Genomic DNA, 130399 nt, shown 5'->3' with positions numbered 1-130399 from the left:
TTCTATTCCTTTAGTGATTCCCCTGGAAATTAAAATATGCATCCTAAACTTACTGATAGCTAATATTAGGACAATGTAAGGACAGTAAAACACTCTAACTCAATTCATCCTCTTCTAACTCACAATAGAACAATATTGTGGGACACCTGGGTGGCTCAGTTGGTTAAGCGTCTGCCTTTGGCTCAGGTCTTGATCCCAGCATCCTGGGATCAAGTCCCACACTGGGCTCCCTGCTCAGTGTGGAGCCTGCTTTTCCCTCTGCCTCCTCTGCCTGCTGCTCCCCCTGCTTGTGCTCTCTCTCTCTCTCTGACAAATAAATTAATAAAACCTTTGAATTGTCATCCTGTATTCTAATTTTATGTGTGTGTGTGTGTGTGTGTGTGTGTGTATAATTGCTTAGATTTACCCATATATCTTCCCAAATGTTAGTTTAACATTAGAAAAGCAGTCAACATTTGGGCATATTGACAGATTATAGGAGAAAAAAAACTGTAAAATTCTCAATAGATGTAGAAAAAGCATTTCACAAAGTTCAGCGTCCACTCATGATAAAACTATTTAAAAATTAGGAATTCAATGACTCTTCCTTTGTCTATTAAGAGTATGCCTGTTTTTACCACTTCTCTTCAACATTGTGCTGAAGATCTAACCCAGTGCTGAAAAAGGAAGAAAGATATAAAAATTGGAAAAGAAATAAAACTCACATTTTTCAAGATGATGTGACAGTATAGATAAATAAACCAAGAATCTGTAGGTGGGCTGCTTGAGTGACTCAGTCATTAAGCAGCTGCCTTCAGCTCAGGTCCTGATCACAGGGTCCTGGGATTGAGCCCTGCATCAGGCTCCCTGCTCAGTGGGATGTCTGTATCTTCCTCTCCCACTCCCCCTGCTTGTGTTCTCTCTCTAACTGTGTCTCTCTCTGTCAAATAAATAAATAAAATCTTAAAAGGAAAAAGAAAAAAAAAAGAATCTGTCGGTAAATTATTAGAACTATTAAGTGAGTTAATAAGGTTATAGGATACACGGTCAAAATCACTGATATTTCTGTACACCAAAAATAAACAGAAAGTAAATTTTTAAAAGTTAACTTTTTAGGGGCTCCTGGATGACTCAGTTGGTTGACCCTCCTGTCTTGGTTTTGGCTCGGGTCATGATCTCATGGGTTGTGGGATGGAGCCCGAGTGGGACTCCATGTTCAGCAGGGAATCTGTTTGAAGAGTCTCTCCCTCTGCCCCTCCCCTACTCTCTCTCTTTTTTCTTTCTCTCCAAAATGAATAAATCTTTTTAAAAAGTTAATATTTTTAAGAGTTTCAAAAAATATTAAATACCCAAGAATAAAGTAACAAAGCGCAGAAGCTCTGTGTGGAAATCAGTACAAAAATTTTGATAGAAATTAAAGAACTCTTACATAAATATATCATGTTCAATGAATGGGACCACCAATACTGTTAAGATATCAATTTTTGCCGAATTGATTTTGAGGATCCATGCAATCACAATCAAATGTCAGTGGGATCGGGCACCTGGGTGGCTCATTTGGTTAAGCATTTGCCTTCGGCTCTGGGCATGATTCTGGAGCCCTGGGACCGAGTCCCGCGTCAGACTCCCTGTCCGCTTCTCCCTCTCAGCCTCCCCAGTCTGTGCTCCCTCACTCTCTCTCTTAAATAAATGAATAAAATCTTTTTAAAAAAATGTCAGTAGGATCTGTTTAGGAATCTGGTAAGCTGATTCTAACAATATATGGACATACAGAAGGCCTGCAAGGGTTAATCTCTGCTGAAGAAGAGCAACTTAGTAGGCCTTGCTTCACTTAATAGCAAGACTTCTCATAAAGCCACAGTAGTTAAGGCAGGATAGAGATACCGGCCAGTGCATAAATAGTCCAGCAGAGATATACAGACCAGAATAGTCCCAAGACAGATCTATGAATCTAGATGCATGATGTCAAGCAGGGACAGAGGGATTAATGGAGCTGGAATTGTGTATTTACTTGGGAAGAAAATGAAACTGTTCCCTGGACTCACGCTATAAATGAAAATCATTCCAGGTATAGTAAAGAATTAACTATGTAAGAAAAACAGTGAAGCTGTAAAAATTACAGAGAACAGGATGATAATCTCAGGGTAGGAAAAGATTTTTTATTTAGGCAGAAAAACTGCCTCCCTATAAAGGGAGATCATATTGAACTGGATCACATTAAGAACTCTGTTCACCAAAAGACACCATTAAGAAAATGAAAGGTCAAGTGACAGAATGGGAAAATATATGAGTATTACATGCAATTGACAGAAGATACATCCAAAATGCATAAAGTACTCCTACTAGTCAGTAAGAAAAAGACAACTCAGTAGTAATACAAGGGAAAGCTTGAACAGACACTTCGCAAAATTTCAGATAGCCAATAGACACATGAAAAGGTGCTCAACGTAATTAATAACTCAGTAAAATGCACAATATAACCACCAAGAGATTCCACTACACATGCCCTGGATTGACAAAAATTAAAACAATTGAAAATAACGAGTACTGAGATGCCTGGGTGGCTCAGTCTGTTAAGCTGATGCCTTCGGCTCCGGTCATGATCCCGGGGTCCTGGGATGGAGTCCCACGTTGGGCTCCTTGCTCAGTGGGGAGCCTGCTTCTCTCTCTGCTTCTGCCTGCCACTCTGCCTGCTTGAGCTTTCTCTCTCTCTCTGACAAACAAATAAATAAATAAATAAAATCTTAAAGAAAATACTGAATACTGAAGAGAATGTTTATAACAGGAGCTCCCATACACTGCTGGTGGGAGAGGAAAAAATAGTATGGTTATTTTTGAAAACTGTTTGGCAGTATCTAGTACAGTTAAAGTTTCATACTGTCATCTAGCAATTCCCTTTCTAGGAGTATACTAAAAGAAACATCTACAAAGGTGTGCAGGAAATCTACACAGGATTAAATATAGCCACGCTGTCTAATAACCCTGACTAGAAACAACTTAAATCTTTTTTTCGTTATTATGTTATGTTAGTCACCATACAGTACACCGTTAGTTTTTGATGTAGTGCTCCCATGATTCATTGTTTGTGCATAACACCCAGTGCTCCACGTAATACGTACCCTCCTCAACACCCATCACTGGGCTCACCCAACCCCCCACCCCATTCCCTTCTAAAACCCTGTTTGTATCTCTGAGTCCATAAACTCTCATGGTTCATCTCCCCCTCCAATTCCCCCGCTTCATTTTTACCTTCCTTCTCCTAATGTCCTCCATGCTATTCCTTATGTTCCACAAGTGAGTGAAACCATATGATAATTGACTCTCTCTGCTTGACTTATTTCACTCAGCGTAATCTACTCCAGTCCTGTCCATGTTGATACAAAAGTTGGGTACTCATCATTAATGATGGCTGAGTAATATTCCATTGTGTGTATGGACCACATCATCTTTATTCATTCATCTGTTGAAGGGCATCTCAGCTCTTTCCATAGTTTGGTGACTGTGGCCATTGCTGCTATGAACATTGGGGTACAGATGGCCCTTCTTCTTACTACATCTCTGTCTTCTGGGTAAACACCCAGTAGTGCAATTGCAGGGTCATAAGATAGCTCTATTTTTAATTTCTTAAGGAATCTCCACACTGTTCAAAGTGGCTGCACCAGCTTGCATTCCAACAGGATAAGAGGGTTGTCCTTTCTCCACAACTTCTCCAACATTTGTTTCTTGCCTTCTTAATTTTTTCCATTCTTACTGGTGTAAGATGGTATCTCAGTGTGATTTTGATTTGAATTTCCCTGATGGTTAATGATGATGAACATTTTTTCATGTGTCTGTTTGCCATTTGTATGTCTTCATTGGAGAAGTGTCTGTTCATGTCTTCTGCCCATTTTTTGACATGATTATCTGTTTTTTGGGTATTCAGTTAAGAAGTTCTTTATAGATCTTGGATATCGGCCCTTTGACTGTAGTATCATTTGCAAATATCTTCTTCCATTCAGTAGGTTGCCTCTTTGTTTTGTTGACTGTTTCCTTTGCTGTGCAGAAGCTTTTTATCTTGATGAAATACCAGAGGTTCATTTTTACTTTTGTTTCCCCTGCCTTTGGAGATGTGTCTTGAAAGAAGTTGCTGTGGCCGATGTCAAGGAGGTTATAGGATTTTGATGGATTCCTGTCTCACATTGAGGTCTTTCATCCATGAAATAACCTAAATCTATGTCAACTTTAGAAGGTATAAATACACTCGGTACAGTCCCATGATAGAATATAACATAGCCATGAAAATAAATGAAATCATAGTGACATGCAACAACAAGAACAAGCCTCACAATCATGTTGAGGGAAACCAGATGCAAAGTGCAGAATTTTTTTTTTTTTTTTTAAGATTTAGTACATGTATTTTTAGGTTTGTAAAATTGTCAAATATTTTTAGACCATCTCAACTTCTAGAAAATTATTCCATTTGTGTTACAGGCTTTTTTAAAATTCATGATCTAATTTTAATCCTGAAATAGACTTTTAAACTCCAGGAGACAGCTATGAGGTCTTAATTAAAATTTTAGGTACTGTAAACTTAGTGAAAATGCATTTTTTTTTAAAAATTTCATTATTGAAATACAGTTGACATACAGCGTTATTTTAGTTTCAGGAGCACGGCATAGTGACTGGATAATTCTATACATTCTACAGTGCTCACCATGGTGAGTGTGGTCACATCACATGGTGAGTGTAATATTATTACAATATTATTGACTATATTCCCTCTGCTGCACATGATTCCATTTCTATGAAGTTCAAAACCAGTCAAAATGAAACTGTGGTGTTTAAGAGTGCATATCCAAGTGGTAAAATATTTTTTAAAAATTAAGGAAGTACCTATTGCTTAAGTCTGGTGATTATCTTTGGTCGGGAGAGAGGATTGCAATCAGAAAGGGGCCCTCAGATTCCTGGGCTGCTGTACTATTTTTGGAACTGATTTGGTTGTACCAACGTATTTACTTTAAATGGATGCATGAAGCTGTACGCGTTTTATGAACTCTGAATATACTCTATTTTCACATGAAGAACAGGAATAGAAAGACGTTGAGAACCAAGTTGCTCTTCTCCGGGCACATTCACATTTTCATGGGATGCCTGGACCGGCAGAGGCTGCGTGGGGAGGAGCCAGCTGAAGACTGAGCTGATGCACCAAGGAGGACCGAACGGACTGTGAACGTCACCACGTAGCCGGGAGCCCTAATGAAGTAACTCAACGAAGATAAGCTGTAATAGCTGGTTTGGGTCTCTTCTGCTTTCTTTTCCTTTGTAATTTTTTTAAATTAAATTTTATTTTTTCAGTGTTCCAAGATTCTTTGTTTATGCACCACACCCTGTGCTCCGTGCAATCCGCGCCCTCCTTAATACACACCACCAGGCTCACCCAGCCCCCCACCCCCTCCCTTCTAAAACCCTCAGTTTTTCTGAGTCCACAGACTCTCATGCTTCGTTTCCCCCTCTGATTTCCCCCAATTCACTTTTGCTTTCCTTCTTCTAATGTCCTCCATGTTATTCTTTATGCTCCACAAGTAAGTGAAACCATATAATAATGGATGTTTTTCTGCTTGACTTATTTCACTCAGCATAATCTCCTCCTGTCCTGTCCATGTTGATACAAAAGTTGCGTATTCATCCTTTCTGATGGAGGTATCATACTCCATTGTATATATGGACCACATCCTCTTTATCCGCTGAAGGGCATCTCAGCTCTTTCCACAGTTTGGTGACTGTGGCCATTGCTGCTATGAACATTGGGGTATATATGGCCCTTCTTTTCACTACATCTCTATCTTTGGGGTAAATACCCAGTAGTGCAATTGTAGGGTCATAGGGTAGCTCTATTTTTAATTTCTTAAGGAATCCCCACACTGTTTTCCAAAGTGGCTGCACCAACTTGCATTCCCACCAACAGTGTAAGAGGGTTCCCCTTTCTCCACATTCTCTCCAACACTTGTCCTTTGTAATTTTTTTAAAAGATTTTATTTATTTATTTGTCAGAGAGAGAGAGAGGGAGAGAGAGCGAGCACAGGCAGACAGAATGGCAGGCCGAGGCAGAGGGAGAAGCAGGCTCCCTGCCGAGCAAAGAGCCCGATGTGGGACTTGATCCCAGGACACTGGGATCATGACCTGAGCTGAAGGCAACCACTTAACCAACTGAGCCACCCAGGCGTCCCGTCCTTTGTAATTTTAATAGAATTACTTCCTTGGCCTTATCAAGTTGTTCTTGCAATATTCCACATTACTCAATTTTCAGATTTACAACTTTCAATAAAGAGTCCTTTGAGGCTGTCAATTTAGGAGTTCTAGTCAATTTTTTAGTTAATTTCCTTAAATAGGAGCTAGACAAAATTTTTCAAAAACGGTGTAATTATTCTATATTGCTAGAGGTCCTTGTGTTTAGTAAATCCTCTATCGCTGCCTCTTACTCAATATATAACTGTTCTCATTTTCCCTGGAAAACCATGACCAAATTCAATCATTTTGACATAACTTACTACAGCCGCTTTTCTAACTTTCTTTTAAAAACAAAATTACACCAATCAATTCTATGAAAAACAACACATCAATTAAACAATTAGAACTTGTACGTGGGGCAGAGCCTTAGTCCCAGCAAAGAGATTTTATGTATAAATGCTTTTCTTTACTTTGTTCATAAGAAACTTTAAACTTGGGCGCCTGGGTGGCTCAGTGGGTTAAGCCGCTGCCTTCGGCTCAGGTCATGATCTCAGAGTCCTGGGATCGAGTCTGCTCAGCGGAGAGCCTGCTTCCCTCTCTCTCTCTGCCTGCCTCTCCATCTACTTGTGATTTCTGTCAAATAAATAAATAAAATCTTAAAAAAAAAAAAAGAAACTTTAAGCTTAGCATACCAATTTAAGGTTTTATATGAAGTTTCCAAAAATTCTGGGGCTCAAAAAGCTAAGGCCAACTTAAATAACTTAAGGAATGATCTGAATGGTGTGTGTCTCCCAACATCAACCAGATGTCAGTTTCTTGCTACGTGGTCACAGAAATGCCGCTGTCCCAGCCCTGCAGGGCCAGGCGTTAAAGTACCAGTGACTAGTCGATGTCAGTTCAGCCCCTTGTCTCTGTTTGCTCATCTTTGTACATGTATAAACTAAAAATGGTTGGTTACAAATAAACATGTCATCTCAGAGAATGTTTTTTTTTTTTTTGAATGTCGCTTAAATGTGGCTATCAGAGACGTCTGTGTAGTAAAGTTAAATGCAAGAACATTTTTTTTTTTGATGACAAGAATATAGTCTCACACTTGAAGTTTATTCACAGAAATCACCAGAAAACAATTCGCAGAGACTATCTCTGCCTAGTGTTTTGAAAGATCTCGAAAAATCAAAGCCCATCATACCCCAAGGGTTTTCCTTATTTCGGGTGGAAATTACACCTGCCACCTTTTTGAGGCCTTATGTAATTGGCACACCAATATTCAGGCTCCTCATTAATATAGCAAGGAATCTCATTAAGTCCAATTTGTAGCTGTCACTTTGGAAAGAAAATCCATGGGTCTGTGCTGCATTAGGTAACCACACCAACTTATATAACAAACCCATCTTGCTCTTTAGCAGAAATGTATTAACAAATGAGTTGAATTTTGTTGTGGGGATTGTCAGCTTTCAATAGGATGACCAGACATTTGCCAACATAAGAAATGTTACTCTATGTGGTCTTCTGAGTTCATTGACAGAAACACGTCGCTTGAATTTTGTTTTCTTGAAAATCACATCAAGAACATGGAGTTTGCTTCCCCACCACCTGTCATAATAACCTTGCTTCCTCTGTTCTGCCCAAGCGGTTTGCCTTTCCATTTTCATCCTCGCTGACCTGTATATTGCACATTAAGACAAGAGGAAAGACAAAAACCACTGTCCCCTACCCCAGCTGTAACAGGGAGAACCCGGAAGAGCAATGATCATCTACCTGACAGACTATGGCGCTCAGGGAATACACATTGTCACCATGCTACAGAGGAAGCTGGGTACCACCTGCGATTCCCAGAGAACCATACAGGGATAGATGTCCTGGAACCCTGGTTGCTGAGTGTGGGACAAGATTCTAACACCAGGGCTGAGGCCAAGGCTCTCAGCAACATACATGAGGAAGTGTGTTATCATTTTCTTCCCACATCTACCTTCTGATATAGAGGGAAAAGGTCAGAAGGAAGACAATAAAGAAATGAGCCAGCTCCTCTACTGAGATCATTCATGAATTGCCTATAAACAGAATTTCATTATTCAAATTATATTTTAAGTGTAATTTAAATACAGTGGAGGTGTTAACACTTTAAAAAGTGTATCATACATTCTTTGGGTCACATGTCCTTCGTAGAAGAATCAGAATTGGGGGCGCCTGGCTGGCTCAGTTGGTTAAGTGTCTGCCTTCAGCTCAGGTCATGATCTTAGAGTCCTGAGATTGAGCCCCAGCTGAGCAGGGAGACTTCCCCTCTGCCTCTGCCTCTGCCTCTCCCCTGGCTTATGCCCTCTCTTTCTGATATAAATAAAATCTTAAAAAAAAAAAAAAGAAAAATCAGAATTGCTTTATGTTGAATTCACTTAAAGCACGTAGTGTGCAGTAGCCAAGACAAGAAGCTTGCTTTGGGGACAGTCCATTAATGACTGCAACAGTACAAGTGACAGCCGTTGGGTCCAAATCATGGCTACTTAAGTAAGCAGAGGACATCAAGGGAAACGAATCATTTTTTTTCTGGAGACGACCTGACTACATGGCCTAAAACCTGAATGGCATGAGAAGGCGAACAAATGTCTGCTATCGGTACTATTCACAGACACTTGGTAAAATCCTAAATCAAGTAAGTGTGGCCGCTAAACCTTGTACCTGCCTTACCTCCCCACCCCCAGCTGTCAGTTCTAAATTAGATTAGAAGATTTAATTTTCTGGAGTCTACCTTGTATCCAAATTTCTAAATGAAGAGAGGCCAAGTGCCACAACTCAGAAAACATCGAAAAAGATCATTAACGTTCAGGACCTCGATTTCTGGCACAAACCTCCCTTGATGACATGATCAGGTAAGCTGAGAGGAGAAAACAGCTTTGTTCCAATCCTAGGAGCTGCTTTTTAGTGCAACTGCATTTCCGTTCTTTGGTTGAGTGAATTACAGTCCCTTTAGGCTTTCAAATGGATTTCCCTCAAAAATCCAAAGTGAGGTCATGATACCATTTGCACTGGAAGAGGAAAAACTAACTTCATTGTCAGCATTTAAACACACATATGAGTGAAAACTGGCATTTCAGAGTAAAGGCCATGAACTGACACTTGCTGTATAATGAGAAATGTGAAAACGGCTAATATTTATCCAGAACCGGCGAGCCCGAGCTATTTGGGAGAAGAATTCCACATGCAAGGCGGACATCCAAAATGGCTCAACATAATTTATTTTTTTTTTATGTTAAAATGTACAGAGTTCTTTTGAAAGTACTTGCTAGAAAGGGGAAAAAAAAGTGATATTACATACAAGGAGAGGAAGGGAGACCAACTGGCCCAGGAGCGCATGACATGGAGAAATACAAAGGCATCTAGGCACCCCTTCCCCGTAGCTTACAAGTCACCATGAACAAAGTACAAAGAGGTTACAAAACAGGAAAAGCAAATATAAACAGACAGGAATAGACTTAGCTTCATTTGTACATGCGGCTTTTAGAGGCATCTGGAGCTCTATTCACACACTCTAGAGATCTCTTTAAAGAGAATTTTTATCTTTCTTAAAATAGTTTTTAATATTCTACAACAAAGATAAAAAATTTTAAAGATGGAATGAAATGAAAAAGCTCTTATTTTAAAAGGCATCAAAGTCACTAACAGTGAGTTTTTAAATTTCTTTTTTAGAAGATTACCCAAGTTATCTTGCTAAAAATACATTTTTTTTAAACAGAAGTGAAAAAATGACAGGTACCAATATTACTGTGTTGGATAATTTCTTTTATAATATAGAAAAGAACATTTTCTCTACAATAGTTCTACAGTCACAAAAAGGCTTGTGGAAAAGGGAGCTGCCCGATTGAATTTTTTTTTTTTTTTAAAGAAACAAATGAAACCAAACACAACCGCAAACCAACAGAAACTGAATTCACGGCCCTCATTTCAACAGCTTCTCCTGCTGCCTTGGCCCACCCTCCACCCAAGATACCTCCCTCCCGACCCACCCCATCCCCACCCCAACCAGGAAGCAATGACGTAGCTGAAGATGTAGGGAGAGGGCAGCACAGTGCACTTTCTACATAGATGATTGGGAACTGGAAGAGTATATACAGAGAAACTGGGTCCTACACAGCCTTGCACATGCTCAGAATTGATAGCGGTAAGATGTGGAATTCTGCCGTTTTCTACCTAACACATTTAATTGAGAAAGTCAATTAAAGTGTATTAAAAAAAAAACAACAAACCTGTGCATTTGAAAAAATTTAATGCCTAATTAGTACTTCAAAAATTTATCTATATAAAATGTACAAATAAAGGAGAGAATTTAATGCTTACAGGTATTTCTTTAAGCAGTACTTCCCCCTTTTGGATATTTGACTGCACATACCAAGTGGTATAATAGTTTCCATCTTCTAATGATGGAACATATATATAGATATATATATATTTTTTACCTATCCCTGGAGCAAGTAACAGGAAGAGAATGGGCGAACTGGCTGCACGAGAGAAAAGATAATGGGAGTTGGGAGCAACATAGGAACCTGCTAAACCCTGCTGTCCAGATTTGCCCTAGTATGCTGGTGGTTGGTTTATCCCTCTTCTCTTTTAACCACTCACAGGAGAGGGGCTGGTGCACTCTGATTCACAGGGAATGAACTCAGGATCTCAAGACAAATGAAAACTGGAGGTATGTATCATTAAAGTAGCTATAAAACTCACACCATGATCTCCCTTACTCATCTCTTCCAACATAAAATAAACAGTGTCAAATGTTTGTCAGGTATTTTTCAAATCACTGAAATGTACAGTCATCCATCAACACTTTATGTAAGAATGTAAGAGGCTAATCACTGGGGACTGCTGTTTGAGTTTAGTCCGAGTCGAAGGCTCAAGAATCAAGACCCTTAGCATCTCAAAGTACATACTGAAAACAAGAGGCTGCGCGGAGTACGTGCATTATGGCTGATTCACCAGGTGGTAAAAAACAAGAGGCAAAATTCCTCTTTTTGATTGTTAATTGACCATCTCTATTCCTCCAAAGCTGGATTAGGATTGCAAACAGCTTTCCTCTGAGATTCTGCTGTTAATTGAGACTTACAGTATTTTTGTGTCTCTGAGTGCTGAGTGGGAATAGTAAACAAACAAACAAACAAAAAACCCAAACAAACAAAAACAACAGAAAAAAAGAAAAAATTATATTACACTTGATTTATGAAAAACAAACATTTCAATGAAGTCCATCTATAAAGAAACATTCTTGGGGAAAGGTTTTAAGAGGTGTGTGTGTGTGTGTGTGTGTGTGTGTGTGTGTGTAGGGAGTGGAGGGGATTTTAAAAGGAGAAGCACTTTCCTGCCTCGCTTTATTAATAATAATAATAATAATAATATTAACAATAATAATAAGTTTAAGGAGCTTGGGTTGTTCTCCATGTCCCCGTCCGAGTCTCCCATTAAGTGCCTCCTGCTGGAATGAAGTAGGAAATGAAAGGTTGGGTTAGGAGGAAAGGGTCTGGTTAACCCCCCGAGATGTATATATAACATTTAAAAGTGACAACATTGGGAGCTGCAAACAGTGAGGGGAAACATACATCTTAAAATAAAATAAAGATAATTCACTTTTACACAAATTCTGTCCATGTGGTGTGTAAAGAAAGTAAGGCTCTTTTTAATTATGAAAAGATTTTTGTGCATGTTTCCCCTATCCCCAAATCCATTTTTAGATGAGTTCTATTGTAAAATGTTCAAGATTGTGAAGAAAACCAAAACCCGGAACAAAATGAACCCAAAAAAAGAGAAGACCAGGTTTTCTAAAAAATAAAATAAACCAAAGAAAAATTCCTCTAAATCTACAGCAATATTTTAACTGGAAAAAGGTCCATTTTTCTCTGGTTTGTCAGTATAAAAGGTTCCTTTATTTATATATATTTAAGTTTTTAATTGCAAGTTCATCTTGCTCATCTTCTCATGTAAGGTCCATTGAGTGACTGCTTGGGCACACCAGCAGCATTCATGTAGCTGTGATGGGAGGGGCCAGTGTACATCATGTTTCCATGAGGGTTTGGCTGCATAGGCTGCTGGGTATAGGCCTGGCTCCCCATCATCCCCATCTGCATCTGCATAGGATACTGTGCTGTCTGGTTCATGTAGGCAGGGTTACTATGGTAACTGCTGTTCATCATGGGCTGTGTCATTCGATAGCTGTTCATGGCATTCAAGGTGTTCATATTCATGGAATTGACATTATAGGTGGGGGTCGGCATCAAATTAACCCCCATGTTCATGCCACGCTGAACAGCCAACGCACGCGGGCCGGCCTGCATGGCAACCGCAGGTGGGCTGCGGCCGTACAGCTGCTGCTGATGCGCAGCCGCAGAGGGCAGCGGCGCCGATTTGGAGCGGATGGAAATGTGCCCCTTGACCGGCATTTGCCCTTGCAACCTCTGTGTGTGAGGAATGCCAATGTTGGTGGCCGACATGTTGCACTGTAGCAGAGGTGATGTGAGGTTCATGGTGGTGGAGGCCAAGTTCGGGGGCGGCGTCATGGTGGCTTGTGCTTGAGGGGTCCCAGCTAATGGATGAGACGGAGCCAGCTGCGCCAGCCCTGTGTTAGACAAGGAAACACTGGTTGCATAGGAAGTCACAGCAGGAGAATGGCTATAAGGCATGGCATGAGGGTCCATAATGGTGTTAGTCAGCTGCTGCAACTTGGCTAAACTGAAGGTGGCTGACGGTTGAGAGTAGCTGCCAGCCCCGAAGTCCCCTGGAATCCGCTCATAAATGCTTATGTTCCCCGTGCTTCCCGATTCCGGAATCTCCATGATCATGGGCGCGGGAGTGAAGCTGTTGTTCATGCTGCACTGGGACAGGGGGGGCTGCTGCTGCGGCGGTGGCGGGGGCTGTGGCTGCGGGGGCTGCGGCGGCGGCGGGGCGGGCGGTGGGGGCTGCTGCGGCTGCTGGGGCGGCGGCGGCTGCGGGGCTGGCTGCGGCGGGGGTGCGGGCTGCGGCGGCTGCGGCGGCTGCTGCGGCGGCGGGGGCGGCGGCTGCTGCTGCTGCTGCTGCTGGGGCGGCGGGGGCGGCGGCTGTTGCTGGTTGCTGGGAGGCCTCTCCACCACACAGCTCTGAGGTGACTTGATGTTGCAGTTGGCCGCGGCGGGCTGCACGCTGTTCTGCTGCATCATGCTGCAGCTGTTGCCCATGCTGGCCATTTGCTGAGTGACAACACAGCTGTTCTGGGTGAGGCTGCCGGAGGATGCCAAGCCGCCGTAGGAGCAGCTGCTCTGCGAAGAGTTATTCCCACAGATGCTGCCACCCATGGTGGAATCGTAACTGCTGGGGTTCTCATAGTTTTCCGTGGTGCTCTCGATGCTGCCCAGGTCACTGAAGCCACTGTCCACCACCTGCTGAGAGTGGTCTGATACGGAAGGCACATCCATCATGGGGCTGGTCTCCATGTTCTGCATAGAGGGTGCGGACAGGGATCCTTGTTCTGGGCTGATCTGGGTGTAACCACTTTCGAGCGCAGGCACGTTGGGACTACTGACCGAGCGGACTGACTGGCTGGGGTGGGACTGAACAGAAGAGATTGGACTATTGTGTTCCGAAGCATGGCAGTCTTCAACCATGGACATCTGAGGGTCTTCGTCAGCCTGAGTGTAACTCTGCAGGGTCTGACAGGCTGCCAGAGTTTCTTCACAGTCCTGGTAGGCTCCCTCGTGCTCGTTACTCTCCTCTTGAGTCAAAGACTGCACTGCTTGCACGGTTTCCAGGTCCAGTTCACTATGAGGAATCTCTTCTTCCTCTTTCAGCTCAATTAACTCTTCCTTAGAGTTTGAATCTTCTTCATGATCATCCTCAGACCCTGGCATATGCTCTGATACCATGGATGTTTCATGGGAAGTCTGTTCCTCTTCAGAATCTGGGTCTGTTTCATCTTTATCCTTTATAGTCTCCCTACTTCTCTGCATATTAGTATCTAAAAAAGACTCCTGACCACCAGGCTCCTCCTTGACATCTTCTCTAGCGGGCTGCTCCTCTAGCTCTTTTGTCTTGGTAGCTTCCAGATGGCCATCATCTTCATCGTCCGCATCATGGTCTTCATTCTGGTTTGTCTCCACAGCCACTTCGTCCTCTTCCTCTTGCTCCTGTTCTTCCAGTTCTTGCTGCTCCTCTGCGGATTGCCTCTGCTCTTCTAAAACGCGGGGCTTCTCTTCCTCCTCTTCAATCTCGGGTTCTTTCGTTTCGGTCTCGGGACTGTTGCTATCCACTGGAGAAGCTGCTCTAACTTCGCTGCTGGTTGTATCTTCTTCTTCTCCCTCTTCAACCTCTTCTGCTTCCACGTGCATCTCCTCCTCTTCCTTCCTTTCTTCAGTTAAAGGCAAGTCTTCTTTTGGTTCGACAGTTTCTTCATTCTCTTGAAGTTTGGGTTTACGTCCCGGTTTAGGAATGGGAACAATGGGCTCAACAATGCATTCTTGAGTAGAAACGGGTATGATTTCCCGATTCAACTTAAATCCTGGTTTGCGACCAGGTCTCTTCTTCCAGTGGATTGGTTTGCGGCTTTTGCCTTTGGGCCATCCCTTTTTCTTTTTCATAGGTGTGGATGTATCTGGCTCAAGCTGAGAATCCTTCACATCACGTTTTCTCAGGAGTGATACTGGCTTTAGGATAGGCGTATCTATACAGGAGGGATTAAAAATAAAACAAAATGTCACATTAAAAAAAAGTTACAAGATTTTGTATTTGTACCAGTGCCTTTTTCTGAGACCACATGTGCAACAGAAACTGTTTTATTAATCATCACAAACTTGATCACCTTCATTTTCAAGTTAAGAATCTAGAGGGGAAACCGAATAATGACCTCTACTGAAGTCAAGCAGTGAGCTGGCGGAACAAGGAAAGAACCCAGGTCAACACTCTCTGCCTCCCACTACTTAAAACCAGTTCAGGTTTATCATCCCCAACTGCACAGCGTTAGGAAGTTAGTCTACATGTCAGTGTTCTCCTCTAGAAAACAGAGACAAGCTGTGTAAAGAGGCAAATGTGTGGCAGTGATTACAACTACAGTGTAAGTCAAAAATCAGCTCCTTTCTTTTTTATTTTTTCCTGTTTGCAATTTATATTCTCTCTCTGGTTTCCTTATTACTTCAGGTAATATCATGAGTTAATTACCCCAGACCATGACTGAACAATTCTACATGAATAACTGCTCAGTCGATATTGTGTTGGTATGGGAACAGCCGCAAGGCATTTAGTACTAGACAAATACTGACCTGAAAAAAAAGTGAAAGCACCAATGACAATGATTTATTAGAAATAAATTTGACATTAGCATTATTTTCTCCCCATTACTTTTTTCTATTTCTAAAGATTGTAGTAAACTACGCATAGCAGAAAATGTACCACTTCAACCAAGTTTAGGTGTCCGGTGTGGTATGGCATTAAGTACATTCACATTTCCCATTAATTTTTAAAGGGAAGAATACCAAGGCAAGAAACAGGATTTCGAGGAGGAAGCTAAAAAGGCACGGTTGGCAATAATGTGAAAATAAAGAAAGGGAACGGCTCCATCAGCCTTTTGGTGGAAGGGTGTGTACCAAGTCAACAAGAATTTAAACAGGGGATATTATTTCAGTCTACAATGATCCAAGAGAGAATTTTACTGAAGGGCCAAATTTACACCATAAATCTTTGGTTTCCCATTATATACCTCAAGGTGTAACACAATAAAACTGCAGAAAATCACTCAGAGCAAAGCACTCAGTCATCTTATCACTATATTACAAGTATTTCTTAAATAAAAATATAAGAGTGGAGGAAATGCAATTTTCAACTGGATATGAAATTGAGCAAATTTAAAGAATAAAAAGCTCAATTAATTAACAAATAAACACTACAATTCCACCAAGAGTGGACGACCAGATTACTTAAAATTCACCCAGCAAAGTAAAAAAAAGCACTGTCTGACACCCCCCCCACCCCAGTTAAGGCAAACACTGCAGATGCAGGCCGCATGAGGCACTGGTAGAAACTTTAGGGTAGGATCTAAATGACTAGTCTGTGACCCAGCACATATACTGGCCACCAGTTTATTTCTATATGACAAGGTTATTTAAAAGCAAATCACCAGATTCTACACTATGCCATAAAATTTAACCTTTGCTGAGGCACTGTTAACATTTTTATCAGAAATTTACTACTTGCAGAGAAAGGCACATTAGAGATATGATTCAGAAGGATTCCTGATCAGATGTGAATCAAGTCCAGTTTATACAAAACTGATCTTATTTAAGAACCATCTTCCTAGGGGCGCCTGGGTGGCTCACTGAGTTAAAGCCTCTGCCTTCGGCTCAGGTCATGATCCCAGGGTCCTGGGATGGAACCCCACATCGGGCCTCTCTGCTCAGCAGGGAGCCTGCTTCCCCCCCTACCTCTGCCTGCCTCTCTGCCTATTTGTGATCTCTGTCAAATAAATAAATACAATCTTTAAAAAAAAAAATCTTCCTAGCATGTATCCACTTAGCAGTATTTATTAAATGCCTATTTTAAGCAGTCAGCATATAACAATTAGACAAACACCTAAGTACATGGAATATACTTTCTAGTAAAGGGTTATTATTTCAATGTTTTCCTGATGCTAAGTCCAATACATCCATCTACTAAAGATTCAGATAATGGGTGAGAAAGGATTAGGCCAAAAAGAATAATTTCCTAAGAGCAAGATACTTTCTGCAGAGGCAAAAATTGGTCCTATGTTGAAGGGGAAACTAGAAAAAAAACTTTAAAAGGACAGAGGGCTCAAAGAAAAAATGGGGATGAATATACTTGACACAAATTCTGAAAGGTTACCAAGTTGGCCATCCTTTACTTGCTTAGTAGGGAGAATCGTTTTTTCAGCCTTTTTGTGGAAGGGTGTGTAGCTATCACTTACAGTCTGTTTCTTTAAAAACAATAAAACTACCCTAAGCAACAGTTCTGTAAAACATACCATCAGCATCATCTGACTCTTCATCATCGTCTTCATCTTTAGATTTCCTTTTTGAAGAGGACCGACACCTGAGCACATCTTGTGAGGAGAGACGACGGAAGTATCCCCTGGAGAAGAGTTCACTTTCATCCTCTTCCTCTTCCTCTTCATCAATCTCAAATGTAGGTTCTAATCTCGGCATTGGCCTCTCAGAGTCAGAGTCTTCAAAAGGTTCATCTAAAACCTCCGTGGTCTCAGAAATAGTTTCTGTGACCACACTGCTGTTGTGGTGTTTGCGCTTTCGGACTCTCCTCCTTCGGTGAAGGATTGGTTTCTATTTAAAAGAGGAAGAACATTATTTTATTTACAGTAAAGAATGCTATCATTTCTATTAACATATGAATAGTTTTTTAATCTAACAAAATAAGCATATATAAAATGGGTATACTGTTTGCAAGAGACATTTTGAGTATTATTTCAAAATGCTACAGTAAGATACGACACAGTTATCACAGAAAGATGTTGGATAATTGAATACGACTTTATAAAAGGCATGCCCAAAGAGCAGATATTATCATTCCCATATTAATAGTTCAGTTACATTTAAATGCCTATTTCAATACCGAAATAACACAGAAGCTAGTCCTTTAACATCTCTTTACCTCAAGACAAAAAACAAAACAAAAACAAAAACAAAACAAAAAAAAACACACTTTGTCTCATAGCTCATAATAGATACAATAAAATGATAAAGACGATGCACCAGAAATTATCTAATCCAATCCCTCATTCTATAGAGGTGAGAAAGGTTACAGGGCTTAAAGTCACATATCCAGTCAGTATAGAAATGGTTGTAAAATATAGTCTCTGACTCCCAGTCAAGAGAATCTTTTTAAGAACTTCAATTATTTTGTGCATGATCTCTCTGCCTGTTACAATATTCTCATGTTTACACAAGGAAACAGCATAACTTTTATCTTATAAATAGGCAATACAAGCCTGAAACGGCAAAGATATGTTCTTCCTGATCATGTAATGAATGCCAGAGTTAGCCTGTTTTGAGTTTTTCTCCAATTCAAATTCAAATTTACTAGTCCTTTTAGTTGAGAGTACAATTTTCAAACCAGGTTAAGCATGTCTGACTATGCTTTTTGGAAAAATGGCTGACTCTAGGACTGGGACGTGAAATATACAAGATGAACCAAGAATATCCTGCAGTACTAGAAAGTTAAGGAAGTGCTCAAAACAAAACAAAAAACCCTTAATAATGATGATAATACACATTAAGCTAAAGGGACATGGGAGCAAAACTTAAAGACTCCTAATGGCCAATGCTGGAACAATCTGAGCAACAAATTAAATCAAGTGGTACTGCTGGGTATAACTCAAAGTATAAAGTAAATATCTGAGTTTATGCTGGTATAAATAAGTGCTTGAATAAGTAAAGAGATGGGTGGGAATGGCAATGACTAACTACCTTCCAAAGAGCACAATACAGGAAAGGGGAAAAAAGGAGTGACTGATTTACAGTGGAGAAACCTGACAAACACAACTTCAAACCTGTTGATCAAGGCTGATATCAATAGTGAAAAGTCATACTGACAATAATACTATCATGTTTGGTGTATACACACATATATATATTCAGACATCCTTTATATGATGTGGTAAGAATGACACCATACCTCTGTGGTCTTCTTCCCAAAAACATATTACCCTATTCTAATATTATGAGGGACATTCTAAAATACCTAGCCAGTACTCATCAAACTGTAAAGGTCATCAAAAACAAGGAGTCTGAGAAACTATCATGACCAAGAGGGGCCAGAGGCATGAATAGTATGTGTAATGTGTGTGCTAGATGAGGTCTTGAACAGAAGAAGGACATAGAGGAAAACTGAGGAGATCTAAATGAAGCATGGACTCAAGTTAAAAAAATACTAGTTCACTATTCGTGGCAAAATACTATACCAACATAAGAGGTTAACAACAGGGGAAACTGCCTGTAAGGAATACAGGAACTCTCTGTACTTTCTCTGCAATAACTGCATAAATCTAACTGTTCTAAAATTAAAAACTTATTTTTTTTATACATAGCCATGCTTTTTTTCCCCCCTCATAAGGTTCTGCTAAGGAAAGGAACAGTTTCACTGCTTTGGATGAAAGCTGTCACCCCGCTACTCTGAGGTGGCTCATCCCGGGGGCTGGGCTCTGGCTGGCTTGTGGCAAAGTTCACTCCACAGCCTGGGACAGTTCCGGCAGACAGCGTGCCAGAACTCATGATCACCACCACAACACATTTATAAACTGGCTATCATTCAAAGTCTACAAGATGACAAGATAAAGTTGAGAAAATATTTTTAAAACCAAGTTGAGCTGAACGACTGAAAGAAAAAACGGAGAGCTGGAGAGGGGACAAGAGAACACAGGGGAAAAGTCCCACCCCGCCTACGACGAACAGCCTCTCTGAGTGCCCTGACCTAGGGCACCGCTGTCCATCACGCTGTCACATACTTTTCTCCTTTTCTAACATAGGCACTTCTAATTTATACGTACTTTTAAATAGTTGACAAATCCCTGAAAGTCATGATTACCACATCAAAACAGCAAGCTGAAAAACAGTTTGTCAGCCTTTAAGTAAGTTTATGACGTCTACATTCATTCCCATGAACCACAGGAGCCATATCCACGTTTCCAATGTTCACTGGGAAGATCATAAGCTACAATATACCGAGACATAAAGTCTAAAAAATTAACACACTAACAATTTCTATATTCACTTTTTCAGAACTCCATTATAGATAGATGTGCATAATAAGCTGCCACTGGGAAAGAACAGACGAGTCAAAAGAAACAAGTCAAAAGAAAAGCCTTACTTTTCTCTTCAATGTGGGCTTTGTAAGAATTGGTGGAGAGCTGGACCGAGGACTTTCTGGCTCTTCTTCCTCCTCACTACTTTCACTGAAGCCTCTGAGGAGAGCCCTGTCACCATCACTATAGCGACGGGGCAATCTATCATTGCCTTCTGGTAATCGACACTTCAGTGCCTCGGGGCTCTTCTTCAGCTGTCCTCGCCACAGCTCAACCCCCTCACTTAGTCTTCGTTTGGGAATGTCTGGCTTCCCATCCTGGCTTGGCTGCTCCTGAGAGGCTGCCAACTGCTCCTCACTTTCAGTATATTGTTCTTGGGAGGTTTCTGATTTTTCCTCACATTCTCCATATTGTTCCTGAGGAGTTGTCTCTTCCAAGAGCAGTTTAGAATCTTTATCACTAAAACGTTCCTGGGTTTTTCTGTTCTTCCTCCCCCAGCGGCCTCTCCGGGATGGCTGATTATTTGCAGGAAGACTATCACGGGGAAGGACTTGTTTGTTCAGACGTGCGGAACTGGCTGGTGCCGTGACTTCTGGTTTCTTTTCACTTTCTACTGAAGAATAAGAATCTTGTTCTTTGTTCTCCCGAGATGCAGACTTTCCCACCTGATTTCAGAAAATAAAACCATGCTGATTAATTTTGCAGTCTTATCTGATTATACCTCCTATCTGACCTCTTAAATACAGAGAAAGGAAACAGAACTTTAGAAAAGAAAGTATTATTTGATAGCTATCATGAATATTTCTCATGTGTTAGGCACTGTTTTAAATGCTTTATAAGATTCATTTAATCCTTACAACAATACAATGAAGTGTTATTATTATATCCTCATTTTATAAATAAGGTAAGTGAGGCACAAAAAATACAAGTAACTTGCCCTAGGACATGCAATGGCAAATGTGGAAGCTGGGATCTAAACCCAGGCAGTCTGATCCAAGAGCTAGTGCTCTTAGCCACTATGCAACCCACCTTCAAAAGACAAAGTGAACAGCATTGTTCTTACAAAGGCTAAGTGATATAATTTACCAAATTTCTCAGCAATAAAATTTATAAACAGAGAGGAGATGGGTTCTGGAGCATGGGCAAGAGAAAGGGAGTGTTTGAAAAAAATGAAAGAAAATGTCTGTAATTATTATAAAGAATTATTTTTATTCTGAATATTTAATTTCATTTTTAAAATTAAATTACATTAAACGGGCGTGAAACTGTGTTTATCAAAGGAGGACATAGATTTTTAAAGGATGAAAGCACAGCTTAAAAAAAGTACAGAGAAAGATATGCATCACATAAAGAAAAATACTGAACACTATACAATGTTTTATAGTCCCTCATTAACTCTTTAATGTTTGAAAGACATTTGTGTACCCACTGAATTATTTAGTGCTCTACTAGAAAACATACACGTTTACATTACTTCCTTAATGTTTTATTTTAAGGAAAAGGGATCTTCATTTTATTTTTAACAATGGTCAGAATTAAATTAGATCCAGATTCCTCAATTACTGCCACAAAGCAGTTTAGCCATTTATCAGCACTCTGGTATGGAATTCTTGGTTCTAAATAACACACTGTAACAAATTTGAAGGTCTCCAAATGATCCAAGACTTAAAAATATACAAATAAGTAAATAAAACCCGGTCTTCCTGAAATCTCTATCACTGAAATCAACTGAAATTCTAATGTGAATGGACTGTGTTGGTCTAAGTTATTATAACACATTATCACAAATACTCATGAAAGCCAAAAATAGAGCCTTCTGTCATCAAAAATAGAGACTACTCATGCCCTTACACTCGTCTCTAATTCTCTTTCCTGGCACTGCGGCTCTTCGTTTTCTCCTTCCTCAGCTTCCTCTTCTTCCTCCTCAGAGACAACAGAATTGGAGACAATGACAGGAGTCCAGCGCAAACATTCTGGATCTACATCTACAGGTCGCAAATTCAGCTGAAGCTTTGCCATGTGATCCTGGATAAGTTTTTCCCGGCGAATTATCACAAATCTGGAACCAGAGCAAAGTTTATAGCAATCAACGACATACAAGGAATATCTAACCATGAATATGGAGCTATAATCCCCAGAAAACCTTGGAGATGATGACAAATGCTTCAAAAACAACCCACCTGGGAGCATGAAATACAGAAATATGCCACCATATGAGATGGCTAGGAAATATGAAGTTGGCCAGCTACTTCATGCTCAATGAAAACAATGTACTAAGTGATGTTAACATTCACTGTCTCACACTTCCCACCTCTGCAATTGCTGCTACCCTCCTGTATCCTGTCTCCTAACCTCCATCTTTCCAGCCCAGTGCCTCCTTCCTTTCTCTGTGATCTTTTCCTGACCCCCTCTATATAAGGGTCAGCTGACATTCCTTTAACCTGTATTTTGTACCACTTTATATAGAAATCAATCATGGGTATATTTTACTAGACGTTATTTCTAAAGCCGTTATTTCTTATATTGTGAAGGAGCTCCCAGCATTAGAAAAGAAAAGCCTCTACAGCTTAGGTCTAAAAGTTAGAAGGAAGATGAGAAAAAAGTTTTTTAAAAAATGTGATCAATGGTATCAAATATAGAAACAAAAATGGTGTCTCGGGATCACCTAATGTACCACTCATATTTGTTTATGCCCTTTCACTGATAATCTGGCTGCCTAATCCAAACATCTCCACCTAATTATCTTTTGAAAGTATACGAAGGGATGTGATACTCACTGGTCACTACGGAAGTCCAGCATTCGTAGGTGGTGGAGTGTGGAAGTAATGTCTTGAGGGCAAATTCCAGTCAACTTGCTTAACTTCTTAATGCTGATTTGTTTGTCATTTTGGTGATAAAGGCACTCCAATATTACACTTTTCCAATAAGCCATGTAGGAAAGACGACCTAGATCGGATAATGGTTTCTCTGGAGACCCTGCTTGGCCTTCTCGCTTTGATAACAAATAACCTAAAGAAACCCCCGAATCACAAATATGTCAGAGAGCCTAAAATAGGCTAATTCACCAAAATAACAGTTCCCTCTTCTACAACCAATCTAAGTAGTATAGAACAAAACTGAAAAATCATTTCAATACACATTTGCACAAGATTATGTAATTTGTATGTACTGAACATTAGTTAAGTATTACTTTGTCCATATGCACTATAAATCACATTGTTAAAATATTCAAATCATTAAAAAATTAGAGAATTTCATATTAATATGATGCATTACGATTAAGGTAATAATGCTTTTTATTTTATGTGGGGAAAACCTCCCTTGCATGTTTTATTAGGACCACCAGATGGCAACAGCTATACCTGAATTGCTGAACAATACAAAAGAATGCCTTCGTTTTTTAGGTAATCCTATCTGTTAAGACTGTGGTTCTTCTGTGAGTGAATCAGATGGCAATTTCTCACTTCAGCCAAAGCACTCCTCACACTGACCTTTCACCCTAACTCTTAGTGAGCAAGGATGTCAGCGTGAGGGTGTCCCTGAGAGTGTATGGTGGTAGCTGTCCTCTTGTCTAGAGCAGGACTCTCAAGGACAGAAAAAGAAAGGTATAAATTCTAAGAGCAGCAACAATGGAGATGGCAGAAGAAATGCAGTTTTTTGTCATCAAAGAAAACTACTAAAAGCTACTAAATACTAATAGTTATGTGGGAAAATAAAGATTACATTAGGAAAAGCAAATAAAAACAAATACTGTAATTGTAGATTGCTGGTTGTGTATCACAAAAGTATAACTAATTAGCATAATAAAATATTTCCCCCTAACTTTGCTACTTAATGGCAAAAATGGCATAACACATCCAAACATGAGTCCTTTTTCAAAACAATATATTGATATTAAAGGAAAGAATCTGAGTTGCACTCTCTACTACTAATCTAAGAAGGTCAAGAAAACATACAAAATTAATCAATGGCACATATTTCCAATAAAATACGGTCAGGAGTATAAGTCTAAGGCCAACTAGAATAAGCTGAACTGGTCCATCTGAGAATTAACTTCTTAACACTAGTGATACAATCATCTAGTATTTAGAAGAACTGCCTGTATAAAAATATTCCCTCAAAAATCACTATGTTATAATTAATATAAAATCTATTATAAACATATACTTACTTTCTAAGCAACAATATCAACACGTAAAACAAAATTCAAATTCTACAATGACTTTTTAGAGCTGTTTAGCTTTCACATCTGATTAAATTATTTCCTATGCCATGTCATTTATTTTTAAGATTTATTAAGGTGTACTGCGTGTTTCAACCACTAGGTAGAGCCCATAACTAAAAAGTTACTAAAAATTTTCTCAGATTATTAGGTAACAAAAATAAGGCAAGTGCTGTACTTCTTCACTGTACTAGCTTAAGTAGTTATACAATGTACTGAGTATTGCTGTGAGTTAGAATTCATAAAAGTAAGTTCCACCTGTAAATTAAGAGTTGAAAATTCAAAGTATTTGCATAGATCACACAAAGCCGGTATTTGATGTAAGCTATTTTAAAATACTTCATGTCCAATCAAAAGAAAAAAATTCATGACTTTAGGTTTCCAAATTCCCATACTGCAGTATGACGAAAGATACTAGGAACCAATAAATATCTACAAATCTCTAAAAATATATATATACAGAAGGTCCACAAGAAGAGATAATGAAAAATTATATTATTATAATCCTTACTGAAATCGATGAGAAACCTGCCATAGCCCTTACGCTGGTATTGGGGAAGAATCATTATACAGGAAACGTTGTACTTCTGTTGGCAGTGCTTTTCCTGGTAAAGAAGATTTTAGAACAACATGCGAGTAAGACTGAATAATAATGTTAATTATTAAGAAACAAAGACTAACAATCAAAACCAAAGCCCTGGTCCTTTGAGAATAGCATGCACAACAAGGAAAAAAAAAAATACCCCACTGGGAGGAGACAGGACAATGTTAAGTCATTGCCATTACCCAGAAAGCAACCTTTCCAGGAGAGTAAGAATAAAATAAAATTATGCCAACTAACACCATCTGTAACTCAGAAACAGTATGCCATTGCCTAAAATGAGCAGAGGAATCTGAGTCCCAATCAATCTGCAAAGCTAAAATGATGAGTCAGTGTGGCACTCTAAAAATGGGAAAATTCATCTACCACTTCAAAGATTCTCTTATTTCCTGCTCTGGTGCTACATAGGGTAGTCCCATCTTCCCATCATTTGTACCTAACTTCACAAAAAACAATCTCAAAATGTCGGGTGCAGACACTTTTAAAACTCAGGTAATATATATAAAAGTATACTTAACTAGTATACTTAAAGCTGGTATTTCCACGTAACTATTTCATACACGTAAGTTTTTTTCATAGGCTAGCTTAAATAGATGTACATCTTTATGTTGTTTGACTACAAAAAAACACCTTTTGTTCTCCCCAAGAGAATGGAAGATTACAGGAAGGAGAGAAAATATCCTTGAATAAAAATGGCATCTTATTCTTATTTCTATTCTTCAAATTTAAACTAGGAAGAGAAGATTTAAACTGAGAAGGAGCTCACAGAGGTAATGACTGTGTTTATTTCACAAGTTCACGGTAAGTTATTACCATGGGAATAGAAGTCATTTAAAAACTTTTTCTCTTGAGTATAAATGGCAGCCCATGTTCCTAGGAGAGTACAGTATGTTGAATGTTACTAAGCACCTTCAAGCACTTGATAAGTTTCTGAATGTTCCTTCTATTTTCCTTTCCAAAAAGTTAGGTGGTACCTAGAAGGTGCTGCATTGTGTAGTGTCTCCAGTGAGAACCGACAAAGACTGTTTCAGATTTCCATGTGAATTCAAACAAATTTTAAGCTGATATACTTACTTTAGAAAAGTAGCCAACAAGGTGGCAGCCCTTGACATCATTCTGTGTTAGTACATAAAAAAGAAATGGCTCCACATCATAATAGAGTGTTTTGTGGTCAAGAAATAACTTTGCCAAGAGACACAGGTTCTGACAATAAATGGTACTCACATTCCCATCAACCTAGAGGAAAATAATAGAACAAAATCATCAGGAAAATGGCTCTTTAGTTCTAGAATAATAATACACATCAATTGCAAATATCTGTGAGTATCCATAGTCCAGTCTAAGAGAATCGGTGCCCAGAACCTGGAAACTATCCTTTCAACAGCAGAATTAGGGTACCTGCTGTTTTAAGGCAACTAAACATATAAAAATACTATACTTGAACAAAGTATGATTAGCTAGATGGGGAAATGATGACCCTTTTAAAAAAAATAGCACTTTTGCGGGGCAGCTGGGTGGTTCAGTGGGTTGAGCCTCTGTCTTCGGTCATTATCAGGGTCCTGGCTCGCTGCTCAGTAGAGAGCCTGCTTCCCCACCCCCTCCGCCTGCCTCTCTGCCTACTTGTGATCTCTCTCTGTGTCAAATTAATAAATAAAATCTTTTAAAAAATAGCACTTTTTGCTTTTATAACAAGATTGGCTGCTGTAATCCCTCAGATGGCAAGCTGATCTGACTCATTTTTTAAAGTAATTCAACAAAAGATCTAAAAGCAACCTTTTCTAAAATACATTTGTTGGGGCACCTGGGTGGCTCAGTGGGTTAAAGCCTCTGCCTTCGGCTCAGGTCATGATCCCGGGGCCTGGGGATCAAGCCCTGCTCAGCAGGGAGCCTGCTTCCCCCTCTTTCTCTGCCTCCCTCTCTGCCTACTTGTGATCTCTGTCAAATAAATAAATAAAATCTTTTAAAAAATAAAAAAATAAAATAAATTTGTTAAGTAAAACAAGGTTAACTATAGTCCTATCTATGCCAGCAGCCAGAAGCACTGCAGTCTGACCATCATGATCAGATTTTTACCCCCAAACAAAGCTGTTTTCAGGAATATTAACTATTGTCAGAAGCACCAAGCAGGTTCCCTAGGTAGGAACCTGGCAAATGAGGTATTTCTTGGAATTGGGTTGGCAAGATCAGGAGCACTACAGTGTATTTCTCCTGACACACACCTATGTTGCTGGGAATGGCCAGAGCTTGTTCTTTTATGCGAAGGCTAATGAATGCCCACATTAAACCCTAAGACACTGACATTTCAGGACAGAAACCTACTCAAGAATTTCAGTAACTTAGTATTACTTCTTTTAAAATACACACCAATATGTGCTTAAGGTAAGCAGTTTGCTCTTGGGTATTCTGAAACAGTACTGTACACCACCCCCACCCTCCTCCCCGCAAGGTGAAGAGCTTCACTATTGCTCACCTAAAATGAAGGTGTAGAGAAAATCAAGAAAGTTAGAGACTGAGCAGATCCCAACAATCTGAAATCCTATCATCACAGTCATTAAGAGAACTGAATACATGGCAGGTACTGAATTAACACCTGGCAATGACACCACAGAACTGAGGATCAAGAAGCTAGAAACCCATGACTAACAACACAGAATCACAGACACAGCCCAAGTCATATCCTCATGATGAAGCGAAAAAAAAAAAAATTTTTTTTTTTTGTCTCTTTACAAAATAAGGTTTACTATGGCTATTGAATATACCTCTACAAAATATTCCTTTAAGTAGAAGAGAAATTTTTTTCATTTAAATACTATTTCATAGATTCTAAGACACAATTTTATCACATCCAAACATAAATAATCAGTTGGCATTTTATACCAAATGGAATCCTGAAATACAGAATAATTTATTCTGAGATCAAGCTTGTATGACCTTGGTACCATCTGGATTGGCCCAATTCTGCTTCTCATCATAATAGCTGAATTACTGGACTCAATCATGAGTACAACAGTAAAATAACATTTCAATAAAACCCAAGTACAATTAGACACAGAATAGGTGGCACTATATTTGAAATGACAGGAAGACAACTATAAAACATCTACTTTACCTCAAAGACAGAAATATTATTTTTTCTGTAAATCTCATTGGCCGGAGGATGGAACCAACCACATTTCTTCATGTGCTGCTGGAGAATAGTTCTACTTTTCATATATTTTAGACAGAATTCACAAAGATACAATTTAGGCAGCCTGTAAATAATAATTAAACAAAAAAAAACAGGGCTTTTTATAAGTTTGTAAACTTTGACAACTATCCTTTTTGACTCTCATTACTACTCAAGTGAAAAGGTGGAGAATGTATTGTTATCCCCATTAATCAAATGAAAGAGAGAAAACAAACTATAAAAATAAAACTAATATGGTTAATGGCACCCAACTAATTGTTAGGAAGGCAAGGGTGAGAAGTAAAGATACCCAATTCGGAGATCTTCCTATTAGACTAATACTTCCCTAATACTTTACCTAATACTTTACTTCCCTAATACTAATACTTTTTTAAGTTACCCACTTGGCAGACAATAAAAATCTCTATTTCTCCCTCCCTGATAATCTCTACTAAGTAGAAAATAAAGCCTGCCTTCAGAACACCCCAATAAGTGAAGAAGATTTTGTCAAGGTATATATTCTGTCTTCCTTTATTTGATCATTCCTCCTTCTTTTTTTTTTTTGGAACAAACATGGATCTGGACTGTGTGATCCACTCATACGTGGATTTTTCTTGGTAAATACAGTATAGAAGTATAATTGTATTTTTTCCTCTTTATGAGTTTCTTAACATTTTCTTCTCTCTAAGCTTACTTTATTGAAAGAATATAGTATAAGTACATGTAACACAAAATATGTGTCACTTGGCTGTTTATGCTATTGGTAAGGCTTCTGGTCAATAGCAGACTATTAAGTTTTGGGGGAGTCAGAAGCTATACGTGGATTTCTAACCGCATGGGGAGGAGATGCCCCTAACCACAGCATAGTTCAAGGGTCAACTATACTACTGTGTCAGACCTTGTGCTAGGTGCACTAGGTATAGAGTGCTGAGTAAAATGGATATAAAGTGGATATTATGAAAGCAGACTTTATACATCTTTTTAAGTATAAAACTGTAATAATACATCTTTTCAAGTTAGGACATACTATACTACCTCCTTCCTTCTACCCCTGAAATTCTGGCTTTCCCTCTGGTTAAATACCCCCATTAAATCCTGCAACTTAAAAGTCTATCATTCAACAAATGAAATACAAGTTAAAATTGTTCTTTCAGATTTTTCGTTATGAATTTATATTATGCAATAGTCATGCTATTTTAGCAGTTATTTAACAGGACTTCTTTAGCTCCCTTTTATGAGGAGCTACGACAATAAAGTGATTGGATCAGTTCATAAAGTAATGGAAATAATATAACCTAAATTGAAGGCTAGTGGCTTTTTATAACTATTTTAGTCTAATCCAGAAGACCATGTGGCTCTTCTATTACAAACATACACCTCACTTATCCTCAGCACAGAGACTTCTCTACATCCGAACTGTGTCCAGAACTGGTCATGCCTTGATAATCCAAGATCTGATATTATCATCAAAAACTGCAGATACAAAAATACTAGATATGATGACAAAACCTATAACCCAAATACATTACTACATTTTCTCTCAAATAAGTTAATAAACCTCATTAATTTAGTTGCTATCAGTCTGGATAGTTAGGCTTTTAAAAGATCACACTAGAATTAAAGAAAAACACACAAAAAAACCCACAAAAACGTCTAACTGAAGTGTGAAGACCACACTATTTTTTCAAGTACTACTTTAGAAGCCACTTTTGAAACATAATTATATTTTATCTGAAAACATTCAACATTCAACTGAGGACTTTACCAAGGTGTACTCATGGAGCACTAGTCCTGTACATATTAAGTGTTTCACACTCAAATAAAGGTGGAAAAAGGCATTAATGTGACTTTTTTCCTTCTCCTCTGGAGATTTACACTGTGTATTCATTCTTCCTATACAACCTCATAGCTTACTTTTAAAGCTGTCCCTCAGAGCACACTAAGAGCTTCCAGGGAACTGCTGAGGTATAATATTTCTAAGCCTCTACAGTATCTAATACTGGTTTCCAAGATCTCTCATATTAGACAAACCAATACAACCTGAAGTTATGTCATTAGTACAAAAGTCATTCCAAAATAAAGTACTGAGTAAAACAATTAACAACTGACACTGCAAATTGAAGTCAAGAAACAGGAGCCAAGACCACTGAAGAGAAAGGTTTCCTAGGTGACTTTGCTTATTTCCTTTGCATGCTGCCTCAAATTCCACTGCACAGAGAACAGGAGTCTATCTATGGACTAGACAGCTTTTTGCTTCTTTACTACCAGAATTGAAAAATCTCAGAACGAAATGGCCCCAATTATAAACTTCATCATCTAACGTGGGCACTAGATAAACTAACCGAGTGTCAGAGCTGACCCACAACTGCCAGACTATTTTAGTGAATATGTGGATTTTGAGTAATTTCTTCTTCTGAAAAGGATAGGAGGAGGTTCTCCCTAGGTAATTAATGGTAGCCTCCTTCTTCTAATTACCTTATCTTTATTTACCTGTGCTATATTCTCAATGAGGAGTTTTAACTTGTTGCAACATAAAGATAAAAAAGAATCTGGGAATACAGTTTAGACTTGAGAGCTAAATATTACAACTCAAAATTTCCTACAATGTGAATCTGAGAAACATAAACAAAATCCTGGGATAAAAGGAAGGGAGGGAGGAGTGACAGACACTAAACTTTCTGGATTGTGCTAAAGATAAATGCCAATGTTAAAAGCATCCAATTTAACTTTTAGGTCTTGGTACAAAGACATGAAAATAAAGTATGACTTATTTCGTAAGGTCTATGAAAAAAGATCTAATTTATAAAGCTCTCACAGTAAGCAAGTTGTTCAAGAAAACATAAGAAGGAATGAAATCTATAAAAAAAATTACTGCCAAATCTTATCTGGTAAACTTTAAGTTCATGCTATTTCCTTGGAATAGCAAGGTATATGATATTTTCTTGACTAAAAAAAACTTCAGCAAATCGTAGTATCTCAAAAATAATAAAGTAAAAGCAAGCATCATACACTACTTGATTCCAATTCAGTTCTTGCTGAAAACATTTTAATATAAAGCCTCTTACTTTATTATAACCAAGCCCACTGGGATGACACTGTTAGTCTAAAGGGAATTATCTGATAAAGCTCCTAGAAAAACAAAATGTTTTAATAACAGTACTTATGGCCGAAGTTCTTTCATTGAAAAAATACATCATACAGAAAGAACATCAGATCACACGCAATGAAGTACAGTTATAAAGAGTATGAATATTCTTAGCCCTAAAGAATAGCTGGGTGCTGCTTTTTGTCATTGTCTTCCTGATAGAGCACACAAGCCTCACTGCATCATGGGGTGTTACTTCCATAACCTGAAACTGATTCTAGAGTCAGCCACTCTGCTGATACCCTTACATGTGAAGTCAGGACTGGGCCACAACTATATGCACTTTAGAAGCACTGCCTCTCTTACTTCTGGGTTGATGCAAATATTCTTCCCAGGAACTCCCATGGTATGATCTTGGCTTCTGAACATTGCCCAAGACAGTAGCAATTTGTGTAGTCTTTATAATAGGTCTACTTGTAGTAAAATTTTAATACAACAACAAAATTCTATGAAGTTTTACTTAAATCAAAGATTATGGTAAAAGCCATGTGAAATCAATGTGGATACAGATGCCATATGGAGTAGTGCAAGCTTGGTGGTTAAAGGTTATGGCTATGTGGTAAGAGAAAAGTGAGATAAAATCCTGGTCCTGCCACTTATGAACTGTATGGTCTTGAATATGTTTGCTGAGTCCTGATCTGGAAAATGAAGGCTGTAATATCTACCTCTAACAGAATTATCCCAGAGATTTTTAGTCCAGTACCAAGCTCAATGACAGTAACTAAAGCTACTAATAATTTATGATTAATACTATGAATAGTTTATTCTCCTTTCATTCATTTTATTTCATCATTTAATGGTCACCCAAAGTCCTTAAGGATCCTGGTCTAAGTAACTGGGGCTGTACGTAATCTAGGCGTCAAGTCAGGAACAGGATCAAAAGGGAGAGGAAACTTCCCAACCTCCTCAATTACACAGAACTCATCCTTTAGGATTTCAGTATGATCTCCTTGCAAAAAGGTTATTATAAAGTTCTAAACAGTTCAGAAGTAGGATATCCCATGATCAAGGTTACTCTTGCCTTCAGCCTATTTATGTCATGTTTTAGGTTCTCTATGAACCTGTCTGCCATATATGAGCATCACATGGCTCTGTTGGAGAAATTTAGGGTTAAAACTCTGGTTTATACTATTCCAAATCGTACTGTTCCAAATGAAGCAGAATTAATGGCTTCATTGTTGTTTCATTTTGTTTTGTTTTTTAAGTCAGAGATGCAAGATTAGTTAATATACGATGCACACACAAATATCTAGATATCATGGGAAATAATGCACAATCCCACTTCCCAAAAGATTTTCCTTTGGGGATCTTTTCTTTTTATTCGCTGCAATTGTTCTGTTCTTGCATGATTATGTATTTTTCAAAAAGTGTTCAAAAATTTTAGTATTAAGAAAATAACTTAGAAGTCATTTAGTGCAGGATAATAAACAGTCATTAACAACATAAGGCCACAGGTTTTCTTGGTCCTATAATTCTCTGAATATCCAGAACTCTTGAGAAATTGCCTTAAGTACCTGAGTTCTGTTAAGTAGTAGAGGAATTTCCTGCCCTCTTTTAACATATATAAATATATAATCACCTATCATGTAATCTTCTTTTAACAAACTCATGTTAATTTTTGTTATTCCATGATGTAAACAGAGTGCTGCCTTACAGATCTAACACAGTGTTCAGGGCTAACTAACCCTACAATAATTGGCTCTCAATTGCTGTTTCATGAGCTTGTGTGTTAGCTTCCTGAAATTTGGCTTTCTCTTCTTTTTTTTGGTTGCTGAGGTCTGTGACCATAACAACATTCTCACTCCTTTTTTTTCTACTTCTGCTTACATTTGGAAACCAGTTATCAAAGTATGTGGAAAGAAAAAGTAACAATACTGAGTTTTTAGTTTAGTTGTTTTTTTTTTTTTAAACAAACATACTAGCTTATTCCCAGCTTCTGGAAATAAACCACGTTATAGCACTTTCTATACTGTAAAACACTAAATAAATCAATATTATAATTACCTGTGCTAACATTTTGGACTAGGAATATTACTAGATAGGTAAAAAGCCACATAATGAGAGTATTCTGAACATGAGTTTAACTCATGGAGCACTTATTATTCCTTACCATACTCTGCTAAATGGGAAACCTGAGGCATTAAGTAGTTTACAAATTAAACAGAACATTAATGTGACTGCTATACTACAAAGTTTAATTTTTTTGACCAAAACTTATTTTTCAACTCTTTTAATTTCAATGCTAAAGGAAAAAAATATCTGACATTACTGAGCACTTATCCTCTTCTAAGTGATTTACATGTTTTAACTCATGTTTTAATGATCACAATGAAACCTCTGAGGTGAGTATTATTTTTACCCCCATTTTGCAGATGAGGGAACTGAGGTACAGGCTAGCTGGGTAACTTCTTAAGGTTATACAGCTTATAAATGTCAGTACTGAGTCATGAAACCAATTTGGCTTTGTTAAAAATGCTGCCTCACCCCAAAAAGTTGGTGACTGATTACTTTTTATGTCTGGAAACCCAAGCTACTTACATGTAGTATTATCACATACCATTTGTCCAATTATTCCTGGGAAAACCAACCATTCACTAAGTTCATTAAATTATAAAAACTTAGATAAAAGGCTACTCATTGAAACTTTATTTACATGTAAGTAGTGTGAAGTATGAAGGCAATTTCTCTTGAAGAAAAAATGTTCCCCTTGTCGTTCTGACCATGTGTCAGGCCAATTTTAAATAACAGCTTTTGGACAGGTTACAGAAAAGAAAATTGAAAGCCCACTGGGATTGAGTGGTTGCCAAAATATGCTGTTACTATGGACATTTAAGAGTCATCAGTTTCCTCAAATGTATGAGATGAGCGGACTAAAATGTCCTCAAGATCTAGCTGTTGAGTTCTATGAATTGTTGAGTTCTGTGAATCTAGAAACAGAAGGTAAAGGGTCTCTGAAAACATACCTTGAGTATTCTTGAGGATATGGGGAGGAGTACCAGGTGTGAATCTCATACTTCCCAAACTCAATGACAGAGGGACAGCGGACTTGTGGATCAGGGGGACCAGTCACTCCAACTTTCTGTACAGTCGAAAAATATATCACAAAAGTCAGCTAAATGAAATCTACTAAGATATTTTAAAAAGCTGAAATTAAATGTTGTCTTCTCGGGATTCAGAACAACAACAACAACAAAAAAAAGCCAGGAATGAACTAACAAGTTTTGAAATAAGCTGTATTATTTTTTTGTAAATAGGGTATTCAAGCGGAGAACAAAAAATACTAATAAATCTTTTAGAACCAAATGCAACTGGTGTCACTGCATTTTCCATATTTAATAAGACTGCGAATATTTTCCACAATTAAACTCACTCCCTTAATGACTTAGTTGTTAAAAGAGAAGCTGCTGGCATTTGGGGATGTAAGACAAAGAGTAATTTTTAACAAGGAAGGAGAAGGAGCTCTGAACACTTGCCAAGGTCATACACACACTGCCTCACCAGACAACAGAAACAACCCACTGAACATGTGAGCACATTGAGAAAAGAGTGACTTTCTGGTTTGGGAAAGTATGTAATATTAAAAGAACATAACAAAACAAGTATCGAAAGAGTCTTCAATTCATTTTACACTGCCCCTAAAATTCCCTTCATTAGTAGCTCTTTATAGATTTAATCAACAACAAAATGCTGTTATACACATACTGTTACCCCTTTTATCTACCTTCTGTTTATAATGAAAACAATCTCTATGCCCCCATCTCTGCAATAACCTGAACTACATTATCTGAAAGAAGAATTTGTAAAGCCTTTATGACTTCCATGCCCGCATTTTAAATATAAACCACTGCTGCTGACTACAAAGATCAGGTTTTAAAACCTTATATTCAAGAGCAATTTGATTTGCTCTATAACCAATAGAGGAAAATATTCATACACATATATATGTATATGGGTCAGTATATTATGCATATAACATACTGTATATTAATGGATATACTGTAATATATTGTAATATAATGGATATTCTATAAACATTAAGACTTAGCACTGGGGTGCCTGAATGGCTCAGCTGGTTAAGTATCCACTCTTGGTTTTGGCTCAGGTCATGATCTCAGATTGTGGGACTGAGCTCCACATAGAGCTCCATGTTCAGCTCAGAGTCTGCTTGTCCTACTCCCTTGCCCTCTGCCTCCTCCCCCACTCTCTCTTAAATAAATAAATAAAATCTTAAAAAAAAAAAAAAAAAAAAACCACTGACTTAAGAAAAAGAATTTAGTCTAATCAAATACAGTATTAATAACCTTTCATCAAAAGAATATCCAATATTATCCTTCAACTTTATGCTTTAAAAACTAGAGAAATTTATTTAAAGTCTCTTGTTGGAGCCCACAGATACACACAGCCCCAGACTCCCCTACACACTGACTTAACAGAAAAGATATTTTTATTCACTGTTTTATGTAAATTCATAGGAAGAAGCCTCTTCACTACAACTAACAGGAGAACTCTCCCCAGCCTTTCTAATTATTCTCTTTTATAAAAAGGCCAAGGGACTTATCTGAGGTTTCATACTGGAAGACAGCCAGGAAAAACCTCAACCTCTTCCTTAGCCATCTAGAAACAAAAGACAATCATTTTCAGTTGGATCAATTGTGTTATGACACCAAGGAGTACTGGGGCTCTTCCAAATGCAAAAATCATTAAAAACAAACACACACAAGACAAGGTTAAAATAAATTTTTTCATTTCTCGAAACCAAATTAAAACTTCGTAAAAAGGCTATAAAAACAGGTTTTTTAAACTACATTCCGGAATCAAGTACTCTAGTTCATAAAGCAGATCTTTTAACCTACCTTCAAAGCTCAAAATAACAAGATCAATAGTATAGAAAGTATCAGAATAACCAAGTAACAGAAAACAACTTCCTGAGCCAAGGATTAGATAAAAAGCACAGAGGCTGAAAAGATGCACCTGCTGAGGCACTGCCTGTTGTTTGAGAGCTTTCCCATCAGCTGCTCGTCGCTCTTCCAGGTGGATGCCTGATGTAAAAGTGGATATCCAATTCCAGTATAACTGTTTGCACATCACCGCAACTAAGACAGTCTGTAAAACTAGATTCACAGTAGGCTTCCCCACTGCGTTTACCTATCCTCACCTTTTTGCACTGTGAAATGGCTGGCACATGCGCGCATCCACCTCTGTCCTCCACCACCATCTCCAACTCCCTTATGAGAGCCTCAAGAGCCTGTGTATTTCCGTTTACTAAGGTTTACAAGTTAACAAGGCTCTCTGCAGTGAGGAAGCAACAGCTGCATCCAAACCACTCATTAACTCAGTCCTTGCCAGAATCAAACTGTAAAATCACAAGGACGGGGCAACAGGGTGGCTCAGTCAGTTAAGCATCTGCCTTCAGCTCAGATGGTGATCTCAAGGTCCTGGGATCAAGTCCCGTGGCAGGCTTCTTGCTTGGTGGGGAGTCTGCTTCTGCCTCTGCCACCCCGCTTACCCCCTCGCTTGTGCTCTCTCTCTCTCCGTCTGTCTCAAATAAATAAAATTAAAAAAAAAAAAATCTGAATGACAAGGTTAGCTTTGCTAGGTTTTATTTTTAAATTTTGCCAAAATACTCTCATTAAACATGCAGCTTTCGGGGTGCCTGGGTGGCTCAGTGGGTTATGGCCTCTGCCTTCAGCTCAGGTCATGATCCCAGAGTCCTGGTAGCGAGTCCTGCATCGGGCTCTCTGCTCAGTGGGGAGCCTGCTTCCTCCTCTCTCTGCCTCTCTCTCTGCTTACTTGTGATCTCTTGTCTGTCAACTAAATAAAATCTTTAAAAAACAACAACAACAACAACAAAACATGCAGCTTTCTAGAGGTACCTGGGTGGCTTAAAGGGTTGAGCCTCTGCCTTCAGCTTGGTCATGGTCTCAGGGTCCGGGGATTGAGCCTCACACATCGGGCTCTCTGCTCAGCAGGAAGCCTGCTTCCCCCTCTCTGTCTACCTCTGCCTACTTGCGATCTCTTTGTGTCAAATAAATAAATAAAATCTTTAAAAAAATGCAGCTTTCTAAAGCAGCAGCTATCTAACATAATTAAGAACACAGGGGCACCTGGGTGGCTCAGTGGGTTAAGCATCTGCCTTCAGCTTAGGGCATGATCCTGGGATCAAGCCCCATAATGGGCTCCCTGCTCAGCAGGGAGTCTATTTCTCTCTCTCTCCCTCCCTCTGCCCCCTCCCCCCCCTCTATTCTCTCTCTCTCAAATAAATAAAATCTTAAAACACACACACACAAATTTTTTTAAACTAGAATTCTGCCACCTTGTGCCTCCTTTTCATTTGAATATGCCAACATTTTTTTTTAAATATGACCATGTATGGATCCTTTTTTTTTTTTAAGATTTTATTTATTTATTTGACAGACAGAGATCACAAGCAGGCAGAGAGGCAGGCAGAGAAGAGATGGGGAGGCAGGCTCCCTGCTGAGCAGAGAACCCGATGTGGTGCTCAATCCCAGGACCCTGGGATCATGACCTGAGTGGAAGGCAGAGGCTTAAGCCCACTGAGCCACCCAGGCGCCCCTGAATATGCCAACATTTTGAAAAGATGACATACATCCCGAGTCAGAACGGACCTTTCAATCTAAGAAAGTTAAGGGTGGGGGGCACTAAATGCCCTAGTAATTGGTATAAACCAAAAGGTAAGTTTAAATATGCCTATGCTAGATAATAAAACTTTAATTACTAGCATTTTATAAGAAAAGATTATTACTCTTCTGCAAAATCTCCACCTCCACCAAATGACTCTAATTCTAATTTCCAATATACAGAAGGAATTCTTGCAGTACCGTCCAAGTCCAGATCTGGTACAAACATGAAAATTACAACTGATCTACAACTGATATATAGTTCCTCTCTCTTTCTCTTGCCTTCCATCAGATAGCTCCCCCTCAACTTTCCCTTTCCATTCCCCATGGAGGAATGGCATTTTGAAGTGGGAGTAGAGGGGAGGAGTGTACCCTTATTATTAGTATGAGCATGTGAAGTGTACGGAAAAGAGAGGTCTTTCTGGTATTTGAACATTTTCCTATAGAAACACTGTAATAAAAAATAATTTCGTTCATTAGGGATTAGAAGCTGCATGATGAAAGAGAGATGTAAGAATGAGTTTCAAGTGCTCCAAAATGGAGGGAGCATGAACTTAGAAGAATAAAAACAATCAGCATTTGTGGTGCCAATACTGTCCCACACTCTACGCTTTATACGGTCAGTCCGTTCCTTAAAGTAGAAAACAATATGCCCACTTCACAGATGGGAAAAAAGGCTCAGAGAAATCAAGAGCCAAAAAATTTCAGGAAAGGGGGCGCTTGGGTGGCTCAGTGGGTTAGGTCTCTGCCTTTGGCTCAGGTCGTGGTCTCAGGGTCCTGGGATCGAGCCACACATCAGGCTCTCTGCTCAGCAGGGAGCCTGCTTCCCCCCACCCCCCACCTGCCTCTCTGCCTACTTGTAATCTCTGTCAAATAAATACATAAAATCTTTTTTTAAAAAAATTTCAGGAAAGGGACATCAATAGTGAAGAATAAAGACAGAAAAGAACAAAATGGGAGTGGTCAAATACGAAGTACCTACTTCCCTCGATTAATGTTCTGAGTTTTAAGTTTTTTTGAATTGGAATTTAGTTTTCCTAAGAAGTGAAGCTACAAGTTCACAGGCTCTTATCCAAAACCCTTCGAAAAGAATGTGCTTTAGAAGCTTGATTTTTTTTTTTTTTGATGTTAGCGAAGTATTACATATGTATTTGAAATCAACAGCCCCAGTAGGATTTGGGGCAACACTCCATAATCAGATACACTAATATTTCTTTAGCAGAGCACATGAACATTCATATTAAATGGGATAAATAAAGAGTATGTATAGTTTCATGTCAGTTCATGCCATGGTTCGCCAAAAATTCTGTTTAGGTAAGTGAGATCTTACTGTAGAATGAGTTATATATACTTTTTTCATTCTCCAAAGAGGATATACAGATGGCCAATAAGCACATGAAAAGAAAATGACTAATCATTAGGGAAATGCAAATGCAAACCACAATGAAATATACCACACCACACCTAGTAGAATGGATACTATCAAAAAAACAGAGAATAACAAGCATCTGGAAAGGATGTGCAAAAATTGGAATCCTTGCGCAGTCCTGGTGAAAATGTAAAATGCTGCAGGCTTGGTGGAAAACAGTTTGGCAGTTTCTCAAAAAATTAAACAGAACTTCCATATGAGCCAACAATATATAAAAGAATTGAAAGCAGGGACTCAAAACAGGTATTTGCCCATCCATCTTCACAGCAGCATTATTCAAAATAGTCAAAACGTAAAAGCAACTTAGGTGTCCATCAGATGAATGGATAAACATCCATGGTATATATACCAAGTGATACACATATAAATTCTGGTAAGGGAATTCTGAATGAACCTGGAAGAACCTTAAAGAAATTCTGCTAATTAAAGTAAGCCACATACATAAGGGTAAGTATTTTATGATTCCACTGAGGCCTACCTATGGAGTTAAATTCAAAGACAAAAAGTAGAATAGTGATTGCCAGGGGCTAGAAGAAGGAGAAAAGGGAAATTATGGTGTAATGGGTACAGAGTTTCAGTATGGGAAGACAAAAAATTCTGGAGATGGATGGTGGTGATGGCTGCACAACAATGTGTACACGTACTTCATGTGATTGGACTGTATTCTTAAAACAGTTAAGATGGTAAATTTTATGTTATTTTTATTTTATCACGGTAATATTTCATTACATTTTTAGGAGTCTGGATCTCAGAATTGCAGATATGATTACAGACTAATTCCTGTCTCTTTCTTCCCCCATGCCTTTTTTGTTCATCTACACTCAGGTATCTCCCTTGCTTTACCATTACATACTGATAAAGTCCACAATTTTATCTTCAGCCTTATTACCCTTTCTCACCACAGGACCTCTAATCCAGTGACCCTACCAGTTTTTCTCTCTCTGTATGCCCTCTTTTCTCCTAAACCGTCTTAGATTCCAAGGTCTTTTACTGTACCTCATCTTTGCATGTATCTTTATCTTCCCTTCCTTTCCCCTGATGCAACAACAAAATCCCAACTCTGGTTAAATTCACTTCTCCACATAATCCAACATCTGAATACGGTTAGAGGAAAAACACAGAATCACACTGACTGTTCTCAATTTGTAATTCTTTATTACCAACCTCAAATGGGCCCTTTGATGCTTCTCTAACTCCATTCACTCTCCCATTTTCCTTAAAAATTACTTCATACTTTCTATCTCCTCAAGCCTCCAACACCTCTAAGCTTATCTTCACTTCCAATCAAGCTTTTGCTTTCTACTACACTAGAAAACTAAGAAGCAGTCAAAAGAGAACTTCCACAACTTTCCAAAGCCACATCTGCATGTCTACCCTCTGTGCCCACAGAGCCTGTCATTCCTTAATACTAGAACTCAACTGTCTGTGCTCCCATCTAAAGCCAGTGCTCCACCTGCATACTGGACAATTTCCCCTTCCCCCCTTTCATCAGCAGGTTTCTCTCCACTGATCATTGCTATCAGCATATAAACAACTGTTATTTATTTCTTCCGTATTTCAAAAAATGGGTACGTTCTTTTGCCCTCACATCTTCATCCAACTATTATTCTCTTTCTCTGTTCCCCTTCATTGCAAACTACCTCAAAAGAGTAGTCCCATATTACTCCTATAACCAATTTCTTTTCTTCCATTCCTCTTTGAATGAGCTCCAATTATATTTTCATCTTCCCCTTCCCTCATGGAAAATGCTTCTCAAGCTGACCTCCATGTTCCTAAATCTGATGGTCAATTTTCAGTCCTTAATTTACTTGACTTATTTGTTGATCTGATGGACCAAAACTCACGATGTCTCTCATATTTATAGTTGTCATTTATCCCTCAAGGCTCAATTTAATGTTATTTATTCTTCCCGGTAAGCCCTCATTCTCTCCATTTACCTAAATCTGAATCATCCCTTAAGCCAGTTTCTTCTGTAATGTGCAAAATTTTCAATTCCTTCCTTCTTGAAATTTTTTTCCCCACTTCATTTGTAAAGAACCAATATCTCCAAGATTTCCCTCTTCCACTGGCCATACCTTCTCCTTTCTCCAATCCCTAAAACCTGGAGTACCTCAGGAGTTCTCAGAGCTCTGCCCTTTCCTTTGATGATCTCATCTAGTCTCCTTCCCTTTAGTACCAGCAACTTACTAACAAGCTCTACATAAATTTTCAGCCCAGACTTACACTTCGAACTCCAGACACATCTACCCCACTGTCTACTCGACATCTCCTCTTCTGAATACCTTCTAATCTTAAATTTAACTTGTTCAAAAATCAAACTTCTGATCTTTTTTTCCTGCCTACTGTATCTTCTCCACCTTCACTTGGGTCCTAGGCACTTTTCATTCTGATTACTGTGATCATTGGACTGGGAGATGTCCATGTTCAGGTCCTACTCAATTCACTGCTCACCGTATCACCAAAGCTGAGCTTCTAAGCACAAATACAATTACATCACTCTTTTTAAAGTCTTCAATAGCTCCTCAAGAGCTATTTAACTATTGGAAAGAACTCCTGTAACCAAAAAAATCAAGCACAAACTTCTTAATATCAACCATGGGACCTATGTGACCGGGTCCATACTTATAATTTCAATCTCATCTCTTACTTGAACTCCAGCCAAACTATTGCATGCAGCTCCAAGGGCTCAATAAGCTTTCTCAAACCCGAAATGTTCTTTTTGAAATGCCTTCCTCTTCTTGCCCAATCATAAGTTCTTACTCATTTCCTCAACAGCCTGTTCAAATATCACCTCTTCTATAAAGACTCCACTAACATCCCTGGACAGATGCCTTCCTGTTCATTCTCACTTCATCTCATGTATATTTCTATGGTAGCATGACAGCATGAACTAGAAATTAAGAGTTAAGGATCTGGAGTCAGACTGCATGGGGTTCAAATACTGATTCTGGTATTAACAACTATATGACTCTAGGTAAGACAATCTTTCTAAAGCTTCATTTCTTCATCTGTAAAACAGCAACAAGTAACAGGGTTGTACTAAAAACAAACAAACAAAACAAAACAAAACAAAAAAAACAACCCTGATATATAATGCTATATGTAGTACCTGACACACAGTAAAAGGGTATCTATTAGTAACCACATGGCTTTGTTTACCTATGTCTCTTCAACTGGAGAACAGGGACAGATTTTCTATTTACCTAAGTATTTCTAGCACCTGGCACCAAGATAGCCAGCAGAAACTCACATTTATCTAGTGCTCATTATATGAATGACACACTGAGCACTTTGCAAATATCAGCTTCTTGAATGAAATATCACTCAGTCCCTTCAACGAATCTATGAAGTAAGATCACGCAGCAGAGGCTATTTCTAGTACCTAGGTTCTTAACCACAACCTTAATAAATACTCAGTAAAAATGTGCTAAACTGTCAAACCAATGAACTCAAAATACATGTAACTAGCCTTTAACATGTGACTTGTAATTAATGGGTAGATGCCCAAGACACTAAAACAATCTCCCACTCCCCATCTCTAATTTCACCAGTACCAAAGAGAAATCATCCCAACAACAAAAAAGCAGTCACAGGAATACCTTTAAATCCTGGAATGCCAAGACTAATGTCCCCTCTTGCTCCCCGCCCTTTTTTAAGGTGGGGGCGTGTTATGGATAGGGAGACAGCATCTTAAATAGTCTCCACACCCAGCTCAGAGCCTGACCTGGACTCAATCTCACAACCCTGATCAAGACCTGAGCTGCAATTAAGAGGTAGATGCTTAACCAACTGAGCCACCAAGGTGTCCCCCCTTCAACTACCAGCTTTTAAAGTCCTCCAAAATTCAGCCCTATACTAGTTATTCAATATATTTCTTACCATTGCCCAACAAAAATTCACTCTGTTTTATCTACCAAAACTAAACACAAACAGTTCTTGCTTTATATGGTGCCATTAACTCAAACTTGTGAATATCTAAACTGAGATCAAATCCCACTCACTAGAGAAATGTATAAAGAATGGACATGATTCTACTAGGCACATGTTTCCATTAACACAGTACTATGCAAAGCAAGGACTATCTGTACTATGACACCTTTATGGGCAACTACTGTGTTTTCTACATCATCTCCAAAATATGACTTGCATATATTAGGCCCTCAAGTATTTGTTGATCTGATGGACCAAAACTCATGATGTCTCTCATATTTATAGTTGTCATTTATCCCTCAAGGCTCAATTTAATGTTATTTATTCTTCCCGGTAAGCCCTCATTCTCTCCATTTACCTAAATCTGAATCATCCTTTAAGCCAGTTTCTTCTGTAATCATCTCATATCATACCAACTCTTACTAATCTTAGTATTCTCTGACCATATAGGAACAATCTGTATCATTTAATACATCAGTGACTTACATTAATTCGTATTCTTATGTCACTGTTTGTGGTTTATCTTCTATGTACTTTTCCCTACTTGGCTTTAGTACATGCCTTATGATTTTGATGCCTCTATAACTTTTTTTTTTAACAGTGTAATGCAGGATGTTACTGTGATTAAAAGGGCATAAGATGTGAAGCTACACAGGCCTGAGTTCAAATCCCGCTTCTGCCATTACTAGTTATGTAACTTCAAGAAAGTCATGCAACTAAAAGTCTTGATTTCCTCATATAAAATGGCATTAACAATCCTTACCTCATAGGATTAGGGAAGTTACTGAATCTAGTTTATTCCATTTTAATAACTGTTCAATTCTTTATGTAAAGAAAAATTATTTTAACAGCCCACACAGATTTTAAAAATGCTGTTAATTTTCTACAACCATACCAAGAAAAAAAAAAAAAGCAATCAAATTCTTGAATTAAAAAGCATTAAAATTAGTATGGAAATACAACATGCTGTTTGCTGATATTTTTGTAAAAATCATTGTATATATTTCAAAAAGGCTATTATGTTCCAATGGAATGAGCTGAATACAAATGCTTCTTTCTGGTGATGGAACTTTACTTACTGAACTTTACTTACTGAATTTCAGTATCCTTAAGGGTTTTGTGTTATGATCAAAACAAAAAGAAAATGCTGTATAAAAATACCAAACTTCAGCAACTATTAATACTCAGATCATATAGCTCTTAACAAAAAGCATCTTGTGCTAATTAGCCCTGCTCAACTATGTACAGAGCAAATTGTTCAAGTATTGGATTTGAAAATAACTGCTTATGTTTAACAGAACTAATGATGTAAACAATGTATTATGAAAAGCTAAATTAAACATTATAACTATGTAGAAAATATAGACTTATGTATAATCAAAATGCTGAGAATTTTTATATGGCATTGTATGAAGGGAGTTTGAATGTTAATAAACATGTTTCCCACTTTAAAAAAAAAAAAAAATGATGGTGATGGAACTTTTAAGAAAAACCATTTCCTCCAGGCCCGCAAGATTACTGCTGGAAAAAAACTCCAAAACAAAAGCCTATACTACTAATTTCTCATACTTCTATTTTTCTTTTCAGAGGTGGTGCTTTTAGTGAATGTATTCATTGTACAGCTAATAAAGAAATATAGTACCAGATAAATGATATTCTTACTCCTGAAATTTAAAAAAAAATCAAAACCAATTAATAGATGTTCCTTAATAAACATTTCAATAATTCTTGACTCAGAGGTGCCTGGATGACTCAGCTGGTTAAAGCCTCTGCCTTTGGCTCAGATCCTGCATCGGGCTCTCTGCTAGGCGGGAAGCCTGCTTCCCCCTCTCTCTCTCTCTGCCTGCCTCTCTGCCTACTTGTGATCTCTGTCAAATAAATAAATAAAAATCTTAAAAGAAAAAAAAAGAAAGAATATGAAAAAACAAAAGTTAAAAAAAATAATTCTTAACTCAATTAGATAACACACCATACAAAACTTAATTACTCAATAAAATCACTATAAGCAAACACTGATTTGCTTTTCTTGGCACATTTCTTACTAGACTGTAAGCTCTATGAGAATAAAAACTGTATCTTACTCATAGCCTCTACACCTATCACAGTGCCTAGAACCAAAATGGCATGCAATAAATGATAGGTTGTTGGTTAGATGAATTCCAAACTTAATTCCTGTATCACTTATCTTTTACTAGTACAACTGTAAGATCACCTAAGACCCTGTAATCTCCCTGCAATATTTCTGAAACAAACTTTGAGCGAGCTTCTACTAAGCCATATCTAGTCTCTCAAAAGTTTCTTCATGCATTATCTTTAAAAATATTTTCAAAACATCATATAATCTAACCAATGGTAACTTTCCCAATCAGCCTCAACCGACTGAAGTCAGAGAACCTGGGAGTCAACCCTGGTGTCTCTTGCTCCTTCAAACATATCAAATCTAGGGGCGCCTGGGTGGCTCAGTGGGTTAAGCCTCTACCTTCGGCTCAGGTCATGATCCCAGGGGCCTGGGATCGAGTCCCGCATAGGGCTCTCTGCTCAGCAGGGAGCCTGCTTCTCCTCATCTCTCTCTCTGTCTCTCTGCCTATTTGTGATCTCTCTCTCTGTCAAATAAATAAATAAAATCTTAAAAAAATATATCAAATCTATCACCAAGTTCTGCTGATTCCATCTCTAGAATATATTCTGAATCTGTCCACTTCTCTCCCATTTCCACTGCCGCCTCTAGTCTAAGTGGCTTCTTTTATTTGAATCATTTAAAAAACCTCTAAGTAGGGTTTCTGTATTCCACTCTTGCCTAATTCTAATCCATTCTTCATATAGTGGCCAGGAAAAGAAAAATTTAATGCAAATCGGACTTTGCTATATTTCTTTGCTAAAAATCATTCATTGGTTTCCTACTACAATAAAAAGCCAAATCCTCATTTATGTCCTCAGCCTACCTCTCTAGCTTCATCCTGTGTGACTCTTTTATTCATTGTATTAAAGTTATACTCTAGCTTCATCCTGTGTGACTCTTTTATTCATTGTATTAAAGTTATACTGGTCTCCTTACAGTTCCTCAAATTTACCAAGTTCTTGTATGTCTCAAAACATTTACACAGGCAGTCCCCTTATGTCTGAAACATTCTTCTCTCTAGCACTTTGACCTGCTGAACTTCTACTCATCTTTTAGGTCTCTGTGTAAATTATTACTTCCTTAAGAGAGGAATCCCAACCTCCAGCAATCCAGATCAGGAAGCCCCTGTTATAATCTCTTGATGAATTCTTATTTTCTTCCTACTACCTATCAGTTTGTAATTGAAGATTTATTTATATGACTGTTTATTTATGACTGCTTATTGTTTTATTGTCTCGCTCATAAAACTGAAAGCATCATGAAAATAAAGTCTATGTCTTTTTGTTCACCCTACAGCTCTCACACCATGCCAGGCACATGAATACTAATGAAAGAATCTCATGGAGAAATACCACCACCATAAGAATTTTAGTTCACTGCCAATGAAAATAAGCACAAGTTAGAATTCAAAAGTCTAGCTGTTTATATTCTCACTGCCAGATATACACAGGGACAACCACAAGTTTAATAAAATGCTGGAAAACACACAGTTAACTAGATTACTGTTGATACAAATTTATATCGTCTCCACTGGGCCTCAGCAAGGCTCAGCATCCCTTTTAACTCTTTGTAGTCAATCTTTCTCTTCACACGCTACCATTCTAACTCCTGCCAACCAGACATCTAGACTAAAGAAAGAGCAATCCAGACAGAGGGAGCAGTAAGTACAAAGCCTCCAAGACAGGAGGGTGCCCGGTGTGTCTGAGAAAGAGAAGTCCTGTGGCTGGAGACAAGTGAAAAAGGGCCAGAACAAGGGGAGTAGCCAAAGAAAAAGGCAGCCATGAAATGCTACAGTCTTAATAATAAGGATAAAGACTTTGGTTGTTAAGAATTCTAAGCAAGTGCTTGCTTCAGCAGTGCATGTACTAAAAATTCTAAACAAGACTGAAAGATATTAAAGGTTTTCTGTGCAGAGGAGTGATATGACCCAACTTAAGTTGGAAAATATTTACTCTGGCCCCTGTATAAAGAATACAGACTAAAGAATCGGGTGAGGGACAAAAGTACAAGCAGGGAGATTAGGGATATTACAACAGCCCAATCAAGAGATAATGGTGGCTTGGACTAAGATAGTAAAGGTAGAAATAATCAGTAGTAGTAGTCATATTCTGGATATATTTTGAAGGTGGAACTATTAGAAGTTACTGATGGACTAAATACAGAGTATAAAATAGAAAGAGAGAGAGAAAATCAAGATATCTCCTTTGGACCTGAGCAAGTAAAAGGACAAAAATGCCATTTATTCCCACTCCCCATTAAAAGAAACCAAGATGCCTTAGAGAAATAGCTGTGTCTACAGCTAGAACAGTAAGAGCCAAGACACTATCACTGTGGTCAGAAGGAAGGATGATGATATACACAAATATTGAATCATTAGGTTGCATAGCTGAAACTAACAATGTTTTATGTCAATTACATCCAACTTTTAAAAAGAGTTGAATAAATTGGACATGTCAAAAGGACACAGCTGCTGGCCTGAAGAATCTCTCCTGCCCAAATCTGGAACAATGTCAGCATCAAAATAAATAACACCAACAAATCATAATTCATTAAATAAAAATCTTCAAATCTAAAGGGAATGAATAAAATAAATGGGAAGAAAAAAGGCTCTTCCTTACAGCAGACTACCAATTAGTAAACTTTATGAAAGAAATTATGGAATTAGAAAATCATCTGTTTAGCAACCAACAGAGTAATAGTTTCAGGCAAGAATCACCACTGGGTATTAAATCCAGCAGGTAGAAGTTTGATGAGAAACAGGGTATTACGTGGTTTCAAATGTATTGCCAGAAGATACTTACAAAAGGAAAATAATTTAACAGAGAAAAAATTCCAGCTTAACAAAGGGTTCAGAGTTAACATCACTGAGTAACAGGACACACAAATACTACATACCTCCCGACATCACGCACAGAGGACACATCACCTCTACAGTATTTCTGCCAGAAGTGGATCAACTGATTCTAATCATGGTGGAACAAAAAACAAGCTCAAAGTGATGGACAGTCTCTGAAATAAATGACCTGTGTACTTCAAAAATGTCAAAATCATGGAAGATAAAGACCAAAGAACTGCTCCAGACTATGACGGTTAAAACACATGATTCTAGACTGGAAAAAGAACATTCTAGACTGGATAAAAGAACACTGCCATAAAAGAACATTACTGGTACAACTGACAAAATTTGAATAAAATCTTCAGATTGGATAATACAATTTATCTGTGTTAATTCCCCATTTGACGATCATACTATGATCATGTGCAAGAACATCTTCATTTTTAGGAAATATGCACAAATGAGTAGGAGTAAAAGGGCATTACCATTATGTCGGCAACTTAGAAAAAAAAGTTCCTCAAAAAAGAACAACTACCTCCTCCTTTGAATTCCCACTGAGCTCCATGTAAATTTCTACTATAATATCTATAATACCATTTTTCTCATTGGTAAGAAAAGAAATGTACCTTCCAAGGTTAAACAACCTGCCCAAAGTACAAGTCAGTAAATGACAAACCACAAACTGAACCAAAATCTAGGTGACTCAAAGCCAATACTTTGTTAAATCATAAGATGGTAGAATGCTCAGCAAATGTTTGCTATTTATACTGTTTTTATTTTTCAAAAATACTTGCATAGTGACCAACAAAGACAATCTGTTCACAAATGGGTTTCTTAATCCAAGGAGTGTCACCTATACAATAGGAATCCCCAGCATCAGCCTTATAAACTCTAACTTTCAAGACAAGATAGAACTCAACTTGGCTAACATAATGAGTTGGTGGCAAAGAAAAAAAAGATACAGGATAAACGAACATGATCTAGGAAGAGCCTTTACGATCTAGCCCTTGTGCTTTTCCAATCTCATCTCTTACTATTTCTACCTAATATTCTTTATCCTATGTGAAAATTTATTTATTCCAACAATTAAGCATGTTTTCCCCCATTTTCAAGTCTTCATGCTTCTTTTCCTTCTGATTATATGGGACCCCATTCCTTTTCATGTGATAAACTAGTACAAATTCTTTAAGACCAGCTCATATAGTATTTTCCCTCAATGCCCAGGCACAAGTAGATGCTTGTTCCTTATTCTCTCAAACACCATGTATCCTATACTTAAACCTTCCACATGAATGAAATTATTTACTTACAAGTCTCTCCTAGACTATGCTTGAGAAAAGGAATCCTATCATTCACTTTGGCATCTTCAGCATCTGAAGGTTCTCCGTCTATACATTCATATCTTGCTACATGTCCCAAAGGATTAAGGGAAAATCATTTAGTAAATATTTCTAGCAGTAATGAATATGGGTGTTTTATCACTTGAAAAAAGTGTGGTTTTGTTTTTTGGTTGGTCAAATCCCAAACTCTTTTTCATACATAAGAGAGAAAATAAATAAACCAAACTCATTTCATACGGTAGTCAATGGGCACCTGGATGACTCAGTCGGTTGAGCATCTGCCCTCAGCTCAGTTCATGATCGTGGGGTCCTGGGAGCAAGCCCCACATTGTGCTCCCTGCTCAGGGGGTCTTCTGCTTCTCCATCTCCCTCTGCCCCTCCCCTGGCTTGTGTTCATGTGTGCGTGCTCTTTCTCTCTCTCTCAAATAAAGAAATAAAATCTTTATTTTAAAAAAAAAAATGCTGATAGCCAAAGGAAACCAGTTTATCTGCAAAACCAAAGCAGTCATAATGGGTTTAAAAGGAGTATGTTAACAAGCAGAACTATGTACACAGACAAACGACATCTATTTGCAGATCAGACAGATAAATGAATTGCTGTTACTGCTTTACCCCAGGATAAATTAATCCTGTTTCTTGTCCAGGACCATATTATTTGTCCAATCTGAATATCCAACTTTACCTGCAGTGCTTGTTCTTGGATATCACGAAATAATTCCATATCTTTCTCAGTCATGATTTCCTGGCTCCCAAAAAGCCGTTCCTCACTTTCTTGTTTGCCATCCCAGCCATCCTGATTGTCTGCACATAAAAAAAGAGCTCACATGTTATCAATATTACCCTTAGTTTAATAAATGGACTAGAAAAAATTTCAAAAGCCTTTCAGGTTGAAGACCTTGATATTATTTTTATAAGAAGATAGCAATAAACTGACAACTGGAAAGATTGTATTTTAGTATATAATACATACATTTCTATAACATATACATACATATAATATATACAAATATATAATATATACAATTATATATTATAATATATGTAAAAGTTTGATGAGCATCAGGTGATGTGAAGTGCTGAAACACTATACCATACACCTGAAGCAAACACAATATTATACTGTGTATGTTAACTGTAATTTAAATAAAAACTTAAAAGAATAATTACACAAAAGCAGAACAGGAAAAAGGTCTAAGGAATATGAAACTATGAAGTAATATGAACATAAAAATTTTAGTATGAATTTAATATATCAATATTCAAATATTGCTTTTTCCTTCTTTGGTAGTATGGAAAAAGTGTATGTTACAGCAGGACATGATTTTCATCACATGGTACCAAAACATGGAATATTTGTCCCTTTTATAAATCTTAACGGTCTTATGATCTTCCTAATGCCAGTCAGTACATTCTTAATCTCAGCAAAAAGATAACCTTCAAAACAGCTACCATACTCCCCTCATATTCTGGGTTCCCTTTTAAATAAACAAAACTCCACAATCTGAAGATCACAGATGATAATCCTCTGGGTAAGTATGAGAAATTATAATAATCATTCAGTAAATGATGTATCTTCCTCACATGGGGAAGGAAATTCATGAAAGGAGTATTAGGGGACTATGTAGATCATTATCTTCCGCACTTGAAGATGACACAGCTGATGGACTAATTTCCTATTTATATAAGCACGGCAGAAAAGATCAATTCATAACAGTTCCTTTGAAATTAAATAGACATATAGGCTGTCTGTTATTCACTTAGTATAAGAAGAATAAGGACAAGGACTCACTGCTGAAACCACTCCTAAATTGAAAAATATGGATCTGAAGATATTATGTCACTTTAATGCCCCCTAGTGCATGACACAGATGGATGCAGGCACAGATTTAGTAGAGCATTCAAGAGCATTCTGTCAGATGGTACAGACTGTCCCTTAAACTCTACAATTCATAAAGAAATTTACAAAGCCAATTACAGCAAAAATTCACACAAATGCAAAAAGTCAATAATGATTCTCCATATACTTTACCAATATTCTCTAATAACTTCTAGTTCTAAAACTTTCCAGGATATTCTAGTAATAATCCATCTCCAGTGAAACAGTTAATTCAAAAATGCCTTTCACACTAGGATCTGCTTTTGATTCTTTCCTCCTAAGTCCGACCTAAATGGCTTGCATATTTTCTTAGATAAATGTACTCAGACTGGAGCTACAGTGTACATGACTGACAAAGTCATGAAAAGTACTTAAGTGCTTACACAGTAATTAGTTGATTGCCACTCTGGTGAAAAGCCAATAAATACAGCATAAAAAGGGGGACCTGACAATGATGAGAATTTCTTCTCCTGTGCTGGACCAATCAATCTGCTTATTCCTATATAAGCAGGAATGAAGAAGCAGTGAATACAACCACTGATAAGAAAAGCAGAACTATCAACTTTAAGAAATTCTCTTGCAGTATATGAGATACTCTATCTTTGACCCTTGTGATCCAAAGGAGTCCATTCTCATTCTTCTACTTTCCTCAGACACTTTTCTACTTCCTTCACAGGGTTAAGTCTGTAAACTCAAGGCACTAAAGAGCAATGAGACTAGTTTAAATTTTAATGATCAAAACAGTTAATGAAAATTTCTCTCCTCTGACTTGAATTACCTGCTACACTATTAAGTCTTCTCTACAGATCTTTTCTACTTTGAAAACTAGGGAACTAGCCTGAAACGTAAGTATGAAATGAATAAAAAGAGGGTTGTTACACCTGGTAACACAGAAATACAAAAATCACAGAGGACTACTACTATGAATAATTATACCCCAAAAACCTGGACATCTAGAAGAAATGGATAAATATCTACAAACATACAACTTACCAAGACTGAATCATGATGAAACAGAAAATATGAACAGACCAATTACTATTAAGGAGACTAAATCAATGATCAAAAACTTCCCAACAAACAAAAGCTTTGCTGGTGAATTCCACCAAATATTCAAAAAACACTTTAGTACCAATCCTTCTCAAACTCTTTAAGAAAAAAAAAAAAAAGGCGGAACTCTTTCAAGCCCATTTTATGAGGCCACCATTACCCAAGCCAGTCAAAGATAAAGAAAAGAAAATTACAGGTCGATATCCCCAACGAACACAGATACAAAAATCCTCAACAAAGTATTAGCAAACTGATTTCAGCAATACAGTAAAAGGGTCATATGCCATGATCAAACAGGATTTATTCCAGAGCTTCAAGGATGGTTCAATATCCACAAATCAGCTGATATACCATAATAACAAAAAGAAAGATAAAAGTCAGATATATGATCATTTCAAGATATGCAGAAAAGGCATTTGACAAAATTCAAATCCATTTATGATTAAAAACTCTCAACAAGCCAGGTATAGAGAGAACATACCACAACATAATAAAGGTCATATATGACAAGCCCACAGCTAACATCATACTCAATGGTAAAAAGCTGAGAGCTAGTTTCCTCTAAGATCAGGAATAAGACAAGGCTACCTATTCTCACTACTTTTATTCAACATAAGTCTGAAAGTTCTAGCTAGAGCAATTAGGCAAGGAAAAAATAAAAGATATCCAAGTTGGAAAAGAAGAAGTGAAACTCTCATCCCTATTTGCAGATGACATAATACACAGAGAAAACCCTAAATACTCCACCAAAAAACTTAGAATAAATGAATTCAGTAAGCTTGAAAGATACAAAATCAAAACACAAAAATCTGAATTGTTTCTATACACTAATAACAAACTACCAGATACCGAAAAAGAAATTACGAAAACAATCCCATTTATAATTGCATCAAAATGAGTAAAATACCTAGGAATAAATTTAACCAAGCAGGTGAAACACCTGTACACTGAAGACAAAACACTGTGTGTGTGTGTACACACACACATACATGACATTAATGAAAGAAATTAAAGACACAAATAAATGGAGAGATGTTGCATGCTCATGGGTTGGAAGAATACTGTTAAAATGTCCACAGTACCTAAAGCCATCTACAGATTCAATGCAATCCGCAACAAAATTCTAATGGCATTTTTCACAAAAATGGAAAGAAAAAAATCCTAAAAATGTGTATGCAACCAAAGAACCCAAATAGCCAAAGCAATCTTGAGAAAAAAAGGACAAAACACTAACACTCCCTGATTTCAAACTATATTACAAATCTATAGTTATTAAAACAGTATGGTATTGGCATAAAAACAGACACAGAGGGGCATCTGGGTGGCTCAGTTGGTTAAGTAACTACCTTCCAGGTCATTATCCTGGAGTCCTGGGATCAAGCCCCACATCAGGCTGCTTCTCCCACTGACCTTTCTCCTCTCATGCTCTCTTTCTCTCTCAAATAAATAAATAAAATCTTAAAAAAAGAAAAAAAAAAGACACAAAGATCAGTGCAATAGAACTGAATGCCTGTGAATAAACCCATGCATATATAGTCAATTAATTACAACAAAAGAGCCAAGAACATACAACAGGGGAAAAGACTGCCTTTTCGATAAACAGTATGGGAAAACTGGACAACCACATGTGAAAGAATGAAACTACACAACTCTCTTATACCAAGTTACTCAAAATAGATTAAAGACCTGAATTTAAAACCTGAAACTGTACAACTCCTAAAAGAAAACATAGGTGGTAATCTCCTTAACATAATTTTTGACAATCATTTTTAAAATCTGATACCAAAACCAAAAGCAACAAAAGCCAAACCAAACAAGGGGGACTATAACAAACTAAAAAGTTTCTGCAGAGCAAAGGAAACCAACAGCAAAATAAAAAGGCAACCTACTGAATGTAAGAAGATATTCACAAATCATATATCCAATAAGGGGTCAACATCCAAAATATACAAAGAACTCATTCCACTCAATAGCAAAAAAGCAAACAACCCAGGTAATGCCCGGGTGGCTCAGTTGGTTAAGTCTCTGACTCTTGATTTCAGCTCAGGTCAAGACCTCAGGGTTGTGAGATCCAGCCCTGTGATGGGCTCTGTGCTGGCCATGGAGCTTGCTTAAGAATCTCTCTCTCCGTCTGCTTCCCCACTCCCATGCACGTTCTCTCACTCTCTTCCCAACCCCATTAAAAAAAAAAACCTACAGAAACAATCCACTTCAAAATGGGCAGAAGATATGAACAGAAATTTTCCCAACAAAGGCATAAAAATGGGCCACAGGTACGTGAAAAATGCTGTACATCATTAATCAACAGTGAAATCCAAATCAAAAACATAAGGAGGTATCACCTCACATCCATCAGGATGGCTATTATCAAAAAGACTAGAACTTAAAAATGTTGGTGAGAATGTGGAGAAAAGGGAACCTCTGTACATTGTTGGTGGGAATGTATATTGGTGCAGCCAGTATGGAAAACAGTACAGAGGTTCCTCAAAAAATTAAAAATAGAACTGCCATATAATCCAGCAAGTCCACTTCTGGGTATGTACCCAAAGAACACAAAAAATTCATTTGGAAAGATATATACACCCCATGTTCGCTGTAGCATTATCTACAATAGTCAAGATATGGAAATAACCTAATGCATCAAGGGATTAAAGAAACTGTGGTGTAGGTATATGATATTATTTAGCATAAATTACATACATACATACACACACACATACACACCAAACTCATAGATACAGAGAACAGATTGGTGGTTTGCCAGAAGAAAGCTGGGAGGTAGAGGGTAAGAGAAATGGGTGAATTATTTTTTTGTTTTTTAGTTTCAATAAACAGAATTTTAAATAAATAAATGAAAACTAGGAAGGTTAGCCTGATACATAAGTAAATGGTCTGAAGTTATAGTTCTCTTCCTCTCTTTTAATGTATAATTCATGAAATATTACAACTATATTTGCCATGATTTGAAGTAGAAAAATCAATGATCTTATCATACTCATATATATATTTGTCTATTCTTTTTTTTTTTTTTTAAAGATTTTATTTATTTATTTGCCAGAGAGAGAGCGCGAGCGAGAGCGAGCACAGGCAGACAGAGTGGAAGGCAGAGTCAGAGGGAGAAGCAGGCTCCCTGCGGAGCAAGGAGCCCGATGTGGGACTCGATCCCAGGACGCTGGGATCATGACCTGAGCCGAAGGCAGCTGCTTAACCAACTGAGCCACCCAGGCGTCCCATATATTTGTCTATTCTTTATGCTTACTTAGGTCAATAGCATTTTATCTACCCACACACTTTCCAATTTCCTTCTGGAAATAAAGTAAGCATCATGATGCTCACCACATGATTTGTTTTGTAACTTGTGAAATGTAAAGATATCCTTGATTTAAGGTCAGACCTAAAACTTCCATAGGAAGATTCCTTGTGATTCTACCAAAACAAAAACCCAAAAAACAAACAAACAAACAAACAACCCACAGACGAAAAAACACCATCTTCTGACTAGGAGCTCTTATTTGCCCATTCTTGCAATTTCATCTCCAGCCTCTCAATCCCTGCCATTGTCACCACCTTACTTTAATCTAAATAGTACCTTTATTTTTTAATCCATACCATAGATAATAATCAAATATAAATCTATTCTAGATAACTAGTGTTATTCCAAATAATACACTTTGGGAATACATTCTGCTTCTAAGTGAACTTTTACCTGTGGGCCAATCTGAAGTGCTCGATTTTCTGTTGCCCTTTTTCCTGATTCTATATTGCTCAGAGTAGTCTACCACTTCCCCTCGAGGTTTCCGCCCATCAGGAGAAGGGGTGAAGAATTTGGTAAGGCCATCGATGAGCCCTTTGGTTTTCTTGTTGAACTTCAAGGGAACACTGCTATCTCTGCAGAAGTCCAAGCCATCTATTCGCTCTAAATATCCTTCTTCTGATGACGATGCTGATTGGCTGGAAAGGGTGATTTTACGTTTCCGGCCCCTTCCTGGACCAGTCCGAACTTTGCTGAAAGGACCTTTTGATCTTTAAAAAAAAAAAAAAAAGAAAGAAAGAAAGGAAAAAGAAATCAAACAGGGAAAAGGATAACTATTAAAAAGGAAAACTTTTTAAGTTTTCTATTTAATATAAACATGTAATTAGTAAATAAGCTACAGCTTTATTTTAAAAAACTATATTGTCAAGAATATTCTATAAACCATAAGTATTAGAGAAATGAGAAGTAATATTGTTATCAGAAATAGATTTCTGAAAAGTCTAGTATTTTATAGCAAAAAGAATCCTAAGGTTGGGAGTCAGAAGGCATGTTTAAGTCATAACTCTTGCCACTTTTTAGCTGTACACCTTAGAATAATCACACTGTCTAAACACCAGTGTCTTCATCTATAAAATGAGAGTTGGACCAGAAAACAATTAAGACCCTTCCAGATATAAAGTCCTATGATCTCTGTAACAACTCAGAGTTATACTTTTACCTCTAAACACAAGGATGGGTTACTCTCTGAAACTCGGTAATCAAAAGATCATCTTATAGAAAAATTAAAGCCTGATTTAAGATGTAAAATATGAACTACAATACTGGTACTGTATATTTCAAGCTGCTAGTGCCCATTCCTTTCAGTTATTATCTTCAAGACAGTCTAAAGTATAGAAAAGTTGGGTTTAAAAAAAAAAAAAGAATACAGATTTACATTTTAAAGATATCTTACAAATCATCAAAAGGGAATTACCATAGACACTCCAAAAAATAAATAAATAAAAGAGTTAGCTACTGAATCTTGCCCCATATCCTCCAGACATAGCCCAGTTTCCTAGTTTTCCAGATGAAAAACACATTATTTTATTTTAGATCAAGACATAGTTAGGGGACTTGGCTATGACCGCAATAGCAAAAGTTATCCAGTGATTTGTACATACAATATAAACTACTGAGACCACATCAGGAGAGGAATCTATGAAATGCTATAATAATTTTTCTTTCTTGTTTACATAAGAGCAGCAGTATAAGGCAGTATTTAAGAGTTAGACATTGGTGCCAAACTACTTGTGGGTTTTAATCCCAGTGCAACACTTACTATAAACTGTGCAAGTTAATCTTTCTATGTAGTAATTGTTTCCTTCGAAAAGTAAGAGTAACAGCAATACCACTTCATTTGGTTGTTGGGAACATTAAATGAGTAACACACTGTAAGGCACTTGGGACTTTATTCTAACTTGGCACTTTACTGCACAGTTCAGTTAAGTATAGCCATTATTATTACTTTATAAAGTGCCAGTTGTAACAACCAAGATTTTTTTCACAATGCAAACAAGTGACTCCTACACTAGAGAGAAGACCCTATCCTTTTCTCCCCTCACCTTGCCACAAGTACAACTTACACCGTGTTTTGTTTCTTTAACCTGTTTTTCGGACGTCCTATTGGGTTAGCATAGCGCCGCTTTATCTGTGCTGCCTTCTTCTGTAGAAGTTTCCGTCCTTTTTTCCTAGGTCGACATATCTGACATATCCACATGCCTATAAAAAAAATAATATTCCACATAAAGCACAACAGACACAGATACGCACAGAAAGAGCTGAGATACTTGAGGAGTTCTTAACTTCTCTTAGGTCAAGGACTCCTATTTAAAAATCTGATGGAAGCCCCTTAGAAAAATAAACACAGAAACATATATACACAAAATTCTACAAACAAATGGAAAAGATTCAGAAGTATCCTGAAGCCCACATATGGTTGAAGTTAAAAAGTTAAAAAGCCCTGCCTACCCCTGGCACTCTGATATTAGTTTCCAATTACTATTCTTTAAGAAAAGAAGCCAGGCTTCCATGGAGTAATAACTGATCCCAGGACTGGACCAAGGAAAATACCTGATAACCTGGAGCATCTTACAGTCCCAGAAAATGGAGAAGTGCTCAAAAGATGAGGAAGGCATGTCATAAGGACCCAGAAGCCAACCTGAAAGAGCTCCCAATAGCCAAATCTGGGTCATTCTGAGCAAGAAAAGAAATAATCACATCAATGGATTATAACCCATTGAATAAAATAAAATTCCATGAGGCCATGAATAATACAATTGACAAATAAATAAATGGGAAAAGCGATCTCTTCCTTATAGCAGATTTCCAATTAATAAATGCAGAAGGGATGATGGAAGCAAAAAAACCATCATCATGTAAACACCAAAGTAAAATTAGTGCAAACAAGAATCACTGATGGATGCTAAAGTTAGTACAATGAGGGAAAAGAATAACTTAAAGGTTAGGTTTCTACAGTAATCAAACGATCACAGTTAACATTACCAGTAATAAGACATATTCATACTATACACCACACTACAACACACTAAGAAGCGTACAATATCACTTCTGTGATGTTCTTATCAAACTTCGGAATCTTAGTTTAATCATGATAAAGAAACAGACAAACCCAAATTTAAGGACTTTCTATAAAATAGCTGACCAGGGGCGCCTGGGTGGCTCAGTGGGTTAAAGCCTCTGCCTTCAGCTCAGGTCATGATCCCAGGGTCCTCAGATCGAGCCCGGCATGAGGCTCTCTCCTCAGCAGGGAGCCTGCTTCCTCCTCTCTCTCTGCCTGCCTCTCTGCCTACTTGTGATCTCTGTCAAATAAATAAATAAAATATTTAAAAATAAAATAAAATAGCTGACCAGCTGCTTCAAAAGTGTCAAGGTCAGGAAAGACAATTTACAGAAGTAATTCAGACTGGAAGAGACTAAGGAAATATGACAATTAAATGCAATGTGAAATCCAGGACTGGATTCTGGACCACAAATTCAAATAAGGTCTACAGATTAGTTAACTGTATCATATCAATATCAGTTTCCTGGTTTCAGTAATTGTACTATGGTTTTATAAGATGTTAACATTGGAAGAAGCTGGTGATGGCTGCAATATTTTTGCTACTTTTCGGTTAAGTCTGCAATTACTTCAAAATAAAATGATTCCTGTTTTAAGCTACAATGAAACTTTTTTGTAGGCACTATACACAGGAATGAAGTCCTAAGAAAATCTTTATCTTGAAGGATTCTCAGAAGGCCTTTTGACCAGGTAGGAAAGGGGGAATTTATTCTTCCAGTACATATAAATCTAAGACTTTTCAAAAGGTAACAACCAACAGAATGACATAATAGGGACTCAAGTAGGATCCTAAGTGAAATAACTTGACTATACCTAAGGTTCAATTCCTTTCCACCTGCGGGAAAATTTTTTTCAAGAAGAAAATTATCAAATATCCTATAAGCGGTTTACTTAAGAAACCTAGCAAGTCACAAAATCAGAGTTAAAAATGGAATTTGTGATAAGGCAAAAGCAGGAGAGTCCACCTGAACTTTTTTTTTTTTTTTAGAGAAAATCTAAGCATATAGTAAGACGGAAGCTCAACCGACAGGCAGTTGTATTCCAACCAAATATAACTTTCAAGGAGCAGGAGTCAAAAAAACAGGATAACATTAAGCTCTACTTTTATGAGTTAGGTCACAAATATTATTTGTCTACAAATTATTTTATTAAAACATTTTTTTGAGTTTTGACTAAACCGGAGACTAACAACTCTAGGCCTTTCAAAGGTGATGAACAGTGTAATAATTGACACTGATATAATCAACACGATCTAGTACAACTTCATTTCTTCCTTTACAGAAAGAGGTATTTCAAAATATTACAAAAGGCAAGTACTTTGTCCTCTAGCTATAAGACTGGCAAATATTAATAAATGAACTACTTTGCTCTCCATAGGTACTTAAAAACTGAAAATAGAGAAATAGAGGAAAATAATAAATCCATACACATAAGTATGTTAGGATATCTCAACAGACTGTGCCACCTTTAGGATGTCTCAACAGACTATCCCACCTTTAAGGTGACAGCACTCTTCCTGCTTAAACAATCCCAAACAGAAAGATGAAAAATCATTCTTTCATCTATCAAAGTAGGTAAAAGGTGCTTTCACTAACATGCCCTTTATATTGCGAGTCTGATTTCAGAAAGTATTTCTCACCTTTTGGCATCCGGGTGAGTGGTGGATCACAACACTCCATGTGAAAACCCCGGTCACAGGAATCACAAAAGAGCATGTTATCCTAAAAAATTGATAGGACAGTTTTGCTTAAACTTATGAAACAAAAGCATGTGAGGATCATAACTTCATAAAACCTAGAAAGCCTCAATGATCTCATAAAGGAGATGAACTACTGTAATAGTAAAAGTTTCCTTAATTTGTATCAACTGAGTAAATGGACAAGTCTGAGTTACCACAAGTTTTGCTTCAACCAACCTTTAATAAAGAACTACAGTTTCATAACTTTCAAGTTTATCCAGTAACCAGATATAAGCTAACTTTAGTTTTCTAATGGAAAAGAGAAAAGGATGATTTGTAGTTAATATACTAACTGACCACTGCTAAGTGAGTGACTCCACACTACTCAAACAAATCGCAGGAGTATTTCTTTAGGGACGCCTGGGTGGCTTAGTCACTAAGAGTTTGGCTTCCACTCAGGTCATAATCCCAGGGTCCTGGGATTGAGTCTGGCATGGAATCAGGCTCCCTGCTCAGAAGCCTGCTTCTCCCTCTCCCACTCCCCCTGCTTGTGTTCCTCTCTCACTGTCTCTCTGTCAAATAAAATTTTTTTTTTAAAAAGGAGTATTTCTGCAAACATACAATTAAGGTGCTTTAGAAATCACCTAGAAAGAATCCAAGTCTCAAAGAGTACGTATTCTAAACTAATGATGTGTAAGTTAATGAGACTCCTGTTTCAAATTCTGCGGGACCAGGTGACCGAAAAATAGCCAACAATACCTAGAGGAAAACACCAGTTGTACATTCGACTTCTAAGTGAAATATTCACGTTGTAAGGCAAAGATACTCACTGCATTTTTGCCTTGATCTCGACAGGAGCTGCACGTTTTACACTCAATGCACTGCCACCGTAAGGCCTTCACTCTAACCGTTAGTTCAGGGGAAAACTTTAAACAGGATGGATGACCTAGTAAGAGGGGAAAATTCTCAAATGAAATAATCAATGACCATTCTGTATTAAAGAAATGATGTACAGAAAGGCAATTACCTTAAATCAAAATATGTATCAAAAAAAAGATGCTCTTGGAAGCTTGTCAGACATGTCTCATCAAGACCTGGCACTCCTATTCAGTTTTACTGATGCTAAACAGTACTCAGTAAACCACCGCCACCCCAATGTGATTATAGAAAACCTGACAAACTCCTAGCATTCATTAAGCCTGCATTAAAGCATTATTTGAGTACACATGCTTATATGTATACCAATACGTAACATAGTATGCCTAGGCCATTTCTGAAAGGAAACACAAAACCTGTTTGCAACTGTAATATCCTAGGATATGAAGTTATAAACATTTTGAAGGAGATTTTGCCTTTCACTTCAATCCTTTCTGTACTCTCAATTTTTAAAATAACATTATATTTATAATCAAAATATATTTTTGCTAAATCTGATCATTAAAAGTGAGTTTACTTTGGCTAAAAACTAAAACCTAAGCAATATTTCTATTGTGATCAGAATTAACAGTAACAGGAAAAAAAAGTTTCCTCTTCTAAAAGTTAGTATCCATTTAATTATCAGAATTTTAAGAAGGAAAATCTGCCCTCACTCTGAAAAGATTTGTCCCTTTCCTCTAAAAGTTGGTTACGTTTATTTTTCTTTGGTGAGAGAAAGGGCTAGTTAAATTATTTTCTCTTCCTTCTTTTCTATTCCTAAGTAAGCTTCTCTTCTATGAGATGCTATGAAGTTTATTATCAAAACATCACTGACATTAAAGGAAAATGAGAAAGCGTAAAAATCTCATTCATAATCTCTTCTTCCTAGATTAGCCATTTCCTGTTCTACTTTTCCTTTATGGACTTGCTAAAATCCCTTGCGCAGCTTTAATTATAAGGTATGCACAGTTTTGTTTTGCTTTTCTTCATCCGTTTAGTCAAGTAAACATTGTATATATATTCCTTAAACTGAGTAATTCCATTGAGTTGATACCCTGTAACCTACATGGCCATTTCCCTATTGTTAACTATTTAAACTATTACTCGTAATAGAAGACTACAGTGAATTTCTTTCTTTTAGATTAATTCCTTAAAATAAATTCCTGAAAGTGGGGTTGGTAAGATGAAAAAAACATTTCTGTGGCTTGAGAAGCAGATATGTACTGCCAAACATGTTTCCAAATCCTCTGATAAAATATCTAGTGCTACCAGCAAAGTACAAATGTTTTATCACAATTTCATCAGCTCTAGATCTGGGTTCTCTTACTGTTCAAATTTTATTATTATCAAAGCTATAAAATGATACTACAATGCTGCACTGGTATGCATGCTTATTATTACTTGGGTAAAATGTTTTCTTAGTATGTTCAACAATTAACTCTCTCATATAAACTACTTGTTCGTAGGCTCTGCCCTTTGGACTTTGTGCTGGAAATGTAAACATGCTCTTCACACTTTATATCATTTGCCCCTTTACCATAGTTAATGCAATTATTTTCCCCAATTTTTTAATTTTTTTTAAAATTTGGGGTATTTTAGTTCTCAGTCTGGGAAGTTACCAACTGTCATATATTTGACTCTATCCATAGTCTTCTTCCGTGGCTACTGTAATAGCCAGGTCCCGCTGCCCTCCAAACATTCTTGCCTCCTGAAAGAATACCAATTGACACCTTGTACAGTTCCCTCCCACACTAAATAGGGCTGATCTGTGTGCTGTAATGACAGTCTAAGGCTAGGTAATAAAAGATATTATAGGTACCACCTTGCTCTCTCTCTCTCTCAGATTCCTGCTTAGGGGAATCCAGCTGTCATGCCGTGGGTACACATGCAGCCCTATGAAGAAGTCCGCCTGGCAAAGAACTAAGGCTCCCTGTCAACAGGCAGCATGAAGTTGCCAGCCAGGTAAGTCAGTCATCATGGAATGGAAACCTTCAGATAACTGAGGGCCAGTTAAAATCTTGACTGCAACCTCACTAAGGATCACTAAGTCAAAACCACTCAGGTAAGCCACTTCCAAATTCATGATCAACAGGAACATGAATTTTAAAATGTTGCTTTTTTAGCTGCTACATTTTGGAGTTGTTTATTTCTAAAGCAACAGATAACCAATGGTTATTCATTCTACAGTTCTTCAAAAGTTTCCTCTATTGTTTTCAAATTGCAAAGAACTCAGAGACCACCTCAAATATAACATGATTTACAAGGCAGGGCTATCTCCCAACTCTCTCGCCCCCTCACCCCATTTTATTCCCACCTCACCAGGAGCAGACCTATTTTTATCTGTTTCATATACTTGGGGTCCCACATCATTTTTTAAGGGTTCTTCTACGAAAATAGTTTGGAAATCACTGCAATGTAGGATATGTCACTATATTTTTGTCCAATATTTTATGATTTTATGGTTTATATTTAACTGTAAAATCCACCCAGGAGTTCATTTTGGTTTGTGATATTATGCTGGATATGGTCACCTACCACTCAAGATATCTTGCTGCTGCCTTCAAAAACCTTCTGTAAATAAAAACCAAAAACCTGAAAGCTGTATACTTCCTAGATTCCTTTGCAGCTAGGCTCTAGATATGAATTAAATTCTACCAGCTATATGTACTGAGTGATTTTTTGAAAAGGAGAAGTGAAACAAAGACCACTTTTCTCTTGGTACTGTTTTCTAACGATAAAGTCATGAAAATGCCAATACCCATCCACTCTTCACCTTTATGGCTATCCAGAGGTAATTGTGATGTTGGCCAAATTCAGCCTTTCAATATCCAAATTCAGCTAAAGTCCTCCAGCAGCCTCCTGCTTCCACCTCTTCCAAATGGAGGCAGATGTAAGTGACTCTCCTGGTGGATCAGTTCTGTGATACTCCAGAATCAGTCCTTAAATCCCAGCTTAGAGCTTTCCTCTTCAACCCTTCTAATAATTTCACAAACATCTGGTCCTGGTATTAAATTTCCTTCCTCTTGAATTATCTAGAGTGGTTTCTGGTTTCTCAACTAAATCATGACTGTTACAGTATAAAACACTGCTGAAAATTAAGCCAATGATCAAAGATAATGTATAATGTTGGTTTACTAATATGGCCTTCCTAAAAAAACTTGTAAGTTCTGAAATTGCAGACCAAGAATATCTCTGGAATTAACAAACCAGGAGAGTCTTTGCAAAACTGTTTTTAGAGCCCAGGATTTCACAGAGCTCACTAAATTGCAGTGTCAACATTCCATTTCCCAGTGTGAATATGTAAGTTTCTATCAAGAAAAACAAATCCTTATCATCCTGGCTCTATTCATAAAGCCTGATGCATAAATCAAGAAAAATAAGTAGTGATTATTAAAGAAACCGGCAATAATTTCAAACTGATTGCTGTGATTTGAACAGATGTTTGACAGTCAAATATAAAGATCAACAGGAAAAAATAATCTATGGAAAGAGTTTTATAAAAAACAAACAAAAAGACTAAGCCCTGATTTAAATTAACTGAATAAAACATTTCAACTATTACATTTAAATCCCTCCCTTGTCTAGAAGCTCATCTCAGTTACCTTAAACCAGAATCAAATTAAAGTATTAGTTTTATAAGGCTCAAGGATACCATCTCAGTTAAATACACCTCCCTCTTGACCGACCATACATGTTCAGAAGGAATCCAGGGGATTACATACCACTGTTGCCACAGTCAGCACAGGAGATGAGTTCCTCCGGCTTCTTTTCTCGGTTTTGTTCTTTTGTACCAAGACAGAAACTACAGATGGGGATTGGTTCAGCAACAGGCTATAAAGATAAAAACAGTTCACTCAGGTACGAGTACTTTCTTTTAGTATTAATACAAAGACATTAAAATTACAGTTTTAAATTCCTATGAGAGTTTATACATAACCTTAAGACAACTGTTACCATGCTCCTAAATCTCCAACTAAGTAAGGGAGTTTTTTGTTTTGCTTTTTGTTTTTCTTTAGTAAGCGAGTTTCTACAGAGCCTGCTTTGGCTGGACCTTTACAACCAGTCCTTGTAGTGACAACTTTGGTCCAAAAAAATCATTATCTCAACTATATTGGTCACTTAGAAACTAAATGACACAGTATGTATTAAACAAAGCAAATCCTTCATCTAGGGTTAAAAATTTCAACTGAATTAAGCATAAGAAATCACAGTCTCAGTCCTTAAAACGTGATGTCACAAAGGAGAAGTGACGAATGTGCATAAATAAGCACCACATAAAGTGATGGACGTTAGGTGCTAAAGAGGCAAACAGGAAATGCTCTGTACAAAAATGAGAAAGAAATGTCAGTTGTGGTTTGGAGAAGGGTTGAAAGAAGAAGATAACACGTATTAAGTACTAGTACTATGCTATGGGATCTTAAGAGGTTTGTCCACGCACAACTGATAATAACTGTTAAAACTGGGTTGAAACCTAGGTTTCTATGTTCCTCTACAGCACACAGGATGAAGAGAAAGGCAGTATATGTAGAATAAACAAGACGAACTTAGGTGTGCAGTCTGCTAAAGCCAGTGCTTAAAGGATCTGGTTTCTGTGATAACTATGGGGGTGCAGATACATCAGATTGTGAAGATTGCCTCTGAATGTCTTACAAAGAAGCTGGACTTTATCCCACAGGAAGAGAACAATAGAAGGCTATTGAATCAAAAGATGATCACCTGTATTTGAAAAAAAAAAAATTCAGTAGCAATATCAAAGAAAAATGGGGGGAAACCTAAAGACACGTAGAACATTTAAACAATGACTACAATAGTCTGGTGAAGACACGATATTAACCTGAACCAAAGATTATGAAAGAAAAAACAAACCAGGAACAGAAAAAAATAGCTATGGACTTAGAGACCAACTACCTATGGAAGATGACAGAGAAGAAAATGAGTTAACTATATATGACTGACTTAATGAAAAGATGGTGTGAACCGTTAAGTTATCTGCAAGAAGAAAAGCAGGAGAAAAACAAAGAAATATGAAGTTTGATGTTAGGTGTGTTTAGTTGGAGGCACTCTCAGTCAAATCTCAACCATTTATGTGGGACAGAGATATAAAGTCCTCAAGATTTTTTTACTCCACTGGAGAACACAGATAAAATGTCCATCACTACCATGATGGAAGGGTTACAACAAGAAACAAGAGAGGGAGGGAATCGAGCAGGAGAAAAGTGTGTCAGGAGAAGGTTTCCCAGACTTAAGTTCTTCTGGAGGTATTTAAACAGGGAGACCCACTGATGGGGTGTTCAAACAAAATACAGAATTCCAGCTTGGGAGGAATGGAATGAGCTCAGTTTGGGACTTAGTGAGCTTAAAATACCTATGGAGCATCCATGTAGCAATGTCCATCAACTTTACAATACAGGGATCTGAAGTTCAAGAGAAAGGTTAGTCTGGAAATGAAAATCTAGAAATCATATACCTACAAAATGGCTAAGACCTTCAAAGTTGATGAGTTCTCCCATGGAGAACAGGTAGAAAGAAGAGACCTAAGGTCAGAATACAAATATTGAAGTGGCTGTTAGAGGAAACTGCCTAGGAAGGAAAATGGATTACTGAGAGAGTTGGATGGTATATCAATAATGTCCAACACAAGCAAATCAACAGTATTCCTCAGCCAAGAGATTAAATGAGAGATGAACCGCTGGAAGTTGACTTAATAATTGTGATTCTGGTAAAGACTGCCACATCATTTCCCAACTAGAATTTAAATAAAATTGGGGGGGGGGATATGAAAAAGAACAGGGGAGTAAAGTCAGGAAAGACTTCATTGAGAAGTAGAAACTGCAAATAAGCAAGCTCTCTCGGTGAACAGGCAAGCCACTAAATGGAAGCTATTAACAGCATATTTAACTAACAAATGGCTTATATCCAGAATATACACTGAACTCTTACATATCAGTATGGAGAAGACAGACAATTCAATAAAAAGGTAGGCAAAAAAACTTCAAAAGGCACTTCAAAACAGCAAATACGTGAATAATATATAAATGGCCAATGAACATAAGAAACGATGCTCAACCTCATTAACCATCAAGGAAGCAGATCTCCAAGAACGGCTAGAATTCTATAAAGCCTGGCAATAGTAATGCTGTTAAGAAAGTAGAACAACAGAACTCTTACACTGCTGACAAGAATATAAATTGACAAAACTAATCTGAAAACTACTAAAATTAAACACAGGCATATCATATGACCCAGCACTTCACTCCTTGCTATATATCCATCAAATGAAGTACACACACATATATACAATAAAACATACACAAACATGATCAGAACAGCATTATTCATAAAATTTACTCAAACAAAAATTACCCAAATAACCAGCAATGGGTGCACAGATAAATTGTGTTATATCCATACAGTAGAATATTGAACTGTAATGAATATAAACAAATTACAGTCAACAACTTGTATTACTATCACAAAAATACTGAATGAGAGAACAGATATGGAAGAATACATAGTATATCATCTTACTTATGTAAAGTTCAAAAACAGTTCTACATTACCGCAAGTTGAGACAGCAGTTATCTTTAGAGAGAAAGGAAGAGGTAGTGAATTGGAAAGGGACTTCTGAGGTGCTGGTAATGTTCTTTTTATTGACCTGCATGGTGTTTTCAAGGAAGTTAATAATATTTAAGGTACATACTTAAAATCTGTGCACTTTTCTGTATGCTTGTTTTAATTAGAGTTGTCAAACATAAACTAATGAACATCTATAGAGGAGGACAATGTTACCTCTGGAATATTCTGAAAGAAATACCAACAGTGACTTGGACATTGCAGTTTGGAACTTAGAAGAAAGAACAGGCTGGAGAGATTTAAAAGACAGCAACATGCTGACAGCACCCAGTGAGAAGCAGGAGTGAAGCTGTAGTAACGGACAGAGAACAAGGGGAGGAGAGTGAAGAAGTGAGATAAAATCTAAGATAGAAGAATATCAACATTTAGAAGCATCGGGGGTGAAGGGGAAGGGACAAGAAACAACTAGTGAAGACAAGATATTAACCTGAACCAAAGGTTCTGAGGGAAAACAGAACCAAGAGGAAGTGATGACACAAAAATTACGAGACACAGAGAGCAACCAACAATCAATGTTGGGAAAATAAAATATCTACTGGATTGTACAACTAAGCAACAACTGGAAATGTCACTAACAGTGCGCCTTTTTCAATGACAGGGTAAGAACTAAACTCACAGGAACCAACAAACTGCCATGAAAGGAAAGAGAGCAGACAGAAGATAGCTTTAAAAAATGGCAATGGGTTTTGATGTGTTCTAGGTATTTAAGATGAGAAAGACTAAACCTATTTAAATGTGGAAGAGAAGACAGACATGGTCAAAGAGATTCAAGAAAAAAGAAATAACAGGAACATATTATATAATAAGGTTTAAAGCTGCACTGCTCAATATGGTGACCACTAAAACACATGGCTATTTAAACTTGGAAAAAAAAAAAAAAAAACAGATGTAATTCCTCCGTCGCACTAGCTACCTTTCAAGTACTCAACATTCACATGTGGCTAGTGATTATGGTACTGGACAACACAAATATAGAACAATAACATCATTATAGAAAGTTCTACTGGGTAACACTGGTTTTAGAAAAAAGGATGCATTTTAAAGCAAAGATAAAGGGACTTTATAGTATAGGATGATGTAGATGCCTTTTTTTTTTTTTTGTAGGAGAGAAAAGGGAAAGGGAAAGGGAAATGTTGAGGGTGCTTATTTCTGACAGCCTTATTATTTCTGGAAAATAGGAAATAAAAATCACCTGCCAAAAGGGGGGCAGGAATTGGATATATACAGCACAAAAAAGTGCTGACTGAGAAAACTGACAGGTGAGATAGACTGGGTCCAAGAACAAAGATAACAAAAAACACCCCCTATCATAATGGAAGGTGGATACGCATTTTTCAGGTAAGAAACAATCAGAAAAAATGTGTATTAACAGAGAATAAATTCAAAACAGAAGAGAGAAAAGTCAATGCACTTGTCAAGGCCTCCATCTCTTCACTAAAACAGAAGACAGTATTACTTGCTTAAACTGAAGTAGATAGGTATGGGTTTGGGTATTTACAGAGAGCAAAAAAAATCTGGACGTCTCTGTGTGGAAGTGAAAGAGAATCAATTAGTGATGGAAAATAAAACTGTCAATCAGCCTTAACCATATGGCTAATATTGGAGAGTTCTATTTGTAGTTTTTCCAACCAAAATGGTTATACAACTTTCCTTAGCATCTCTGAAGCCTTGGACTGACAAAATCAGAGAGCTGTACATTGAGGAGACAAACCCAAGAGTGAAGTCCACTAGAATGCAAATGCAAACAGTCAACCTTTGAACAACATCAGTTTAAACTACCCAGGTCCACTTATAGATTTTTTACAGTATACTACTGCAAGTGTATTTTATCTTCTCTATGATTTTCTTAGTAAGATTTCTGTTTCTCTAGCATACTTAATTATAAGAATAAAGTATATTAATACTATAACATACAAAATATGTATTAATTATGTTTATGTTATGGGTAAGGCTTCAGATGAACAGTAGGCTGTTTAGTTAAGTTTTGGGGAGCCTACTACAGAGGTCAGAGTGCTGCACTGTTCCAGAAAGATCAACTAAAATGGTGGGCCACAAAGTTGAGACTGGACATCATAAGTAGAAGGGGTCTTACAAAAAGCATCTGAAGTTAAGGTACCAAGGGAATCCTGATAAACTGAAAATAAAGGTCCAGTAGGAAGTAAAAGGACTGAAGACTGGAGTCCACAGTGAAACTTTAGAATTTGTGATTTCCAAAGTATAAAGTCTTAGCTAACAAAGGAAACTTCAAATCGTAAATGTGCATGAATTCTTTAATATTTAGTTAGCACTACTATAGAAGTTTGAGGGAAGAGTCATGAAAAAGGCAGCTAAAGCCCCAACTTTCATAGACTTTACACTCTGACTACAGAGAAAAGTAAAATTAAAGATAATAAATTAAGCAGCCAAGAACTTGGGAGAGCATGATTTTAGAAAAATCATATAAATGTGTTCAAGTCAGTAAAAATGATGACTGTGCCCCAAAATAGGAAAGCTTAACAAAAATTTTTCTGAAGTTTTAGAGAAAACACTGGTAAATGACAGAAACCCAGCACATACTTTAAAAAAAGCAGAGATCATGGTATTAGTATTAGTATTAGTATTCTTCAAATCTGAAGAATTTATTCAGTAAAGGAAGAAAAATCATCTTAGAGGCAGTGAAGACCAAGGAATGTTTTCACTCTTCTTTGGTCTCTCCCCACCTCACCCTCTTTTTAAAATAGGTATGAAAATGGAAAAGCAGCTCTACTAGTAGGATACGGATATAATTCCACATAATGATGTACTAGTGCTAAACTAGCGGTACCACTTTCACACACATTTAGTACATTATATTACTTTAGCAGTCTGGCTAAAAAGGAACAAGTTGGGGTGGTGCCTTGATGGCTCAGTCAGTTAAGTGTCTGGTCATGATCTCAGACTCATGCGACAGAGCCTGATACTGGGCTCCAAACTCAGTGGGGAGTCTGCTTAAGATTCTCTCTCCTAATCTCTAAAAAAGGGGGCGGTGGGCGCGCACCTGGGTGGCTCAGCAGGTTAAAGCCTCTGTCTTCAGCTCAGGTCATGATCTCAGGGTCCTGGGATTGAGCCCCGGGCTCTCTGCTCAGAGGGGAGCCTGCTCTCTCCACCACCCCACTGCCAGCCTCTCTGTCTACTTGTGATCTCTGTCAAATGAATAAATAAAAATCTTTAAAAAAAAATTCTCTCTCCCTCTGCCCCTCAAATAAATAAATCAATCTTAAAAAAAAAAAAAGGAATAAGTTATGTTCAGATAAAGAATCCTATGTAACCTGCAGTTGTGGTGGAGATGGAGAAGCCTACATTATAGTAAGAAACTAAAAGGCAGGGCCTCAGTGGTGGCTCAGTCAATTAAGCATCTGCCTTCAGCTCAGGTCATGACCTTGGGGTTCTGGGATGAGCCCTCTTGCTGGGTGGGAGCTGGCTTCTCCCTCTCCCTGACATTCCCTTTGCTTTGCTCTGTCAAGTAAATAAAATCTTAAAAAACAAAAAAACAAAACCTAGTATCTAGCAGCTGCTGCTGCTGCTGCTACAAAAGGGCAGAACAGGACTGTATTACAATTCAAACTCAGTTACCATAAATAACATACATTAGTAACAGCAAGTGCTTGCTTAATCTACTGCTACTTTCAGGGATAGATCAGATCACACTTAAGGAAGCCAACATACAAAATGAAGAAAAGAGAAAGTCTGAAAAACAAATTATTGTTATTCTCCAGCATAGGAAATGCAGTCTTCAAAAATTAAAACTATGTAGTAATCGGTTTTCAAATACGCATCCTTATCACCTGGAACTAAAATAAAGTTCCCAATGGCAGAAAATGTTATTTAAAATCGTACTTAAGAAATCCTTAGCAAAACTGTCCCTATATATTCCCATATATTCTCTGTAACATTACTGCTGTTAATATTTCTACATACAATCAATGCTTCATATTGCCAGATTTTTTTCTATTCCAAAACAAAACAACTAAGGTCATTTAAATCTGTTCATTGAAGCTGCTGAGGGGAGAAGGGCAGCAATTTACACAAACTGGCTGCCTCGTCACTTAGACCTGTGTAGACAGTCTAACTCAATTATTATGATACTTATCAAATGACCACAGTCCTATTAAACCTTGCCTACCCACTATATAAAACAACATGCTAATGGCAACCTTACCTAAGTTGTTTTTTTTTAACCTTACCTAAGTTTTAATAGTATTGATTTTTTTTACGTTTTTATTTAAATTTCAGACAGTTAACATACAATGTGTAATACTAGTTTCAGGTATCATTTAGTGATTCAGTATTGGTAGTTCCAGAGTGAAAATCAGGCTGAAAAAATATATGTTAAGTCAAATATAGACTTTAATTCAAACAGACGCAAATTACATAGGATGTTTTCAGTAACATAGGGCACCACAACTATAACATCGTTAACCTAAACATTTCACACTGAAGATGTTTACTCTTTGGCATCAAAGAACCAAGCACAAAAATGATAAATTTTTCAGCTACCAAAACAAAAATGAATCCACAGAAAAATACTACTACTAGCAATAATTATATATTGATAATTTCAGGGTATTTTTTAAAGTGCAATTTGGGAAAGAATAATAATACTCCGAGGATTAGTCATTTTAGCTGTTAAGATTACAAACCAAAAAAAAAATAAATCATCTAGCTTACAATACAAACCTATGAGTTTTTCTCTGATCAAACAGCACACCTAATCAGTAATTGTGTGATTTGTTTTAGAATGTGCCTAAATTCTGTTAGGTGCATAAAAAATTCCAACTCCAGATCATTTTTATTCCCAAAATATTAATGAGCAGGACAGTAAGTCAGAAAGGGCTAAAACTACATTGGGTTCACTGTAAGATTTGAACCTGAAATGTACTAGGGTGATTCTTAGGGCAGTGAAGAGACTTTCGTTAACATTTTCCAAGTGAAACTCTACAAGCTGATTTCAATTTTTCCTCTATCACAGAGATATAATAACAACTGGTAACTTATGAATACAGTTTTTAAAAACCTGTGTAGAGATATACAACATGCCATATAACCACTGTTCCAGTCCTGTCCAAGCATAGTCTTATAGCTTACTGTTTTCCTATCTATATAAAGTGAACCTGTTCCTACAGCTAATAAAACAAGAAAAAAAGTTTGTAGCAAACGACTTTACACAACATTAAACACAGGAGCAAGAGTAAACCTGTTAAAAGGTAAATCAGAGCACGTCACTGGGCTGCCCCCAATCCTCCATGCAGTCCAGTGGTTTTCACCCTACATTCAACGCCAAATGAACTACAAGGCCCCATGTGATCTGCACCCCCACATATAAATACCCAATTACCTCTCTGACCCATCTTCTACAGCTCTCTCCCTCTTACATTCTACACTGGCTTCCTTGCTAGGTAGAGCAAGTCACACGTTCCAATCACAGGGCCTTTGCATTTGCTTACCATCTCTCAGCAATGCTCTTCCCTAGATCTTTCCAATCTTTAATCAAAAGTCCCTTTCTCAGCATTAGCAAGGCTTTCCTTGACCACTGCATCGAACATTTCAAAACAACTTGCCAACAACAAGAATTTATATCCCCCTTCTTTGCTTTATTTCTTCCCCTGAACCCTTTTCACTAATTAACATATTGTGTGCTCTGTCTCCCACTAAATATAAACTCTATAAGGTTCATTTCCATCTGTTTGTTGAGGACTGTATTCCCAGTACCGTGAATAGTACTAACCTAACTAGTTAGTTATAATTATTATTAGTATTATTATTAGTTAGTTATTCTAGCTAGTGTAGAATGTAAGAGGGAGAGAGCAACAGAAGATGGGTCAGAGAGGTAATTGTGTATTTATATGGTCCTAACCCAGTAAGAATAGTGCCTAACATACAGTATGCATCCAATAAGTGCTCAATACCTTAATTAAACTACCCTGTAGAACCAGAAATAATAATAAAAATACTATCTTAGAGCAATGAGTTTGCAGGAGCCTGATAAAGATGTGTGCATCTTAATAATATATAAATGCTCTGTTTACAAAGCAATCTCACAAAGTAATTTCATGGACTCAATAACTAAATTTAAAATTTCTGCCACAGGAACCCACTTCCATTCAATTTCTCCAAAGTAGGGGGCGAGACTTGTGGTAGCAGGCACTTAGACTGCACCTTTTGTCATCTGTTGCCTGAGGGTGCCTTAAGCACCATGCTGAGATCTTCATAATAATCACCAGATGGCAGCATTGAGGCAAATGCATAGTAGATACTCTTCTATGTAAACAGCAGTGGAGTAGCATTTGACTTGAGCTTTTGGAAATAGCTTTTAAAACCAAAAACAGCAAAAATTTTGCCCAATGATCTCTCCTATGAGATTTATACTATGAAAAAAATAATTTTTAGACACAATCATTTAGACTATCTTAAAAATTTCTGTATCATCTAAGGCATTCCAATCTGAAAGTCCAATTTCATTTTCCACAAAGACTTGTCTTTAATTTTTTTTGAAACCATTATCCATTTGTTACTGTCTTCACTTTCTAATATCTTCTGAGGAACTCAAATCTATCTTCTTGTCTCTGTTCTTAAACACTGACATAAAGAATAGGCAAGAATCTGTTTTAAAAAAAAAAAAAAGAATCTGTATTGTTCTATGTAATTATTTCTAGTTTTCTCCAGACTGAACTGAGTAGTTCTAGAATTTATGACCACCAGAATTTTCAAGGGAAAAAAACTGCACATGTAAACTTAGATTTACGACTTCAGGAACCTCTAAGAAATCATTTCATAAGCTAGCAGCCAATAAAGATGTGTGATTTCTTAAAAGCTACAAATTTTCTCAAGTTTTATGGCCACTGGAAATTACTAAGACAAATTAACATAGCTAATATTAAGAATATGAAAGTATATAACTCACATAAGACTCCCTATAACATCCAAAGATGCACTAAGCAATAACGGTCACATCATTCTTCCTTAGACTTAATACATATGCATATATACATATAAAATTCTATAAAGAATTATAAAAACAGGGGTGCCTGGGTGGCTCAGTGGGTTAAAGCCTCTGCCTTTGGCTCAGGTCAGATTCCAGGGTTCTGGGATCAAGCCTCATGTCCCTCTGCTCTGCAGGGAGCCTGCTTCCCCCCAACCCCTCTCTCTCTCTCTGCCTGCCTCTCTGCCGACCTGTGATCTCTGTCTGTCAAATAGATGAATAAAGCCTTTAAAAAAATTATTTAAAGAATTATAAAAACATTATTAAAAACATATTCATCTATAATTACTGCAACTCATTTTTTTAAAAAAATCAAAATCTTGATTCTGATTTTTTACAAGTAGTTAAATGCATACAGGCTGAATGCAGAACAGAGGTTACCAGAAGCTGGAAGAAAGGAAGAATGGGTAAGTTATTGCTTAATGAGTACAAACTCTGAGAAGATGATAAAATTCTGGAAATGGATAGTGGTAATGGATTTGAAGCACTGTGATATATATAATGCCACTGAATTATACACTGAAAAGTGTTTAGCATGGTAAATTCTGTTATTTTTACAATTTTTAAAAACTGAACTAAAAAATTAAGTGATATGTTTCAGTCTCACAGATCACATGATTTAAGTAACAGGTCAAAACTCACACAGTGAGAAGCAACTAACTTCTAATCTGTCTTCATCTTAAAAACCTCTATCTTTTAACTGTTCCTGTGGAACCCTTTATTATGTTAACCCTGACTATAGTAATTAATCAGACTTACCAATACAGCTTCAATCCCCCTCAAATGAAAAAAGTTTTAATTACTAATCACAAATTCTGGCTATTGAATTTAAATGTTAGCCATTTTATTCTCACTGCTCCCACACTGAAGTTGGTTTCATCTTTTAATCTCATTATATAAAAACAGCTCACCCTTATACCTTAATATTTTTCTTGTAAGATAAGTCTAACAATTAAAATCTATATCTATCAAGCACTGCTTAGTCATAAACTAAAACCTCTTTCTGACTGCTATGTATCTGATCCAGCCATGTTACCCTGCATGAAACAACAAAAGCTCCTCTCAAATCTACCCACCTAACTCACTTCCTTACTATTTTTCAATCTACCACCTCGCCTACCTTTGAATTCTTCTAGTGGTTCCAAGGTATTTGTTTATCCTCCCCCTTAATTCTCCCACATTACAATCAAGTAAAGTAAATTTAACTGCCAAGTTAATTTTTTTCAATGGATATTTATTTCACAGAACTTGCAACATTAATAATTTTCAGCTGAGATGTCATTTACTAGTTGATAATATCTACTGCCGAAATACTCTATTATGTATAATAAAGCTACAGTAATGGCTCTATTGTACATAATAAATACCCAAAGGATAAAAAGGAGGTTAGAAAGGAGAAAATTATTCTTAGGCATGATATAGTGGAAGAAATCAAAATGATGTTCAATGGCTGAGCACAAGGAAAACAAATTATTAGGAGGTTATCAAAATACCATCCAAAGCATAAGAAATCTGGTAGATATTTGTTACGCATTGTAACAGAACATAAAAATGTGATTAAGATAAAAAAGCAGCAGTACTAATATTTTCAAAGCACTTACAAATGTCAGTAAATACAAAATAAAATCCACGCAAAATTATTAGAAAACAATTGAATACTATTCACATCACCCCCTTACACACCAAAAAATTTAAAAGTCTTTTGAGAAGGTAACTGCACAAGTACTTTTATCCGACATAAGAAGGCAAACAAACAGGCGCATTGAACTAACTCACTTTAGGAAGCGAATGGTTTGTGAGAAGGTACTTGTACTATGTTGAGAAGGCTGAATATCCTAATACAGTGTTCTCTTCCAGCAAGACCTCCTCTCGGTTTTATCTAGTTCATGCTTTCACTAATAATGGCCTTTCATGAACTCTTCCTGCTCCTCCCAAATCCTTTCTGACAGTTTAGAATTTAGTTTTTCTTGATCTTTTCCAAAAGACAGTACTAAGAAAGCAGAAATCACCCTAGACCTCTTAAGTACACCTTGTACACTGTATATACTAAATAAGCATTTACTGAACTTGAAATACAACAAAATCATGCTTAGCTCTAAAAAGGTTTATCAATTCTTACTCAAAGCTTCTCCTCCAAGATGCAATAATCTTCACAGGATCTGTCCTTGGGTAGGATTTAATCTCTCCAAATTTGTCAGCATTCCATACACGATCAAACACTCCATGGTTGCTTATTAAACATTTTTTAGATCATCTTTTCCTCAAAAGTATATAGTTGCAAAATACATATAATATTAAAACAATATGAGTGGCCTGGAAAAGAGTCTATTTTTTATTATTAATAGTCTATAATAAGGTAACCCTGTATAATTCTAATCAGTCCAACATAACCATTAGCCATTACAAAGTGTTAGTAGAGGTACTAAATTGAATTTTTATTTTGATGAGTTCATTCAATGACTTGTACAATTAGACACAATGAGATTATTAGTGATATAATTAGATCAGTAATGATCAATTTCAGCTTACACTTTTACCATGTATACAGTCCACTGTAAATTTAAATGAGAAAGCAGTCATCTATCAAGATACTATAACAATTTTCTTTTTCTTAATCAGGGGTGACATAAAAAATAACAATGTGCATATCTGCTGAGTTTAAGTTCTATGCTAAGAAACTGCAGAGTTCTTTCTTTCACATATTCATCAGTTCTTTAAAAGCTCCACTTCGTTTGTCAGTGATGTATCATTGTCTTTATTCATCCAAATAACATACTGCCAAGTTATTACTGCTTCTCCTTTCCTTTGTGGTCCTTTACTTTCTATTTTAGTTTGTTTTATATCCCCTATGGCTCTTTCCTAATTCAGAGTCACATCACCATATGCAATCTTCTACAAGGACTGACTCACTGTAGTCTTTGATTTTTTTTTCCCTTGCACATTGCTTTCAGATTAATCACCATAAAATACTGTTTTTAAAATCTAGCTACCATCCTGGCTCAAAACTTACACAGCATATATCCTAAATGCCAACTCCTATAGCTTGGTGTTCAATTACTTCCATCATGTATATCAAACTACTTTTCTCACACTATCTTTCTCTACTCCCAATCTATTCACTTGTCTTGAGAGATCACATTTTACGCTTTTTCTCCAGGTTTTACCCTATGCCTCAAAGTACTTTGTATCCCTGCCACTAGGAATCAACTCTGCAGAGCTCAGAGACAGAATAAGTTCTGCCACTTATGGCTTCACTTTGCCCAAGTTAGTTAGCCTCTTTGGTGCAGAATGGTACAACATACCTACCTTTCTTTTTAACTTACTATAAAGATTAAATAGGATAAAGTTATGGGAGTGTGATTCAAGTGTAAAAAGCATCTAATAAATGCTGATTTCTTATATCCCCTTTCAAAATTGTATCTCTCCTTTAAAGCTTATCTTTGTTAAGGAACCACTGCAACATTTTAATTACTTTTATTAATATATAATGTATTATTTGCTCCAGGGGTACAGGTATGTGAATCATCAGGCTTACATATTTCACAGCACTCACCATAGCCCACACCCTCCCAGCTATCCATAACCTAGCCACCCTATCTATATATGCTTAAAATACATAAAATATAAATATATATAAGATATATAAAAGTGATGGTTTAGAAGCAGCAAAATGTTCAACAAGACTTTCCCATTCACTGCATTTTTAAGAAACTACAACCATAGGCATTTATTCTGGCCAAACTTTGGTCTAAAATAAGTAACTGGTGAACAAATTGGCATACAGCATTATTTTCTTTAAGACCTATCAAAAATAGTAACTTATACGTATCTGATAGTATATGCAATAAAAAGTAGTGGAACCTACTTACTAACTCTATGCTGTCTGACTCCAAAGCCTGTACTCTTCCACCTAGGACTGTGCTCTCTTCTTATGTATACTGTTCTCAGCTTTTCTTTCTTTTTTTAAGATATTTATTTATTTATTTGAGAGAGACAAGAGAGAGGAAACATAAGCAGGGGGAGTGGAAGAGGGAGAAGCTGGCTTCCCATCAAGGAGGGAGCCCAAAGCAGGACTCCATCCAAGGACCCTGTGATCGTGACCTAATCTGAAGGCAGATGCTTAGTGACCGAGCCTCCCAGGTGCCCCAGTTCTCAGCTTTTCCTACATACAGTTTAAAATCAAAACAAAACACAAAGTAGGTCCAAACTACATTTGTTAAATTTATTTCCACATCAACAAATCCAAGTCAGCATCATCTTTCTAATGGCCATATAACATTTCACTACCTGTTGTAAGATATTTAGCCAATCCCATATTGATAAATATTCAATACTTCTAATTTTTTATCACACTGAATACTATAATCAAACACCCCTGTACATACATCTTTGTTCACTTTTTGGATTATTTCCTTAGGATGTATTTCTTGAACTGGAATTGCTGGATCAAAAGATTTACACATTTCTAAGACTTTTGACACATATTGCCTCTCTGAGGCTGTACTCCCACCAATAATATCTGTGCCAGCTATGAAGCTGTTGTTTCAATTCCAAGCTTGCCCTTACTCTGCTTTGTGGTGCTAGGCTCAGAATGCATATGTCATTTCTTCTCTGTCAGCCACCTTTCCATTAGGCTCCACCGACAGGGAACACTAGAAGGATACAAGAAAGTAAATATGAAAAAAAAAAAGAAAAAGAAAGAAAGTGAAGTGACAAAAAAATGGACCCTTCTACTCTTCCTGCCAGTGCCACCCTAGCATGGGTCCTTTTTCCCAGCAACAGCAGTTGCTCACAGACTTCGGCTTCCTACAGAAGATGGATTTCTCCCAGAAGCAGCCTCATCATGCTCCCTCAGAAGTACCAGGAGTAGCAGAGCAACAAATCCTTTTGGAGGACTGCATCTCAACCTTTGGGACCCCTCTGTAAGGTTTTAATAGCAATCAAGCAGGGAGACCTCCTCAAAAATGTGAATCCAAACTCCATGGGACCCCTCCTCTAAGCCTCTAGGTTCTAATAACCCCAGTCTCCTTCTTTTTTCCCTCCAGCTCTAGAGGTGGTAGCTGCTTAAGGAAGTTACTACCTGTGTCACTTCAGTGTTCCCATTTGTTTGTCACTTCTCTCAACCTCTGCTTTATCAATTCCCTGGACTACACTCTCTCATACTTTCTGTTCTCCTTACCATAACATGACTGATATGTTATCTGATAGTTCAATTATTTGGCATCTCTATATTCAGGGCAGTGTTATGGACTGAACTCTATCCACCCCCCCCTCCGCCTACCCCAGAATTCTTGGGCTGAAGCCCTAACCCTTAATGTGACTGTATCTGGAGACAGGTCTTTTAAGGAATAATTAAGTTAAGTGAGGTCCCAAGGGTGGGGGCCCTAATCTTAAGAGTTCTGGTATAATACAAGAGAAGGAAAGGGGGGACAGCGGCATGCATTTATGTGCCCAGAGAAAAGGTCATATGAAACACAGCAAAAAGGTAGCCAGCTGCAAAACAAGGAAAGATGGCTCAGGAGAAATCAATCATGCTAGCACCCTGATCTTGGACTTCCAGCCTCCAGAACTATGAGAAGAAAAAAAATCCTTATTTTTTTAAGCCACCCAGTCTATGGTATTCTGTTTTTAAGCCCTAGATGACTAAGTCAGCTAATGAAATCACCTCACCCTACTCTCATCCTCAATATTATCTCCACATATAATTATCCATACTATCTCTTATACATAAGGACACTGAGTCAGATGCCAGAGAACAAGATGCAACAAAAACCGGTTCCCTGCTGCTGGGTCTTACAACCTAATTGTAAAAATAAAACATATGCATTATGTTTTATTATCATTACTCTGCAATACAGAGTAGCACACGATAAGGAACAAATGCAATGAGAATACTGTAGTGAAAGGCAACCAAATGAGCTTATACAAATTTATGTTCTGCTAAACTATAAGTCTAAAAGACTCAGAAAAAAGGAAGTAGGATGCCATCTTATTTTTTTAAGAGCTATATAAAGCTTTAATTAATAGCCAACACCTTTTCTTTAGACCTGGATTTAAGCAGTCTCACCAAATCAAAGAATAGAAAGTAATTTTTTTCTCTGAAATCAGACATTGTCTAGATACTCAACATTATCAGCAGTCTTGAAAATAAGAACTCCAAATTTAAAGATCTCATATTATCTTCTTTAATTCAACATACATTAAATAAATGAAATCACTTTTGTTCTAGAAATGTCTATTTGCAATGCTGATTAACAATTAAAAATCAATACCTCTCTAAGCTATCTTCAAAGTCCTTTGAGAAAATGTCTCTTCCTGAAGAACAGAAAGATTTTTTAAAAGCAATGTAATAATTTCAGGTAGTTACCAGTACCTTATCTTCTCCACACTATCCTAATACTGCCCAGAAACACATACGTGCACATGTATACACATACACCCTAAGTCGATATTACATCAAATTAAAATTTCTCTTTGAGACTTAAATATATTTCATCTTCAGTACTACCACCGTAACAGTAAAAATAAAGCCTTAAGTGTTTAACAAGTTTGAAGCCTGAGGACAGTAGCTTTTCAAAAGAAAAGACAGTATAATGAGGGTGGAGAACACAGTGACGTAACGCTCAACAAGGAAAGCCCTGACAAGTGTAGCCTGCGCACACACAATAAGAGATCAGGAAAGCGAGGCTGGTTTGGTTTCATGCTGCAAATTTTTGGCAGACATTCAATTCCTTCTGCTGTTTTCCTAGCCAGCACATTTATCTATGTAATGTCACCAGATCTAGGGAGGGAGTGAGGTTGAGAGGAGGGGAAAGAGGAGAAAAAACTGTTTTACGGGCTGCCAGCCCCTCCGCACATGCTGTTACTATACAAAGGATGTCTAGAAAGCCAACGTGCTGCACAGATCCAAATGCTACAAGCAGACACACGCACGCACATGCACGCGTGCACACACACACACACACACACACACGTGCGCATGCGCACATGCACTCCACCCAAAGAACAACTGCAGAAAAAGGAAACTGCCTTTCGAAACAAGAAAGCCTATAATTAAAGTCTTGATTCACAAGCAGAGACTCTCTTCTGAAATTGATTTCAGTTCTTGGGGGAAGGACAGAGGCAGGAAGGTATTCTAACCCCGTGGGGGAAACAACCAGTATTCTTCAAAAAAGACTGAGTTGGTCTGGTCCATCCCAACTACAAGCATATGCTACCACAGAAACAAACCAATAATACTCCTGAGAAGCAAAAGTATCCTGTCAATTAACAATTACCTTATGAATACCTGATGACACTTTGCCAATGAGTATATGGAACGAAAATGAATTTTAAGAAACAGTTTAGGTACCTAAGAAACGTAAATCTTGTCTGTAGTAGGACAGTTTGCTATTCTTAGCACTCCTGTGTGTACATACACAATAGTAATACTGAAACCGAAACTGTAAATGGAATATAAAAATAGAGATTAAAATTCATAGCTCATAGAAATAGTCAAGACTAGCAGTTTCTATAAATGGACATTCCAATCCCATGACTTATTATATAAGTTACTATTACCAAATGCAATACATGAAAATACAGACCCTGAGCATTTATTTAACCTGAGAAACCACTCAATCTATTCCTCAATCTTCTCTAGTCTAAAAACCAAAATGCTTTTTCAAGATCAAAATGCTGCATCTCCAAAAATAGCATACAATCTGCCCCCTAAGAATGTGTCATAAGAAACAAACAGGAAATATCGTGTGTTGAAATCAGGAGAGTTTCTTTTTTTAAGATCTTATTTATTCATTTGACAGAGAAACAAGGAGAGAAGAAACACAAACAGGGGGAGTGGGAGAGGAAGAAGCAGGCTTCCCGCAGAACAGGGAGCCCAATGCGGGGCTTGACCCTGGGATCATGACCTGAGCCAAAGGTAGACACTTAATGGCTGAGCCACCCAGGTGCCCGAAATCAGAAGTTACAAACAACCTTGTTCTACACTGATGTAGTTTACACACACAAAATATAGTCTTCAGGCAACAGTAGTGCTTAGCACTTCCTTAAAATTAAAATTTAACAATGAACTCATTAAGGAGGTGGCTTGATAGAAGGCTATCCAGATTCTCCAGTCCTAGTTCCCCAACGATGGGCAAGTAACTTAACCTGTCATGGTTCTTCATTGGTAAAATGAAAATATCTGACATGATTATCTCTAAAGTATCTTTTTTCTTAATTTCTACAACTACAGGTATTTATTTATTTTTTTTAAAAAGTGAGGTTTCCTACTTTTAAGGAGCTTATAATCTATTTAAGGGTAGTCAAAAATGAATTAGCAAACAATGGTAACACAGTGACTGGCCCAGAGAAGCTACTTAATAAGTGTGTAAACTGCTCTGTGAGTCCTGACTTTAAGGGCTTAGAGTCTAAAGGAGGACAGGCGAAGCTGAGATAACTTCAAAAAGAGCAGAGTTCTGCTGGGGCTAGAAGGTTCATTAGAATTCAACATAAACCCCAATCAATTAATCCAAATTCCATGTAGTTATTATCTCATTATCCTCATTCTATTGATAAGGAAAATGATATTAAGCATTAAGGCTTAAAGGATACTAAGCACTAACAACCTAAAACACATTATTTGCAAATTTTATATTACTTAGTCCAAATTACTGCTCAGCCCAGTATGACTGATTTATGCAGAGCCAGAAGACTAATAAAAGATTGGGCTAAGTTTGAACACGACAAGCTTGATCCACAGAGAGTAAATCACAAAGCTCCTCTCATTAGGGTACGTAATCTAAAGCTAACATTTTTAACTACAAAAATCCTAAAGCCTAATAAATAAAAATAAAACCCATCATCAAGCAGTACTTTCTTTAATACGGTCCTTAAGAACAGTGCTATTTTAAGAGAACTTTCTGTAGGGATAAAAATGTTATCTGTGCTGTCCAATATGGTAACCACTAGCCACATGTGAGCTACCACATACTTGAAATGTGACTATCATTAATTTTTCTTAAATTGTAATTTATATAAATAGCTACATGTGGCTAATGGCAACTGTATCGACACAATTCTAGAAAATCTATATAGAGGGAAGACATTTTAAAACTGAGTAATAAAGTTTTAAAGTTGATGAATAAAGCAAAATGAAAAGTTGACTACAGCAATACTTACACAGCAACTTTTTACCTTGAAAAACAACTTTTAACATAAACTCTATAGTGTATGACTTTATATGCATACTACCCTGTGCATGACTGACTGCTTTATATATCAAGTGCCTCAAATCATGTATCACCCCTCACCATTAATACAATGCTCTCAGGGTTTACCCTAACTGGTTGTTGAACATATACCAGGTACCTATACTGGCTCTTTCTTCCTCCATGAAACAGAGATAACAGTAACTAGATCTGTTTGACTTGATTAAATGAAATAAAGTGGAAACCATAATTAAAACATAAAAAAGCAGTTATTACTTTACACAGGAATAAAATTTTAAAATATATTTACTGCTAATATCTCAGCAAACGTCACAGTAACTGTGATTCTTACTGAACAACCATATATAGCACTACTCTAGTGTATATAACCTAGCAAGGAAGATTAAAAAAAAAAAATACAGAAAAGGCAACAAAACAAAAGAGTGTGCACAGAAAAGGTAACATGAGGTGTCCCTAAGATGACTGACATGTTCGTATGCATTTTACATTCTTTGTAAACCTTTAAAGTTTTTTCTGTTTTTTCTCAAAACATCTAAAATTAGCATCCTTGCCAAAAGCACAGAAAGAAGTCTCATTTTAAAAAAAAGAACACATCTGCCTAAGAAAAAAAATAATAAACCCAATTCTGCAGTGATAAATTTATCTTTATGGAATTAGTCTTGCTATATACTGTCACAGATCTTAATCTCAATCACAATGTGCCTACTAACAATCCCAGACTGGAATTTAAAAGAACAAAACTCTGTGGTGTGTACAAATTCTGTAATCTCCCTAATGTAAGAATTCAAGTGGGCTTTATTCAAGATTGAAAAAGTAATCGTAAAGTGCATCCTTCCAACCTATTCTCAAATGTGTACTATAACTATCTATGGGGCAAAATGGCAAGAAAGTATTAATTTATCTGGGAAAATTTTTCAACATTAGCCAAAAATCACTCAAACAACCTTCCACTGACAGTATGCCAGATGCTTGCAGATCAGAAAACCCGAATACTCTTTGAGTGAACATGACAGCTAAATAATATCAGTTTCCTATGGGAAAGTAAAAGAGAATTAGGTTCTGATTCTAGGATTTTAATCTTATCCATAAGGCAATTACATTTACTAATTAGGACTGATCTACAGAACCCTTGGCTCTGTTTACATCAGTTCCCAAAAGGATTTATGAAAGCACAAAGCTGTACCTAGCTTTCTCCTACACACTTTTAGGCAAGTCTCTTCCCAATTTAAAAGCCCTCAGTCTCAGAGCATCCTATCCTGCAACAACTGATCATCGCCTCCCCCTCAAAGGGATTTGTGGGGGCAGTCCAGGTTTACACCTGTCCCTGGCACACCCTTTCAAAAATAACCTGGTTTGGATGACAAATTATATAATCACCCTAACCTTCACTAATTCAGCAATCATTCCCACCCTCGTCCATAAGCTTTTCGTACTCTACTATGTATTCAAACATTCTTAAGTCCAGACCCTTCTGTCTTGAATTTTGCACAGCTGATTAAGAAAATAACATAAAAACAGACAATCAATAGGAAAGTGTTAGAAAGGGACAATACAAGAAGCTGAACAGAAGCCCCCGAAAGGTAAGCACAATAGAGCAATGTGAAAATTGCTTTAAAACATCTGGTTGGCCAGTCCACTGCATTAAGTAGCTAGAGAAAAGAGCACTGATCAGACTCTACTGACTATTGTTTTCAGTAAAATTCTTAAACTAGGTTTAGACCTATACCTACTTATAACTCTTGGAAATTATTTCTATTCAAATAAAAATAATAACAAGCATAAATAATTAATACCAGAATTAATCATTATTATATTCAAGGAGTAAAAAAAAAAGCATCAGGTGTGGCAATTTAATGTAGGTTCATTTGGAGCCCTTAACAGTGGCTACTGTGTTTCTGTCTATCCACTAACCCCCACCCCACAAGGCCACTAAATTGGGCCAACTGTAGAAATGCATTTTGAGTCATTCATTCAAAAACCTTTATAGGCCTACCATTGCCCCATACTGTACTAGACTGTCGATACAAAGGTAAACAAGATAATGTCCCTACATTAAAGCAATTTATATAGTCTAGTAGTAAAAAGACAAAATTCAAGTAAGGAGATGGATAAAATGACTCTCAACTGTTTTAAGCAGTACTGCGAAGCGAGTAAGAAGCTTTTTTTTTTTTTTTTAACAGATTGAGTCATTTCAAAGTCCTTTATTTTAAGATTTTATTTATTTGAGAGAATGAGAGAGAGAGAGAGAGAGAGAGCTTGAGAAGGGGGAGGATCAGAGGGAGAAGCAGACTCCCTGCTGAGCAGGGAGCCCGATGCAGGCAGGACTCCATCCTGGGACCCCAGGATCATGACCTGAGCTGAAGGCAGTCGCTTAACCAACTGAGCCACCTAGGCATCCCACGAGTAAGCAGCTTGTAAAGAGATGGAAATGGAGCTATCTGTTTTAGAAAAAGAACCTCTGTGACACTGAAGTAGAGACCTAATACATGGAGAGCTTTTGCCTCTAGCTGGGGAAATCACTGCATGCAGAAGGAACAGCATGTGCGAAGGTCTCAAGAAGAGAAAGAGCATGGTATATAAAGAAATTAAGAAAAGAGCAGTAAGCAGAAGTGATGGTCTAGATATGGAAAAGGGCTAGTTATTCCTTTAAGGATATCAAAGAAGAATCAAAAAGGACTCCTTGTTTTCTGGCTTTGATAAGGAGTGGATTTACTGGTATGGGGGAAAAAAGTAAAGAGGAATCAAAAGTTTGTTTTGTCCACACTGAATCTGAGGTAAGATGTTCAACTAAGAGTGACTGCTTAGTGATATGCATGTGACTTCAACTGAAAACCCCAGGGATTTTCTGAACAAAATCTGAAAAGATCCCTTTTGGGGCTCCTGGATGGCTCAGTTAGTTGGGCATCTGACTTCGGCTTGGGTTGTGGTTTCAGGGTCCTGGGATTGAGCCCCTTGTCTGGCTCCCTGCTCAGCGGAGTCTACTTCTCCCTCACCCTCTGCCTGTCCCCCCACTCATGCTTGTTCTCAAGTGCTCTCTCTCCCCCCCCCAAATAAATAAATATTTTTTTAAAAAAGAAAAGAACTATAAAGAACAAACTGAAGGTTACCAGAGGGCAGGTGGGTAGGGGGATGGGTTAAATAAGTGATGGGGATTAAGGAAGGCACTTGTGATGAGCACCAGGTGTTGTAAGTGATAATCACTAAATTCTACAACACCTGAAACTAATGTTATCCTGTATGTTAACTAACTGGAATTTAAATAAAAATTTGAAAGATAGGAAAGAAAAGAAAAAAGAGAAAAGAAAAGAAAAAGAAAAAGATCCCTTTTTTCCTCTAGGGTCAGGAAGTTGGAAGGATCTGAGTCCTAAGAAACCTGCAACCATGATCCCAACCATTTGGAGAAAATCTATCTGAAATAAGACACACTGTAACCAATTCAAAGAGAGAAGCAGAAATGAGAAGAGAGAAACCAAGCAATAATCTAACCCTTCGTCCAGCTGTCCCTAAAGCCAATTCAATCCCTGTCCTTCCTTGTAGTTTGGTAACATACACGATTAATAAATCATTTTTTACTCAAGGGTTTCAGTTGCTTGCAACCCCAGACCTGACTAACACACCCACTACATGCTGATTTAAATTCTATTTCCTTTATTGAGTAAATCTATTAGGAACCAAAAAGGAATTCAAATCTAATTTATTCAGTTTTAGAGATTCAAAAAGGAAACCAGTTTGCAGCAAGAAAATATAAGCAGCAAGAAGATTACAAAAGAACCAATATCTTCCTAATTCCCTAAGGCCCTGGACTAACTTGGGAAGAACAGAGGTGTTTAAAAATAAGCAAACTCAACAGAGAAAAAAACCCAATTTTAAAAATGAAAAATAGGGGTGCCTGGGTGGCTCAGTGGGTTAAAGCCTCTGCCTTCAGCTCAGGTCATGATATCAGGGTCCTGGGATCGAGCCCCACATTGGGCTCTCTGCTCAGCGGGGAGCCTGCTTCCCCACCCCTCTCTGCCTGCCTCTCTGCCTACTTGTGATCCTGTCAAATAAATAAATAAAAATCTTTAAAAACAAAATGAAAAACATACGGACAGACAACTCCCCAAAGAAAATACAAATAAGCACATTTGAAAAGGTGCTCAACAGGACTAATCATTAGAGAAATGCAAATTAAATCATAATTAAATACCACTATATACCTGTTAAAATAACTTCTAAAAACGACAATGCCAAGCACTAGTAAGGATGCAGCACAAGTGAAACTCTCACATGTTGCTGGTCAGAATGCAAAACAGTATAGCCACTATGGAAACAGTCTGGCACTTTCTTGTAAAATTAAATATACCCTTACCACATACAACACAGCAATCCCCTTCCTGGGTTTTTACCCAAGTGAAATGAAAACCTACTGTAGTAGGCTGAATAATGGCCCTCAAAGATATCAGTTCCTAATCCTTAGAACATGTAAATGTTAATTTATTTGGACAAGGGCCTTTGCAGATGTGATTAAATTAAGGATCTTGAGATTAGAGTTTAGCCTATAATATCAGGTAGGCCCTAAATGCCATCATAATACCCTTATGAGAAAGAAACAAAGGGAGGTTTGACACACAGACACCGTGGAGAAGGCAGAAGGGAAGATGGAGGCAGAGACTGAAGTGATAAGCAGCAATAAGTCAAGGGATGTCAGGGGCCACCAGGAGCTGGAAGAGCCTCCGAGGGAGCATGTCGCTGCCAACACCTTGACTCCAGCCCAGGAAAACTGATTTCGGACTTCTGGCCTCCAGCGGCATGATGGGATAAATGTCTGTTATTTTAAGGCATCTAGGTTGACAATTTATTACAGCAGTCACAAAAACTAACACATTATATCCACACAAAAACCTGTATATATGAATGTTTATGGCAGCCCAAAACTGAATCAACCCAAATATCCCTCAACAGAGGAACAGATAAACTCTGTTCATACAGTAGAATAGTACTCAGCCACAAAAAGGAACAAAATATTAATACACATGACAAGGATGGATCTCAAATGCATTATGCTAAATGAAACAGACCAGACTCCATAGGTTATATATATGATTTCATTTATATGATAGCCTGGAAAATGCAAAACTATAGGAACAACACTGGCTCAACAGTTTGCCAACGGGAGGTGGGGAGGGGAGGGTGTTGGATATGACCACAAAAGGTTTGCATGAAGGAAGGTTTTGAGAAGAGATAACAGAATTTTTCTGTATCTTAACTGTGGTGGTTACATAACCCTATGCACTTGTCAAAACTCATTATACTGTGCATCAGAAAGAACACATCATGGGGCGCCTGGCTGTTTTCAGTCAGTAAAGAATGCAGCTCTCAATTTTGGGCTTGAGATTTGAGCCCCACATTGGGTGAGATTACTTAAATAAACTTAAAAAAAAAAAAAAGGAAGAATGTGTCACTGTGTGTAAACTTATAATTAAATGTAGCATTATAAAGGAAAGTAAATTGCCATTAACTGGTTTTGTTTTGTTTTTTAAATTTTTTTTTACAGACTTTATACATTAGAGAGAGAGTGAAAGGGAGAAGCCGACTCCTCACATAGCAGAAAGCCAGACACAGGGCTCCAACCCAGTATCCTGAGATCATGAACTGAGCCAAAGGCAGACGCTTGAGTGAGCTACCCAGGTACCCCATTTACTGTTTTTTTAAATGATCACAAACACATGTATAATCATTCTTTTATTCAATAAACATTTAAACAACAGTATGTGATCCTCTGTTCCTATTTTAACCAAGGGTACTAGTCCTTTTGTAACAAATTGTCCTTGATATTAATTCATGAACCCTATTTCATCTAGACAGGCAGGAAGGGAGATAGCTGGACATGATGACGGCATTCCCAATCTCCTAACACACTTACCCCTCACAGACCAGGTAAACTATGAAACACTAATCCACGCATAAGTGACATTCTGACCAACTTAATAACCACCCAGCATTTTTGTCAACATGCCCATTTTTGTCAACAAGACTGCCCTGGAACACCAGACTGAATTCCCAGAGGGGCTCCATTTTCTTCCCTCTGTCTTTCCCTTTCCACTTCCCCACAATTTCAGTCACTAAAAATGCACAGAACAAAATGACCAAAAATCTCTTCTGCCTAACCTCTTTAGGAAAGTAATCTTCAATCTGCGATTCAATTTTGTTGAAAAGTCTGTATGTAAATCGGTTGTTTACAACTTGGAACAAAGTGTCCCATTTTAATAATGTTCTATTTCTAAAAACTGGTTAACCCCCCCCAAAAAATCAATGAAGTACAATGTTACTGAAACATCTCTAACTACTTTTCAAGACACAGAAGACATCTGAATGAAAATTTTAGATGACAAAACACTCTCCTTCTCTGACCCTACCCCCTAAAAAATGTGCGGGGGGGGGGGCGGCAGTGATTCCCAGGTAGCAGAAATCTGTTCACTACAGCATGACAAAAAAGAACTATGATCTGTGAAGCATTTTTAACTATACACTAGTACCTTATATGCATTAGTTCATTTAATCATTACAGAAACCCTATACTATCAATTTCTGTTTTACAGATAAAAAAATTAAGGCTTAGAGAAGACAGTCTGTCTACTAAGATATTACAGAAGAGGGAGTATCACTCATCACTGATGTGGAAAAAAAAGTAAATAAAGAATAATGGGCTAGAGATTCAGGATCCATACCTGGAAAGCTGTATGACCCCCAAAAGTTGATGTAGTTTTCTAGTCTCAATAAAAACTATAAAATAAGCGAGATGGATTACATGTTCCAATTGCAGTTATATTATTTATGAAGACCACCACAGAGAAGTTATCATTTTCGCCTAGAAACATCCAAGATGGTACCTATAAGTGAAAGACTGGCAAACTCTCTCTGTAGAAGGTCAAAAGGAAATGTTTTAGGTTTTGCAGACCACATCAGGTCCATATAAGTTAGCGCATATTACCTATTTGGGTTTTGTTTTTTTTTTTTTAATAATCCTTTAAAAATATAAAACTGACTGAAGGTCCATATAAAAATAGGTCTCAGGCAGATCTGGCCCACAGGCTGGATCAAGTTTGCTGACCCCTGTCCTAAATCAATTGTTTTGAGATATTTTTAACTAAGAAACAGAGAGGAGTGACGGATGAGGGGAGGAACATGTGGGTAGACTCCATTTTGGGTAACAGAAGTTGGGCATCCATGTCATTGACCAGATGTATATTTGAGTACAGCCTATGTTTTTCTTCTCTCCCACTGAATCACTTCCCAACATTACTTTTCTTCCTATCTTCTTAAATATAGGTTAAGTATCCACTCTGAGTAGAAACAAAAACATCTTGAAGAGTACTTAGTGATGCTAAACTTCCTCCTTTGCTTCCAAATTTATTGCCCAATAACCTATTTCTTGTTAAAAACAATAAACAGAAGTGGTGATAAGCATGCTATAAATACACTAGTAAAGAGTAAGTCTAGGGATTATCAGTTCTAGGTTGATTCATTTCATAAATACTTACTGCATACTCACTATGTGCCAGTCAGTAAGGTAACAAGCCATGCAAATATTTACTTTAGAGACACCCATCCCTCCCCAGCTCTTTGCATACGTATCATTTTATCAAAGAGATAGACCTCTCTCAGCACACACTATTTCTTCCACTGCACAAATCTCATAAAATACTGTATCTTTTATTTATGTTTGCTTTTTTCTTTTTTACTGTCTATATATATACACACACACACACAAATGTAAACTACATATAATGTGGGATTTTAGGTTTTGTCCACAGAGCACCTGCCACATAAGAGGTACTCAATAGGCAACGACTATCTGGGGGAAAAGTGTTCCAAGTAGAAGGAGCAGCAAATGCAAAAGGCCCTGTGGGAGGGATGTTCCTACAAATTAATCTAGCTGATAGACAGTAGAAGACAGAATAGCAGGAAGTAAAATCACAAAGTACATATACATGGGAAGGAAAGGGTTTGAGGAGGATCTGGTCCTATCTAGAGTGGAAGTCGGAAAACCATAATCTATAGGACAAGTCTAACCTACCCACCTGTCTCTTTTTTGTTTATTTGTTTGTTTGTTTTAAAGGTGTTATTTATTTGGGGATGCCTGTGTGGCTCAGTGGGTTAAGCAACTGCCTTCAGCCCAGGTCAAGATCCTGGGAGTACCAGGATTGAGTCCCTGCTCAGCAGGGTGTCTGCTTCTCCCTCTGACCCTGCCCCATCTCGTGCTCTCTCTCTCTCTCTCTCAAATAAATAACATCTTTAACCACAACAACAAAAAAAGAGATGTAAAAGATGTTATTTATTTGAGTGGACAAAATGTGAGAGAGAGAGAGAGAGATCACAAGCAGGGGAGGGATAGAGGGAGAAGCAGACTCCCCACTGAGAAGGGAGTCCGATTCGGGACTTGATCCCAGGACCCTGAGACCATGACCTGAGCCGAAGGCGATGCTTAACTGACTGAGCCACCCAGGCACCCTACCACTTGTTTTTGTAAATAAAGTTCTACTGGAATACGGCCATGTCAATTTGTTTTCATACTGCTTATCTGCTTTCACACAACAGCAGAGTTGCATTGTTGTGACAGAGCAACTGTACAGAAAACATTTTCCAATCCCTGATTTAGAGCTTTGTAGGCCATTATAAACAGTCTTTTATTTTTCACACTTACTCTGAACAAGACAGCAAACTGCTAAATGGTTTTGAGCAAAGCAGTGACGAAATTTGGCTTACCTGTTATAAACACCATTCCTCTGCTGTATAGATGTAAGGAAACATAGACAAAAGCAAGGAGATAATTAGAAGACAAGAGCAAGAGTTTAGTCAAGAAGTTTAAACCAGATAGTAGCAAGCGAGGAAATGAGAAGGAGATGGATTCTGCATTTCCTCTACAGGAGGGTTTGGCCAACTTTTTCTGCAAAGGGTCAGGCAGTCAGTATTTTAGGCTTTACAGGCCATAAAGCCTCTGTTGCAACTAGTCAACTTTGCTGTAAAGAGTGAAAGAAGCCATGAGCAAGTGTGGCCATGCTCCAATATAAAACTTTACGTGGATATTGAAATTTGAATTACACATTATTTTCACATATATGAAATACTCTTCTTTTGATTTTTTCAATCATTTAAAAAATGTAAAAAAACATACTTAGCTCACAGGCAGTACCAAAAAAGGTGGAGACCAGATTTGGCTGGGGGCCATAAATTACCAAGGGAAGAGAAAAAAGAATTTGCTACTGGACTGCATGTAACATGAAAAAAAGAGAGACCGACAGAGAGAGAGAGAGAGATGTCAGATATGCTAATACAGTCTCTTTGCTAGAGTTGATTTTCCTTACCAAACTGTTCCATATATAATATTGGACCATTATTGGGTAATCAGCTAATATAGATTATTCACAATCGCCTATACCCAGGCTATAGTATCCAGGGCAAAACCCCATAGAAAAATCAACTTTCTTTCATTAAAAAGAAACACATTTTTGGCTTGAGATTTAGGGGCTATGTTCTTTCTTAAATTACAAACAGAAAAAGTCTCAAGCTACTAGTTTTCTAAGAAACATAAAGTTAAATCAACAAATACACCTCAAATCCATAGCATAAAGTTTTTGTTTGGGACAGAAACCAAAGCAGTAAGACAAGAACAGATGGGAGAACAAGCGAAGCAAAGAAAGAAAGAAGAAAAGATAAAGTGGGACAGGGAGGATAAAAGATTAGCAAGTCAATCTATCAATCTATCTATATACATTTAAAAGAAGACAAATCTACAGATGTTATTCAGTTAGGATAAGCAACTTCAAACACAAGGAGATGGTAACAGAAGCAGAAGCCTGAACAGTGTGGGATCCAATAACACATTTTGGTAAATGCAGTGATTCACTTTTAGTCAGGATTCGCTTTTAGTTCAGGATTAGATTAGGCTATGGGTTTAGGTCTCTTTAATTAGCTGAGGAATCACTGTTCATAATTCTTCCACTACTCCTTGTCCTTAAGCCTCAAGATTCTATTTCAAATGGTTTACCACATGAGGGAACACATTAATACATATACATAACAGAATAGGCTAGAAAGTGTAAAGTTGAAGTTAGAGATGCTCCACCAATGTCACCCAGAAAGATATACCAAAAATTTTGAGGTATCACATATGAAAACCTACAAATATTCTGTCCAATGAGGTCAGGGCCATGTCCTTGTGGCTCTGCTGTATTTATGAGAATCCTGACTCTCAAGGTGGCAGCCTCTATACTTCCAAGCAGGACTGTAACCCACAGCCCCTGTGTGCTGGGGGAAAGCAGAGCTAGGAAGCAAGGAGGACAGATTAACCAGGAGGCAGCTACACAGACAACTTTCCAAAATCACAATAGCATTTAATGGCCAATTACAGATGACTAACAATGTCAGATACATAGGAGGCACTCTGTAAGTGAACACAAAACATAAACCACTCCTTGCCTTAAACTGAAACACAGATTACTGTCACTCATAAACCAATATTTGCCTGTGAGCAATATAATGAAAAAGCTTTATCTTCAAGGTGCTTATAAATTAGTAGATCTAGAAAACTTTCAATGCCAATTCACAAGTGAAGTATCTGTTCCTACTCCAATAATCCGGATAGTCAACAAGTCTGATGTTCAAACAGGAATTAAAAAATAGCAAAGGGGTGCCTCGGTGGCTCAGTCAGTTGAGCATCTGACTCGATTTCAGCTTAGGTCATGATCTCAGAGTCATGAGATCAAGCCCTGCATCAGGCTCCAAGCTCGGTCTGCTTGCCCCTCTTCCTCTGCTCCTTCCCCCACTTGCTCACTCTCTTTCTCTCTCTAAAATAAATAAATAAAATCTTTAATTTTAAAAAAATAGCAAAGAAGTTTGCTCATGGATATACATAAACCCAAGGACAGGCTTTTCCAGTTGAAATAGACTGGATCTTTTTCCTCTTGAAGTTAACTCCCACAGATATTTTACTGCAAATGCTGAAAAGCACAGACTCTAACTGCACTGACAACCAAAAGGCTAAGTTGTGAAAGAATATTAGAGCCCCAGAAAAAGCATTAATACCAGTGCTTCTGAAACAGCTCTTAAGATGTGAGAGGTGGAAGAAGGGAGTGAGGGTCTTCCTTTATACAAATTAAGTTAGCAAAATTAAAAAGGTACAGAGCTGGGGATTCCACAGGTCTTCTATGAATACACACTGTATCCTTAATTTACTGTGCCAGGGATTCCTCTAGTCTTTGAATGCATATTCAAGAACTGGTGTACCAAGGAAGCAATTTAGGAAACAACTCTCTCCAACCTACTGTTTTAAAATTAGTATTAAAAGTGAGCAATAGGGGCACCTGGGTGGCTCAGTGGGTTAAAGCCTCCCCCTTTGGCTCAGGTCATGATCCCAGGGTCCTGGGATTAAGCCCGACGTCCGGCTCTCTGCTCCACGGAGAGCCTGGTTCCTCCTTTCTCTCTGCGTGCCTCTCTGCCTATTTGTGATCTGTTTGTCAAATAAATAAATAAAATCTTTAAAAAAAAATGTTTAAAAGTGAGCAATAAAAATATCAAGGATCATTAGTTAAAGATTAAATCTTTTCCTTTTAACAAACATACATAAATGGTATATTTTAACAATCTTTTTTACATATGCATACCCTTGAATTGAAAACACCAGAAACATAACACAACAGATTAAGAGTAACAGTTACAAATACAATTTTAAAGTATAACATCCATAAAATAAGAGTCAAAGAGAACTGCAATATGATAATGTACTATTTTAAAAAAGAGGTGTTGGTGAAATAAGGAGATACACAAGTAGATAGTTCTACTAAAAAGGTGGGGGTAGGGAGACAAAAAATTTTTCTCTAAGACTATCATTGAAAGGACAAAACTTTACTCTTAAGGGGAAAAGAAAACATTTATAAGCCTTCAAAAATTTTTTCTGCTAGTGTGAACATTTTTTTTTAAGTTTTTACTTAAATTCCAGTTAGTTAATATAAATATACAGTATAGTATTAGTTTCAGGTGTACGATACAGTGATTTAATACCTCCATACACAAGCCTTCACATTTTTAAAGACAGTAAATACAATGATTTAATGAGCAAACACAGTTGTTTAAAATGTATTTTGTATGTAACTAAACCATCCAAATGACTTTGGATCTTGGATGCGCAAAAAAATATTAGCACTGCTTATATTTTTTCTTTTTTTCTTTTTAAGATTTTATTTATTTATTAGAGAGAGACCACGTGAGCAGGAGGAAGGAGCAGAGGGAGAGGGAGAAGCAGGCTCCCACTAAAAGCAAGGAGCCCAACGTGGGGATCCATCCGAGAACCCTAGGATCACGACCTGAGTCAAAGGCAGACAGATACTTAACCTAACTGAGTCACCCAGGCACTCCTATACATTCATTTTCCCCCTGTTTTTTCCCCCAAATGCTTTTACTACTTAAATTTTTTAGGTAAACTTATTGAAAGTGCTCTTAGACATTTTTACCATATATCAATCTTGTGCATACAAAGAATAAAAATGTAAGCAAAATTAATTAATTATCCTCATACCTTCTCTTAATTCAGAGTTCATCTTTTCTGAGTCACTTTTTTTTTTTTTTAGATTTTATTTATTTATTTGACAGAGATCACAAGTAGGCAGAGAGGCAGGCAGAGATAAAGGAGGAAACAGGTTCCCTGCTAACCAGAGAGCCTGATGAGGGGCTCGATCCCAGGACCCTTGGGATCATGACCTGAGCCGAGTTGAAGGCAGAGGCTTTAACCCACTGAGCCATCCAGGTGCCCCTGAACCACTTTCTATTCAAAGTTGTCACTGCTCATTTTTTGTTGTTTTTTTACATGTTTACATGTTTTTACAGTGTCATTCTTTGAACCGCCTAGGGTACCAGTGATACAGTAATTCTTTTTTTTTTTTTAAGTTTTTATTTATTTGACAGAGAGAGATCACAAGTAGAGAGCGAGAGAGAGAGGAGGAGGAAGCAGGCTCCCTGCCCAGCAGAGAGCCCGATTCAGGATTCGATCCCAGGACCCTGAGATAATGACCTGAGCTGAAGGCAGAGGCTTAACCCACTGAGCCACCCAGGCAGCCCTGATACTTAATTCTTAAAGACTATTTGCCTCTGGTCTCCAGACTTTTCTTCTAAGTTACTGCCCCTATTCTGCAAGTCTGGATGTTAACAACTTCTGATATACCAGAAGGTGACCACAGAAGGTTTTCTGACAAACCAGGGCTCTCATTCCTTGCTCTTACGATTGTAAAATGGTTTGCAGATCCCCACATTTTTACGTCTGTCTTCAACAGTTTAGAACACTGCTTCATTAAAAACATAACAACAGGGCACCTGGGTGACTCAGTTGGTTAAGCAACTATCTCCTGCTGAGGTCGTGATCCTGGAGGTCCAGGATCGAGTCCTACATTGGGCTCAACACTCAGCGGGGAGTCTGCTTCTCCCTCTGACCCTCTCCCCTCTCATGCTCTCTCTCTCTCTCACTCTCTTTCAAGTAAATAAATTTTAAAAAATAAAAAATAAAAAGATAACAACAGCACTGTTTGGATACTTGATAGAGACTACTTATTAGCAATATGTGTGCACACACTCGTGTATATGCATGTGTAATAAAAAGGAGGGTCTGTCGTGAAAGTAAGTTGTCTGCCTTACTGTTAACTCATCTGAGAAGAGTTTATCTACTTATCTCCATTATCTGGCACAGAGTAAACACTCCACAAATTCAAAGGTTTACTGAATGAACCCCCAATATTCTTCAGTCAGCTTGACAGTGCTGAGACAGTAGAAGTTCAGGCATTTCATTCATTTGTTCAATGAATATTTCAAACTAAGAACCAGGCCCCTTGACAGACACTGAGAAAGAAATAAAAAGCAGCCCTTGCCTTTAATGTCAGTAGGAGAGGCAGATAAATAGACTATCATTGTACAGAAGAAAAAATGTCATAGCATCAGCATGCCATGAGAATATGTTTGTTACATTCATAAAGAAAGTCATCTCACCAAGCCAGTGCTGGTAGTGGAGGCTTAAAGGATGAGCACCAGCTATTTTTTTGTTTGGAGGACCATCTAAAAGAATGACATTCCAAGCAGAAATACATACATATAAAAACGTAAAGGCAAGAGTGTGGTGCCTATAAGGAACTGCAATATGTTGGAAGGCAGAGAGTTAAGAAGTGTGGCAACAGATGACAATGCATTACAGCACGGAGCCTGAACTTTATCCAGAAGGCAACAGAAATCCATGAGAACTGAGCATTCTAAACAAAGGGAGGACATGATATTTCAGAGAAAGTAATCAGATAAAAGTATAGAGGTAAGTTCCAGATGTCAAGACTGGAGTCTGCTAGATAATCTAAGCTCCATAAGAAGAGACATTTTTATCCATTTGGTTCACTGCTAAATCCCCACACTAAATCCCCATAATAGTACCTATACCACATGTCAGGTATCAATAAATATTTACTGGATGAATGAAGGGAAACCAGTCTAAAGACAACTGCAGTAGCCAAAAAAAGAAGTGAACTAAGTAAGGCAATGGGAGACAGACATAGGCGGCATGAATAAAGCTGCTAAACAGCAATTATCTTTTATATATATATACATATACATATATATATGTATATGTATATATATAAATTTTATTTTCTAAGTAATCTCTACACCCAAGGTGGTGTTCAAACCCACAAGCCTGACATCAAGAGCTACATGCTCTACCAACTGAGCCAGCCAGGTGCCCCTATTTTTTATATATATATATATATATATATATATATATATATCGCTTGTCAGTAATGAATGTCACCTTTTCCTTCTACTAATGCAGCTCAAAGAGACTAACAATTTTTTAAAATTCTAAGCGCTGTAAAAAAATCCAAGTTAGTCTACTAAAGAGCAATAATAATGTTAGAGAAAACTGCTCCTGGTAGCAATCCTAAAGAAATCAAAATTATTTAATTTACAGTCAGGACTATAGTTACTCTCCATCTCTGCTGAGGTCAGAAAATTACTTCAGTCTACATTTACCAATAGCTTACTATGTACCGGTGCTGTATGTACTAGGGGCTAGTACTTACTATGTACCAGATGCTATCAGATACAGGATTTCTTACCACATCCTAAAGTGTGAGCAGTATGATGATCCCATGAAGAAATGGAAGGGCAAAGAAATTAAATACGTTGCCTAGGACCACACAACTAATTGCGTAGTGAAACCAGAAAGAGAAAGCAAACTCCAGATCCCAAATTCTGTTCACTACCCTAAATGATGATAACTGATTTGAGTGTCCAAGGATGTCTTCTTCTATATTATGCATTTTTCAATACTGACCAGAAAAAGCAATTTACAGAAATGCTTCACTGCACTGTTATGTTGAGATCCCCTAATCCCCTCTACCTGTCACGGCTCCTTTTCCCATACAGTAAAAAGAGAAAATAGGCATTTGTGCTGCTCTTTAGGAATATGAACTAAAATTGTCAAGCAAGGGGACTCCTGGGTGGCTCAATCAGTTAAGCGTCTGCCTTCAGCTCAGGTCATGATCCCAGGGTCCGGGGACAGAGTCCCACATCAGGCTCCTTGCTCAGCGGGGAACCTGCTACTCCCTCTGCCTGCTGATCCCCCTGCTTGTGCTCTCTCTCTCCAACAAATAAATAAAGTCCTTAAAAATAAATAAATAAAATTCTCAAGCAAAAGCTCTACCTTTTTTCTCAGTGACACACATGACAAATGACAACCACATGTACAATATGGTACCCCTGTATACAGGCATACCTTCTTTTATTGGGCTTTTGCTTTGTGTGCTTTGCAGATAATGTGCTTTTTACAAATTGAAAATCTGTGGCCACTCTGCATTAAGCAAGTCTGTTAGTGCCATTTTTCCAACAGTATCTGCTCACTTCATTTGTGTGTGTCACATTTTGGTAAATCGCACAATATTTCAATTTTTTTCATTATTACTTTTTTTATTATAATGATCTGCGATCAGTGATCATGACTCAAGCTCAGATGACAGACTTTTTACCAATAAACCATTTTTTAATTAAAATAAGTCCTTTTTTTTAAGAATACAATCGCATACTTAACAGACAATATAGTGTAAACATAGCTTTTTTTTTTAAGATTTTTATTTATTTGTTAGAGAGAGAGATTGAGAGATACAGAGCGCAAGCACAGGCAGAGTGGCAGGCTAGAGGCAGAGGGAGAAGCAGGGTCCCTGCCAAGCAAGGAGTCTGATGTGGGACTCGATCCCAGGACGCTGGGATCAGGACCCGAGCCGAAGGCAGCCACTTAACCAACTGAGCCACCCAGGCGTCCCTAAACATAGCTTTTATATGCACTGGGAAACCAAAAAATTCATCTGACCCATTTTATTGTAATATTTGCTAATTGTAATGGTCTGCAATTGAACCCTCGATATCTCCAAGATATGCCTGTGTAAACAACTCATGTTCCCAGATAGCATATATGAATGCAAATAAAGCACTTAAGTTATTTTAGAGGTAAGCACCTTAATTTTTCAATTAAGTCATTTCCTACTTTAAATCATTTTCAACATGTCTCACAATTGAATATAAAAACACTGCTATTCTAGAGGAGGGGTGGGCAAACCATGGCCTACAGACCAAATCCAGCTCACCACCTGTTAGGTAAGTAAAGTCTACTGGAACACACACTTGTTTGTTTACATATTGCCTATAGTTGATCCTCACAGAGTTGAGAAGCGAAATCAGAGACTATATGGCCCATAGAACCTAAAATATTTACCCTCTGACACTTTACAGTAAATGTTTGCCAACATCTATTTTAGACTGACAATCAATTCAATCAAAGCTCCACTACACTGGGAATTTACATGTCAATACATTAGACAAATCAGTTTCTTTATCTTAAAAAAACAAAAACAAAAACAAAAACAGTTTTTATACTTAGATGTTCAGAGCTCCCTGGACTTACGCATCACCACTTCATATAATTTATTGCTATCTCTTTGGCTCCCTTACTTAACTGAAAGCAGAGTATGTATCCAGCATCCCTCTTATATATAATCTCAGTACCTAGCATAGCACCTGGGAAACAGATATTCTGTGGAAATCTGCTGAGTGCATGTCTGAAAATAAGCATATGATTTAAGACAGTCAAGAGTGAAAGAGATGCAATCCTACACAAACTTGTTACTCAAAGTGTATTCTGTTCAGCAGTGGAATATTCAGGAGCTTGTGAGAAATGCAAAATCTCAGGCCTCACCAAAGACCTAAAACTTTATTTTAACAAGATTCCCTGATGACAATTTGAGGAACAGTACTATACAAGAGGGTACTTAATTATATTAAAGTTGTTAGTCTGATTCCCAACATGAACTAGGGCACTTTGCATGGGTTAAAACAACAGTTCAAGGCTTCATCCTTACCTTAATTCTGAGCTTCAAGATACAAAATAAAGACCTATTTGACAACTTTATCAAAGGGGGTACTTTATTTTTTTGTTTTCTTTTTGGGTGGGGGGAGGAACACTTACTAAAAAATAGGACCAAATGCAGAGACTACTCAAGTATTTTGCCTATTCCAAAGGAATATGACCAGAGAATGCCCATCCTAATTTAAATGGATTATAAAATATATGAAAAACACTTTTTAAATATCTAGGTATCTGTTTTTATGTCCCATTAAAATTGATACGTGTTCATGAAAACTTCAAATAATTTGCAAATTACGATGGCAATATTTTGTGGGTCAGTAAATTGATTTGTTTTACTGTTTCACTGGAGAAAAGAGGGGGAAGTCAGCACTACTTCCTGCTGTTTATTTTTGAAAGCAAAGGCTAAAAAACCATTTTAGCTATGACCTGCTTGGCCTAAAAATAATCTTCAAAAAGGTTGAGGCTTGATGAATTTGGTAATTTTGGTACTATTACTATCCCTCTTACAGAAAAGGAAACTGACACTCATGGAAGATAAAGTAACTTAAAGATCAAACAATAAGCAATGAGGCTGAGATCTGTAACTATTCTTATATAAGCCCCGAACTAATCAGAATTAGTTTTGTAATAATTCACAAAGAACTTTAAACTAATGCACCAAGTTACCAGAATTTGTTTTTCTCAATTCTGAATTCATAGTGTTTTTTTTTTCTTATGACTACCACTAGCCTCTACATTCCAGCACATATATTTTAGCTCCAATACCTTTTAGCTCCAATACTTGACCTCCATGAGCTGTTAGTTCATCTGTAAAACAGACAACTTTCCTTAAAGGTAATTGTGACCTAAATACCTACATAGTATTTATTCAAAATTATGTAAGTTTTCAAATACAAGTAATACATGCACTTAAAAAGACTGACAAGCAAGAACATACTAAATCATCTAATGAATAGGTTTTCCCCGCCATCAGTACAAAAGCAACAAACTTAAGATTTGGGGGTGTGGGTGAAGGGTCATTCTATATAGGTCAGAAATCTAACAGTATAGGCCACTGGAAGAGAGAGGTCATTACAGGCTTACAAGGGAGACCCAGCAAAAAAGACCTAGATATTTCTCAAGCCACATGTAACAGTTAAAAAGAAACTCAACATATTTCTGATTACCTCTAAGAATTGTATGCTTTTAGGTAATCAGGCTTAAGAGAAACTAGTAGTAGAATACAGATCGGAGGTTGTCTGTGGGCACTAGGTAAGACAGAACAACAAACTCCAATGAGAAGCAAAAAAGTCGAAAATGGATAATGATTTTTCATTTATCAGACTGCCAAAGATCAAAAAGTTTGGTAACACTGTTGCAAAGGGCGTGGGCAAAAAATGCACTGCTGGTAAATCTCTATGGAGAGAAATTTAGAAATACCAAAATTACAAAGGCATACACATTCTTTGACCCAATTATGCCACTTTTAGGAACTTACAAATCTAAAATAATGCACAAAGGAGGTTACTGAGGTGGAGAAAAACAGTCGGGAGAAAAACAAGGCAAGGTGCAGAAGAGTATATGAAGGTATGTTATTAACTGTAGGAAAAAATGCATATATAAAAGTGATTACTTATATATACAGAGAATCTCTCTGGAAGGTAGAAACCAAACACACTGGCTGCCATCTAGGAGGAGAACTACTTAGCTGGGGAAGAGGAGTTAGAAGAACTCTTTTGCACCTTTTGAATAGTACATACTAATGAATATATTATCTACTGGGCAAACACAATTTCTTCAAGTTTTAAAAATATTTTATAGGTAACAAAGAACAAATATTACCTTGAAGGAAGTAACAAATGGTACTTTTTAGCTAAGGTATCAAACATTTACTGAAAACATCTGAACCACTGTCTCTCTTTTTAATCTACAGAGGCTATAAATTTTGAGAGAATAAATGGGTTAGCCACAAAGTTTAAAGAGAGTTAACAGTTAAAAAAACAAACAAACAAACAAACAAACCACTTCATTTCTATCATTTTCCCTTCAGTTTAAACCTGACAGTTTCAATTCAACAAACATTTTCTGAGCATCTTACAGAGGGTTAGGATGTGGATACAAAGATTAGTAACATGCATGACCTGATAAATGGTTGAACAGATGTACCTAATAAATGGTAAAGGACAGCACTTTTTTAATGCCTGTCATTTTCATGAACAAGGGGCAGCCTGATGTACCAAAAGGAGTACTGGGCTTGAAAGAAACCAGGACTGTAATTCCATTTATTCCCATAACCAATCATATACTTCCATATACATAAAATCTGGCAATCATAACACCTGGACTGCCTACTTTACTACAAAAGTATTACAGCAAAAGAAGATATATGTGAAAGCAAAATTCTTTATAATCTGTGAAACACTTCGGAAACACAATTATACGACCCAAATGAAGTTTGAGAAAAATATTTTATTTCCCTTTTTCTTTCTCTAGTTTTCTTTGCTGACGTTATGGGTTCTCTGTTTAACTGAAGTTAGCAGAAACAAAATTGTGTTATTTTTATTATTATTTTCAAAGTTAATAGATAACAAAGCCAACCCACTTGTAAAGCATTCAAAGAAAGGTAAGTTTTTATTGAAAGTTACATATATAGGGATGCCAAGGTGGCTCAGTTGGTTAAGCGTCTACCTTCTGCTCAAGTCAAGATCCCAGAGTCCTGGGATGGACACCCAGGTCATGGAGCCCCAGCCGGGCTCCTTGCTCAGTGAGGAGTCTACTTCTCCCTCTCCCTCTGCCCCTCCGCTTGCTTGGGTACTCTCTCTCCCAAGTAAATAAAATCTTAATTAAAAAAAAAAAAAAAAGCTGCTAGCAAAATGCAGAAACATATAAAATGCTAACTAATGTTTGCTGTGGAGGGTAGTGACTCCAAATCCAAGATCTAAAAGTTAGACATGTGATTTGGCTTTTTATTCACACCCCATCAAACACTTATTATGGGCCTACAATGTTTTGCTTCTAGGCCCCTGTACGCGCTGTTCCCTCCGCAGGAACCACTCTCTTTCCCACCCCACCCATTTGCTTCCCCACCTCACAAACCTCTCATATGTGACTTCCTCTGAGAAGACTTCCCTAACTTTCCCCACCCCCTCCTCTGCATTTAGACAAAACTAGGTTTTACCCCAACAGAGCACTTACCACTGTGTATGTTAATTAGAGATTGTAGCTCCTTTACTCAGAACTTAATCACTGTGCTGGCACCTGAATATGTTGCATAAATACTTGCGAAGCATACCAAACATTGTGCCAGACAGACAGGGATACAAAGATGAAAAACAAGATCCTAAATTCACTAGTAGGAGACAGGCTAAAGCAACAATACAATGTAAAATGGACTATGAAGGAGGCATGTATGGGATATCAAGGGCATGAAGAGAGCGAAGTCAACCTGGAAGCAGGATGAGTGATAATGAAGAAAGAAACAGAAAGAGGATATGCCTAAACTAAGCCTGCAAGGTTAAATAAGAGCTAACTGGTGAAGAAAAGATAAAGGATAATCATTCCAGATATGAGAAAAACAGGAGCAAGAGAAACAAGGTGGTTCTGAGGAAATACAAGTAGTTTGGAATGTGCAGTGGGTCTCAAACCTCAGCATGCATCAGAATCAGCTGGGGCTTACTAACATACAAGTTGCTGGACCCCACCCCCAGTTTGTGATTCAGTAGGCCTGGAATATGGCCCAAGAATTTGCATTTCAAACATTTTCAGGTGACATTACTGCTATCTCTAGTCCCTAGGGCAACACTTTGAAAACCACTAGCACAGCAGAAAACAGCGGGCATATAAAGAAGTAGCAGTAGACAAGTTTGGAGCAACACGACAGTGCAAATGGAGTTAAAGTTACATACATTATGCCAAAGAATTTGGTACTGAAGGATTTTAAGCAGAGGAGTAGGTTGAACTTTAGAAAGACAGTAATAGCTAATATTTATAGAGCACTGGGTTTTATGCATTCTGTATCGTCCAGTAATTATTAGCCACATATGACTACTTCAATTAAATTACAATTAAATTCAGTTCTTCATCAACCAGCCACATTTCAAGAGCTCAACAGCCACAAATGGCCACTGACTAGAGTACTGAGCAAAGATACAGAACATTCATTCCATCATCACACAAAGCACTATTAGACAACACTGATGTACATTAACTCACTAAAACTTTGGAACTTCGTTATGAGATACACACCATATCATCTCCATTTTATAGAAAGAAATGTGGCTAAGAAAGATTAAGCAAATTACCCAAGGTCATAAAGCAAGTGGTGCCTACATGGGATGTAAACCCAGATGGTCTGGTTCTTGAGCCTATGTTCTTAATCACTTCTTAACAGGATCATTATTGGCAAAAATATGAACTGGAGGGAGATGACACCGGAGGAAGGAACACCAGTGAGTAAACTACTAAGGTAAAACAGGATAGAAATGTCAAGGACCTGTACTAAGAGTAGCAGCTGGAATGGAGAAGTTAATTAAAAGAGATGTTAAGAAGTAGAAAAGATTGGGAATGGACCAGAACTGAATCCAAAAGAAGTACAAGTGAAGTGTAGAAGATGACACCAAAGTTTCTTATAGGAATCTGAGTCCATGGCAATGTCCCATACCATAGTAAGAAATCAAAAGAGCAAGTTAGGAGGTGATAAAGTCTGTCTGCGTCATTATGAATTTGAAGTGACTAAAAAAAAAAGCCACTACACTGTGGGTTATACAAGCCCAGAACTCAAAAGAGAAATCTGGATTATGAATTTAGTCATTAGTACAGTTGAAACAAAAAGTAGCAAGCAAAGAAAGGATCTTAGGGGGGCACCTGGATGGCTCAGTCCGTTGAGCATCCAACTCTCAGTTTCAGCTCAGTTTATGAACTGGCTGATGGTGGGATCAAGCCCCACAAGGGGCTCCACACTCAGCTCCTAGTCCACTTGAGAGATTCTCCCTCTCCCTCCCCCTCTGCCCCTCCCCCTGCAAGTCCCCATGCTCTCACCTTCAAATAATTTTTTAAGAGTCTCCCTTTGCCCCTCCCTCAACCCTCCCTCTCAAAACAAACAAAACAAAAATGCAGAACCCTAGGGAATCCAACATATAAAATTCAGGCAAAAGATTAAAAAAAAAAGGCAGTAAACTGAAAATGAATTACCAGAAAGAGAACAGGGAGGACACCTAGCAAAGAATTATCCCAAAGGTCAGAAGAGGAGAGAATGGTCAACAAGCATAAATGCTGCTGAAAAGTCAAGTAACAAAGACTGAAAACTGTACACAGGAACTGTTTCAAACGGTGCTCTAGGAGCAAAAGGCAGGTTTCAACAGATATGGAATGAATACAGACTTTTTTTTTTTCCCAAGAAGTTTCAAAATGAAGGAAAGGAGATAGGGTGTATGTACACATCTCCAGCAGTGTTTCTGTTTGTTTTTATTCTAACCTGATGGGAGAGACTTCCCCATGTCAAGGAGCAAAGAATGGAAAGACTGGGAACATTACTGATGGGCCAAGGCTCCTGAGACAGGAGAAAACACTGAGAGATGAAATCTAGACAAGACACTTTCTTTTATATCCTCTGAAAAGGTAGCAAAGGGGGGCAAAAGTCAGTACAGACATATGTAGGTTAGTGTAGGGCGGTATAAGCTGAATGAGCTCATATGGCCAGAGAGATTCTATGCTGTGAAGTAGAATAGGGGAGTGTCTGCTGACAACGTGAACTGAACTGCTGCAGGGAGAACAGATGAAAGACACAGACATACATCCCAAAGCAGAACTGATTAAAAGCCACAAATTCATAAGTGGCATCCCACCACATGGTTGTGCAATCTTCTTCAAAATGATCAACAGTCCCATTTAGGAGTAGGGAGAGAAAAATTGTTGCCTTCATGTCAAGGCTGGGATTTGCCAATTAGGAGTAAAGCATGAATGAGGTGATAAACCGTAAGGCCAAGCAATTAGAAGAAAACCATTAGAGTGGTGGGAGAGGGGCACCTATCAAACTCACACATGGAATCTTCTCCAAAATAATGCCATATGAGATGCTGGTGAGATAAAAGGGCAAGGGAGAAAGGTGGAAGATTAGGACAGTTATGCTCAGGAAGTATGATAAAACAAAATGTAGGGGGGGCACCTGGGTGGCTCAATCATTAAGCTTCTGCCTTCACCTCAGGTCAAGATGCCAGGGTCCTGGGATGGAGCCTTACAGCAGGCTCCCTGCTCAGCGGGAAGCCTGATTCTCCCTTGCCCACTCCCCCCGATCATGTTCCCTCTCTGCTTCTCTCTGTCAAAAACATAAATAATTAAAACAAACAAACAAACAAACTTAGAGGTTTCCATGAGTACACTGTCCTGGTTTCAGTCAAAGTATGTTCAAGGGAGTGGATGTGAAGTATGTAGTTTCATTCATTTGTCTGAATTGCAATAATTAGATAAAAGTAGCTGCTTCTGTCCCCTGAGTCCCTCAGCCAGTTCTGTTAGAGCCTAGTTCTCAACCTTGGCTATACATTCCATGCACATGGAGACTTCAAATCAAACAAAAGAAAAACAAAATAACTTGAAATCTGGGCCCCCTAAATCTGCCAGATTCTAATTTAAGTGGTTGGTGTTTATTTTTTGAGGCTCCTTGGGTTGTTCAAAAGTGGATATAGTGTCAATAACTACTGCTTAGAAAGAACAGGACTTTAGATTTATGTTATGAATTTAAAGAAAAATTGACTGGCATGAGAAGAAATGAAATAACTAAAGCAAGAAAAAGATAAAAAGAGGCTCTAAATCCTAAATCAGGTATCTGAAGATGCCCTCAATAGAAAAGTTGAAAAACCATCTTAAAGCACAGCACCACACTTAACGCACACACAAAAATGTAATAATGTTTCTAAGGGTTCTGTTACACGTTCTAGAAAACTTGGGAGTTAAATGCTTCACTATGGCCAATGAAGAAGAAAGAAAAACCTGTACTCTACTAAGCAGAAAGAACTGAAAACCAACACTTAACAGCAGCTTTCCAGGTCAACTACAGTTCACCACTCCCTGGAGGAAAAAGCGGCCTATAATATAAGCATGATAACACCTCCCACCCCCAGAATCTACCTCTTCTGCACAAAAGGTAAATGGCAAAGAATCAGCTGTCTTCTTTCACACAAAGATTTTAAGCTTTTTAGCTTCCAGATTTTCTTTCTACATCATTTACCAATAATCTTAAAACACCCAATCATTTTATAAATAACTGTTCCCAATCTTAACCTTTTTTTTTGCCATTATTCTAATGTAGTTGCTAAATTTTACCACAAAGTAAAAGTAATGCAAAGATGAATTGTCACAATGACCAAAAAAAGACAAATATAATCTATTATCTGCTACCTTTTCTTAAGGTTTACTATTATAAATCACCCAGAAACAGGACTCTGTATATAAATAACAATGAATCATAGACCCTACATTTTTATCTCCCCATACCTGATGTCTTTGATAAGAATTAGTTCATTACTTAATAGAAAGGCTGGTACCTTTCTCTCTCAGTCCTAATTTTTTTTTTTTTTTAAGATTTTGTTTATTATTTGAGAGAGTCAGTGAGAGAGAAAGAGCACAGGAGCAGGGGCAGGAGAGACTCAGGCTCCCGCTGAGTAGGGAGCCCATCACAGGGCTCCATCCCAGATGGGATCATGACCTGAGCTGAAAGCAGACACTTAACCGACTGAGCCACCCAGTGCCCCTCATTCCTAAATTTTTTAAGTTCTAAGCAATTATCCAAGTCCTTCAGAGGTCTATGTTATATAGACTTTCTGAAAATCAGACTTAATTATAAGCAGACCTTTTTTTTTCCCCCCCAAATTCAAGGAGTATTAACTTTCCCTTCCAGCACTAAGGTATCAACATGTTCTAATATTTAGCTAAAAAAAAAATACAACTTTCTAACTCTTCTAATTACAGCCATAAGAAAGCAATCTTTTCCAAAAAAAATTTAAAAAACTGTTTCTACTTTCAAGAACGTTGCAACACTGAAACAAGCTGATTTACATATTTGTGGTTATAAAAACCACCAAAATTCTCTAGACCAGGGTTTATTCTATGGTTCCCATTAAGCAATACATTATTTTATATTCATTGCTCTCTAATACTTTTAAGCAGTACTACACTTAATGATGAAAAGCAAAGAACTGAGAAGGGTCTGACCACTTTCTCCCAGATTAGCTTACTATGTGATACTCAAGTCTCTTGGGACCTCAATTTCTTTATTTGTGAAATATGATTAGAAACACTGTTACCAAGACTGCTACTTATTCAAAATTCTATATAATGTGTAAGATTCAAATCTTTTTTCAAAGAATTTATCTATACTTTGTAAACATAATATAATCCAATTATAAAATATACCTTACTCAACACCACAGCCAAATTTACTTTTCCTTAGCAGGTCTTTTTCTTTTTTTAATTGCTGGCCTTAAAAACTATTTTGACCTACAATAGCATTCTGCAAATCTAAATGCTACACTACTATAATCTCCATGCTTAATTTCAACCCTTAACCAAATAGTGCCATTCTACAAACTGTTTCTTCACCTGTTCCCTAATGAAGTTGAAAGTAATTCTTTGGACTTGAATTTACAGAGTTATGTACAGTGCTGATGAAAGCCATCTGTTGGGAACTATGACTTTCCTGTCAAAGGAAAACACCAGAAAAAACAGCCTAGATTTTCCTGGGAACCAGCTGCAGCTCAATGAGTCCTAATCCTGCTCCAGCTGGGAAAAGCAGAAGGGTGAACTCACTACAGGTCTAATTCATCTGCAGCAGATCCTTTGTGAACGGACTCCACCCATGAGTAGCCAACTGGTAAACAACTTTACCAAAGGAGGCTCTTAATCACTACACGAAAAAATTCAATTGTTTCTTTGAAAATGTTTAAATCAGAACACCAAAAATATTTGCTATTATAATTTTAACACTTGCCAGTTCACGAAAAATTAAAAAAAAAAAAAAAAACAATTCTATTTTAACCAACCTGGCAACCAGATTCAGTTCTCTTATATAGCTAAAATCCAAGTCAGTGTAGAAAATATACTTTCTCCAATATTCCACATAGGAAGAGAAAAAGTCCTATTATCTATGTGCTTTCACAGTATTAAAGATAAGTGTAATGTAAAAAAGTACTGGCCTGTGTGTCAGGATGAACTAAATAAAAGCATGGATAAGATAATACATTTTGCATACATTCATTTTCTATTTGGTGTTTTATGAGAAACCATAATGAAAACCTGTATTATTAAATGTTATTAAATAGCTATTACATAAATATACTACACCTATAAAATTTAACCATGTAAAATTCTCTGAGACTTCAATAAGAAAACATGTTAAAGCACTCTGAACAGTACTCCACAAATTGTTAGCCCTTAACAAATGTTAGCTATTAATAGGTTTCTATAAGCAACTGCTTAAGTTCCCTTGGCCTACTGATAAAGGGCAAAGAAAGGTCAAGATGGTTACATCCTCTAGATCCCTATTCCCAAAGCAATTTATAGTATCTGGCATCTTAATTAATTTCTTCCCTTTATTTCATCAATTTATTACTAGTCAGTCCAAGTAAGTGCTACTGTCAAAAGTACAAGAAAAGTGTCTAGGTTGCGTGCATTGGCTGGGTATAGAAGCTTTGATTAGCAATGACAAACCAAAGGTTTGCTTCAGTAGCTCAAATTTTCTTTCAGCGTGTGTCATGGGCTGAAAATGAACCAAAACACACATAGTTCATAAGCTAAACAGAAGACCAAAAATTGCCTGCATAGTTGACTGTATTGCATTACAAATATATCTCTGCCTGAGTTATTTTTAAAATTCTGGAGTTTTTAAATAAGAATAAGTCTACTGAGACAAAGTCAATTCCTAATTATATTTAATCCACCTCAATAACTTGTTAGTAACAAATTTTTATCTCTAGCCAGCTTCTCCTCCAGGCCCACAACATTTAGAGTCACCAAAAAAAATGATGTAGCATCAATTTTACTACAAAGGCCATTTCCAAATAGCAAAATCAAAACTTTATTATTCTTAACTCAGTAACCTGAAAACATATTTCCATTCAAATTCTCATCTCTACATCAAAGCTCCACTTATTCTGTGAATTTAAAATGTCAAATTCCAGTAACAAAATAATTTGGACTTTACTAAAAGTTTACTGTATTGAGATAGAACTTATTTTAAAAGGCTATAAATTTATCACTTGATCTTTCTCCTCCAGGGTACCTAGGTGGGTAATAAACTAAACAATAACATTAGTTGACAATACTTTCTCTACCCTTTCCAACTGTAATGCTTTGACAAATTATAATTCTGTTCCACAACACTACTCAACAGAGTAACACTTTAATGATGTGGCTGATTATCACAAGAGTATAGGTTTCTGGATTAGTAATATGGAACATAAGCTATATATATTCAAGAACATTTTTCTGTGTTAAAATGAACCCAGAGAAGTTTGAAATCAAGGTGAAAATTATTCCTGAAAAGGTTCCTTCCAAGACACCGTGTCGAAAGATACAGATCATCACAATCTCAAATAATACAGCCTCAAACAAGAAACAGCTCATTATTTCTCTGGGATTGACAACACTTAATTGTTCTGAACAACAATGAATGTGAAAAACTAAAAGTTACAGTTTATAAACTAAAAAAGAATCCCAAAAAAATTTCACCTCTCTCGGCTTTAATCCTCAACAAGACCTAAATCTTAAATTCATTGTTATGGTAGGCATCTTAAATGTTTCCCAAATGAGTATGAATGAAATCAAACAAATGAACAAATTATCCTAGAGTAAAATCTGTATTTCAAAAGGGAAGAAATTTGCAAGGGGCCAAATCTTATTTAAGCCAGTTTCACACTATCACCCTCACCTATATGCCATAATTCAAGGGAAAGCAACACTCTGAACCCCCAAATGAAAAGCACTCTAATACAGCCATGCAACAAACCCCAGGCTGAAAATCAAGAAACTTTAGTAACAGATAAAATGAAAATAAGCACAGACATTATCCTCAAGAAAAAAAAAATAAAACAAAGTACCATGGAGACAAAACAATTTTTTTATGGACTTCAGGTATACAAAACTAGGTTTTTCATAATCTCTGGTTTCTGATACATTCTTTTCACTGGTTCAAAGCCAGTTTTAAAATCCAGTCTATGATAGAGAAAAAGAGACACAAACCATGAAGGGGTGGAGGTAAGGGGAAATAAGGATAGATAATATAATTAGAGAATGTAATATAGCTATAATATAACAATAATAATATAATATAAAAATATTAAAAATATAAAATTGCATAAAACATAATAATGTAATTAAAGAATGTGCTATGAAGTTAACAACAAGAACATTCACAATTGTGTACTTAACGGCAGTGACAGGAATTATATGTAACAACTCCCAAGAGGCAGCAGGTATAGCTGTTATAAAGACTGGAGCCAGACTACCCAAGTTCAAATCCTAGCTTTGCCACTAATATCCCTGTGACCTGGAGAAATTACTAAACCTCTTTTATGCCTCAGTTTCTTCACCTGTTCAGATAACGGTACCTACTTCATTGAGTTGTATGCGAATTTAAAAAGTTAATATATGTACAGCTTTAAAGTAATGCCAGGCACATAGTAAACACATCAAGTTATCCAAATTCATCATAAAGTACCACAACACTAAAGCTAGCTCAGAAATTTCCCTTACAACATGGATAAAACATTTACATCACAGTATCCCATGTAACTTTAAGTGTGTTCACAAACTCTTAAAAATACAGTTGTTTCTACATAGCTGATCCCAACAGAAGTAGCAAAACCACTCAGTTGTTGATAATCTAACATACAGTTCTACAGTTCCTTCCAAAGTTTGCTATCCCAAAGAAATAAAAGTTAAAATTGATATAGATGAAAATAAAGAGGAACTTGAAATAATGCCATGTGGGTTCTAAGGAGAGTGTCTGGCCCCCAGTAGGTGCTCAATACCTATTTGCTAAATTAAGGCCTAAAAGTTAAACTACTCCCCGCCTACACTCTTCTTTCTCCATCACTGTCGAACACACTCTATTTTTTTTTTTTCAGAATACCTAGGTTCATAATAGCAAACCAATCGATTTTAAAAAGAGGAAAGAAAGTAGATTAAAAAAACAATGTAAAGAGTAAATATATAATCTGTTCAGAGAAGGAATAATTCCTCACTGTATTATCATTTGGAATGTGAGTTTTTCCTATCCTTGGGGGAAGCACTGAGGAAAATCACTACTGAAAATAAGACTATTTAAAAAACATATAGGCGATCTCACCAACTCTAATTTCACAGAAATTATAAAATTAGTTTTCAATTCAAACCAGCACACATATATAGAAGTCTCCATTCAATGAAACTCAATTTTCCTAAATGTATACTCACATTTAGATACTTTGGTTAATAACACTATATATTACAGTTACGTAACCAAAAAGATATTTCTAACCAAAGTAAACCAGCAAATCTCTACTGGATTAAACTTTTTTTAAATGTAGGTCTCATATCAGCTGCCAAGAATTGTTGGTTAGATGGCTCTCAAGGTCCCTTTCAAAAGTAAAATCCTAGGGTGATAGGACTCAGATCCATTCTATAGTGTACTGTATTAGCTACTTTTTAAAAATAGGCAAAACTGTCATTTTATGTAGGACTAATATTCTTATAAATTGAAATATCTAATTCAAGCAAGGGAAACTATAATAAAAGCAAGCACCCAGGTGTTCTAACAAGAATTTATAATATATATAATACTCACAGATAGAACACTAAATTCATTATAAACTATAAATTATGTCCTGTTTCCATGTAGTTTAACCTACAGATCATTTGGTAACAATTTCAGGAATCAATCATTGTACTTCTTTTAACTTTAGCCACATGGGATCAAGAAACAGTTCTTACAGTAGGAGTTCTATAGGACTGAACTACAGAATAAAGCATTTTGGTTACTTGGCCAGCTTGAATTTTTAATACCACACTTTTAATAAATGCTCAAATGAAAAGAACCATTCTATCAGAATCATTTCAAGGGTAATAACAGTAAGATAATATTTCTATTTCAAAGTTCACAGGGAAAACCACCCTAAAATAGATCTCTAAAAACTCCATCAAAGAAAAATACTGTTTATTTTCAATAGCTATTTAAACAAAAATCTATAGGTGGGCTATTAACTGCAATAAATTTAGATTGAATCTCAAATATTTTTAAATACATTCAATGTTAACTTCACAATCTCCTCATCCTACAAGTAGCTTCCCTGGTCTTAGGCAAGACACAGATTATTTGACTATACTGAGTACTAGTGTGCATCAGTACTACCACTCTCCCCAGAACTACATTCAGAACACCTGAAATAAATTTACAGCTAAGACACTACGTCAATGTAAAAAAAAACCACTAACAAAATTCTCATTCCCCAATATCTATTTAAGGGCCAAATTTTGCTGTTTCTTAGTGTACTTTCAACTGCACAAAACAACAGCATGACATACAGAACACAGTAAGGTATGTCACTGTGTATCAAAACTCACAACTCCACAGAACTCTGGGAATAAAGGATACTTTATTCCTGACCCATGCAGTTACACCTACCATAAACAATAACACTTAAGACTTCATCCTATACAAAGATTACATGACAGAAAGTTAGAATACAACAGAAATAACGAACTGAGGAAAATCCTTAGCTACTACTATGGGTCAGGAGAATCAGTCTCACTCCTGCCTAATGATAATGTGCAACAAAAAGAAAAAAAGGAAAAGAGTTTCTTAGAGTCACCTGCTTATTTCAACCAAGCCTCCAACATTCAGAATTGCTCAACTTCCAGGTATAAGATATTATAAGAACTTACAACAGCCTCAAAGTTGCATGCTTATCTAAATATGTTCTAACTGTTAAATTCTTATCTAAATCTGTTCTTTTAGGTACACTCAGGTGTCAAATATTTCTAAATATAAGGACAACTGGTAGCTATGAATTCTAACAACTCACCAATAAAAAATCAGAAGTGATCATTCCATGAGTCCCCAAACCCAAAACCTGAAGGTAACTCCTATATAACTTCTTAGAAATGTAAGTTTGTAGCATGCTATTATGATCAGCTCTATGAGCACTGATACATATGCCACCCTTACCTTATCCTTTTCATGTGGAAGGAGTGACACTGGAGGTAAAGAGGAAAGAGACTCACAACTCTCTTTCCCATCCACACTGGTTGCTTTAGTGTTGAGCCGATAAAGAGGTCCATCTTTAAGGAGTCTGCCGTGGCCAACGGCTCGTTTAATAGCCAATCGTAACTGCTGGTGAAAGCCAGAGGCAGCACTGCCTCCGAATAATGCAGACACATCCTTCTGACCTTTCAAAAAACGTTCAATGCTTTTCAAAGTTGAGCCACTGGACTCTGCCAAGCCCTCAACTGCCCGCTTGATCAGTTTATTCCAATCTACATTTTGTTTATTATCCAATTTTCCATGGTTTCGGGGTTTAGGAAGTGCTATTCGCCCAGGATTATCAGGATCTTTATAGGAATTGAGTCCTTTATTGGAGACTTTTAAAATTGTTCCATCTTTAACACTCAACTCCAATTGTTCTAAAACAGTTTTACGATCCAAGCCATGGGATGAAGACACTGCATTGCATATCCTTTCTTCTGAAGGACGCTGTTTTTGCTTCTTCACTTTTTTGATGGCCTCCAAAATCCACTCCGTATACAGCGGGTTAGCGAGTTTTACCATGGTGAAGGATTCTGTATATCCATAGAGTCGTTATCCCTTATCCTGATGCTGAGTAAGTTTTACACCATGGAAAACAACATTCTCGGAGGCTGGGAACCAGTTAACCATAGCATACAAGTTTTCTGGCCTGAGTCCTTTCTCCTTTCACAAAACAGAGAGCCTCCCCACTTTCACTTTAGAAACCAAAACAACCTGTTATTTGAAATGTCTTTAAATTTCCCAATAAACTTCTCAATAGCACCACACATGGGTCTCTTCATAAAGTTGTTAGAACTCAAGAACATCTCCTTCCCAGCAGAAAAACGTGCATCTTATGCCTGAAAAACAAACAAGGTCAGTTTTCTATCAAGTCCCATTTCATAAATAAACTGTAACTGAGACATCCTAGTCTTTAAAAATAATCAAATACCAAGTGTTTACTTGTTTTAACAAGTTTCTATCAACATTCCAAAAACAATTATGTATGTGAACCATTGGGGTAAAAAAGGAAAAAAAAAAGATGAATAATTAGGATACAAAGAGGAAACAAGATGAGATACATGATGAATGACCTTAGGCTACAACTTAGCAGGAGGGTGCTCACTATACTGTACTCCACAATCTCTGCTCACCAGTCTATGAACTGAAACTCTTCCTTGACATCTTTCCCCAAGAACCTATTCAGCACTTCAACAAGTATCTGGATTAGTAGAAAGAATCCTGCAATGAAAGTAAGAGTGAATCTTTCATCTTTCAAAATTCCAGACATTCAAACTGCATAAAAACAGTCAATTAGGCAAAAAAACCATTGAGAAAATTTTAACTAGTTTATATAAGAAACAAAATATGCAATTTACACAGATCAAGTTCATACTGTATGTACAATATTACTGTAAACATTCCAAATGGAAACAAAAATATTGAAAGTCAAGTAAGAAAAGTCCTTCAGAATTTTAAAATCCAAATTCATTCAAATTTTAAGAATTACATGCTGACAGCTTGTCCTAAACTGAACTAAAATACTAATATTCAATAAACTGAAGGGAGAAACTGCCAAAACATTCATAACCAAGCTACAGAGAGAGAAACTAGAAGTGAGAAATGCCCAGAATCACTGGGTTCAAAAATGCACACACTATATATCAAATGTACTATATTGCCTGTTGGCAGGTTTAAAGAGAGTTCACAGATTCAAGATTGCTGACCTGAAATGTACATTAATGAGTGAAACACAAGCACATAAATACATTTCCTCTCCAGGATCAAAGTCAATATTCTTTCAAACAAAAGAATTTGGCAGAAACAGGTCTTTTTGAAAATCACCAAAATAATGAATTCTGAATCAAATTAACTTCTTTGCTTCCAAAAAATAAATATAATGTATGTTTTTTTTAGAACGTCTGCTCTTATTCTGAAGGGCATTTACATTACAACATAAACAATGACAGAAAAATGGCTCCCGCAGCAATTATTAAGACTGACATTAAGATCAAAAGGAAAACTAAGAGATATCAGGAAAGCTACAATCCTATTAACTCTAATAGGGAAAAAAAAGACTGAAGTAAACACTCAAACCTGAGCCAAGATTTATTTTTAAATTAGCTGACTAAAAAGAAGCCCCCCTGAGAGAGCTATGCTTCATTTTGGTGAGAGTCTCGAGAGGACAGAAATCATAGTATTATTACTCCAAGAACGTTCATTATGCAGACATCAAGGCTAAACTAAACGAGAGGCTCCAATCTGAGTTTAAGAGGCTGCGAACGTCCTAACTGATTCTGCTCGCAGGTAAACGAATGACAGCTACTCCTTGTCTCTCCGGCCAGGGTCTTCACGCGTCTCCAGGTCTCCCGAAAGTAAAGCGCCTGCAGACGTGAGCTGTAACTCTTTGAAAGTACACCAGCGGCTGGAGAGAAAGTGCAACTTGCTTCCGACAGTCCTTCCCCGGTCTCCATTCCCCACCCCCAAACACATCTTCGCGCTCTCTTTTTAAAGAGCGAGAAACTTTAAAAACTTGAAACCGCACAGCCCCGCAGCTTGCTAGCGGGGAGCTCCGCCGTTCCCATTAGATGGAAACAGAACCCGAGGAGTAAGTTAACAATGAAATCACGTGAAAGAGTTAAGAGCAATGGATCTCCCCTTCCCAGCTCCTCCAAATCCTAAGCTCCACAGAGGCCGGTTCAAAGGAGGCGTCTGTGGCACGCAGGCTGCCCCAGGAGCCTGACAGGTCCCCCAGCTCCCGGCCAAACCGGCCGAAGGTTGACAGGCAGCCCGCCGCCTCCCCTCCCAGCACAGGGGCTGACAGCCCGACAGACACAACACCACACGTGCTGCCTCCTCCGCACCACAACACCCGCCAGCCTGTCACCCCCACTTGCCGCCTCGGCCCCGCTCGGATCTCCGCGAACCCGGCCGGAGCCGGAGAGCGAGCGCCCGGGAGCGCGGGCAGAGGGAGCCGCGGCCGGCTTGGGGCGGCGAGCAGCCGGGCGCAGGTGGGGCCGGGGCGGTGGGCGCGCCCCCGAGGGAGAGCGGGCTCGCCGGCACAGCCCAGCCCGAGGCTCCGCGGCCTGGGCCGCTCGCCGCCCGCCCACCCGCCGGCTCCCCGGGGCTGGGCCCGGCGAGCGGGAGGGCGGACGGGCGGCGGGGGCGTAGGGCCCGCGAGAGCCGGGCCGGCGGGCGGCGCGCTGGCGCGGGGTGGGGGGAGCCGGGCGCCGGCCGGGCGCGAGGGGGCGGCCTCGGCGCCCCAGCCCGAGGCCTGGCGCAGAGCAGCGGGAGGCGGCGCAGGCCGCGACGGGGCCTGCAGCGGCCCGCCGACCCCGCGAAGCGGCGAAGCGGGCCCTGGAGCGGCTCAGCCTCGGGCTCGACGGCCAGGGACGCTCGCCGGTGGCTCCTCGGCTACTTACCGGGGGGGAAGAGAACCGGGATCCCGGGGCCCCGGGCCGGACCGCGGAGATGCCCCAAACTGACACGGCCGCCATCTTGGAGACAGTGAGCTCCGGCCGGGGGGAGGGGAGGCGAGGCGGCGGAACAGCCGCGGGGGGAGGGGAAGCGTCGCGAGGGAACTGCTGCCTGGGGAGGGAGCGGGAACAGCCTGGGAGGTAGGCGAGGGGGAGGGAGAAGGGGAAGCGCGAAGGGTGGCGGGCGAGGAGCGGGAAGAGCTGCGCCGAGAGCCGGGAAAGGCCGGAGGGCGGGGCGGGACAGGAGGGAAGAGCCGGCCGGGCAGGTCACGTGGGGCCGGTACAAAAGGCCAAAGCCAAAGTGGGAGGAGGACCTGATGGGTCTGGAGGCCAGCAACTGGGGGTTCCTTCTCGTCTTTCTCACGCTGTTAGGTCAGGCAGATAGCGGGAAGGGGAGAGAGTGTATCCCCATTACACAGCTAGGGAAACTGAGGACAGGGTGTGGGTGGGGTGGCTTCCGTATGGCAAGGAAATCCGGTGGCCAGACGATCTGAACGATCTGAACTCCTGATGATGTCTGTTTACAGTTAGTAGATCCTCCCTCCCCACTTCTGTGCCCTCACCCCACTTCCACAGTGACTCGCCCAGAACCGAAGTCGAGAGCTGGGGGAGTGAGGAGCGGACAAAGGGCGGGAGGAAGTTGCCTTCCTTTAGGATTCCCTTGTTGCTCTCACTAGCATCCCCCACATCTTACCCTACTGTAGGAAAAAGAGGAGGGCAGAAAGGGTGGAAACTCAGACACCCATATCAAGCCCTTTCACCGCAATGACTTCATCCTCCCCACAACAGAGAGTCTTGTTGGACCTTAGCAAGCCATTTTTATAGAAAGACCCAAGTCACTTGTGTCCTGTGACTTGCACAAGGTCACAGTGCTCTTTTGTGGCACACATCTGAGTTTGAAACCTTAGTCTCATTTGTTCCGCCGCCTGTTTTTTACCCAAGCCCTGTGCAGAATTGTTTTTTTTCCGAATTGATAGCTGAACCACGAACTGTCCCTTCTTGTGGCCTGTCTTGTCTCTCATCTAGTTTAAACTCCTTGAGGCAGAGATTGAGTCATACTTCATATTTTTTTCCCTGTAATAAGTGACAAATGAAAAGACATATTAAATGCTTAATAATTTTCAGTGGAAGTGTTTTCCTGCTACTGGACCTTTAACTGTTTTGTGTCCTGCCCCTATGTAGACAGTTCTCCCCAACACCACCTCATTTTATCTCAGCTTTACCTTTTTAAAGACCACCCCTTCACTCACTGCCTTAACTTTGATTTGTATTTTCTTTCTGAATTTTTGTAGTATTGACCACTTGCCCTGTTCCTTTGGCACTTGATATGTTGCTCTTCTATACATTTTTTAATATATTACCAGACATATGCTCTTTGGGAATGCCTCTGCATCTCTAATGATCTAGTCTTGTACAAGCAGCACAGACTCAAAAAAAAAAAAAAGTTCCTAGTGAGTGAACATTTCTTCAGCCACTAAGAAAAAGACAGAATTTTTACCCCCAACACCAGCCCTATCTTGTTTATCTCTTTAGCTTTTCTCCATTCTAATCCTTAGCCTTATTGTTCTACACCACAGACCATCTAGATCATTCAGTAATAACATAGGAATTTGTATCTTCAGATGGTGGTCCAGCCAACTCTATTCTAGTTTTAACACTGATGACAGAAGTGTGGTGTGGTGAGATTTACTGCATCACTCTTCATCACTTACTTCCAAGACACATCCCTAGATGAGAGAAATTTGGGAATATAAAATAATCTGTTAGAAAGGATATTTTCCAAACTAGATGAATCAGACAGATGCAGTCTTAGGTAAAATGGGAGCTACTTGTAATGGAAATATATTCAGAAGAAAAAAAAAAAAACGCAGTGGGAGAGTGGGGATTCTCATAGAGAAATAAAATAAGGTTTTTATTTCCCGGAGAGGACAGATGAAGTTGTATTAATAGTAAATGAGTTCTTCGTGTGAGACTAGTATGTAGTCTTCACAAGAAAAATAATACAGAGATGTGTTGTGTTTGCTTTTTGATAGTTTGGAAGAAAACTAACCATAGGCATTCCTGTGAAAAAACAAGCTGGAGTTTAAGCTCCTAGTAGCACGAATATAAAACAATTTGCAACAACAAAGGAGTTTAGCTTTTCAAACAACTTCCATAGAGAGTCTTTGCTTTACATTTGCATAATTTAATGGCACATTCAAGAGGTCTTCTCAGAATAAATGGTTTGCAACAAAGATCAAAGCCCTCATATCTTGCATGTTAAAAAAAAAAAAGAAAAAGAAACAATCCCTAGCACTGAAAGGACAGCTTTTCTTCCTTCAAATTTTAGTCAGAATTCAGCTCTGGAGGATTGGCAGCTGAAAGCTACTTACCCCTTCCACATTTTGCTCTAAGAAATCCTGCCTTTTCAGTTATATTTGTTAATTACATTTTACACAGAGTTCAGCTAACCCGAAAATAAGAAGTCTCTTTTATCCTTGTTTCAACAGGAAAAGTTTTATTCCATTTATATTTAGTATAATTACTGCTGTATTTGGATATATACATGCCATCTTACTATTTATTTCTTTTTGCCCACTTATTCATATTCCTTATTCTGTTCTTTGTTGCCTTTTTTGAATTAAAAATTTTCATTATGCCATTAACTTCCTCTATTAGCTTATTAATTATACATTTATTTAGAAGTCAAAGATTACAACATGACTGTTTGACTTATTACACTCTAAAATAAATTATTATTTTTACCACTTCCCCAAGAATACCAAAACCTTAAAACGCTATGCTTCCACTTACCCCTTCCTCTTTTTTGTGTGTTTATTTTTGTCATGGATTTTAATTGTGCATATATTTTGAGCCACACAAGTTTTTATAATTATTTTTCTGTACAATCAATACCCATTATATTTACCTACATCTTTACCCTTTAAGGTACACCTTGTTCCAATATGGATTTATGTACTCCTGCCTGGAATTTTTTCCTTCTGTTTGAATAATTCCTCTATTAAGAGCGGGTCAAGTAGTGACATGTTCTCTCCATTTCTGTTTGCCTAAAAACATCCTTCTATCCTTAATATTTTTGCTGGGTATAGCAGTTCAATTTAGTAACTTCTTTTCCCCTCAGCATTTTAAAAATGTCCCCTGAGGATGCTTGGGTGGCTCAGTTGGTTAAGTATCTGCCTTGGGCTCAGGTCATGATCTCAGGGTCCTCAGATCAAATCCTGCATGGGGCTCCCTGCTCAGCAGAGAGTCTGCTTCTCCCTCTCCCTTTGTCCCTCTCCCTGCTCTTGCTTGCTCTCTATCTCTCAAATAAATAAATAAAATCTTTTTTTTTTAAATGAAGTTGCCCCCCCAATTTCGATCACTGCTTTGTCACTCTTGAAAAGTGATGTTTTTTCCCCTAGCTCCTCTTAGCATTTTTCTTTAGTTCTCAACAGTTTTCCTGTGGTATGTCTAGATGTGGTTTTTTGGTACTTATCCCACTTGGTTTCTGGGGTGGGATGAATGCCTCTCAAGGAGTTCTTTGAATCTGTAGCTTGATATCTTTTATCTGTTTTAGAAAATTCTTTGTCACTGTCACTCCTTATCTCTCTTTTCCTTTTAGGACTTCAGTTATATATATGTCAGAATTTTTCACTCTTTACCATCTGTATTTCCTTTCATCTTTTTTGCCTGTTTGTGCATGAGTATGTATATTTTGTACCTACCTATCTAAATCTTCTCTTTGGTCTGTTTGTTGAGCTCTTAATATTGGTCATTCTGTTTTTAAGTTCTAGAATTTTCATATGGGGTTTTTAAAAATTATTTATTTATTTATTTGACAGACAGAAATCACAAGTAGGCAGAGAGGCAGGCAGAGAGAGAGGAAGAGAAGCAGGCTCCCTGCTAAGCAGAGAGCCCGACGTGGGGCTCGATCCCAGGACCCTGGGATCATAACCTGAGCTGAAGGCAGAGGTTTTAACCCACTGAGTCACCCAGGTGCCCCGAATTTTCATATGGTTTTTAAAGAAAATAAAATCCAATGCATTTGGAGAAATTCTCTTTTTATTTATTTTCTCCACCTTTGCCTATACTTTCTTGATACATTAATCCTAGCAATTTTTTTTAAAGATTTTATTTATCCATTAGACAGAGAGAAATCACAAGTAGATGGAGAGGCAGGCAGAGAGAGAGAGGGAAGCAGGCTCCCTGCTGAGCAGAGAGCCCGATGCAGGACTCGATCCCAGGACCCTGAGATCATGACCTGAGCCGAAGGCAGTGGCTTAACCCACTGAGCCACCCAGGTGCCCCTCAATCCTAGCAATTTTAAATCTCTTTCAGATCATTATAATAGCTACATCTTCTGTGGGTCTATTTCTATTGTATATTCTTTCCATTCGTTTTTGGTCCTTTTGTTTTTACTGCCTCTCGGCCTGCCTAGTAATTTTTAATAGAATGCCACACATCAAGTGTGGAAAGTTACAGTGGCTCTGGATAAGATTATTTTCATTAAGAGAGGTTTTACTCTGTCCTCTACAAAGTAGTCAGGATGAGAGCTGACACAGAAACTGAACTAACTTGATGATGGGTTTTGCCAAGGCTTAATCTACATTTTTTTCTACTGTTCCTATAGCACAGCCCTCCATGGGTTCCAACTGAGAATCTTGTGTGTACCAGGGTGCCCTTGATCCCCATGTATACTGAAGTCTAATCTTCATTTCATCAGAACTGTGAGACTACAAAAAATAAAACAAAACAAAACAACAACAACAACAAAGAAAAACACCTCCACTCTGCTTTTCAGAGGTTTTCTGCTTGGTAGTTTAGCTTTCTTTCCCATTCATCTTCAGAATTTGGCAAGTGACCTGTGGGAAACTATCAGTGTATTGGGGTCATTCACTTCTTCTCACTGAGAATATGTCCCCTCTGGTCTTTATGTTTTGTCTCTCCAGCCTTGGTTAGCTGCCAAAATCCCTGCTGGTATCTTTGCCTCTTAGGGCCACTTTCTTGGTTCTGTTCCAAAACTCAGACTGGTCTTATGCTCAGAGTTTTCCTGAGGGACAAAGGAGCTGGAGAATATCATGTCACCTCCAGGGCTAGTTTCCTATTCTTTAATATTGTGTCATCTTAAGTCCTGGTTGCCTCAGCTGTTTGCTGATGTCTCCATATGGATGTCTAATATTGTATCTGCTCACTTAATTGTTTTAAATTAGATCATTGGTTGGCTGTAACTACCCCATCATACTCAGAACCAGGAAAAGTTTTAAAAATGAAAAGGTCTGGCCTTCCTTCTAATTAGAAGAATGTCTGAACAAGCCTTTGCCTAAGGTATCAAGATATAATTTCCAACACTGTGTGTATATCAAAATCTTTTTAATAAGCAAAGATTCCAAGATTCCACACCAAACCTACTAAATCTGAGTTTCTGAGAGAGAGATAAATTTGGCTTTCTATTTTTAAAAACTCTCCAGGTAAAATTTCTGTTCTAACTATGACTAAGTAATGGAGACTGACTGCATTTGTCCTCCCTCATAAATTAGAAAACCTGGCAAAATGTATGAAACAATGGTTTTCAGACATTGGGCAATAGATAGTATAAGATAGTAATCACTGGGGTTCCTGGGTGGCTTAGTCGGTTAAGCATCCAGCTCTCAATTTTGGCTCAGGTCATGATTTCAGGGTTGTGGGTTCCATGTTCAGCATGAGTCTGCTTGAGATTCTCTCTCTCCCTCTCCCTCTGCCCCTCTCCCCACTTGTTTATGCATGTGCATGTTCTCTCTCTCAAATAAGTAAATAAAATCTTGGGGAGAGAAAAAAGACGGGTGCCTGGGTGGCTTAGTCAGTTTAGTGTCTGACTTTGGCTTAGGTATGATCTCAGGGTCCTGAGATGGAGCCCTGCTTCTGGCTCTGCACTCAGCAGGGAGTCTGCTTCTCCTTCTACCTCTCCCCACCCCCTTTGCTAATGCTCTCTCTCTCTCTCTCAAATGAATAAAAATCTTAAAATAAGAAAAAAAGACAGTGATCACTAAAACAACAGAAGTGAGTAAGTTGAGCCATATAATTGCTCCAGCCTACTGCTTTGAGACAGTTTCTCGACCATAGGACAGGAGTGGGGACCCCAGAGATCAGCAATATTCCTGAGTTGAGGAGTTAATGTCAGAACTAAGGAAAACCAAGACAGCTATTATTAGCAAGACAGAGAACCAGAAAGGAAGAAGATCCATATATACAGAGCTCAATATCTACAGAGGGGAAAGAGTCAGGATATCCCACAATATTCCATATGGATGGAAATAGTGCCTTTTCCAGAAGCCAGGATAGAAAAACTTTTTTTTTTTTTTTAAGATTTTATTTATTCTATTTGAGAGAGAGAGCATGGGAGAAACATCCTTAGGATGAATCCTATATTAGGGATCAGGGGAGAGATTTAGAAATAATATTTAGAAGGAAATAATGGCTACCATATTACCAAATTAAATAAAAACTATAAACTCACAAGTTCAAGGAGTTCAATGAACACCAAGCAGAATAGACAAAGTCATAGCAACACCAAGGCATATTTTAGTAAAATTGCTGAAAAATGATGATAAATAGAAAAATCTTAACAGTTGCCAAGAAAAGAAAGACACATGATATATGAAGCAACAGAGAAGTATACCAAATTTCTCATTAGAAACTATACAACCAAGTTGAAAATGAAAAATATATCTTCAGATTTCTGAAAGATAAAAAAAATCAATCATCAATCTATAATTCTTTTTTCAGTAAAAGTATCTTTTGGAAATGGAGGGAAAATAGAGACTTTTCATACCAAAAAAAAAAAAAAAAAAAAAGCTAACACAAATTTATCTCTAGCTGACCTAAACTGTCAGAAATGTTGAAATTTTCTTCAGAAAGAAGAGGAAAAGATATATCCTTTATGAGATGGAAATTTGGATTTATGGAAAAGTAAGTGTACTGGAAATGAGATACTTTATGGATAAGTATATATATTCTTTAAAGTCTTCTTATCTCTTGTTAAGGCAAATTAATAACCATGTATGTAGAGTTTAAAACTTATGTAAAAGTAAAATGGTTGGTACAGTTGTCTGGGGAAATAGGAGTAACTGTTGCAAGGTTTCACAAAGTCCATGCAATGGCATACTATTTGAAGACAGACTGAGCCAAAGATGCATGTTCCAAACTGTGGAGCAACCCCTAAAAGTAATAATAATAATGAAAAAAAACTAAGATATACCCAATAAGCCAATACTAGAAATAAAGTAAATTCACAAAATGATGCAATCTAGAAGATAGGAAAATAAGAAAAAAGGAGGAAAGAACAGATGAGACAAATGGAAAACTATAGTAAATGGTAGATGTTAAGCTCAACCATATTAGTTATATTAAATATAAATGGTATAAATATCCAATTAAAAGATATAGATCTTTGGGGTACTGGACTGGCTAAGTAAAGTAAATTCTCAAAGTATCTTGATCTCAGGGTCATGACTTTGAACCCCATGTTGAGTGTAGAGATTCCTCAAAAAAAATTAAAAAGTATAGATTATCATATTGGATAAAAGCATGATCCAAATATGTCATGCCTATAAGGAATAAATTTTAAATAAAAAGACACAAGTAGTCCCTGGGATCATGACCCGAGCCAAAGGCAGAGGTTTAACCAAGTGAGCCACCCAGATTTTTTTAATAGGGACCAAGAGTCAAGATGGCGGAGAAGTAGCAGGCTGAGACTGCTTCAGCTAGCCGGAGATCAGCTAGATAGCTTATCTAAAGATTGCAAACACCTGAAAATCCATCGGCAGATCGAAGAGAAGAAGAACAGCAATTCTGGAAACAGAAAAACAACCACTTTCTGAAAGGTAGGACCGGCGGAGAAGTGAATCCAAAGCGACGGGAAGATAGACCCCGGGGGGAGGGGCCGGCTCCCGGCAAGCGGCGGAGCAACCGCGCACAAAATCAGGACTTTTGGAAGTCTGTTCCGCTGAGGGACATCGCTCCAGAGGCTAAACCGGGGCAAAGCCCACGCGGGGTCAGCGTGGCCTCAGGTACCGCAGGGTCACAGAAGGATCGGGGGTGTCTGAGTGTCGCAGAGCTTGCGGGTATTGGAACGGGAAAGCCGGCTACAGAGACAGAGCTGACAGTAAGCTCCGTGTTACCTTGAACCGGTCGCAGGCTCGGTGAGCTCGGAGCGCGGCCGGAGGTCAGGCAGACGGGAGTACCTGGGCGCTGTTCTCTGAGGGCGCACTGAGGAGTGGGGCCCTGGGCTCTCGGCTCCTCTGGGCCGGAGACCAGGAGGCCGCCATTTGTATTCCCGTCCTCTGGAACTCTACGGAAAGCGCTCAGGGAACAAAAGCTCCTGAAAGCAAACCCGAGCGGATTACTCACCCCGGCCCCGGGTAAGGGCGGTGTAATTCCGCCTGGGGCAAAGACACTTGAGAATCACTACAACAGGCCCCTCCCCCAGAAGATCAACAAGAAATCCAGCCGAGACCAAGTTCACCTACCAAGGAGTGCGGTTTCAATACCAAGGAGAGCAGCAGAATTCCAGAGGAGGAGAAAGCCAAGCACGGAACTCATGGCTTTTTTCCTGTGATTTTTTTTTTAGTCTTGCAGTTAATTTAATTTTTTCTTTCATTTTTTTTTTTTTTTTTTCTTGCCTTCGGGTAAAAATTTTTTTTTTTAAACTGTTACCTTTTTCTTTTTTTTAACGATTTTTTACTAGTTTATCTTATATATATATATATTTTTTTTACATTTTTCTTAGGTGTTTTCTTTTTTTTAAAAATTCTTTTCTTTTCTTTACTTTTTTTTTTTTTTTTTCTTTTTCTTTTTCTTTTTGCTTTTTTCTTTCTTTCTTTCTTCCTTTTTGAACCTCTTTTTATCCCCTTTCTCCCCACTCACGATTTTGGATCTCTTCTAATTTGGTTAAAGCATATTTTCCTGGGGTTGTTGCCACCCTTTTAATATTTTACTTGCCCCTTCATTTATTCTTATCTGGACAAAATGACAAGACGTAAAAATTCAACACAAAAAAAAAACAAAGAGGCAGTACCGAAGGCTAGGGACCTAATCAATACAGACATCGGTAATATGTCAGATCTAGAGTTCAGAATGACAATTCTCAAGGTTCTAGCCGGGCTCGAAAAAGGCATGGAAGATATTAGAGAAACCCTCTCGAGAGATATAAAAGCCCTTTCTGGAGAAATCAAAGAACTAAAATCTAACCAAGGTGAAATCAAAAAAGCTATTAATGAGGTGCAATCAAAAATGGAGGCTCTAACTGCTAGGATAAATGAGGCAGAAGAAAGAATTAGTGATATAGAAGACCAAATGACAGAGAATAAAGAAGCTGAGCAAAAGAGGGACAAACAGCTACTGGACCACGAGGGGAGAATTCGAGAGATAAGTGACACCATAAGACGAAACAACATTAGAATAATTGGGATTCCAGAAGAAGAAGAAAGTGAGAGGGGAGCAGAAGGTATACTGGAGAGAATTATTGGGGAGAATTTCCCCAATATGGCAAAGGGAACGAGCATCAAAATTCAGGAGGTTCAGAGAATGCCCCTCAAAATCAATAAGAATAGGCCCACACCCCGTCACCTAATAGTAAAATTTACAAGTCTCAATGACAAAGAGAAAATCCTGAAAGCAGCCCGGGAAAAGAAGTCTGTAACATACAATGGTAAAAATATTAGATTGGCAGCTGACTTATCCACAGAGACCTGGCAGGCCAGAAAGAGCTGGCATGATATTTTCAGAGCACTAAACGAGAAAAACATGCAGCCAAGAATACTATATCCAGCTAGGCTATCATTGAAAAAAGAAGGAGAGATTAAAAGCTTCCAGGACAAACAACAACTGAAAGAATTTGCAAATACCAAACCAGCTCTACAGGAAATATTGAAAGGGGTCCTCTAAGCAAAGAGAGAGCCTACAAGTGGTAGATCAGAAAGGAACAGAGACCATATACAGTAACAGTCACCTTACAGGCAATACAATGGCACTAAATTCATATCTCTCAATAGTTACCCTGAATGTGAATGGGCTAAATGCCCCTGTCAAAAGACACAGGGTATCAGAATGGATAAAAAAACAAAAAACCCATCTATATGTTGCCTCCAAGAAACACATTTTAAGCCCGAAGACACCTCCAGATTTAAAGTGAGGGGGTGGAAAAGAATTTACCATGCTAATGGACATCAGAAGAAAGCAGGAGTGGCAATCCTTATATCAGATCAATTAGATTTTAAGCCAAAGACTATAATAAGAGATGAGGAAGGACACTATATCATACTCAAAGGGTCTGTCCAACAAGAAGATTTAACAATTTTAAATATCTATGCCCCCAATGTGGGAGCAGCCAACTATATAAACCAATTAATAACAAAAAGAAAGAAACACATCAACAATAATACAATGATAGTAGGGGACTTTAACACTCCCCTCACTGAAATGGACAGGTCATCCAAGCAAAAGATCAGCAAGGAAATAAAGGCCTTAAATGACACACTGGACCAGATGGACATCACAGATATATTCAGAATATTTCATCCCAAAGCAACAGAATACACATTCTTCTCTAGTGCACATGGAACATTCTCCAGAATAGATCACATCCTCGGTCCTAAATCAGGACTCAACCGGTATCAAAAGATTGGGATCATTCCCTGCATATTTTCAGACCACAATGCTCTAAAGCTAGAACTCAACCACAAAAGGAAGTTTGGAAAGAACCCAAATACATGGAGACTAAACAGTATCCTTCTAAAGAATGAATGGGTCAACCGGGAAATTAAAGAAGAATTGAAAAAAATCATGGAAACAAATGATAATGAAAATACAACGGTTCAAAATCTGTGGGACACAACAAAGGCAGTCCTGAGAGGAAAATATATAGCGGTACAAGCCTTTCTCAAGAAACAAGAAAGGTCTCAGGTACACAACCTAACCCTACACCTAAAGGAGCTGGAGAAAGAACAAGAAAGAAACCCTAAGCCCAGCAGGAGAAGAGAAATCATAAAGATCAGAGCAGAAATCAATGAAATAGAAACCAAAAAAACAATAGAACAAATCAGCGAAACTAGGAGCTGGTTCTTTGAAAGAATTAATAAAATTGATAAACCCCTGGCCCGACTTATCAAAAAGAAAAGAGAAAGGACCCAAATAAATAAAATCATGAA

General features: G+C 37.8%; 1 protein-coding gene across 3 annotated transcripts; it reads right to left on the bottom strand.

Moving 5' to 3' along the window:
- Positions 1 to 9393: 9393 nt before the first annotated feature.
- KAT6A (lysine acetyltransferase 6A) lies at positions 9394 to 119303 on the bottom strand. Of its 3 annotated transcripts, XM_045070983.1 has the most exons (18): positions 119184 to 119283; positions 116916 to 117003; positions 115705 to 116621; positions 64993 to 65101; positions 61186 to 61301; positions 60317 to 60398; positions 57683 to 57818; positions 56013 to 56329; positions 50063 to 50181; positions 34052 to 34167; positions 27887 to 28028; positions 25852 to 26013; positions 24688 to 24781; positions 22732 to 22963; positions 21806 to 22013; positions 20020 to 20619; positions 17165 to 17477; positions 9394 to 14854 (listed from the first exon to the last, which is right to left on the bottom strand). In XM_045070983.1, the coding sequence occupies exons 3-18, from the start codon at positions 116302 to 116304 to the stop codon at positions 12135 to 12137; spliced, it is 6066 nt and encodes a 2021-aa protein (XP_044926918.1). In that variant the 5' UTR covers positions 116305 to 116621; positions 116916 to 117003; positions 119184 to 119283; the 3' UTR covers positions 9394 to 12134. The 3 variants fall into 3 exon arrangements, with proteins under 3 accessions (XP_044926918.1, XP_044926917.1, XP_044926919.1); XM_045070982.1 differs by lacking the exon at positions 116916 to 117003 and having other exon boundaries at positions 119184 to 119303; XM_045070984.1 differs by lacking the exon at positions 116916 to 117003 and having other exon boundaries at positions 57704 to 57818; positions 119184 to 119303.
- Positions 119304 to 130399: the final 11096 nt, after the last annotated feature.

This window comes from Mustela putorius, unplaced genomic scaffold (genome assembly GCF_011764305.1).
Source record: "Mustela putorius furo isolate JIRA1106 unplaced genomic scaffold, ASM1176430v1.1 tig00003976_pilon_pilon_pilon, whole genome shotgun sequence".
NCBI classification, from domain to species: domain Eukaryota; kingdom Metazoa; phylum Chordata; class Mammalia; order Carnivora; family Mustelidae; genus Mustela; species Mustela putorius.
Note: the sequence above shows the minus strand (reverse complement) of the source record. Positions and strands in the feature narration are given on the sequence as shown.

Coding starts and splice junctions, on each gene's coding strand:
- KAT6A (XM_045070982.1), bottom strand. CDS start 116,304: ATGGTAAAACTCGCTAACCCGCTGTATACGGAGTGGATTTTGGAGGCC. Junction 26,014..27,886: donor ATAATATTTCTGTCTTTGAG/GTAAAGTAGATG, acceptor ATTTTCCTCTAG/GTTGATGGGAATGTGAGTAC. Junction 22,964..24,687: donor CAGGTTTCTCATCGATTTCA/GTAAGGATTATA, acceptor GGGTTTCTTTAG/GTTATTTGTTATCAAAGCGA.